This window comes from Salvelinus namaycush, chromosome 37 (assembly GCF_016432855.1).
Source record: "Salvelinus namaycush isolate Seneca chromosome 37, SaNama_1.0, whole genome shotgun sequence".
Lineage (NCBI taxonomy): Eukaryota > Metazoa > Chordata > Actinopteri > Salmoniformes > Salmonidae > Salvelinus > Salvelinus namaycush.
Genome location: NC_052343.1, coordinates 15607175 through 15748951, shown reverse-complemented (window position 1 = coordinate 15748951; position 141777 = coordinate 15607175). Strand labels below are relative to the sequence as shown.

Here is a 141777-nt window from a genome sequence, read left to right as displayed (position 1 = left end):
ATGGCATATATTATATATTTGTCCTTAAATCTGATAACAATCCCTCCCATTGTGCTGGCACTGAAATAACTGGTATTCCACTGTCTCCATCTTCTCCTGACAGTGATCACACCCAGTCAGATGTTTTGTACTGTTGAGCTTTGTGTGTCCCAGAGCCTTGTGATTCCACGTTCCTCCCATCTCTCTCGACCTGAGGACCTCCCTGCCCTCACATTGTCCTGGATCTTACACAGGAGTCTTCCCTTTCCCTCCCTATTCCACAACTCTTGCCATTTGTTTTTGACCACTTCTTATTAACCCATTGGCTTGTGCTTTAATGATAGACAATTCCATTCCATTTAAATGTTATGATGTCTGAGAGCTTGCTTGGCAAGAACATCCACTTCCTCATCAGGCACTGCAAAATCTCATACAATACATCTGGTCTGCTCCGTGACACAAATTAATTAAAGCTCATCAGTGCAGCACATGAGTCAGAGCAGATGATGACCCTATCTGGCCTCACCTCCTCCACCCACTCTGCAGCTAAGAGTATGGCTGCATACTCGAGCCTGGATTACATCTAGCTTTTTTAAAAGATGTCTGAGCTGCTGATGCATATGCTACACTACCATAGTCCAGTGATGATCTTAATATCGCTATATATAACGTTTTCAATGCCATTCTATCCACCCCCCCACGTCATTCCTGACAGGCAACGCATCACATTCAATATTTTCTTTCCTTTGATAACTACTCTGTTAATGTGTTCTGCCCATGTCATTCGAGTGTCAGACCAGATCCCCAGAAACCTAAACACTCTCACCCTCTCCAGATTCCTCCCGTACAGCTTCAGGCATATTTCCTCCCCAACCAGTCTGTGTTTTCTCAACTGAGAACTTGAAGCCCCACCTGTAGGACCACTGTTCAACTTCTCTGATCCTTCTTGAACTCTCCTGACTTTATGGGGAATATTTCTCCCTCTCTTCCACAGTGCCCTGTCGTCCGCAAACAAAGACCTCCCAATATCTGTTCTCCCCTGAGAGAATACAAAATCAATTATAATGGAGAACAACAAATGACTAATCACACTTCCCTGGGGGGGTAGCATGATCTACCTCGTAACTTTCTGACATTGAGCTCCCCATATACAGATTTGTATGTAATGAGATGCTAATGTCTCCACCCTAACAATGGGAGTCGTTGTCCCAAAGGCGGGAAGACAGGTGACAAGTTTATGTTTAAATAAACCAATAGAAACGTGTTTGCCTTATTTTGGACAGATTTTAGCAAGAGTGAAACCTTTAGCTTTGCCTCTTCCTCTATGACTATGGTTGCACCCATGTGCCGCCCCTTTCAATGTATTATTGATCCAGTAGGTGGCGCTAAAGACCAATATTATTTTGAAGATGCTCCAGTAAAGTAAATTTGCCTAAAAAAAACAATTAGGAAAAACACAACTAAAGTGTTCAAATCTACTGATACCAACAATGTAAGATATATATCTATGTAAGATCTAGTGTATGGGAGAATGAGATATTTTATTTTATTTATGTTCAGCTCCTGAGTGGTGCAGCGGTCTAAGGCACTGCATCTCAGTGCAAGAGGCATCACTACAGTCCCTGGTTCGAATCCAGGCTGTATCACATCAGGCTGTAATTGGCCCAGCACCATCCGAGTTTGGCTGGGGTAGGCCATCATTGTAAATAAGAATTTGTTCTTGACTGACTTGCCTAGTTAAATAAAAATAATACATTCGTGCAAGTAAACAACACAATTTTAGCATAATGTTTCTCAATCCACCATATGTCGCTCTTCCACATCTGCAATGAAAAGTGACAGAGCTAGAGCAGTGTTTGTCAGACCATGAGACATCCCGAATATCAGTCTTCTCACAAGATCATCTGTAGTGTCCGATTTAAAAAATATATAATATGACCCCTCTATGGAAAGATGAGACTCTCACGATGACATTTTGCTCTATGACCCCCATAATCTTACTGCCGATCTGCCAACGTCTGTCTGTAGTATCTAAACTGTTTTGGCTACACACTAATATGACCCCTCTGTGGAAAGGTGAGACTCACAAATATGTACGTGTTATTTTGCTTTAGGACGCCCACAGGCCTCACAAGACTCATCTGAAGGTCCCCAGTACCAGTTTAAAAAATTTATGGAAGTATATATGGACACTGTTCAGTGACAAAAATACTGAGTTAAATACATGTACAAATAAATGCAAATAAATGTTCCTGATCTTTGTTATAGCTCTCAGATATAGGACAGACAGTTCAGATCAAACCTCCTTTTGATTTTTTGGGGGGGGACTATTTGTTGTTCCATGTAGTGAATTTGTTATTCAATGCATTTGTATGAGCCAAATACAAATTTTCATCAAATATTTTTTTTAATATTTTTGGGGATTCTTCAAGGGGTCTTAAAATTCAAAATCAAATAGCTAAATGATCCTTGGTATGACCTTAAAATAATTGTATATAGCTTAGTAGAAATCCAGAGCAATTTAACTTAATGCGCTAGCTAGGTAAGACAACCGCATATCACAATCAAATCAAATCAAATTGTTCACATACATATGGTTAGCAGATGTTAATGCGAGTGTAGCGAAATGCTTGTGCTTGTAGTTCTGACAATGCAGTAATATCTAACAAGTAATCTAACAAATTCACAACGACTACCTTATACACACAAATGTAAGGGATGAATAAGATGCATTCATTGTAAGTAAAACTTTCCTCAACAAAGCAACTTTCAGCAGAATCAGTGCTAGTAAGAAAACACAAGTGCAAGTGGCTTAGTGCAAGAAAGGCAAGCATAACAGTAAGGTATTCGTTTTTTCCCCTTTTTTTTCTTGCCACTAGGCCAGAGATTTAGCCTTTATCATCATGTCTGATTGTTTCATGGCAGTGCCAACACTGTGGTGACTTCACCCTGAGTGCCAGGGAAGCACAGGGGGTCTGCAGTGCTGCTGGGAACACACAGAGGGGTGTCAGTCTCTTCCTGAGGGACCTGAGCAGAGAGGAGAGAGGGACATATCTAATCTTAGTGAATCTAGTCACCTAATCAGAAAGTGACATCAAGGCTGCGTTTAGACAGGTAGCCCAATTCAGATCTTTTTTCCACTCACATCAGATCTTTTCACATCAGATACTTTTCAGAGCTGATTGGTCAAAAGACCAATTAGTGAAAAAAACATCAAAATTGGGCTGCCTGTGTAAACACAGCCCAAAAGTAGGTTGTGAGGAGATGGTTCTTACCTCTGGGCCGTCGGTACCCAAGGTGCACAGACCATACAGAATAACGACCACACTGATCAGCATCTCCAGCACCAAGAAACCAATCAGAATGCCCAGCATAACGTTGATCAGGAGCGTCACAGGAAGGAAGCCATGCAGAGACACACCACACCAGCGTCATGGTCATGTTATCAGATTCCTACAACACAGACCAATCTACATCTGGCCTTTGCTTGAATTCAGGGGTATTGAAGAAAATACACTGCTCAAAAAAATAAAGGGAACACTTAAACAACACAATGTAACTCCAAGTCAATCACACTTCTGTGAAATCAAACTGTCCAATTAGGAAGCAACACTGATTGACAATAAATTTCACATGCTGTTGTGCAAATGGAATAGACAAAAGGTGGAAATTATAGGCAATTAGCAAGACACCCCCAAAAAAGGAGTGATTCTGCAGGTGGTGACCACAGACCACTTCTCAGTTCCTATGCTTCCTGGCTGATGTTTTGGTCACTTTTGAATGCTGGCGGTGCTCTCACTCTAGTGGTAGCATGAGACGGAGTCTACAACCCACACAAGTGGCTCAGGTAGTGCAGTTCATCCAGGATGGCACATCAATGCGAGCTGTGGCAAAAAGGTTTGCTGTGTCTGTCAGCGTAGTGTCCAGAGCATGGAGGCGCTACCAGGAGACAGGCCAGTACATCAGGAGACGTGGAGGAGGCCGTAGGAGGGCAACAACCCAGCAGCAGGACCGCTACCTCCGCCTTTGTGCCAGGAGGTGCACTGCCAGAGCCCTGCAAAATGACCTCCAGCAGGCCACAAATGTGCATGTGTCTGCTCAAACGGTCAGAAACAGACTCCATGAGGGTGGTATGAGGGCCCGACGTCCACAGGTGGGGGTTGTGCTTACAGCCCAGCACCGTGCAGGACGTTTGGCATTTGCCAGAGAACACCAAGAGTGGCAAATTCGCCACTGGCGCCCTGTGCTCTTCACAGATGAAAGCAGGTTCACACTGAGCACATGTGACAGACGTGACAGAGTCTGGAGACGCTGTGGAGAACGTTCTGCTGCCTGCAACATCCTCCAGCATGACCGGTTTGGCGGTGGGTCAGTCATGGTGTGGGGTGGCATTTCTTTGTGGGGCCGCACAGCCCTCCATGTGCTCGCCAGAGGTAGCCTGACTGCCATTAGGTACCGAGATGAGATCCTCAGACCCCTTGTGAGACCATATGCTGACACATGCACATTTGTGGCCTGCTGGAGGTCATTTTGCAGGGCTCTGGCAGTGCACCTCCTGGCACAAAGGCGGAGGTAGCGGTCCTGCTGCTGGGTTGTTGCCCTCCTACGGCCTCCTCCACGTCTCCTGATGTACTGGCCTGTCTCCTGGTAGCGCCTCCACGCTCTGGACACTACGCTGACAGACACAGCAAACCTTTTTGCCACAGCTCGCATTGATGTGCCATCCTGGATGAACTGCACTACCTGAGCCACTTGTGTGGGTTGTAGACTCCGTCTCATGCTACCACTAGAGTGAGAGCACCGCCAGCATTCAAAAGTGACCAAAACATCAGCCAGGAAGCATAGGAACTGAGAAGTGGTCTGTGGTCACCAGCTGCAGAATCACTCCTTTTTTGGGGGTGTCTTGCTAATTGCCTATAATTTCCACCTTTTGTCTATTCCATTTGCACAACAGCATGTGAAATTTATTGTCAATCAGTGTTGCTTCCTAATTGGACAGTTTGATTTCACAGAAGTGTGATTGACTTGGAGTTACATTGTGTTGTTTAAGTGTTCCCTTTATTTTTTTGAGCAGTGTACCTACCACAGTGTCTCCATAGAAATTGGAGTAGTGGTGATCCTCTTTGCAGGGGTATTTGTCCTGTTTGTAGGGTGTATGCTTGGACATACAGTGCATTCGGAAAGTTCCTTGGGTCCAGTGTTCCTCCAAAGGAGTCTGTTGTGACAACTGCAAGGTGGGCAAGCCTCTCCTTCACTGGACCCTTACTGACACACACTTAGTCACTCATTCAACCCCATCACTGAACACCTACATTTAAATCAGCTCAGGTCATTAGTCTCATATTTATTATAACTATAATTATATATGTTATAACTCTGATTATGTTCTTGTCTATTACGGTTCTATATTTTGTCATGTATGTGTATGTTTTATGTGGACACCAGGAAGAGTAGTTTCTGCATGTGTAATAGCTAATAGTGATCCTAATGAACTAAACTATTACATGATCTATCACAAGAAGCTGAACAAAGGTCCAAATCATAAACCCCTTTACTGATCTGTCTATTTTCTCTGTCTGACCAGCTGCGTACAGGTGGATGGATGTGTCGGCAGCCCCTGGGGGAGTGTGACCTCCCAGAGCACTGCACCGGTACCTCTCCCTACTGTCCCCCCAACGTGTTCCTGCAGAATGGCGAGCCCTGCGAGGAAGGCTCCTCCTACTGCTACAGCGGTGTCTGCACCAGCCTCAACACACAGTGCCAGATGTTGTGGGGACCTAGTGAGTTACACTATTGGTCAAATGTTCTGGACCCGATAACATTGGGATTGATACCACTGTGGGGAGCTGGTGGCTAGTTATTTTGAACTGAAACTTTGAAAAATGTTACTTCACCTGTGGAAACAGAGGCAACATACTCTTAAAGAAAGCACAAATATATTTCCCTTGGTTGACTGATCTTGGACCCAGAACCAAATCAACTAATTGATTTCACGAGTTATAAGGGGTTGACAGCGGTTGGTTGAGTTAAGTGGTTGAACTGGACACCACCCTAGGTGCAAGTCTCTGAACGCCATCTAAACAGCTTTCTCCTACTTACCTAGAAGTACTGTATGTGGGGTTAATGCCAGCATATACAAGAGTAATTCCACTAAAGAGGACCTATGGGATAAATAAACATCCTGAACTTTAGAGACAGATCACATACACAATGTGTGGAAGTATCGTTCAACAATGCAAGTGGCATGAATACATGTAGCACAGTTCCAACTTCTTAATTTAACCTAAAAGACAACTGATCAATATATAGCTGACCCATCCAACAATCAACATGACAAAGACATCTCTTTTAAAGAAACTGTTCAGCTGAAAAAGATTCCCAGCCATGGAGACCGTTAGCAGCCCAATGATCATCTCAAATCACCACAGAAGTGTGTAGAGACAAAAAAAACAAATATTAAATGAACCGATTACACATTTATAAGCTACAGGCAGTGCCTCAGAGGATATTGGAGGGGCACAACATTCATGTTGTAGCAAAGTATATAGGCTACTTAGATATAAATTAAACAGGCAATGCATGACATTTGTTGTTGGCATGTTGTTCCTTCATAGTCTTTACAGGATACTTCAAAGCGTGTGATTGTGAATGTTACCAATTCAGTAAACACCGTCATTTGATTTGTCTTAGTTACTCTTAAGGAAAACAAAAGTCACCTTTAATTGAGTAATGTGCTGCTATATTGAATCTCTCAAGCAACATTTTACAATAATGATACAATTTCAGATCACTTACCGTTGCCTTCTGTTAAAGTGAATGGGATAAGCAGTTTCTTTTTCCAGTAACACACCCAGCAAAGAGTAGTGGTTTGTAGAATGCACATCACTGGAAAAACAATGGGCAAATTTGTTTTGTATGGTCCGGTCCCCTAGCAGTGTGCTCATTTTCAACCATTCCATTGGTCCTAAAGACAAATCTCCACCCACCCGGGGCACCAGGCAATGCATAACAAACTCACCCAATGCGAGAAGACTAGTCGACGACTCCTACTGAGGCTATTAAATCATGGATGGATGAAATTGCCCTAATGTCATTAATTATATTTAGCCGACAGAGCCCCAGCTTTCAGGAGAGCGCCAGTCAACATGCATTCTCAGTTGCACTTCAATCAATAATGCAAAAGATGAATGGGTGATTTGAGTGCATGTGATGTCAGGTTGGCATTTCACCTCCAGAAAAGCATTAAACAGAACCAGATGGAAATAGCTATAAGGTTACAGTGATCTGTGTAAACGACCAATGTAGACACTAACACGAGGAAATATAACATTTATTGAATGAAAGAAAGATACTGTCAGAAATCAAGAGCAACTCTCCAGTAATATGAAATAGCAAAGAGAATAGTCCTACTTCATGAATTAGTAAGCACTACATTCATCAGGACACATGACTGTACACATTGATAACAAAACATCAGAAACATTCGCAATGGCGTAAAGGGTGAGGTGTATGCATGGTTCTGCCTCACGGAGAGTATGGTGGAGCCGGGGTGTCAGAGTCTTCAACACTGCCCAGTAAGGCCACGTCACTGTCGCTCAGGGAGGCCTGGCTGGCTCCGGTGGGGTCAGTACCAGTCTCTACCGCCACCTAGACCCAATCACAAGGTGCAGGAGAAGCAAGGAGGATGAAGTCAGGAACTAGCACAGACTGGCATCATCTCAAACTGACCAGTCAACATGACCCATATACACTTCACGATTCTGGGGATTTGAAAGGACTGGATTGGTACGTCTAAGCAATATGGTGTAAACTACCAGAGGACTAGGTGGAGCTATTCAGTTATTGTTGGTAACTAGGAGTTTACAAGAGGGGGAGTCAAGAAGCAACAAGTGTTGGTGAAAGTTAGGAATTGTAGCAATGTTCTGTTAAACAGGCAAAATGGTTCATGCCCTGTAGCGTTTGTTTGAGCTACTGTAAGACTGTAGTTTTAAAAAATGATGCATGTACAGCTGCTGCACTTTGCCTGCTCAACAGACTATTAACCTGTTGATGTAAGCGATGACTGCAGCGTTCTCAAGCTTACCATCCCCCGGCCACAGCTCAGGCTGTAGTACCCACGGAGGTGAATGGCTTTCCCAGAGAAGACACAGACAGTGAGAGCCACACAGAGCTCCATCACCGTCAGGACCAGCAGTAGGCCCTTTACCCCATTCAAGACTGTCTGATGCACACAGAGGTAAAACAGGAGGAATAGGTGTCAACAGTTGGGCTAATGTTTTGCATTGTAACTTTAGAAGGATTTACAAGTTTTGTTCAGGTTTCTCATCCTGGTAAAACAATAGCAACGGTATCTCGTAAATACATAAAACATTTAATAAGCCTGCAAAGATGCATTTCTCTAGCTCCTTGCAGCATTTAATAAACAAACTGTTTGGAAGCACAGAAGACTGCTGAGGGGAGAACAGATCATAGTAATTTCCAGAACGGTGCAAATGGAATGGCATAAAACACACAGAAACAATGTGTGTGATGTATTTGATACTATTCCACTTATTCTGCTCCAGCCATTACTACAAGCCCATCCTCCCCAATTAGGTGCCACCAACCTCATGTGTTTGGAAGGTTACTGAGTTCCCTGAAGTGAGTATAACAAATGCATACAGCAAAATTACATGAACCAGGTCACTTCCATAAATACTTACATATAGTGTCCTAACCATAATTGTGCATTCCTGTATCCTGTTCTGGTCGGAATCGGAAGTATAGTTGTCATCAGTTTCAGTGCAGAAACCATCTTCATGTTTTACAGTCAGCAGCATGCAAATATAGGCAACCCCAGCCAGGGCCACAAGAACACTGACAACATTCACAGCCAGAGTCCCTTTAATCTGACAGGGTGAGAAATGGAGAGGAGGGGAAACTGAACCACTATTGCATGACAATGTTAGTTTGTTTAAAAATATATGGACATGGACATCTATTAACTGTTCCAATTGGTTAGATGTTTGGTTTGTGAGTTTGTCTAGGAAAATATATCCTGTTTTACTTCCTAATATCAAAGATTTAATTTCTGATATACATCTCAACTTATAAATCTAATAAAGTAAACTTGAAGTGCACACTGCTATTAACCCCAGTCACAGTGAATGACTTACCAGACTCAAACGTGTTCCTTTCCGGGCAGCCACAGTGAGAGATCCAGAGAGGACAAACTGGAGAGAGTGAGCAACACAGGAGAGAAAGACAGTACAAGGGAGGAGCGAAAACCCGCAGACACTCGGCCCTCCGTGGAATGAGTTTGACACCTGTGCTTTAGACCATTGACATATGAAGCTAAGGTGATGCTGACCAATCAACTGCCACATCCAATGTCAACTACTGTAGAGGCCTACACTTTATAGATAAACACAAGTTCTGCTGCGGTCTCCTGTGGGTGTGGGATGCGCTTTGGTCATGAGTGCTGATCTGAAGTCAGTTATCCTGCTTGTTCACCTACCTTTCTAGGTTACAATAGGACTACTGTAAGATAGATGACAGCAGATTCACTCTGAGGAAACATCTAAAAGTGCATGTGTCCGTGTAGCATTTAGTGTGTTGGATATTACTTGCCACCTTGGGACCAAGAACTTACAGCAACTCCCATGAAGAGCGGGAACTGGTCATACAGGATAGGGGTGAGAAGAGCAGACAGGCTCACCACCATGCACACCAATCCAAGGACAATCTGCACAATCTGAGACAGTCATTCGGGGAACATTGAGTAACAATAGTGGAAATGGTAACTAATAGTGGTTCAGTTTAGCCTAGATGTTGTTTTCTTCTAAATCAAATTGCCCTCAAAGGATGTTAAATACAGATCTCTACAATAGCACAGACAATGATTGAATCCAATGGCAAATGGATTGAATGAGCACTAAAGACAGTAATATTAAAGACAGTAAAGACAGTAATATTCTGTTCTCACCCCAAGAGATTGTGGCTGAACCTGCAGGAACACCCTAGTCATCTCTGACACTTTACTGGTCAGCATTGGCACAGCGGGGGGCTCACTCTGGATTTGGGGAGTGACATTCAGAAGTGGCAATGAAGACTTGCCACTCTCCGCCAAGGTGAAAACTTGTGTCACTACCACAACTCCATTTGCAGTGGTGATAGAGGTGGACATGGTTGATGATCCTTATGTGGGTGGTTGATTTCAACAAACACCTGCAAATAAAACTACACACTGAAAGCTTGATACTTTAATACAGCTGCAGACATTTTGTCAGTGTTAATTATGGCATTAAAGATGCCTAAGTCTTCTCTAGGTTGTCCTTGGTTTAGAAATAACATTTCAACACTAGCCTTTTGAAGAACAAAATTGAGGTTTGAAGAGTAAAATGTAGGTGTACTTCAAATGACCAAAAACAGCGGTAACTAGCACAGAATGGGCCTTTCTTAGGTCTCACAAATGAGATTTGATCTCAATGAGACTAACGTCATTGAAAGGTTAAATAAATCAATACAATATTGACAACACTCAATGATTACAATATATGATATTGTTTTTTCAAGACACATGAGTTGCACTTGTAAATCTGTGTTTTGTATTTCAATGGAAATTGAATGTAAAACTATGGAAGCTGGCACATGATTACAGTTATTAGGGCTACAACTGTTAACACAAATCGCCTAATCAGCATTAATTTAGCCAACATTTGTAACAATTCAAATTGGACAATTTACCACTTGTCCACTTTTTCCAGGTTCGGGAACAGCTAATGTACAAACGCGGAAGTACTAGGATACTTTTTCAACGTTTACAGAGCCCTGTTGCGTCTGCTCTTTCAATTTATAACATATGCTGCATTCAAAACAATTGGAAACTCGGAAATATCCGACTTCAATGCGTTCATGACAACTGGGACTTCTGGGAAAAAACGTTTAAACTGTCAATCAACTCGGAATTCAAAGTCGGAAGCTGGAGCATCTTTCTTGAGCTGCAACTTTCTGACTTGAAGATCACTGACGTCATGATTTGACCTAGTTTTTCCGAGTTCCCAGTTGGCTTGAAAGCACCAATATCACAGTTTATAAACTCAAGAGACGCAACATCGCGAGATTTCTGGGAACGCTTGCTTTAACAGACACACCCTCTCCCCTCAAATTTAGTCGACACTTCTGATGACGTTTCATAACGTCTGACGAGATTACACTTGCAGGGTATGGAGGATATAGTTTATCAATCGAGGTTGCGACACCAGGAATAAAGAGTGTATCGAATTCGGGGTGCATTTTCTACCAAGAATGAACATACTCGCCGATGTATCGAATCCCAACGCGGCTGCTGTATTTAGCCTTGACTCGTTTTTAATGCTTTATTTTTCTTACGGTGACTGAGGGACTGAGTGTTGAAAAGTATCGGGCTTCATCCGACAATTCTCGTTCCTCTCAGCCTGTAAATCTGTCATCATCATCCATAATTTTGTATTATGAAAACCTGTCTCTTTTTGTCAAACCGCTCACCCTCTTCAGGATTCGAATTTATAGAAGGGTAGCCGAAATGTGTTAAGCCTAAACACCACAGGAGTTAAATCTTGTTTATCTCAAATAAGAGAAATGGCTTAATTTATAAATGCAATATCAAGTTCACATCGAAAACGTAATGTTGGCGAAATTGTTTTGATTGTAAATCAAGGAAGTAATTGAAGACACAGAATTGGAGGAAGACGTGAGAATGACAAATATACTCTTAATTGTTTGAAATCAGTGCACAAGGCACACAAGCAGGAAAATTAAATAGTTTATACAATGGAGCATTCAAAGACTGACATTAATTGATCAAAATGTAATTAGAGAATTCAGCTTTTGTGCCCTTAGTGAATTAAGGGGAGAATACTTTTGACACCACAGAGGGACAAACAATTGAACACAAATAATTACAATTATATATAATTAACTGAAAATGGAGAGCAACTGATCGCTGGCTCCATCAGAATGCCCAGCCGGTCACAGGTGTGGAGATCATGATCAGAGGCCCAGCCGGGCACGGGTGTGGAGATCATGATCAGAGGCCCAGCCGGGCACGGGTGTGGAGATCATGATCAGAGGCCCAGCCGGGCACGGGTGTGGAGATCATGATCAGAGGCCCAGCCGGGCACGGGTGTGGAGATCATGAACAGAGGCCCAGCTGGGCATGGGTGTGGAGATCATGAACAGAGGCCCAGATGGGCATGGGTGTGGAGATCATGAACAGAGGCCCAGCAGGGCACAGGTGTGGAGATCATGATCAGAGGCCCAGCCGGGCACGGGTGTGGAGATCATGAACAGAGGCCCAGCCGGGCATGGGTGTGGAGATCATGAACAGAGGCCCAGCTGGGCATGGGTGTGGAGATCATGAACAGAGGCCCAGCAGGGCACAGGTGTCGAGGGCACGGGCAGAGGCCCAGCCGGGCACAGGCATGGAGTTCATAAACAGAGGCCCAGCAGGGCACAGGTGTCAAGGCCACAGACAGAGAACCAGCTGGTGGTGGAGTAGTCCGTACAGGAGCGGAGGACTGATGCGGTTAGAGGTGTGGAATGAAAAGTCATCTGATTGGCAGCATGTTTTTTTTGCATCACTCTTCATCAATGCCACCAAATACCCAGCATACGACAGAGCATTTTCAACAACCTACTTGAAGGTCTGCTTCCTCTAAAGGCTGGACTGCATCTCATGTTGACCCAACAAATGTGCCTTGTTGCTGGGTTGCCAACTCTGAGCAGTACAGCCCTCCTGGCCAAATTTATCCGGAGATATAGCCCTGGTGTACTCTCTTTTAGAACTATGTCTGCTGAAATGGCAAGCATTCTTACTGTCAAATGACATTTTATTCATCATATATACAGAATACAGCGGGGTGTAAACAGTACAATGAAATGCTTACTTGCAAGCTACCTCTCAACATAGCCCTTATCATACAGTATGTCTTGGGGGTATGATATTTGTGCGTCTTTCTCATTCATCATTATTCACAATTCATCAGGACTATCTGTAATCATGGTAGCATCCACATTAATGTAGAAGTGTTTAGAAACATTCTATTCTTATTTACAATAAGTGACTCCAAAATGACACAATACATTATTTGTCAGTAATTTCTATTAGGCACAAAATAATCTGAAACACAACCAAAACAAAGAGCAAATATTTGTAGAGTCACAAGCTTGATGTAATCATTGCATGCTAGGAATATGGGACCAAATACTAAACTTTTGACTACTTAAATACACATAAGTGAATTTATCCCAATACTTTTGGTTCCTCTTAAATGGGGGGACTATGTAGGTTGGCCCTCGCTTCATACTCGTCGCCAAACCCACTGGCTACAGGTTATCTACAAGTCTCTGCTAGGTAAAGCCCCGCCTTATCTCAGCTCACTGGTCACCATAGCAGCACCCACTCGTAGCACGCGCTCCAGCAGGTATATCTCACTGGTCACCCCCAAAGCCAATTCCTCCTTTGGTCGTCTTTCCTTCCAGTTCTCTGCTGCCAATGACTGGAACAAACTGCAAAATTCTCTGAAGCTGGAGACTCATATCTCCCTCACTAGCTTTAAGCACCAGCTGTCAGAGCAGCTCACAGATCACTGCACCTGTACATAGCCCATCTGTAAACAGCCCATCTATCTACCTACCTCATCCCCATACTGTATTTATTTATTTATCTTGCTCCTTTGCACCCCAGTATCTCTACTTGCACATTCATCTTCTGCACATCTACCATTCCAGTGTTTAATTGCTATATTGTAATTACTTCGCCACCATGGCCTATTTATTGCCTTAACTCCCTTATCTTACCTCATTTGCACTCACTGTATATAGACTTTTTGTTTTCTTTGTTCTACTGTATTATTGACTGTATGTTTTATTTATTCCATGTGTAACTCTGTGTTGTTGTATGTGTCGAATTGCTATGCTTTATCTTGGCCAGGTCGCAGTTGCAAATGAGAACTTGTTCTCAACTAGCCTACCTGGTTAAATAAAGGTGAAATAAAAATAATAAACAAATGTAAAAAAGGTGTTGTAATAAAAAGTGCTGTAATATGGATGAAAATACCTTCAAATTAAAGCTGACAGCCAAAGCCAATTCACACTTTAAAAATAAAATGTATGGTCCATGGACTAAGGAGTAACATTAGCCCGAACAGGAATGTAGGACAGGGAACTGACGAGCACAAGTGTGGAGGATAGAGGCCCAGGGGGTGGAGTAGCCCATACAGGAGTGGAGGACAGGGGACTGACTGATGCAGCTGTGGACTGGATGCTGGTAGGGGGGGTGGGAGTAGGATGAAAGGTGCCAACAAGAGGCAGGGCTGTCTCCAGCACTGGAACTGTCAGGTCCTGAAATTCCACAAGCTCGACAAAGCCCTCATCATCCTCCCCTTGGACATCAGGATCACCTGTCTCCAGTTCCGCAATGGCAGCCTTATAATCCTGCAGCACCAAACCAGTTAGATCGAAGAGGTACTCCAAATTAGTTCTCCTAAAGAAAAAAACAACATAAATATATGAGAATACACCCCGGACTGAGAATGGAATAATTCTATAATAACATTTCACAATGAGAAATGTGTTGCTGTTTGTATTAAATATAAAAGCTGCATTAGATTATTAATTACATTAAAAGTATATTGCCATTACCAGTGTATTTGCGTGGAAAAGTGTAAGGAACCATATGTTCCAACTGATGACCTTCCTACTGCACAGAATGTGGGCAATACAGCTTTACCTGCCAGAGCTTCCTGGATATCCAGAGCAGCAGATGATGGGCAAAGTACCTCTCCATCTCTACTGAGCTGCAGGTGGTGGTGGAGGGCGGTCCAGCCACATTTTGTCAACCCTGGCAAAGTCCATCTCTGGAATCCCATTCCCCAACCACCTGAACAATGCCTTGGACACCCACTTATGGTTCACATCAGGCAAAATGCGTTGCCATCCCTTGGGAAGGCATACATCTCTCCCTGAAATCAAAAGACAGCATCCCCACACGAGAAATAATGTATTGATGATACATTCCCCAAAGAATAGGTCATCATATCACATGAGACATACTGTGAAGGCCTAGTATATAATTTAAAATGCAAGTCATCACTATAAATACTTCAAATACTGTCTGGAAGGGCTGAAAAGTAGAACTATTAATTTAATTTAGATCAATAGATTAAACACCATCAAAAGACGATTATTTGTTTTACTTATCTATTATCTCCATAAACTAAACAATATCATTAATAAAAATAATAACTCCAGATTAGTATGAAAATAGTGGGGTTAACAGACTATTTTGATGGTCAGAGTAATCGGACGTTAAACTAGCTAACGTTTGAAAATAAAGGAGAGCCGCACACTCTAAGAACTCAGATGCAAAAATGTAATGTCCAACGTTTCGACAGGCAAGCTGGCTTGTGAAGAAAAATCTTATTGCAAGAACTGTGAGCTCTTTCAATTTGAGGTGTCCAAATACCTTAGAAAATATGGTAGTAATCTTGCTAAGACCAGAAGAGCTGAGGAGGAAAAGGTGATCATTAAAATAACTTCCCTTTCTCAGAGGTCCCCAGCCGGCCTCTCGGGGGAAGAAGGCCTCTCGGGGGCCTCTCGGGGGAGAAGATGGAACTAATTGAGTTACAAAATAAACTGGATAATATATATAGATTAAAATCAGAAGGAGCCTTTATTAGATCTAGGAAAAAATGGATTGAGGAGGGAGAACAGAATTCATCCTATTTCTTTAGACTTGAGAAATTTTACTCTAAAAATAACACTATCCATAAATTAAACATTGATGGTGTTATTACAGATGACCAAAAATGAATCGCTAAATATTGTAGCAATTTTTACAGAAACTTGTATAGCTCTACATACTGTCAGGAATCCACAGATATGTTTTTTAACTCACTGAATAATGTTCACTCTATCAGTGATATAGAATCTAAACAGTGTGATGAACCCATCAAAGTTGAAGATATTATAGAGTCTATCAAACATCTAAAGAACAATAAATCACCAGGTGTTGATGGAATTACATCAGAATTTTACAAATTATTTTCTGAACAAATAGCTCCCTTCCTATTTGAAGTCTTTTTAGAGAGTATTAAAAACAATGTTCTCCCTCCTACAATGAGTCAGGGGTTAATAACACTGATACCTAAGCCTAAAAAAGAAGTGCTGCTCATCGATAACTGGCGTCCAATTTGTCTTCTTAATAATGACTATAAGATATTAGCCTTACTACTTGCAAAAATAATTAAAGAAGTCCTGGATGCAATCATTGATGAAACACAGTCTGGCTTCATGAGGATCAGACATATTTCTAACAATGTCAGACTAGTATTAGACATACTTGACTACTCAGACCTAATAACTGAGGATAGCTTCATATTATTTTTAGATTTTTATAAAGCATTTGACACAGTAGAGCATCAGTTTCTCTTCCACTCCCTTGAGAGACTTGGCTTTGGGGATTTTTTCTGTAAGGCTATTAAGACTCTCTATGTAAATGGTAACAGCTCTATCAAATTGAAATATATCACCTAGATTTGAGTTAAATAGAGGAATTAGTCAAGGTTGTCCTATCTCCCCGTACCTGTTTTTATTAATCACCCAACTTCTTGCAAATTCTTTAAATAATAGTCCTGTACAAGGTATTTACATAGCTGGTAAAGAAATTATTATAAGCCAGCTGGCTGATGATACTACACTTTTTCTGAAAGACGCTAACCAAATTCCCATATCGATCAATGTGATACAATCCTTTTCCAAAGCATCTGGTCTATACCTTAACATTAATAAATGTGAACTCATAGCTGTCAAAGATTGTGTGACACCTTCATATTATGGTATTCCAGTAAAAGAAGAACTTACATATTTAGGCATAACCATTACAAAGGATCAGAAGTCTAGAGGCTTACTAAATTTGAACCCTCTTATTAAAAATACCCAGAAGAAGCTAAATCAATGGCTACAGAGGGACTTATCTTTAAAAGGTAAAGTCCTAATAACCAAGGCCGAAGGTATCTCTAGACTAACATATGGCGCTCTATCTTTATATCTTGACAGTAAAATAAGCAAGGAGATAGACCAGATGCTTTTCAACTTTCTTTGGAGAAACCGTACCCATTACATTAGGAAAACGGTTGTAATGAACACTTTTGAGAATGGTGGACTGAATTTTCTGGACTTTACTACTTTAAATAATACTTTTAAGATCAATTGGATAAAACAATTCCTAAGACCCACTTCTATCTGGAATTTTATTCCTCATCATGTCTTCTCTACTTTTGGTGGCCTTAACTTCATGTCGTTTTGCAATTATAATATTGACAAAATTCCAGTGAAACTTTCTGCTTTTCATCGGCAGGTTTTCTTGTCATGGTCCTTAACGTGTCAAGACCTGACCCTCAGAGCCTACCTTCTATTGATCCTGTTGACTCATGTCGTAGCTGAATCAGAATTAGTTAGGTAACATAGATAAATAAGATGTTTTATTTACTTGAATAATATGCTTATGTGAGATACTTGTCATTAGAATGTCTCTTTTTGACTATACTGTCGGCAGTTGCATTTTTCCTTTCTTCTCTAGGGAAAAGTCACTTGGGGCCCAGAGAGGGGAGAGGTCAGGCTTGTCTTTTATATGTCTGGTAATATGCAGAATATCAGAAAGGAACATTGTCTTCATATGTGAACAGAATGGAACACTTTCTTCATATGTGAATGTATCTGTTAAACCATGTGAAGGGATGATTAACTTCTAGTTCCTCCCAAACCCGGATCCGGGAGCACCCCCATCAGTAAAAAAGCTGACTAGCATAGCCTAGCATAGCGTCACAAGTAAATACTAGCATCTAAATATCATTAAATCACAAGTCCAAGACACCAGATGAAAGATACACATCTTGTGAATCCAGCCATCATTTCTGATTTTTTAAATGTTTTACAGGGAAGACACAATATGTAAATCTATTAGCTAACCACGTTAGCAAAAGACACCACTTTCTTACTCCACCATTTTTTTACTCCATCAGTAGCTATCACAAATTCGACCAAATAAAGATATAAATAGCCACTAACCAAGAAACAACTTCATCAGATGACAGTCTGATAACATATTTATTGTATAGCATATGTTTTGTTAGAAAAATGTGCATATTTCAGGTATAAATCATAGTTTACCATTGCAGCCACCATCACAACTCTCACCAAAGCGACTAGAATAACTACAGAGAGCAACGTGTATTACCTAATTACTCATCATAAAACATTTCTTAAAAATACACAGCGTACAGCAATTGAAAGACACAGATCTTGTGAATCCAGACAATATTTCAGATTTTCTAAGTGTTTTACAGCGAAAACACAATATAGCCTTATATTAGCTTACCACAATAGCAAACATCACAACAGCATTGATTCAAGGCAAAAATAGCGATAACGTATAAACCACCAAAATATAAATTTTTTCACTAACCTTCTCAGAATTCTTCAGATGACAGTCCTATAACATCATATTACACAATGCATATAGAGTTTGTTCGAAAATGTGCATATTTAGCGGCACAAATCGTGGTTATACAATGTGATTAGTGGCCAAAAATTCAAGCAATCTGTCCGGCGCCATCTTGGAGAGGCACCTATTCTAATCGAAAACTATTCATAAACTTGACTAAAAAATACAAGTTGGACAGCAAATGAAAGATAAATTAGTTCTTAATGCAATCGCTGTGTTAGATTTTTAAAATTAACGTTACTGCGCAATACAGCGTGCGCCAAAGCGAGACCGCACCATAATTCATGGCGGAATTATTATTTGACATTTGTCAACATAAGTACGAATTAACAGCATAAAGACTGCTTACTATTAGCTGAGCTTCCATCAGAATCTTGGGCAAGGTGTCCTTTCTCCAGAACAATCGTCTTTGGGTTGAAAGATGTCCTCTTCTCCTGTCGAAATAGCAGCTAACGATAGCCACCCACTGGAGACGTGTCCAACTCGTGAAAGCGCATGACAAAGAAATCCCAGAAAATCGCAATAAACTGCTATAAGTCGGTTTAAATTAACTACCTTATGATGTCTTTAACACCTATAACGAATAAAAACATGACTGGAGATATAGAACTACTAAAACGAAAGCGTTTGCAGGACGCCATTGTGATGCCTTCTTGCGCCAGGCGCACCGTTGAAAAGGACGGTACTTCCGTTCCATGGTCTTATATAGGGTCCCAGATTGCGCAATCCACTCCATTCAAATTCTCCCCGCTTACTGACATCTAGAGGAAGACGTATGCAGTGCATGTAGCCCGATGGCTTACATGGGGACTTATAAACTGACCTCAGAACAGGGACCTCGATTTCTGAAATCTCACTTCCTGACAGGAAATGTGCTGCAGAATGAGTTCTGTTTCACTCAGAGAAATAATTCAAACGGTTTTAGAAACTAGAGAGTGTTTTCTATCCAATAGTAATAATAATATGCATATTGTACGAGCAAGAATTGAGTACGAGGCAGTTTAATTTGGGAACTCATTTTTACAAAGTCGAAATGGCGAATAGGCTCCGAATAGGCTCAAGAGGTTAAGGGGGAACCAATTATCTCTTGGCTCCACAATGTCTGTGCACGAGTCACTCCCCTCTGTGAGCTTGTCCAGGGGTGGGGTGTATTTGAGATGGGGGTATCTAAAGTTGACAATTGATATATGCCATTGCATGAGGTAAAATTTTGGTACTATGAAGTACCAAGAACGAGATCAGAACCTCGTCTTAGAGACCAAACGGAACGATAATTTATAGCTAATGCCATCTTGGCTTTGTGAAGTTTCTGAGATCTGTGGTTCGTCATGTGAGTTGAGAGGGTTGTATCTTGGCTATAAAAGATACTAGAATTCTTTTGTAAGCACTCTCAGAATTCATTTATAGACACTGAATTGATCTGAGAGTCAAAGGGCTATGGTGAAGCTCATATAATTAAAGATAAAGTTTAAAATATAGCTGACTTGTGTGTGTGTAACGCTCGTCGTTGGAATGATGTGAGGACCAAAGCGCAGCGTGGTAAGTGTCCATATTGTTTTAATATGAAATACTGAACACTGAACAAAAACAATATAACGACAAACGAACACTCCTGTACGGTGAAACAAAAACACAGAACAGAAAATATAATCACCCACAAAACACAATGCAAAACAGGCTACCTAAATATGGCTCCCAATCAGAGACAACGACTGACATCTGCCTCTGATTGAGAACCATACTAGGCCAAACACATAGAAAAAACAACATAGAATGCCCACCCCAACTCACGCCCTGACCAAACTAAAATAAAGACATAACAAAGGAACTAAGGTCAGAACGTGACATTACCCCCCCCCCCCCCTGAACCTGAACCTGAACCTATAGGGGAGGGTCTGGGTGGGCATTTACCGCGGTGGCGGCTCTGGAGCGGGACGAGGACCCCACTCCACCATAGCCCCGGCCCACTTCTGTGACACCTTAGGAGCGGCGACCCTCGTCACCGACCCTGGATTGAACACCCTAGTAAAGGGCACCACTGGACTGAGGGGCGCCTCTGGACTGAAGGACGCCTCTGGACTGACGGGAGGCTCAGGCGGCTCCTGACTGAAGGGCGGCTCAGGCGGCTCCTGACAGACGGGCGGCTCAGGACAGACGGGCGGCTCCTGACAGACGGGCGGCTCGGGCGGCTCAGGACAGACGGGCGGCTCGGGCGGCTCAGGACAGACGGGCGGCTCGGGCGGCTCAGGACAGACGGGCGGCTCGGGCGGCTCAGGACAGACGGGCGGCTCGGGCGGCTCAGGACAGACGGGCGGCTCAGGACAGACGGGCGGCTCGGGCGGCTCAGGACAGACGGGCGGCTCAGGACAGACGGGCGGCTCGGGCGGCTAAGGACAGACGGGCGGCTCGGGCGGCTAAGGACAGACGGGCGGCTCGGGCGGCTCAGGACAGACGGGCGGCTCAGGACAGACGGGCGGCTCAGGACAGACGGGCGGCTCAGGACAGACGGGCGGCTCAGGCGGCTCAGGACAGACGGGCGGCTCAGGCGGCTCAGGACAGACGGGCAGCTCAGGCGGCCCAGGACAGACGGGCGGCTCAGGCGGCCCAGGACAGACGGGAGCACCTGTAGGGAGGAGACGGAGAGACAGCCTGGTGCGTGGGGCTGCCACAATTTTTTGGGGGGGGCTGCCTCTCGTACCTGTCGCGCTGCTGTGCTGCCTCCTCATATCGCCGCCGCTCAGCTTTCGCTTCCTCCAGCTCTGGCTTGGGGCGGCGATATTCCCCAGCCTGTGCCCAGGGTCCTTTACCGTCCAAAATCTCCTCCCATGTCCAGGAGTCCAGAACTCGCTGCTGCCCGAAACCACACTGCTTGGTCCTTGGTTGGTGGGTGATTCTGTAACGCTCGTCGTTGGAATGAGGTGAGGACCAAAGCGCAGCGTGGTAAGTGTCCATATTGTTTTAATACGAAATACTGAACACTGAACAAAAACAATATAACGACAAACGAACACTCCTGTACGGTGAAACAAAAACACAGAACAGAAAATATAATCACCCACAAAACACAATGCAAAACAGGCTACCTAAATATGGCTCCCAATCAGAGACAACGACTGACACCTGCCTCTGATTGAGAACCATACTAGGCCAAACACATAGAAAAGGACGATAGAACAAAACATAGAAAAAACGCCCAATTCACGCCCTGACCAAACTAAAATAAAGACATAATAAAGGAACTAAAGTCAGAACGTGACAGTGTGGTTTGTAAACTCTCCTCATTTAGTAATACAGGAAATTACCACGACACTCATCAGTAGGAAAGCTTTGTTTCCCTTTTGGTCCATTCAACAACAGAACGATACGAACCTTGTTTCAGCAGGATGTTGTATCTATACCTTAAGTCATGCCTTATTGGAATGGATTTATTGATAATATCTGTTGGAAAAAAGTTTGGATGTTGCCTACTTACCTACTTGTTAACAAAATTAAGGAAGTTTCCTTTAAAATTATTCATAAATATTAGCCTGCCAACCACTATATGAATAAGTTTACGGAAAATATAAACTCAAATTGCTCCTTTTGTATGACCACCCAGAAACAGTGTTGCATCTTTTTCGGGATTGTATTCATGTAAGAAAACTGTGGCAAGACATCAGTAGGTTTATAATTGAACACATTTATGAAGATTTTACACTATTGTGGAGAGATGTACTGCTTGGATTCTTTACATACGATAGAAATAAGCTGAAACATTTTTATGTAATTAATTTCATTATTCTTTTGGCCAAATTTCATATACACAAATGTAAATTTACAAACAAAAAAACAAATTTTCTTACCCTACAAAAAGAAATAGAACTGTATTTTAAGACCATTAAATACTCTACTAACCAAAAAGCTGTTAGAATTATAAGTGTATGTATGTCCCTTAAGGTCTTTGTGTAATGTAATACTGTACCCCCTAGCTCAATTGTCCATTGTATATAACCTATATATACTTGTGTTCCCTCATGTACTCTCTATATTGATTTGTTGTTAATAATATAACTTTTTTTTTTTTACTTAAAAAATATATATTTCAGCTACCGGTAGCTTGTGGGTGCTTTATATGCGGTTGCATGTCTACTTATATCAACTATATAATTATTATTATAAACTGGGTGGTTCGAGCCCTGAATGCTGATTGACTGACACCTATGGTATATCAGACTGTATACCACGGGTATGTTAAACATTTATTTTTACTGCTCTAATTACGTTGGTAACCAGTTTATAATAGCAATAACGCTTCGAACACACCGACTGTGTTATTGCGTTTTGTTACACCAGAAGTACATTAATTTCCAATGGAACGCTGCATGTGCCTTGCAGCATTGCGTTGCAGAGGCAGTTGCAGTGCGTTCTGTGTGGTGCATACGTTGGATTTATCGAATGAATGCATCAAATTGTATGCGTTAACTTTTCATGGCTGCAGGGGCAGTATTGAGTAGCTTGGATGAAAAGGTGCCCATTGTAAACGGCCAGCTCCTCAGTCTCAGTTGCTAATATATGCATATTATTAGTAGTATTGGTTAGAAAACACTCTACAGTTTCCAAAACTGTCAAAATATTGTCTGTGAGTATAACAGAATTGATATTGCAGGCGAAACCCTGAGGAAAATCCAAACAGGAAGTGGCTTCTATTTTGAAAACTCCATGTTCCATAGCCTCCCTTTGCTGGATTTAAAGGGATATGAACCAGATTCCTTTTCCTATCGCTTCCTCAAGGTGTCAGTCTTCAGACATAGTTTCAGGCTTTTATTTTGAAAAAATGAGCCAGAACGATAACATCTCGTCAAGTGGTCACATGAGTTTTGCTCGCGCAACAGAGTTTGGACAGCCATTGTTTTTCCCTCTCCTACTGTGAAAGACATTTGCGGTTGATATATATCGATTATATATTTTAAAAACAATCTGAGGATTGATTATAAAAAATGTTTGACATGTTTCTGTGGACATTATGGAAACTATTTTGAATTTTTGTCTGCGTTGTCGTGACTGCTCTTTCCTGTGGATTTCTGAACATAACGAGCCAAACAAACGGAGGTATTTTGGATATAAAAATAATCTTTATGGAACAAAAGGAACATTTGTTGTCTAACTGGGAGTCTCGTGAGTGAAAACATCCGAAGAGCATCAAAGGTAAACGATTAATTTGATTGCTTTTCTGATTTTCGTGACCGAGCTACTTGATGCTAAGTGTACTTAATGTTTTGTCGAGCGATCGATAAACTTACACAAGCGCTTGGATTGCTTTCGCTGTAAAGCATAATTTCAAAATCTGACACGACAGGTGGATTAACAAAAGGCTAAGCTGTGTTTTCCTATATTGCACTTGTGATTTCATGAATATAAATATTTTTAGTAATATTTATTGAATGTAGCGCTATGCTATTCAGCGGTTGTTGATGACACTTATCCCGTTAACGGGATTGCAGCCATAACAGTTTAACCTAATTCCGACTAAAACTACACACATCATCAGATTATAATTTTATGATTCTAATCAATTTCATACAGTTATAAGGTTTCAGAGTGGAATTATTTCATCATTATCTTTCACATATACATTATTTTATCAATCCACCCTTAATGACTAAATAATACACACTGATATATCAACCACTATATGGAAACATAAATGTTATACAAGAATAAACCAAACCAATACATGTGATGACATTCGATTACTCATCAATGACTGTTCTAGGCCTATATCCAATCATAACTCTTCCGGTTTAGGATTTTCATTATAATCTTCACGAAAGAACAGTTTTGTCTAAACATTGAACATAGTCTGATCTAACATTGGCTCCTCGTAGTTAAAAGAAACGGAGCCATCTCCTAGGCCTGGAGCTCTGTATTCATTATCCCACTGGTCGGAGCTCGGAATCGGTCCGTATCTCACCATCTGTTGCGTCATTGACCTCTCCAGAGTCCTGGTGATCAAACCTCTCATACACGGAATCAAACAACATCAACACAACACTAACACACTCATACAGGTGAAGGTTGCCCATAACACAGTGATTATGACATTTTTCAATTTCCCAAACATACTGTCAAACCAATTTGTCAGAGAATTATCCACCCCAGAGTTCTCTGCTAATTCGTGAGCTAATGTAGTTAAACCAGCCAGGGCCTTGGTCACTGATCCGTCTGGAGCTGTGTTATCGGGGATGAAGGTACAACATTCCGCTCCAAATATCACACATACTTCCCCCTTCTCAGCCAGAAGCATATCCAATGCTATTCTATTCTGCCATACCATCAAACTAGTTGCAGCTGTTTGTTCTGCTAACCCTTTGATCGCATCTCTAGTATAGTTGATGAAACGCTGTTGGTTATAGTAGATATAATTTATCCAATCGACATTTTTATTGAGAGTTGACCACCAGAAGATGCTTGATTCCAATCCAGCCCATTTCTGATTCCTAGCTTTGAACTCATCAGGCACCCCCCTTGGAACCCCAATGCTATCGATGTAAACTCTATTGTCAAAGGACCCTGACGGAGCACTCCTTCTTTCTCTTCTACCTGGCACTAGGTCTTTGTGTTGGATAAGGGTGAAGGGCATGCCTAACTGTACTAGTGCACAAATACCGGTCCAATTTGCAGGTTAGGCCACAGCAACATACCTCCACACAACCACCAGACATCCGCTCTAGGCCTTTTTATCTTACTAAAGTCCTCGGAACTCAACCACCCAGTCAGGTCCCTCATTGTCTCGTCGGTTGTAACGTTCTCTGTCCTATTGCATGTTCTTACTTCCCCTACGTCCCGTCCGTGTGTATTGTATCGAGCCATACAATAATAGTTTCCTCCTGTAACTGTGAAAGGGGGAAGTCTGGATGTAATGGGCACATGGGGATTCAGATAATGCAGATCAGTGCAACTGTCATTGTCTGGCTTCCCTGCCTTCAAGAAACGCTTTCCATACAGGCCATTCCCCTGGGTGAATCAATTCCATCGAGTGGAAAGGGGATGGTTGTCAACTGAGGTTTGGCTGTGGTGTAGACATAACATTCTTCTTTAGCTAATGATCTAGCTGTATACTGAATCCATTCCAACCATAGGTTGGAATCCCCAAACCCAGTTTCCACCTCAATCACTTCCTTAAGATCTTTCGTCTGAACTATCCGCACCGGTCCTTGGTTCTGAACGACTCCACGGGTAATGTCCGTTTTGTCAGGGGTACTGCTTGTATTCTGGCTGGCAGTAGAACTATCACCGGCTCTAACCTCTACTACCCGGAATGGTACCGTAGTGTCGACCGAAACCTGGTTTGAGTTTGAGTTTGAGTTTATTTTTACAGGGACAGTGCACATTAATCAACGTTTCAGTAAAAGTGCCGGTTTTAGCCAGCCGGCTAATTTTCAACCGCAGTCCCTGCGGTTGAACCAACAAACCAACACACCATGAACCAACAAACCAACACACCATAACCCTAGATTCTCTTTCTTTACGTTTTTAATGGTAATTCGTACCTTTATGCAATACTTCCCTTGCTCCGGATTACAGTCAAAAACCCTCACCTTTACTATACTCCATCTGTTTCCATATTGGGTGTGTGGATTTATATAGCCCTCTCTCTCTCTGTGTGAGCTATGACCTGATTCCATGAACTACACGGGGACCTGCACAGATATCTTCCATAAAGGCCCATAGTTCTAGACTGCCAAGGGGTCAAAGACCCCATTTGGTCTACATAGAACTCAACTGAGACATCCTTCCCTAGCTCTACTCTCACTTCCTGTTTACCCAGATTAAGTGACCTTTTGTACTTTGTTAATACAAAATCCTCATCTTCTACACTATGGGTCAAGTTACCACCTTCTGCCTTCTCGGGTGGGTCATGGTGTATTAGGAATATGGCTCCCACAATCAGACAGCTCAGACCGATCAGCACTCCTGTAAAGCCCCACCCTTTCCCGGAGAACATATCATCAGCTAGAGGCCAGCCCATACTTTCACTTCTATGAACGCACACAGGGAGGATAGGGCGGGTTAGGGAATCTTCGTTAGAGAGGTAATCCCCGAACCTTATTGGTATTTGGTTCTTCTCCTAACTCTGTGATTGTTTGACAGTGTCAGTGTGTCTTACCCTCTTGCAATGTGTGATATGAACCCAGGTAGCTCTTTCAGCTATTCTCACCGCAAAGGCTGTCACTAGAAGCACTTGGTATGGCCCCTCCCACCGTGGCTGCTTACAGTCCTTTTTCTTTAGTGATTGGACCCAGACCCAGTCTCCTGGCTAAATCTTGTGTGTAACCTCCTTCTGTAGTTCTCCTGTTGGGCATAAAATCTTTGACATACAGGTTTGGTTAATGAACAACCTCCTCATGTTTTCAACCATACTATTCTCTACTTCCATATCTGCTTGTTCCAATCGTCCTAATTCGGGCATCGTGTAGGGTCTACCAAAGACCTTCTCAAACGGAGACAGTCCCTCCTTATCAGGGGTTATTCTAATAGTCATTAACTTCTTTGATATAGGGGGCAGCATTTTCACTTTTGGATGAATTGCGTGCCCATAGTGAACTGCCTCCTACTCTGTCCCAGATGCTAATATATGCATATTATTATTACTATTGTATATAAAACACTCTGAAGTTTCTAAAACTGTTTGAATGATGTCTGTGAGTATAACAGAACTCATATGGCAGGCAAAAACCTGAGAAAAAATCCAAACCAAAATTGCGTGCCCATAGTGAACTGCCTCCTACTCTGTCCCAGATGCTAATATATGCATATTATTATTACTATTGGATATAAAACACTCTGAAGTTTCTAAAACTGTTTGAATGATGTCTGTGAGTATAACAGAACTCATATGGCAGGCAAAAACCTGAGAAAAAATCCAAACAGGAAGTGAGAATTCTGAGACTGGTCAACGTTCAACTCATCGCCTATTCAATTCCCTGTAAGATATGGATCTGTTTGCACTTCCTACACCTTCCACTAGACGTCAACAGTCTGTAGAACGTGGAATGAAGCTTATGCTGTGTTGTGGGGCCGGATGAGATGGGAATGAGTCAGTGGTCTGGCAGATTGCCAGTTCCTGGTCATGCGCTTTCCTTATGATATCGCCTTGCGTTCCATAACTTATACAGACACGAAGGAATGCGCCGGTTGGAACGTTATTGGATATATATGATAACAACATCCTGAAGATTGATTCTCTACTTAGTTTGACCAGTTTATTCGACCTGTTATATAACTTTTTGAAGTTTTCGTCCGAGTTCGCCTGCATCTGCGCGAGCGTTTGGACATGTGCACTAAACATGCTAGCAAAAGTAGCTACTTAGACATAAGTAATGGACATTATTGAACAAAACAACAATTTATTGTGGAACTAGGATTCCTGGGAGTGCATTCTGATGAAGATGATCAAAGGTAAGGGAATATTTATGATGTAATTTCGTATTTCTGTTGACTCCAACATGGCGGAGAAATGTTGTTATTTTTGAGCGTCGTCTCAGATTATTGCATGGTGTGCTTTTTACGTAGTTTTTTTTAAATCTGACACAGCGGTTGCATTAAGAACAAGTGTATCTTTAATTCTATGTAAAACATGTATCTTTCATCAAAGTTTATGATGAGTATTTCTGTTATTTGACGTGGCTCTCTGCAATTTCTCCGGATATTTTGGAGGCATTTCTGAACATGGCGCCAATGTAAACCGAGATTTGTGGATATAAATATGCACATTATCGAACAAAACATAAATGTATTGTGTAACATGATGTCCTATGAGTGTCATCTGATGAAGATCATCAAAGGTTAGTGATTCATTTTATCTCTATTTCTGCTTTTTGTGTCTACTATCTTTTGCTGGGAAAATGGCTGTGTTTTTCTGTGGCTATGTACTGACCTAACATAATCGTTTGGTGTGCTTTCGCTGTAAATCCTTTTTGAAATCAGACATGTTGGCTGGATTCACAACATGTGTAGCTTTAATTTGGTGTCTTTCATGTGTGATTTCATGAAAGATTGATTTTTATAGTAATATATTTGAATTTGGCGCGCTACATTTTTCTGGCTTTTGGCCAAGTGGGACGCTACCGTCCCACATATCCCAGAGAAGTTAACACTATGAGCAAGCATTTTACCCAATTCATTCCGGTACTTAGATGTGTTTTCCTTAATCCATTTTTTATCGTGGCATTCATGCGTTCAATCAAACCCGCACTCTGCGGATGATAGGAGCAGTGTTTCTTCATTTTTATGTTTAATCTCTGACCTATATTATCTATTACCTGATTGGAAAAATGGGAACCATTGTCGCTATAAATAGTCTCAGGCAGTCCAAATCGTGGAACGATCTCCTGACATAATGCCCTCGCCACTGTTTCTGCATCTGCGGAGGATGTAGGGAACACCTCTATCCATTTCGTATATTTATCAATGATTGTCAAAAACCACTTCTTGCCTTCGCTTTTAGTTAATTCAATAAAGTCAATTTCCAACTGTTGGAATGGGTACCTAGCCGAGGGGTATTCACCCTGTGGTGCCCTCACTTTGCCTTGGTGATTACTTTGTGCGCATATAACACAACGTGAACAATTTAAAATAAATAGTTAGTTATTCCGTATGCTACAAAGTGTTGTCTAATTATCTCTACCGTAGCCGACGTGAGTAAGACCTTTAAACAGGTCAACATACACAAGGCTGTGGGGCCAGACGGATTACAAGGACATGTGCTCCGGGCATGTGCTGATCAACTGGCAGGTGACTTCACTGACATTTTCAACATGTCCCTAATTGAGTCTGTAATACCAACATGTTTCAAGCAGACCACCATAGTCCCTGTGCCTAAGAACAAATGCAACCTACCTAAATGACTACAGACCTGTAGCACTCACGTCCGTAGCTATGAAGTGCTTTGAAAGGTTGGTAATGGCTCACATCAACACCATTATCCCATTATCCCAGAAACCCTAGACCCACTCCAATTTGCATACCGCCCAAACAGATCCACAGATGATGCAATCTCTATTGCACGCCACACTGACCTTTCCCACCTGGACAAAAGGAACACTTGTGTGAGAATGCTATTCATTGACTACAGCTCAGTGTTCAACACCATAGTACCCTCAAAGCTCATCACTAAGCTAAGGATCCTGGGACTTAACACCTCCCTCTGCAACTGGATCCTGGACTTCCTGACGGGCCACCCCCAGGTGGTGAGGGTAGGTAGCAGCACATCTGCCACGCTGATCCTCAACACTGGAGCTCCCCAGGGGTGCATGCTCATTCCCCTCCTGTACACCCTGTTCACCCATGACTGCATGGCCAAGCACGACTCCAACACCATCATTAAGTTTGCAGACGACACAACAGTGGTAGGCCTGATCACCGACAATGAAGAGACCGCCTATAGGGAGGAGGTCAAAGACCTGGCCGGGTGGTGCCAGAATAACAACCTATCCCTCAACGTAACCAAGACTAAGGAGATGATTGTGGACTACAGGAAAAGGAGGACCGAGTACACCCCCATTCTCATCGACTGGGCTGTAGTGGAGCAGGTTGAGAGCTTCAAGTTCATTGGTGTCCACATCAACAACAAACTAGAATGGTCCAAACACACCAAGACAGTCGTGAAGAGGGCACGACAAAGCCTATTCCCCCTCAGGAAACTAAAAAGATTTGGCATGGGTCCTGAGATCCTCAAAAGGTTCTACAGCTGCAACATCGAGAGCATCCTGACAGGTTGCATCACTGCCTGGTACGGCAATTGCTCGGCGTCTGACCGCAAGGCACTACAGAGGGTGGTGCGTACAGCCCAGTACATCACTGGGACTAAGCTGCATGCCATCCAGGACCTCTACACCAGGCGGTGTCAGAGAAAGGCCCTAAAAATTGTCAAAGACCCCAGCCACCCCAGTCATAGACTGTTCTCTCTACTACCGCATGGCAAGCGGTACCGGAGTGCCAAGTCTTGGACAAAAAGGCTTCTCAACAGTTTTTACCCCTAAATAAGACTCCTGAACAGGTAATCAAATGGCTACTCGGACTATTTGCATTGTGTGCCCCCCCCAACCCCTCTTTTTACGCTGCTGCTGCTCTGTTTATCATATATGCATAGTCACTTTAACTATACATTCATGTACATACTACCTCAATTTGGCCGACCAACCAGTGCTCCCGCACATTGGCTAACCGGGCTATCTGCATTGTGTCCCGCCACCCACTACCCGCTCTTTTACGCTACTGCTACTCTCTGTTCATCATATATGTATAGTCACTTTAACCATATCTACATGTACATACTACATCAATCAGCCTGACTAACCGGTGTCTGTATGTAGCCTCGCTACTTTTATAGCCTCGCTACTGTATATACCCTGTCTTTTTACTGTTGTTTTATTTCTTTACTTACCTATTGTTCACCTAATACCTTTTTTGCACTATTGGTTAGAGCCTGTAAGTAAGCATTTCACTGTAAGGTCTACACCTGTTGTATTCGGCGCACGTCACAAATAAACTTTGATTTGATTTGTTTGTACAGATGAACGTGGTACCTTCAGGCGTTTGGAAATTGCTCCCAAGGATGAACCAGATTTGTGGAGGTCTACAATTTTTTTCTGAGGTCTTGGCTGATTTTCTTTTGATTTTCCCATGATGTCAAACAAAGAGGCACTGAGTTTGAAGGTAGGCCTTGAATTACATCCACAGGTACACCTCCAATTGACTCAAATGATGTCAATTAAGCCTATCAGAAGCTTCTAAAGCCATGACATAATTTTCTGGAATTTTCCAGGCTGTTTTAAGATACAGTCAACTTAGTGTATTGTAAACTTCTGACCCACTGGAATTGAGATAAAGTGAATAATAAGTGAAATAATCTGTCTGTAAACAATTGTTGGAAAAATGACTTGTGTCATGCACAGAGTAGATGTCCAAACCGACTTGCCAAAACTAAAGTTTGTGGAGTGGTTGAAAAACTAGTTTTAATGACTCCGACCTAAGTGTATGTAAACTTTCAACTTCAACTGTATGTATCCAAACAAAAACTCAGACTCTATGTGTTCTCACTTTTGAACATGTAGCGCTGTGCACAGTTTAATTTTAGATTGAGTTGTTTGCCCTTTGAATCTAGAGACATCTCTGATTGTGGTCATTGACTTTCTTGTAAAACTGTATGCAGGAAAATGAGTACACCACAAAGAGCAAAAAAAAGTGTCCAAATATTGTACTGTAGCTAAAGGAGAAAGAGAGGATATAATGGACCATTGTATTGATTGGGTTAAAGCTTGAGGGGAAAAGTAAATGTAAGAATCTTGGATGCCCCAAGTAGCATAAACCAACCACAACTGTCACCTGACCTAAACATGTATTATCAGGCAGTCTGTGCTTGTACTGTATGTGAGTGTGTCTGTCCATACAGTCTGTCTGTGGCCTAGGTCAGTGGTTCCCAATCTGTAGGGCGCAGGGGGGGGGGGGGGGGGGTCCAGCTTTCAACTTACTCTTGAAAGTTGTAATAGTAGAATGCACAAGGTAACATCTCGAAATTGGGTAGTGCAAAATCAATTTTCCACGTCATGTCTGTCATTGCTATTTATAACTTGTCAGAAATGTCCAGATCAACTAGCTCATGTCAGCTAAAGTGTTTTAGCTATGTTTCTTAGCCCAGAGATTCTGTTGGAATGTTTGCGTCACTCAAATGTCACATGAATACACATTAGACATGGCAAAATCTATAGAATTGCAAGAATATTTGCTTTAAAAATGCAACATTTTCTCTTCACCCCATGACAAACGGGTTAACATTGCAGGAAATAAGCTTTAAACCTGCTAAATGTTCTCTCCACCAACAAAAGAGGTGTGTGTCATGAACAGTGTTTGTGCCCATAGAAATAGACGTGGTGGGAGCGCGTGCAGAGTGGGATGTTCCCCAATGCTGGAAGGAGGGCCTGTGTGAAAAGGTTTGGGAACCCCTGGCCTAGGTTATGTGCCTTGATGTCTATCGTGCCATCGTGTTTCCTTAAGATTTAGAGGAAGAGGCACAAACTGAAACTCAAGTGACGTGCATACAGCCACAAGCTATGCCTAGTTGGAAAATGTCTCAGCAGTTCAACATGAGAAAGTGTTTTGGTCATATTATATCCTGACAAATTATATATTTACATGAAATAAACTTGAAATAATATCTGACTTGCCTGAATGCTGCATCTTTGCAAGATTAACACACACATGCAAATACATAAAAATGGAAATGACAAAACAATAAAGAATCAGATGTTCTACTAACCGAGGGGGAAGGAGATCCGTGGAGGTTCCAACCCTAGTGAAAGGGTCAGGAGAAGCCCCAGTAGAGCAGAGAGATACCAGGCCAGGCTCCAATGTGCCATGACGGGGGTGCTCCTCTCAACAGATGGAGATTGAGGCGGAGGATGTGGAAGGATCTGTTGTTGAAGAGGACTTCCTCATAAGAGCACAGTGTGCGTATTAAATGTGTGTGAGTCTGACTGTGCTGAGAGCTTTGTTACACACTTGTGAAAAAGGTGTTGCAATGCTGTGGCCTGCATTGTATTTCTTCCTCTCGTCATCACCCTTACTTGGGTCGATCCACAAAAAGAGTGCCTTTTGCGCCCCTTTGATATTTTAAGTAGAAATTGTGCACCAATATTGCATTTTAAAAGACTGTTATAATAAATAAAGTGCCCCGTTAATATAGACAATATGGAGAATTCAATAAATCTGATATTTTTATATGAATAAAGACTTGCAACCTCGGACTTCTAGGAAGATTTTAACCCACTTAACCCCAACATTTCTCCAAGTTTTCACCGTCATTGTAAAGCCATAGTTATTTTGTTGCTTTGACAAAGTTGTTTCTGAATATTATTATTCATTTAATGCGATTAGTGATTAATTTACCTCTGTCCCTCATTTTAAGGTCAACCCTGTTACATGAAACTAACTCTCGATGTAATATGGTAACACTACTCTGTTTTAAATATTTTTTTCAAAAGAAACTTTGAACATTTAACCTAGTCAATTTCCGCAGCCCCGTGGAAATCAAATTAGCATAATATCCCTTATGGTCCAACTGCGACTTCATCTCTCAGAGCAGTCATCTCTCAGGGTCTATGCTGCCACCTACTGATATGTCATCTCTCAGTGCAGTGCACCTCTCAAGAAAAGTAGGGGTGTCGAAAGGAGTGGGCGTTTCGAAATGAACCATATAAGGAGAAGTGGGGCTTTCGAAAAGAGTCTTACATGCTGACCCCACCGCCCGCATTATTTCATCCAAACTACTTGCGCGCTTGGTTCTACTTTTGACGCGCTGCAAGTCCTGCCTCTCCCATCTCCTCATTGGTTTTTAGGAGCACATACCCACGTGGGTGAATGAAAGATGAACTGAGGTCCACACTCCAGTTCAGTTGGTGGTGGTAATGCACCTTAAAGTTGGTTGCCAGATGACATATAACACAGAAGAAGAAGAAGCCTGAAGGAGGAGAGATTACTAGAAACTAACTAGGTTTCCCCTTTTATCTGTGGATTAATTGTCGGAGTAGAGAACACACAATTTGTGTGACTCAAAGGGGTCAAAATTTTACAAAGATCCAGAAAAAAGGACCTTGTGTATTTCAAGTAAAATAACAACCCAATGTTTATATCCCAGGACACATCAGCTGGCAATGTTTCATGTGTTTCGACCTGTCCACAAATGAATAGTTGGTTCAGAGTTCTTTTGATATTTCAACCTGCGTGTCCTGATCGCGTCTAGTGTGGGTGGATAAAATCAACATTCGTGCGATTGCCCGGTCTAGTCAGCATGTTAACACTAGAAGTGATGGAATTCCATCACTACTAGAACCGCCATGACTTGATATTTCAATTATTATTTCAAATATTCAGTAATAAATAACAAACAAATAACACACTAAATAATACACTGTAAAATGAATGCAGTTATGTTAAGGTAGCTAACGTTAGCTAGCATTTACATTTATGAAAAAGTTAACGTTACGTACATGGCTATTGATAGGTAATGTTCAAAGACACAGCTCTCAGTGAGTGAAGACTTTTTTTTTTTTGCATAACTGAAATTCCTTACTGTCATCTCTGCAGACCTTGACTAACGTCTGATAACCCAAACGACATCTTCAGTGGCACCTTTCGAAACCCCACTTCTCCTTATATGGTTCCTGTCGAAACGTCCACTTCTTTCGAAAACTCAAATTTTCCTGAGAGATGCACTGCACTGAGAGATGACATATCACAGTAGGTGGAAGCATACTGTAAAGACCCTGACGGATGACTGCTCTGAGAGATGATGTTGCAGCTGGACCCCTCTCCTAAAATCTGTCAATTTAAGCTAGATAGCTGTTTTTTCTGTTGCATTGGATGCGTCTCAATCTATCGCAACTGCCGTTCGCACTTCCGCATCTGCGGCGAAAGGTGACAGAGCTAGAGCGGTGTTTGTCAGGCCATGAAACATCCCAAAAATCGGTCTTCACACAAAATCGTCTGTAGTGTCTGAACGGTTTGGCCTACTATGACCGCTCTATGGAAAGATGAGATTCTCACGATGGTGTTCTCCGCTTTGCTCTACAACCCCCACAAACATCTTGGGACTCGTCGGAAGTTGGTACAGCCAATCTGCCAACATCTTTCTGTAGCATCTGAACAGTTTGGGCTACACACTAATATAACCCCTCTGTGGAACGGTGAGAGTCTCAAACACTTTTGCTCCAGGATGCCCACATGCCTCACAAGACTCATCTGAAAGTTCCCCAGTACAAGTTGAAAAAGGAATGGAAGTACAGTATATACAGTGCATTTGGAAAGTATTCAGACCCCTTGACTTTTTCCACATTTTGTTATGTTACAGCCTTTTTCTAAAATGGATTAAATAAAGGTTTTTCCTCATCAATCTACACACAATACCCCATAATGACAAAGTAAAACCAGGTTTTTAGAAATTGTAGCTAATTTATTAAAAACAAAAAACAGATACCTTATTTAAATAAGACTCTAAATTTAACTCAGGTGCATCCTGTTTCCATTGATCATCCTTGAGATGTTTCTACAATTTGATTAGAGTCCACCTGTGGTAAAAAGCTATTGATTGGACATGATTTGGAAAAGGCACACACCTGTCTATATAAGGTCCCACAGTTGACCGTGCATGTCAGAGCAAAAACCAAGCCATGAGGTCGAAGGAATTGTCCGTAGAGCTCAGAGACAGGATTGTGTCGAGGCACAGATCTGTGGAGGAGTACCAAAAATTTCTGCAGCATTGAAGGTCCCCAAGAACACAGTAGCCTCCATCATTCTTAAGTTTGGAACCACCAAGACTCTTCATAGAGCTGGCCTCCCGGCCAAACTGAGCAATCGGGGGAGAAGGGCCTTGGTCAAGGAGGTGACCAAAAACCAGATGGTCACTCTTACAGCGCTCCAGAGTTCCTCTGTCGAAATGGGAGAACCTTCTAGAAGGACAACCATCTCTACAGCCCTCCATCAATCAGGCCTTTATGGTAGAGTGGCCAGACGGAAGCCACTCCTCAGTAAAAAGGCACATGAAAGCCCGCTTGGAGTTTGCCAAAAGGCACCTAAAAGATTCTCAGACCATGAGAAACAAATTGGTCTGATGAAACCAAGATTGAACTCTTTGGCCTGAATGCCAAGTGTCACGTCTGGAGGAAACCTGCCACCATCCCTACGGTGAAGCATGGTGGTGGCAGCATCATGCTGTGTGGATGTTTTTCAGCAGCAGGGACTGGGAGACTAGTCAAAATTGAGGTAAAGGTGACTAGTCTCAGAGAGTCTCGAGAGATCCTTAATAAAAACATGCTCTAGAGTGCTCAGGACCTCAGTACTGAGTAAAGGGTCTGAATACATCAAATAAGTTGTGTTTTGTGGTGGGTGGAAAAACAAAAGTCAACCGCCAGGCTACTTGCTAAGAGCCTTGGGCCAGTAACCAAAAGGCTGCTGGTTTGAATCCCCGAGCCAACTAGGTGAACAATCGTTAATGGTGTCCTTGAGCAAGGCACATAACCCTAATTGCTCCTGTAAGTCGCTCTGGTAAATGACGTAAACGAAAACGGAGCGCGTCAATTGGTTAGGAGCATGTCATCCTCTTCGGCACCATCTTAACATGTGCTCTTTATGACACAATGTAAAATTAGGTGAAATCATTTTTTGACAAAGTTACACTTGTGGTTACTGTCAATGTCATTGGGAAGTAGGACGGGGTACAGGGGACGGATGGAGTAGGCTGAAATGTGGACCAAGACAACCAATCACCTCACCTCTGTGGGAGGAAGTGCATTGGGCAGAGGTTGGCAGACCTATATTTTCTAAATAAGATTGTCAAAATATTCCTGCATTAACACTAGAAGCACAGAGGCAGTCATTTTAACTGTTTATTCATTTAAAATGTAAATATCTCTGCCATTTTTAAGGTAAGTCGGGGGGACCCCCCTCTGTCTTTGACTATTCCTAAATAAGTAGTTCACACGTTGTTAGCATTTCGATATCATGAACAGAATGTGTTATAAGCAGTTTAAAGAGGAAAAACTAATTTCCGTATTCTAACGTTACCCAAGGCCTTCATAAACACAAATTCGAATTTTTCCGATAGCATATATTTATTACACTGCAGTCAAAATGACCCCTCATTGGCTCAAAGTGGGGTCCCTCGAGGCCTGGTTTTTCTAGTTGTCACGAATCCCGCCGAAGATGGTGCCTCTTCCTGTTCGGGCGGCGCTCGGCGGTCGTTTATATTCTATTTTGGAATATTAAATTATATCCACTTGCTCGAAACTACCCTGCTCTCTGCGCCTGACTCCTTCATTCACCATTGGAAACGTAACACTAGTGTTAAGGACACAAGCATAGGTTTTGAACAACACACTTTCTACAACTGTGTGCAAGGAAGGGTGAATGGTGCGTAGTGCAGTCTTGACATTTCATCAAAACCTACACTTATGGATCCAAAAGGGTTGACACGAGCAACAACAGAGATGAAGAATACTGTAGGCAAGCATTTCAATGTATTAGATCAAATTGGCATGCAAGCTATTATCCTCATCATCATCCAGTGAACCCCTTCCTCCTTCCCAAGCACCCTGTCTTGTTTCAACTTAGTTGCACACCCAGTGCTGTGATATCCCTGTGTGGAAGGGTAAGTCAGCACAAAAGGTTAATACAAAGAGGAACATTAAGCAGCCAACAAACCCAGTCACTTTTCCACAGTCTGTTTTATTTCCCTCAGCAGCAGTGAACGTCTCAATTGAGATAGTAGGAAAACTGCAGACAGAGGTCAAAGTAGAACAGTCTCCTGAAAAGACAATCCCATAATTGCATTGAGCAAAATTCGTAACAATTCATGTTACATCTGAGTGTTCTCATACTGATAATCAGACGTATTAGACATGTAAGACATATGAATAGAACCAAAGGGAGAGTGTGTTCAGAACATTGGAACAGATCATTGTCAGTAGAAGGTCAAAAAAGGACATTTACAAATTCTAAATCAAATGGACCGACGGAAGGCATAATCACATGTGCATCCCTGTGCAATTTAGAGGTTTTCATAATCAACCTTGACAACTTTAGTAATTCATCAAAAATAATTAACAGTCAAATGATCTGAAATACCTGTAATGCACACTGCTCAAAAAAATAAAGGGAACACTTAAACAACACAATGTAACTCCAAGTCAATCACACTTCTGTGAAATCAAACTGTCCACTTAGGAAGCAACACTGATTGACAATAAATTTCACATGCTGTTGTGCAAATGGAATAGACAACAGGTGGAAATTATAGGCAATTAGCAAGACACCCCCAATAAAGGAGTGGTTCTGCAGGTGGTGACCACAGACCACTTCTCAGTTCCTATGCTTCCTGGCTGATGTTTTGGTCACTTTTGAATGCTGGCGGTGCTTTCACTCTAGTGGTAGCATGAGACGGAGTCTACAACCGACACAAGTGGCTCAGGTAGTGCAGCTCATCCAGGATGGCACATCAATGCGAGCTGTGGCAAGAAGGTTTGCTGTGTCTGTCAGCGTAGTGTCCAGAGCATGGAGGCGCTACCAGGAGACAGGCCAGTACATCAGGAGACGTGGAGGAGGCCGTAGGAGGGCAACAACCCAGCAGCAGGACCGCTACCTCCGCCTTTGTGCAAGGAGGAGCAGGAGGAGCACTGCCAGAGCCCTGCAAAATGACCTCCAGCAGGCCACAAATGTGCATGTGTCTGCTCAAACGGTCAGAAACAGACTCCATGAGGGTGGTATGAGGGCCCGACGTCCACAGGTGGGGGTTGTGCTTACAGCCCAACACCGTGCAGGACGTTTGGCATTTGCCAGAGAACACCAAGGTTGGCAAATTCGCCACTGGCGCCCTGTGCTCTTCACAGATGAAAGCAGGTTCACACTGATCACGTGACAGACGTGACAGTCTGGAGACGCCGTGGAGAACGTTCTGCTGCCTGCAACATCCTCCAGCATGACCGGTTTGGCGGTGGGTCAGTCATGGTGTGGGGTGGCATTTCTTTGGGGGGCTGCACAGCCCTCCATGGGCTCGCCAGAGGTAGCCTGACTGCCATTAGGTACCGAGATGAGATCCTCAGACCACTTGTGAGACCATATGCTGGTGCGGTTGGCCCTGGGTTCCTCCTAATGCAAGACAATGCTAGACCTCATGTGGCTGGAGTGTGTCAGCAGTTCCTGCAAGAGTAAGGCATTGATGCTATGGACCGCCCGTTCCCCAGACCTGAATCCAATTGAGCACATCTGGGACATCATGTCTTGCTCCATCCACCAACACCACGTTGCACCACAGACTGTCCAGGAGTTGGCGGATGCTTTAGTCCAGGTCTGGGAGGAGATCCCTCAGGAGACCATCCGCCACCTCATCAGGAGCATGCCCAGGCGTTGTAGGGAGGTCATACAGGCACGTGGAGGCCACACACACTACTGAGCCTCATTTTGACTTGTTTTAAGGACATTACATCAAAGTTGGATCAGCCTGTAGTGTGGTTTTCCACTTTAATTTTGAGTGTGACTCCAAATCCAGACCTCCATGGGTTGATAAATTTGATTTCCATTGATAATTTTTGTGTGATTTTGTTGTCAGCACATTCAACTATGTAAAGAAAAGAGTATGTAATAAGAATATTTCATTCATTCAGATCTAGGATGTGTTATTTTAGTGTTCCCTTTATTTTTTTGAGCAGTGTATATTGCATACCAGTACTCATTTATCCAAATGACCAAGAAGTATTGGAAGATTTCAAATCAGGATGAAGAGTATCAGTTACCAATTCTAATTATCATACCTGCTAGCCGTTCTCTTTGACTAAATAAGCCATCATTGATACACAAAAACATCTATTTGCTGTATAAACACAGTTAGCCATGTTGCCGTTGGGGTGCTTTCAAATTCAACCACTTGGTCTTCATAAGAGTATGTTATTAACTTAAAACTCATAAGGCTTGGAATTCATCACTTTAACCAATATTAAATAGAAGACAAACATATACGTTTTGACATAGAAAACAACAATCATTCACTAGAAATGAAATACACTTTCATGACATGCAGGCAAAAGCAATACTGTTGCCTGTTGACATACAGCCCCTGTACAGGTGGCCCACCACTTCAGGAGTAGTAATACTTATATTGTGGTTTATTTCAGACCATCATAACACTTTATATTAAGTTGCCCTTATACCATGTAGTTACTCAAACTGCAGAGAAGGAACATAACAATGCTTGAATTGCACTAAAAGGATAAGTGACAAAAAATGTTTGACATTAATTACCAATCTAGTTACATGAAATAAGACAGAGAAAATGATATTTGGTGTAACTACATGGCATTGCTGTGACTTAATGTAAAGTGTGAGCCTATAGTTTTTTTCGTACATTCAGTCTGTGCGTTTCCCCAGTTTAAGAAGTGAATCCCATGGCTTGGTTTTAATTCACCTGAATATGTAAAGACATTCTAGGAGTGCACTTAACTCATTTCGGCCAAAACTGGTGCGGCACAACTGATCACCAAAGGTACAAAAAAGGCAACCGATCTGTCAGAACGTAGGTCAGTCTTCGAGAAGTGGCCTCGCGTTTCACAAAGTTCAATCTACTTCCCCCCTCACTTCTCCAGAGATCCATCTCTTCGGCTTTTAAATAGTCGTTATTGTAGAATTAAAACTAGTAGGCAAGTTCCAATTCTATGGTATTTACAGTTGTACAGCTCTGCTATCAAGAACTAAAGTTTCTGTGACACTATTCTCATTTAATCTCAAGGGTTAGTCAGAGGGTTGCATGCAAGGTCCTCCCCTTCAATGACACCATTGTGATGGAGATCAAAGAAATCATTGCGGTGAATGAAAGTGTTGATATGTTTCTTTATTCCGGAAAGAGACCAAGAGGTGGTCAGGACTTGTTTCCTGAGGCCTGCATTAGCCAAGTCACTTAAAATAAAATACTGAAAAATGGTGGCCACAGTCAGATTGGGAGGATGACTTGGGCTTCAACCTATAATTTGAAGAGTAATAAGCTATTCTGAAGCATCACAGAGCATATTCAAATGTGCTAGTGCCATAAAACCAGTACTGGGCCTACCTTTAATCTTCATTGAGCTTATCCTCTGTGTAGACATCCGTTTTTGTAATTGTCAGTTAATGTCAAAAGCCACACAGTTTTCAGGAAGTGTTACATCTTTGACGGATACTTAACTACATCCATTCAGTTTCTCAATGGCCAACGGGTCAACCCGACTGAACATTCCAGACTTTCTCTGCTTTGTCCCAGTCTGTCCCAACATGGCAGGTAACCAACCAAGGAACCTGTCAGTCTCTCAGTAGGAAGACAACAGGAAATAGTTAAGTGGGGCAGGGAGAGTGAAACGCAGTCTTCGTTTGGAGACTTCTGGGTTCTGAGCCGTCCTATAAGGGTCTCCATAATAAAACTCCTGGCTGAATCAGTGCAATTCGTGTTGTCCGGTTTAAGATAATCCTAGTGGTTTTGTGGGTCTTTGGTGGTTAAATCGGAGGTGTCGAGTTAGGTTTTCTGGGTTGTGACGTCCGTACTGGAGGTAAAGGGGCACGTCTATGTGAGAGAGAGAGGGATATAGAAAGATAGAAAAGAAGGTCACCTCCAGCTTTTGTTACAATACTGTACAACACCAACTGTATGTCTCTATCTGCCCATTCATCTGACATCTATACATTCATCAACTTAGCCGAACAATACAGCCACTGAAGTACCTGGAAGGGATGGCTGCAACAGGAGGAACTGAAGTTATACTCGCTCCATGTTGCACGGGGGCACCAGATGCAGTGTACCCAGGATGGGTGGGATGTGACGGGGGGTCCGAAGGCAAGGACTTCCTGGAGGCTGGTGGTTTTTTGGGTGGTACAAGGGCCTGAAGAAAATACAATAGAAACATATAATACAATCCAGGTGTGACACAGGATGATTTTTGTTGATTATAGCCATCTCGTCACATAGAGTTTAGGTAACAGAGACAAGACAATTGAAGATTGAGGGCTCTAGACCAACTTCAGTCCTTGGGGGCCTGATTACTGTCACTTTTGCCCCAGCCACAGCTAACACACGACTCCAATGATCAACTAATGATCTTCAGTTTAAAAACGCAATTAGTTTAAATCAGCGGTGTTTGCTAGGGATGAGGAACTAGTGTGACCACTATGGCCCCCGAGGACTGGAGTTGCCCATCCCTGCTCTAGACCAAAAGTAGATTTAATTGATTCACTTTTGGTTTAGTTAACTGTTCTGCCAATAGTACTAGAAATAATTTATGAGACTTGCTGATATTGATGTGTTGAAGGTTGCCTGATTGTACATGGACGATGCAAACTACACTCACCGGCCAGTTTATTAGGTACACACATCTAGTAGAGGGTCGGACCCCCCTTTGCCTCCAGAAGAACCTGAAGTATTCTGGGCATTCCACAAGGTGTCAGAAACGTTCCACAAGGAGGAGGTTGGTCCATGCTGACGCGATGGCATCATGCAGTTGCTGCTTATTGGACGGTGGTATATTCATGCTGCGAACAGCCTGTTCCATCTCATCCCGAAAATGCACTATTGGGTTAAGGTCTGGGACTGCGCAGGTCACGCCAGGCAATGTTTTTTCACTCTTTGATTGTCCAGTGTTGGTGATAGCGTGCCCACTGGAGCCGCTTTTTGCTATTTTTAGCTGATAGGAGTGGAACCCGGTGTGGTCGTCGGCTGCAAAAGCCCATCCGTGACAAGGACCGACGAGTTTTGCATTCCGAGATGCTATTCTACACACCACTGTTGTACTGTGCCATTTGTCTGTTTGTGGCCCACCTGTTAGCTTGCACGATTCTTGCCACTCTCCTTCGACCTCTCTCATCAACAAGCTTTTTTTGCCCACATGACTGCCGCAGACTGGATGTTTTGTTTGTCACAACATTTTCAGTAAACCCTAGACACTCGTGTGAAAAGCCCAGGAAGGCGTCCGTTTCTAAGATACTGGATCCGGTGCGCCTGGCACCGACGATCATACCATGCTCAAAGTTGCTTAGGCCACTTATTTTGTCCATTCTAACCTTCAATCAAACAGTAACTGAATGTCTCGATGCCTGTTTTATATGGAAAGCCACGGCCACGTGACTCACTGTCTGTAGAAGCGATCCCTTTTCGTGAACGGGGTGCTGTACCAGTGAGTGTATTTACACTACACCAATATATTAAGCATGGTTTAATATGCAAATTAAGTATCAACATCAATAAAATGCAGTTAAAAATGCAAATTTCACCTAAATATTTGTTTTATTTTCAAACAGTTACTAACATTGCCATTAGCTATAGCCATAGATTAGCTGTGCATTCTTTTGTAACCAACTTCTGTCTTAGGGAGTGAATATGAAGTACTTTTTTATCTGCATTTGCACATAACTGTAAATTTAGCAATACAATACAATTCTGAACTAAAGCTTGATTAGTGTGATTAGATTCATTGTCTCAAATAATTAAATCCATTGAATCAACCAATCAACTACAGACTCATCAATTAACCACACAATCAACCATTACATCCCTCCACAATCAATTAACCAACCCACCCCACTTATCACATAAATAAACCAATCAGACCCAATGCAATGCCCACATGCAGCCATGTCTACATGCTACTCTGGTACCTGGCTGCCTGTTAGCACAGGGTCAGGGGGTAGAGGCTTGGTGGGAGGAGCCGGCCGACTCAACGATGGCTAGAATAACGGACGGAAAACAGAAGGAATAGATGGAGAGAATGAGAGAGAGGGGTGAAGAGACCAACCAAAGGAAAGGGACTATTCAGCTATTCTAACTGAATGAGACTCCAGAGTAGTCACAATACTCAAACATTCGCTTTTTGTATGATAAAAACAACAAACGTCAAATGAATTCTCATGCAATGAGATGTCAAAGACACAAATCATTTCTATTAGCAAACCACAGAGATGAGACAGCTACCTCTATTCATTCGCCATCATGCTCAGTTCCATGCAGGTAACAAATGCACTCTAAAGTAATGGAATAGTATCCATTACGTTACTATTGACAAGACAGATTCCAATCATGGAAGTAGATGATAAGAGGGAAAGATGATCGACACCAGTGCTACTCAATGCCATACAGATGAGATGAATTTACCCACACTGACCAAACGTTAGAAATCAGCAACTTGACCAATGACTATAAGATACTTTTTTGAGGAAGAGTGGTAGGGAATATACACTGAGTGTACAAAACATTAGGAACACCTGCTCTTTCCATGACAGATTGACCAGGTGCATCTAGGTGAAAACTATGATCCCTTATTGATGTCACCTGTTAAATCCACATACAGTAGATGAAGGGGAGGCGACAGGTTAAAGAAGGATTTTTAAGCCTTGGGACATGAACTGTGTATGTGTGTCATTCAGCGGGTGAATGGGCAAGACAAAATATTTAAGTGCCTTTGAACAGGGTAGTAGGTGCCAGGCACACCGGTTTGAGTGGGTCGATAACTGCAACACGCTCAACAGTTTCCTGAGAGTATGAAGAATGGTCCACCACCCACTCAAGCCAACTTGACACAACTGCGGGAAGCATTGGAGTCAACATTGGTCAACATCCCTGTGGAACACTTTCAACACCTTGGAGAGTCTATGCCCCGACGATTCAAGGCTGTTCTGAGGGCAAAAAGGGTTGCAACTCAAAATTAGGAAGTTGTTCCTAATGTTTTGTACACTCAGTGTACATTGATTCTAGAGCATCAGCTAATTAACTATGTAGCTCAAGATTTGAATGTTATGTAATAATGCCTACCGTGTTTTGTAGGCATCATCACAGAAGATTCGACACACAATTTACAAAAGTGATTGTAAATAAAGAGATGAACAACTCTGGTGTGTGGAGCCACGGTCTTTGTCAACTAGTTCAATCATTGTGTCTCAGCACATAGGCTACTCTTCCAGATCTAAGCTGGGGATAGAGTTCGCTCATGTGGAGTTTTTTTTTGCTAAGTGACAGATTTACACATCTAAACAGGAGAGTTAATCTTGTTCAACTTAAACCCCTGTTAAGCATTAGACACTGTGGCTACTGTTGGCGCTTACTAGGAGGAACATGCTCCCCCCCATATGCCAGTAAGTAATGCTAAATAATCAAAGTAATGCTGTGGTTGGTTTTCAACATCAATTTTTAAGTCACCCTGTACATGCAGGTTTCCATTCAGACTGACATGTCATATCCTCATAGAATATATATTTTTTTATGTTTGTTTTTTTTTACCCCAATTTCGTGATATCCAATTGGAGGGAGTCTTGTCCCATTGCTGCAACTCCCGTACGGACTCGGGAGAGGCGAAGGTCGAGAGCCATGCGTCCTCCGAAACACTACCCTGCCAAGCCACACTGCTTCTTGACACACTGCTCCCTTAACTCGGAAGCCAGCCACACCAAATTTGTTGGAAAAAACACAGTACTGGCGACTGAAGTCAGCGTGCCACAAGAGCATGATGGGACAAATAGATCCTGGCTGGCTAAACCCTCCCCTAACGATGCTGGGCCAATTGTTTTCCGCCTCATGGGTATCCCGGTCGCGGCCGGCTGCGACACAGCCTGGGATCAAACCCGGGTCTGTAGTAACGCCTCAAGCACTTTGATGCAGTGCCTTAGACCACTGCGCCACTCAGGAGGCCCCCTCATAGAATCATTTTAAAGAAACAGTGTGATGGCATGGCCCTCTAAACAGATACAAAAAGCTCTGAACAAAAACACAGCTCTGAACAAAAACAACTACAACTATTACTACATATGGACGAAGACCTCGTCATTAATGGCAACCTCTGACTGTACCTGGTTGTTAGGGGGGCTGGGGTCGGGGGGCAGGGGCTTGGTGGGGGCTGGCCGTTTCCTTCTTATCTAATGATGAATATTTGGAAAAAGTAGAGGAACAAACACGACTTCGCTATAATACTGCAACTACACATACATAAAGACAGAATGTTAGTTCTAGAAAACATGAGAATTCTTATAGATAAATAATGATAAGTTAGAGATTTCATCTCATTGCATTGCACACACAAGCATTTTTCAAGCTACCCATCACCTCACAGGCCTAGGCCAGGTTACCTGGGCTTGTTTTAAGACAGGGTCAGGAGGAAGTGGCTTAGTAGGCGGAGCAGGTCTGTCCTGAACCTGATAGGAGAAAACAGGAGGCAAAGGGTTTTGACAGCCAATGGGGGGTAAATTAGTTATTAGACTTAAGCAGAACATATACAACTCAGATTGAGAAAATATGAATTGGTTTCTTGAACATATGCTGAACAAAAATATAAACACAACACGTAAAGTGTTGGTCCCATGTTTCATGAGCCGAAATAAAAGATCCCAGAAATATTCCACACACACAAAAAGCTTATTTCTCTAAAATGTTGTGCACAAATTTGTTTACAACAACTGCATTTTATCGATGGCTATTTGAATGCACAGAGATACCGTGACAAGATCCTGAGGCCCATTGTCATGCCATTCATCCGCTGACATCACCTCATGTTTCAGCATGATAATGCACGCCTCCACGTCGCAAGGATCGGTAAACAATTCCTGGAAGCTGAAAATGTCCCAGCTCTTCCATGGCCTGCATACTCAGACACATCACCCACTGAGCATGTTTGGGATGCTCTGGATAGACTTGTACGACACTGTGTTCCAGTTCCTGACAATATCCAGCAACATCGCACAGCCATTGAAGAGCGGAACAGGCTACAATCAACAGCCTGATCAACTCTATGCGAAGGAGATGTGATGCGCTGCATGAGGCAAATGGTAGTCATACCAGAAACTGACTGGTTTTCTGATCAATGCTCCTACCTTAAAAAAAATATATATATATATATTCTGTGACCAGCATATGTATATCTGTATTCCCAGTCATATGAAATCCATAGACTAAATAAATGTATTAAATGTACTGATTTCCTTATATAAACTGTAACTCAGTAAAATCTTTGAAACTGTTGCATGTTGTGTTTATATTTTTGTTCAGTGTAGACCTTGTTAATGTGTTAGATGCTTTTTAAAATTTTCTTTATGCTCCCCTTATTCAGGCAAATCTTACATAGCTCCCCACATGAAACAAATACAATAGTATACAGTGCCTTCGGAAAGTATTCAGACCCATTGACTTTTTCCACATTTTGTTACATTACAGCCTTATTCTACAGTGGATTAAATTAAAATAAATCCTCAGCAATCTACACACAATAGCCCACAATGACAAAGCATCAAGAATGGTCCATCATCCAAAGGATATCAAGCCAACTTGACAACTATGGGAAGCATTGGAGCCAACAAAAATACAAAACAGAAATACCTAATTTACATAAGTATTCAGACCCATTGCCATGAGACTCGAAATTGAGCTCGAGTGCATCCTGTTTCCATTGATCATCCTTGAGATGTTTCTACAACTTGATTGGAGTCCACCTGTGGTAAATTCAATTGATTGGACATGATTTGGAAAGCACACACCTGTCTATATAAGGTCCCACAGTTGACCGTGCATGTCAGTGCAAAAACCAAGCCACGAGGTCGAAGGAATTGTCCGTAGAGCTCCGAGACAGGATTGTGTCGAGGCACAGATCTGTGGAAGGGTACCAAAACATTCTGCAGCATTGAAGGTCCCTAAGAACACAGTGGCCTCCATCATCCTTAAATGGAAGAAGTTTGGAACCACCAAGACTCTGAGCTGGCCGCCCGGCCAAACTGAGCAATCGGGGGAGAAGGGCCTTGGTCAGGGAGGTGACCAAAAACCCGATGGTCACTCTGACAGCGCTCCAGAGTTCCTCTGTCGATATGGAAGAACCTTCTAGAAGGACAACCATTTATACAGCCCTCCACCAATCAGGCCTTTATGGTAGAGTGGCCAGACGGAAGTCACTCCTCAGTAAAAAGGCACATGACAGCCCGCTTGGAGTTCGCCAAAAGGCACCTAAAGGATTCTGAGATCATGAGAAACAAATTGGTCTGATGAAACCAAGATTGAACTCTTTGGCCTGAATGCCAAGTGTCACGTCTGGAGGAAACCTGGCATCATCCCTACGGTGAAGCATGGTGGTGGCAGCATCATGCTGTGGGGATGTTTTTCAGTGGCAGAGACTGGGAGACTAGTCAGGATCGAGGCTAAGATGAAGGGAGCAAAGTACAGAGGGCCACCCGAGTGGTGCAATGGTCTAAGGCACTGCATCGCAGTTGCTAGCTGTGCCACTAGAGATCCTGGTTCAAGTCCGGGTTAGGGGAGGGTTTGGCCGGCAGGGATATCCTTGTCCCTCTAGTGACTCCTGTGGCGGGCCGGGCGTATGGACTCTGACACGGTCTCAAGGTGTACAGTGTTTTCTCCAACACATTGGTGTGGCTGTCTTCCAGGTTAAGCTGGCATTGTGTCAAGAAGCAGTGCGGCTTGGTTGGGTCGTGTTCCCGAGGATGCATGGCTCTCGACCTTCGCCTCTCCAGAGTCTGTATGGGAGTTGTAGACAATGAGACAAGACTAACTACCAATTGGATACCACAAAATTGGTGAGAAAAAAGTACAGAGATCCCTTGATGAAGTCCTGAGCGCTCTGAAGCAGGTTCTCAGACTGGGGGTGAAGGTTCACAACGACCCTAAGCACACAGCCAAGACAATACAGGAGTGGCTTTGGGACAAGTCTCTGAAACACGACCCAACCAAAGAGCGGCCAAGCCAGAGCCTGGACTTGAACCCGATCGAACATCTCTGGAGAGACCTGAAAAAAGCTGTGCAGCAACGCTCCTCATCCAACCTGACAGAGCTTGTGAGGATCTGTAGAGAAGAATGGGAAAAACTCCCCAAATGCAGGTGTGCCAAGCTTGTAGCTTAAACGATTCCCAAAAAGTCTTGAGGCTGTAATCGCTGCCAAAGGTACTTCAACAAAGTACTGAGTAAAGGGTCTGAATACTTAAGTAAATATGATATTTCAGTTTATTTTATAAATGAGCAAAAATGTAATTATGGGGTGTGTGTGTATGTGTGTAGATTGATGAGGGAAAGAAACAATTTCATACATTTTAGAATAAGGCTGTAACCTAACAAAATGTGGAAAAAGTCAAGGAGTCTGAATACTTTCTGAAGGCACTGTAAATACTGTAGTATTACTATATTTATATACTATTGTATTCACTGTAGTGTAGTGTTTTTTGACTTTACTGTACACTGTAGTGTTTTTGTGGACATGACTGTAGTATTTACAATTTACTATAGTATAAATGTAGTAGTATTTCTATAGTTAGAACTTCCACTTTGGCGGTATCCAGATTGTCATACCGACCTTGTGCCATCCCGGGATATTCTGTAATACCGGCACTGAACAGAAGGGGTGCTATTTTCAAACTCCATTGAGCCTCTGTAATCCAAAGGTTAGCAATACTGATTTTGCAAGAAGCTAGATAACCAGCCAGCCAGAAAATTCTACCCGCTGACTTACAGCTGCACTAGGTTCAGACAGCATTCCTGTGTATATTAAGACACCACGGAGTCAGTGCAAGATATGGCTCAGAAAACGTACCTCAATCCAGGGATGAGAAATGCGTTGTACTCCGAATTGTCCCATTATCCCAACTGTTACACCGTGAAGACAATGGGACAATTAGGAGTACAATACATTTCTCATCCCTGGATTGAGGTACATTTTAATCTACACAGGAATACTGTTTGACCCTAGTGCAGCTATAAGCAAGCGGCTTGGATCTGCTGGCTAATAGATAACTAGCTACTAAATTAGCAAACCAAATGCCCAACTACAGAGTATTGAGTATATTTTAGACAGTTAACTTAATAGTTATAAGTTATCTAGCTGTCAAACATTTAGTTATGAATTCCATACTGTAACTAGATCACCTGGCGTGTGCCGCGCAACAGTGTGTGACTCACAAGGTTCCGGTCTCTAGTCATTGTGTGCTTGTAAACAAACACAATGTGATTAGGGACTACCAGTAAACTTCATAATGAAAAATAATGTGACAGGTGAAATGAAGAACGCAATCTTCTTTATCTCCTAACGTATTACACAAGTTGACTGCAGGTACCTTACTTACAAAATTAGCTACAAATATTCAAATGTATAAAAAAATTCAAATGAATAGTTTCAAAGATATTGACAGTATTGAAAAACCATCCTGTGGCTATTTCTAAATACCCCAGTATACGGTATACTGCCCAAGCCTAAAATACTATTGTATTTACTATAGTGTTTTAGTTTTATTATCTTTGACATTTGGTGGCTTTGTCCTTAAGGAATCTTACTGGACAAATACTAAAACATTTCCATAACCTGTAGGTAGAAATTCTATAGTAACTACTACACATGATTAAGGTATACTACAGTGTGTAGTATAGTATTCTACAGTACACTACAGAATTATATAGTAAGCACTACACAATAGAGGGGAGTACCAGTGTGTAGTACAGTATTCTACAGCATACTACAAAATTATATAGTAAACACTACACGATCGAGGGATACTACAGTGTGTAGCATAGTATTCAACAGTAGGGATTCATATTTTCCATACAAGTTTCAATACTGGGAATAATTCATATTTATACTGAACGTTCTGGTAAATAGCACAAAAATCAGATGTGCCCATTTAAAGAGTTTAAAACCAAGATATGGTCACTATGCCAGGGTTCTCCACAAATAAGAGAGTAAAGATTTCAGAGAAAATTAAACTGATATTTAGTAATGATAGAGTAACTGTCTTTGATCGCCAATGACATTGTTGTGAATTGCGAAACAGGCCGTTCATAAATTCTGAGCCTTACGTTCCTCAATTAATTCAGCAAATTTCAGCAGTAAGCCATCTAGACACAGAGCGCGCCCAGAGTATAGAGTTGATGAATCATTCAAACTTTGTAACGACAGTCAAACAAAAGTCAAATGACCAAAGTTGCTAAGCTTGCTAGATAACCTTCAACGAATGACAGAATATCTCCTCTTTTTGGCAAAAATCGAGTTAATGATCATACGGATAGCAGATCAGCTCAAGAATAACAGGGAGATGAAGAGTGGAAATAGTTTAAATATCAAAGAGACAGCGCAGAGAAGATGTAATAGCGGTATTTTGACATGCATAGGCGAGAGACGTGCTTTGATAATACAACCTATGGATTACAGAATAAAGTTAGGAATGTTCATGCAAGACAGGAGTCAGGGTTTTGGATTAGAAAATAGCCTAGGCTTTAGGACAGGAGAATATATCATTTCCCCTCATCCCTACCCATAGACTTCATGCCTGTGACAGAGATGACTATGTAATAAATTGTGCCTATCAAATTTGTGACTGTCTGAAGAGTCACTGAAGAGTCAATGACAGCTCAAAGAGGCACATGTTTTATAGGCTATACTGTAGGGTTTTTCTGTAGGGTTCATTAACTGCATTCGGGTCACGTGTGCATTCCAGCAGTGGCAATTACGAGTGTACTTTGAATTTATGGCAACTTTGTGTGAAGAAAATACGCTAGACTAAAGGCTACCATGCGACAACCTGTTTGGATAATGCGCTATTAAATATTTTGCTAATCTGATGCTGCGCATGTTGTGTATTTTGTGGAATTGCATTAGTGCCGACATTGGGGAGCATTTTTGTAATTTTCCAGGTGTTGTCATTTCGGGAAATGTGTATTCATGGGTCAGTCAAGGGATCTCGATTACCCATGTTAATCCCTATTCTACAGTTTACTACAGAATTCTATAGTATGTACTATAGTATTCTATAGTAAACTGTAGTATTTTTTCATGTGGGTCAACTCAGAGAGATTGACGTCTGCTAAATGGCTAATATTATTACAACAAAGTCAGTGTTATCGATTCCATGTACCTGTAATAAGGGCACATAGGAACAGTGTAGGTGGAAAAACTATTTGAGTGACAGTCAGGGAAGGCCAGGCTGGGTCATCGTGGTACCTTGTTAGAAGGCAGCGACGGGGTCATTTGGATGTCACTCTGGCGGCTCCAGTGGTACCTCAGAGGTTGGACCTGTTCCCCGTTACGAGCATCCACTCGCTCGGTGGCCGGGGTCCTGGGAGACAGCACACACTCACACATTAACACACTAACACATTACCATAAAGGTCATACCACAATTTCAATAATGGGGGTGCTGAAGCGTTACAAATAGTAAGCTGAGCACTGTCATAAGAGTTAAGAATTATGTTTCTCTATAACACTGGTCCAGCCCTCAAAGAATGGGTGTTTGATTACAATACACTGGTTAATATACATGATATTACAACCTTGGGGAATAATCAGTTCTGAAGAGTCAGAGGTCATTGCAGTGGTACAGTATAAGTAGAAATGAGGTTGACAGAAGTAACACTCAAAATAAGCTTATAGAACTGAGACTCTACAGAATGGTCACCATCACTATCCACGAAACCGGCTCTAAAGGAGTCTTATCTAAAACATTGAAGAAATGGGGAACTAAACTGGGGTGAGTTTCCCAAAGCCTTCGTAGCATTTAGTTGGTCGTTACATCCTACTTAAAGTGCATCGCTAGTATCTGAGCTGTTTACTCAAAAAACATATGTTGAACTAAAACTGATCAATCAAATTCTCTCTCTCTTTAGATTATAGTGAGTTATTTTAATATGGACCAACATTCACAGATATTTTTGCAAACTAGAGACACTCTTGGGTGTTATATGGAACACTAAGCATTAACGTTGCACTTCAGTAACGATTTGTCGTAAAGACACAGCCCAGAACTGAGCAGCTAGAAACTAATTCCATGGCTTTACTCTACCCTTAACATTTAGTACCTTTTAGCCTGTTCCACGGCAAACACCAAGCCCCAACTCTCACTATGGGCCACACTGACCCCACTGAATTATGAGTAGTGAAAAACACAGTTAACTCTGACCTCCATTGATTGATGAAGTGCAAGATAATTGGACATGCACAAGGTTTCAAACTTGCACATACTCTAGTTGGCTATAGCCCCTTTCATTCCATTATAGCTATTAAAAAAACACTATGGCCGAAATTCTGTCCATACTAATAGCGGTTTTCTGCACTGCGCAAACATATACATACTATATAAACATTGTAACTAATATGTGAACACAGCTGGTGTCCCCTGGGTCAGGGCTCTCACCGGCTCTGTTGGCGTCCGGTGCCCTTGTGGAAGGGGCTGGTAGTGCCCAGGCAGGGCAGGTTGCGGTGACAGCGGGGGAAACGCAGGGCGAGGAAGAGGAGAACCACTGGCAGGATGAAGAGGAAGATGACCAGCAAGGCCACACGTGCCGGGTCAGATCCTGGAGATACAGAAAAAATGTAGGTCTTGGTTATCACATGGCAGACATAGAATTAAAGCTGGGTGCATGTTACTTATTTCATCCTAGTTTTATTTATACGGTGTCCCAATTTCTCAAGGATTTGATTAAGATAAGGAGTGTATATCTATGAGTGCAGTCAAGTTGTGCATTAACGGAGGAACGGTGAGATACCTCTAGGTGCTCTTGCAGGGCCACTGTCCACACTGCCTCCATGGCCCGTGTACCTACAGTCTGGAGGAGCCCAGCCCACGTCACAGTGGCAGTTCTTATTGCTGTTGCACACCTGGCAATGTCAGAGAGAGGATATTGAGCCATATTATTAAATTAACATCAACAACAGTATGGGCCAGTCCATTGTGAGCTATACAATATAACTTATATAAGGGGAGACAGGCAGCTGGCTTGCTCACCCCGTGTCCGTTGCATTTGCTCTGACACTCGTCGACGCCGAACAAAGACACATCCTGACACCGCTGGTTCCAACAGGCCTGAACCACAACATGGTTAGTAATACCAATCATCATTTTAGATATGCATGTAAGCTTAGATAACACAGCAAACCTCCCTATTCCAAAGGGTCAAATGACCCGTTCCACAAAAACAGAAGTATTTTGCATTGTATTTCTATAGTTGAGGAGATGCCCACCTTGCCAAGACCACACGCGGTGCCCTGTGCCACCATGGCAGGGTCGGAGACGTCGTCGCCAAGGTGGAAGTAGGTTCCCCGGCAGACAAAATCGCTGTAGTTAAATTTTACTTTGGTGGTCAGGATCTCAGCGCTGGTGCCTAGCAACGGACGGTCGTTGCCTCCCTGGCACTGGAGCCTCCCACAATGCACATCTCTGAAAAGTCAGACACAGTCAGAGCAACAGTCAGACATATGGAAGAAAAAGGACTGAATCAGGGCGGGACTACAAGAACTTACCAATAAAATATGCTAATTTGTAATCTGTTGCAAAACATTTTGCTACGATGTTCCTTAATGAACGTGGTACCTACTTGCTAGGGCAGGGGATGTAGGTTCCGTTCGCCATCTGGCCACAGTTGCCGTATTTGTTGCCCTGTTTGTTGACGGAGGAAAAGCAGACAGGCGGAGCCCTGGTGGAATCTGAAAAGATTTAAACAATCCTAATTGTCTCAAAGATTCTACAGTAAAAGTGTCTGAACAACACTGCCTCCTGAGTTTATGAGCCATTCTTAATTCTCCATCTCTGCAACATATGGCATATGAAGATTTGATATGATGTAATAACTCGCCAAAACAGTTTCTTCAATCAAACACTAGTGGTGACATTATATATAGGAATCCTTTGTCCAGGGAAGTATTCTCTGTTGCTTTTAAAAGTTCCAGTTCCGCTGACCAGTCAGTCCAGAACTCTTGAGTTCAGATCTCTTGAGGTTCTACAGTACTTGGTAAAAGTACTGAAACAAGTCAAAATAACTAGCCACCAGCTCCCCACAGTGGTATCAATCCCAATGTTATCGGGTCCAGAACATTTGACCAATAGTGTAACTCACTAGGTCCCCACAACATCTGGCACTGTGTGTTGAGGCTGGCGCAGACACCGCTGTAGCAGTAGGAGGAGCCTTCCTCGCAGGGCTCGCCGTTCTGCAGGAACACGTTGGGGGGACAGTAGGGAGAGGTACCGGTGCAGTGCTCTGGGAGGTCACACTCCCCCAGGGGCTGCCGACACATCCATCCACCTGTACGCAGCTGGTCAGACAGAGAAAATAGACAGATCAGTAAAGGGGTTTATGATTTGGACCTTTGTTCAGCTTCTTGTGATAGATCATGTAATAGTTTAGTTCATTAGGATCACTATTAGCTATTACACATGCAGAAACTACTCTTTCTGGTGTCCACATAAAAGATACGTGACAAAATATAGAACCGTAATAGACAAGAACATAACAATCAGAGTTATAACATATATAATTATAGTTATAATAAATATGAGACTAATGATCTAAGCTGATTTAAATGTAGGTGTTCAGTAGCGTGTTCAGTGATGGGGTTGAATGAGTGACTGTCAGTAAGAGTCCAGTGAAGGAGACAGAGGGAGAGAGGCTTGCCCACCCTGCAGTTGTCACAACAGATGCCATCGGAGGAACACTGGGCCCCAGGAACCAGTTTACAGGTGGTGGCGTTGCAGCAGGGATCGTTACACTCCTGGACATCCAGAGAGACAGAGACACTTAATAATTCATCCTAAACCCTAAGTTAGGGGTCTTCAACCTTTTCTTTCGCAGAGATCCCCTTCCAGGCAAACTGGCGACCCTGGGACCCCCATCATACGTTAGAATTAAACATTAAACATTGAAATAACAAAATAAAATGTGAAATTTTATATATATATTTTCACGGGCCCCCTGATTGAATACCCCTGACCTAAATCATAAAGTCTATTAATTGAATTATCGTCTATGGTGGGAGGTTGGTGATGAATCTTGTCATTGGGATGAATCTTGTCCAGGAGGCAGCTCTGCACAGTGGTCAGTAGCTGGCACATCCACAAAGTCATAAAATCTGATTTTAAACCTAACCCGAACCTTAACCCTAACCACACTGCTAACCTTATGCCTAACCTTAAATTAAGACCAAAAAGCACATTTTTGTTTTCATTAATTTTGTATGATATAGACAATTTTGACTTAACAGCTGGCCCATCTAGAGAAAACCGCTCAGTGCTGCTTCCAGGGCAAGATTCATCCAAATAAACTTCAACCTGCATCTATGGTGAGCTATGCTGTCCTCCCTAAAAATATCAAATTTACTGTCCAACATACATCCAGCAGGCCGCAGTCACACTCCTCTCCATTCTCCACGTAGAGGTTTCCACAGCGTGGCCCCCCCAGCAGTTTCTCAGGCTGGGGCACGTTGAAGAGGCACATCCCCCCACCATGGAGCAGGCTGAGGGACAGGTCTCTGGCACTGCAGCTGCTGAACAGCTGGCCTGGCATGAACCTGGAACAGAGGGGTAAAGAGAACAAGACATTTAGTGGATGCTCTTATCCAGAGCTTCTTACAAGTGCATTAAAATGAAGTGCCTAAAAATTAACATAATACAAGGCAAGTGAGGATCACAGCTGCACATAACTGACCCTTTGTTTTGTATCATTGACTTTGCATGGCCTGGTGCTTCTGTAATGCACGTCAAACCTCGCCCACCATAGCCCCCTAGCCCCTCACCCAGTAGATGGCTCCATGATGCAGCCTCCCAGGCGTGGTTCATTCTGACAATGGCAGCGCCGGTCGGCCGTGTCGTGATTCATGCCCAGATTGTGCCCGAGCTCGTGGGCAATGGTGGACGCCACCCCCAGTACACTGACCAGGTGATCCTACCCACAGAGAGGGAGAGAGAGAGAGAGAGACACACACAGAGTCAGTCAACTACCAGACTTATACTGTCATTGTGGGGCAGATACCCCTGTACTCCACTGATAAACCTATCTGAAGCTAACTAACTCACCACATTGACTCCTCCTGACCGGTCCTTGGAGCACATGGAAGACTGAGAAGCCATTCCCACTGTAGTTCCATCAAATGAGCCCCCCCTGGAACAGATCAAACACATACAGTTATAGTTAGTCTATTTTCACAAAGAGGCCATCCACTGGTATATACACATGTATTTGGGATGAATCTGCTTCCATAATGTACAGGTGTGAGAAAGGCACCGATTACTTCAACCAAGTCCACTTGACTACTCACATAATGAGCTGAGCATTGTCGTGACGCAGGCGGGGCAGCAGCTCTCTGGTGCGCCACTCCAGGAAGCGGTTGAGAGTGTCTGAGGGACTCTTGTCAACCTGGATCTTATCCTGGTCACTCCAGATCTCCACCCCAGTTAGAGCCACACGCACACTCAGCGGCCGGTAGAACTAGAGGGGTAGATGAGGACCACCATGACAAACCAATACAAATATACAGTGGCCAGTTTAGGATTCCCTTTGGCTCCAGAAAAGCTTGAATTATTTGGGGCATGGAAACGTTGCTCAATTTGTATCAAGGGACCTAATGTGTGCCAGGAAAACATTCCCCACACCATTACACCACTGCCACCAGCCTGTACCGTTGACACCAGGCAGGACGGTGCCATGGATTCATGCTGCCTACGCCAAATACTGACTCTGCCGTCAGCATGACGCAACAGGAACCAGGTTAAGTTGGACCCGGCAATGTTTTTCCACTCCTCAATTGTCCAGTGTTGGTGATAGCGTGCCCACTGGAGCCGCTTCTTCTTGTTTTTAGCTGATAGGAGTTGTTGTAGTCTGCTGCAATAGCCCATCCGTGACAAGGATTGACGAGATGTGTGTGAGATGGCGTCCTGCGCCATTATATGCCTGTTTGTGGCCTGCCTGTTTGCCTGCACGATTCTTGTCATTCTCCTTTAACCGCTCATCGAGCTATTTTCACCCACAGGACTGCTGCTGACTGGATGTTTTTTGTCTGTGGCACCATTCTCTTTAAATCCTACACACTGTCGTGTGTGAAAAACCCAGGAGGCCAGCCATTTATGAGATACTGGATCCAACGCGCCTGGCACTGACAATCACACCACGCTCAAGGTCACTAAGTTCGCTCTTTTTGCCCATTCTAACGTTCAACCGAACAGTAACTGAATGCCTTGATGCCAGTCTGCCTGCTTTATACAGCAAGCCACAGCCACGTGACACACTGTCTGTAGGAGCCAACCATTTTCATGAACGGGATGCTGTACCTAATAAACTGGGTGTAAGACATCCTCAAGCAATTTAATTTAACTTTTGAAAAGCGATATCCCAAGTATAAATACAGTAAAGTACACACACTAAAGGGTGAAAACATTTGTTTTTCGCAAGATAATGTTTTTTAGACACCTGCAAACTTCAAGGAGTAGGGCATTCAAGGACTTGGTCTGTTGGGAATACGCGATATCGTCGGCCTCCTGCTTGCTTGAGGAACAATAGAGAAGCAGTAGACGATAGAAGAGGAAGACTTACCTGGACCACTTACTGAGATGTGGCTTTTGTCAAGTAAATCAGGTGTTAAATGAGGTAAAAAGGAGACCACTTTACTATTAGGTTACATACCCAGTCTACTTGGTTGGCCACATCCAGCATTCGATAGATGATAGTCTTGTTGATTTTCTGGTAGTTACGGTACTGTAAACAATAACAGTTATTGGTTAGGACAATAGAGGCAGAACATGATGGGATTGGTCTAAATGTACTGGGGTCTCTTCAAAGTGCAGCTATGTCAGTGCCTCGCTTACACTAGGCGGCATTGTCGTACATTAGCCTTATGGTACATTACCTCTTTGTGATCAGCTACAAGCACAAGCTCTATGTACTTGGTCTCTGAGAGAATGTCCCTCTTACTCTGCAAAAAAGCAAAGTGTAAACAAAAGATATTCGGGCCAATGTACACTACGATGTCGACAATTTCCAGCAGTGGCAAAAACGTCAGTAGTTCCAATCCCAGGATAAACAAACATTTGATTGTGCTTCCAGCCCCTCTCACCCTGTGTGGGACTTGTGGTGGGATGTGGATTGGGGGTACAGGTTTATGGGACACCCCACAGCCCCCAACACTACCCCTCTCCAGAGGTCTGGTGGAGTAGAGCAGGTGCATCCCCTCCTCCTCCTCCCCTCCACTCTCCTCTGCCCCCTCCTCGTCCTCATGTTCTTCCTCAGGCTGCAACTCAAAGCTCAGGGTGGAGTTGATGGCCACCACACCCCTGAGAGAGAGGGGAATAAACAGGGACTCACTCAACAGGGACAAAAAATGGCATCCAAGTTCAAAGTAAATACAGTTACTTCAGGTGAGGACATTGTGCAAGGCTCTGCTAGCAACCATATTACGTTCGCTACATAAACATGACCCTGAACCGAGTATATGGCCACATGGTCTGCCCACGCAGTAAAGAGCTCTAAATAACTCCAACTCGAAATAGGTCAAGAGGATTTTCCATGGATTTCCGCCAAGTTCATTTGGATATCCCTTAAGTATCCAAGCCAGCGGAAGGGACCCCAGATTAAAAATGGCGCTCTCTCAAATCGGGTGATTCGTATGTTTGAGGAGGTCAGAGTTCTTTCAGATTAATCTGGATTGGATTAAAGCCACCTCACGGTCGATCACTTCGCCCCACTCACATAACCATGACGTTGTCCGTACTGCAGGCAAAGGTGAAGTGCCCTTAGTAAAGACTTCCCCTTTATAATAATAGGTTTACCATATAGTGCACCACAAAGGGTTTAACTGAGATGGGTGATAAAGTGGGATAAGGCTGACCCCTGTTTAGATCACTTTACTGGTTTTAAATGCATTAACCATTACATAACAGAGAATGAAATGCATATGCTTAAGGTCATAAGGTCATGCGGGTAAACTTATTGAGCTGTTAGGCTCTATTTCTTAATGGAAAACCTAAAAGGCATGATTACACAGTATGAATTTGTATGATCTCACTTCCATGGACACCATTCTCAAATCAAGAATGTTGACTGGGTACATCTACAGGGAGCATTGTTCGCATGCTGTTGCCTTGCTTGTGAAGTTCCGTGAAATTGTACATTCCTTTGGGTAGTGACAGAGGGGAAAGTATCCTAATTTTGACAGGCCGCATACCATCCTGTAGTTTGGACAGAGAGTTAAAGTTGATATTATTACCTGAGTCCAGAGCAGGTACTGAGAGCCACCCTGGACTGTGGGAAGCCCCTCACTGAGCCGTGGTAGTAGCAGTGAGTCTAGGAGATAACAACCAGGGAGATAGTAGTCAACATAATATAATGACAACATTATTATCCAAGCTCATATGAACTAACTTACCGTTAACTATCCCTATAACAAATCAGAACATTTACAACACATTACTTACCACTGTGCTCTCCTCTAAAGAAACCCCAGTGCCATTAGGGAGGTAGTAGAAGATATTGGGGGGCTTGGGCAGGAGATCACTGCAGGGAGAGGACAGGGTTACTGTACATTCATTCAGACTACTTCCTCTGAAGATTTGTCTGAAGTCCGAATTTTTTAATTGCTAATGATAAACCCCTTTATGAAACTATGAAGTCTTAACTCAACAATGGCAAAGGTTGGGGCATTTCAGCATCACATCTCCCCATTCAAATAGCTAAGGCCTGATATTGAAATATATGTCATTTTCTGATATTTAAAAAGGGAGTATATTATGTTAGTGAGCTTACTGGTTTTTCTCCAGGTCCAAAAGATAGATGCTGCCTCCAAATTGAAGACCACACTGTAGCTTGTCTGGGTGACCGTTCTGTGAAAGGAAAAGAAACATACACCTGGTAATATGTACTGTGATTTTTATCCTCATAAGTCAGTGGATTTAACTAACAATTTAACTAACTGTAATGCAAAAACCCGGTTGGACACTTCCCCCTAACAACTGTTGTGCAAAAGGTGAACAAGGACTTTGTGTGGCCAAATTAACTCATCGTTCAACAAAAATGACTTTGTTTGCTATTGTTGTTATTGTGATCGCTCAATGTTCCAACATGGTGTATTCATGATTAGCATGTGATGGGTGTCTTAATGAGCGAATGCAGCCAAGAGCAGCTTGAAGTGGCAAACGGGGCAAAGGGACAATCTTCTTAGTGAAAGAACAGTAATAGCCAGTACCACCATGTGGTCTTTCCTATTAACCCTGCGAAGGTTAAAGGATTGAGGCTTAGGAAGTCCTGTATAGTTCATAAAGAACAGGTTATGTACACAATGACCTATATCCTTTAGAGGCTGATGGACAACATTTCAGATGTAGTAGACAGCTATGGAGCGCTCATCCTTTCTCCGCACTAAAGTTCCATTATTACACAATGCTCAGATTGGATAATACTATATACTTTGAATCACTTCAGCCAATCAATACTCATCCCATCAAACCAGTCAGCGGACATGAAATGAGATGGTGCGATTAACGTTATACTTTGTCTATGGCTGCAGCCGCCCCTGAGCACTATCTGTAAACTCTTACACCTACATGCTCTCTAAAATAGACCCAGTCTCTAAACGTGTGCAGCACCCAGTCCTTGATTGGCACTGGCACCTAAGCACAATACTAGAGCCCAAATGGGCTGAATCAGACTGTCAGCCAGGGTTACCCCTCAAAGGCACTAAGGATCAGGCTATAAATGGACTTCCTTTACCTGCTGCATATTTCTCTCACCAAACGCAAAGGCAGCGCAGCGGTGGATAAATTACGTCCTATCCCTCTTTTCATGTCCGTTTCCCCTGCGCTTCCATCTAATTACAGTCATTCCCCCCAGCAGGAACTAACCTGTCTCTCTTCCTGCCAATCAGTCGCTTTCTAGCGCGTTTAGTGGCTCCACCTTTGAAGACAGTGAGTAAGTGAAACCCTTCCTGTTGGTGCTTCCCTCCTTCCCCACCGCAGAGTGCTGCTTCCTCGCTTTCTCCTCTCCAGCTAACTGACAGGAATTGGCAGGCTTGGAAATGGGACTAGAACTAGGAGTACTGGCAGTAAGGTAATGGGTGGTGACAATATGCCAGAGAGGTCTGTTCAGTTCCAAGTAGCGGTTAGTGACTATGAGGAACCAAAAAGTCTACCTTCTCTGTGGACCGGCGAAATCATGCTGGATAATGTCATTGCCGGGTACCCAAATCCAACAACAACTTACACCCAATTCACTCAGAAGTATTCTACTGTCCACAGTCCCAGAAATATTGTAACATCATCATGGTTCATATGACACAACTATGTCCCTTTACCATAGGCTCTAAGAGGCTATTAGTAATAACATAACATTTCACACTGGAACCCAGTCATTGGATATGTACAAAATATAACTGGTTCCACATCCAAGAATATCATAATCCAAGAAGAATCCCAGAAGTAGATGCTAATAATTGAGGTGGATTTCCAATACATTTGAAAGAAAACACAACTCTGGTCTATTTCTAGTTTCTATAGTCTTTATTATAATCAGAGGGCTTTGGTGAGGTCATTCACCACACTATGTAAGGAGAGTGTGACTGACTTATGTTGGGTGGGTCTGTGTTTTTGTTCTGCCAGGGCAAGAGTCCAATGGGTAACCAACAAAGACTCCAGGCACAATGGTGGAGATCTGGCTACAAACTACAAGGCAAAAAACAAACTAGAGTAATGTCAGTTATGCAACCAAAGAGAAGAAAGAATAAGAGAGAAAGAGATGGGAAGACATACAGTACATGTACACACTCAAACATCTGCAGCTTTTGGCAAACTGCCTTGGATTGTGGTTTTGGGGTGAGAGGTCAGAGTAGAAACAGGGCTCCTTCCAGAGCACAGCAGAGCTACATCTGTTCAGGGCTCTAGTGGAGGAGGATCACACCCAAATATCTGGAGCTCAGCCAAGAAACACCCACCCTCTCCACACTTTGTTTGTCATTGCCTCACTTCTACCTTTCTCACCCTCTCCTTTGAGCATTACAATTTATCTTACATTTCTCTCCTTGTCTCTACCTTCTCTTCTCTCCCCCTGCTGAACCCTTACCTCACACTCGCAACAGGTCTCTTGTTTCACTCTCACTGACTTCTTACACCTCTCTGTCACTCTTCATCTTATCGACAACCATGTCCACTCCATCTCTGCTGCCATTACCTCTCCTTCCCCCACTCTCTCTACCTTCACCCTCTCCTCCTCTTATTTCCCCCCTCTCCTTCTCTCCCTCAGTGAGGTAAATGTCCCAGGCCGATCTCCTGCTAGTAACAAGATGAGCTCACCGCCACATGAATGCTGGGTGGGGTCCATTCAGACCCAGAGCTGCTTGTGACCCACAGCAGAAGAAATAAACCAGGGAGGAGGAGAGGGGAACATGGGCGGAGGGGGTGTAACGTAGGAAGGGAGAGAGGGAGGGACAGGGCAAGTAGTGATTCCTCTCCAGCTCTTTCAGCTCAACGGGAGAGTGCAAGGGAGGGAAATACAATCAGTCAGCTCCTGGGATGTCTGTCTTCCTCAGTCCCTGTAGTGCTTCTCTGTTATTTATCTGGGGGAAATCTCTGGGTTAGTTCATGACTTGTGTATCCCTTTGCATAACAATAACAGCCAAGTGAATTCATGTACAATGGGCAACATGAGGTAGCGGAGTGTCACATTCAACTCCAGTCCCAAAGGGAAAGTGGTGGTTGCTGGCTCTGCTCCTCTTCCCTAGCACTTGACTGATACATATTGATGGACCAGAGAGTGAACACTTCCTGTTTATAGATGTTCAACAGATTGTGGTATGAAGGCAAGAGTGAAAACCATTTCACTGGAACTCATGTCTGCCTCTGACTGTTTCTTTACTGCTGTGCATGGATATCCAGAACTAACCTCACCAATAGGAAAAGAGATTCATTCCCATTTAACTAGTAGCCAGCCTGCCTACTGGCATTACCTTCACTTGGGCTCAGAGAAGTACTCAGTGATTTGAATTACTTTTGGGGTATAATGAATGATCTGGTTATATAAACACGACCCCGGTTGGGGATTAACTCAAGACCATTCTTTAACTGGCTCAATACACCACACACCCATGTGAAACACTTTCCCTACAGACACTTTCTTAAGTAGATAAGAGGGCCCCCCCCCCTCACGTAAAGAATCAGTCTTACCATGCTTGGGTGTAAGACAATAATGCCCCCCCTCACACACACGGCCGTCTTAATGGTAGGGTAAAGGGTTGGGGTGGCAGAAATGCTTACTGTCAACACAGAGCGATCAGGCTCTGAATTAGCTGAGATCCCCTTCTTAAGCTGTATTAAGGTGAAGCTCCCTGCTGCACGCCTTACACACCAGAGCTCCCTGTGTGTGTGGTGTCACAAATCCATTCATAACCAAGTTGGTGTGGAGGCTACTAATAGCAGGCACCAGAGAGGTGAGCACTGAGCAGCAGAACAACTCAACTACAAAGCGTTACCTGCAAACTGATAACATGTCATACATGTCTGTATTTTCTTCTTAAAACATTCCTTTCAACATCAATGTGGCAACTGTCTGAAAGTTTGTCTGACAAAGTAGATCTTTTCATGGTTCAACGTTGACAGAAGCTATTCAGGTCAAGTCAAGTCCTCTCCCAAGAGGACACAAGTCACCTGCTCCACCATAAGAAATGAAACTAACACTGTGGTGACTGGCATGTTTTCTTCTTTAATATCTCACTCACGTATAATCAATCTGAGATCCTAATGGGGCTGGGAGCTACACGCATTTCATCAAAACAAACTCGTAGTTCCTTTGAACTAACTAAAATAATAATCTGGATTTGTAGCATGGTAGTGATATGCAAAGAATATACACTCAGATCTTTTTGCCTCGAGAGAACATTTACGATCGTCTTATCTATAGCTAATCATGCTTTGTTAGACAAATAAAGATCTACATTTAACGTGATGAAGTTGCACACTATCATGGTGATTACATTCAAGTAAGTGCACTCAGTTTGAGTGGTGAATTGAAATACTTTAATTAGTGCTATTTAGAGCACAAGTGGTGGCTCTACTTCTAAGGTCACACTTGGCTCAGGTTGGAGTGATCTTTATCACTTGAATACCCTGGACTGGGAAATGGAACGTTACAGGAATTACATTGTTCAGGGGATGGGTGGGTGTTGATGAGGGTGGACGGACAAAGTTTGAATCACAGACACACCCCTCCCATATGGCTTCATCCCCCACCTTTCTTCTCATTTCTGACAAACAATCTAAAAACAGGTCCCGGTTACCATGGTTACACGTTGCATGTATTTTGAGTGAGTATGTGAATCACTGGTGTTATGTTCGTCAGTATGAGCAGTAGGCTGTGGGTGCAGTAACCTCATGACAAGTGAAAAACGGCTACTCATTCATCAATGACTGCAGTGATTCAGAGGATAAACCACACAATAATGTAGGAATTAGGAGTGACTCTCCACTGAGTCTTAGCCAATGAGGCCCACTCAACTGTTATTTGTATGACATTGCAGTGCCCTGGTTGGTTTTGAAACCAGTAAACAAACGTCTGGGTGCCTGATGGAGACTGCTTTGCCAATGGGATTCAACCTTTTGAAAGTTAACATTCCGATCCAGTAGCTAGCTTAAAATGTGATGTGCAAAAATGTAGCCCTGTCATGCTCTTATTCTCTACTTTCCTCTATGTGTGTGTGTGTGTGTGTGGAAAGGAGGAGGGTGGGGGGGTCTGCTGCCTGGCTTCCTTTTTTGTGCTAATATAACAGAGGAAGGAAGTAGGCGCCTTGACATATTTTACAGGGAGCTTCCTGAATAAAAACTATGATCTGAAGAAGGTGGGGGGGACTGGTGCACTTTAAGAGGACGGACACTTCCTGTGCAGCTGACAGGAGGTCTGAAATCATATCCTGAAGAATTCCCCCATATCACACACTCCACCCAGAGAGGAGAACATCATAACACTGACGACCTTCGAATGGAAAAAAACGTGAGCCACACAATTGGAATAACCAGGTGTGGGTTTGATGTTAGTTTGAGATATAAAACTGCAGTTTAAAATTAGGAGTTCCTATGGGACCTGTAAAAATAGAATGGTTATTAACCTCTGACACTATCTAAAAAAATAAAGGCCACTTTATAAAAGTGCTCTGGGATCACTGAATGAAGAATGGTAACATGTACGCATGGAAATAGAAAGCAGGTAGTGGAAGTAGGACCAGAGTAATAGTGTGTATGTGTATGGCTCTGTGTAGAACGATACTCTCACACACACACATTCTCTTGATGTCTGTAGTCTCACCTGCAAGGCCTCACTCAGACTTCTCTTGTGTCCGTCCACTACCACAAAGGGCCTGGTCCTCTCCAGTGGCTTGCCGTGCCTACTACCATGGTGGTGCTCTGGACCTGGGGACAGGGAGAGATGGGATTCATAGGAAAATATTGTCTTATGTCCCTTGAGGCGCTATATTCTGATGAATAAATATCAGTTTGATACTCTAACATCAGGGGATGGAGAAACTGTTTTGTTAGTGCTAGTATTGACCCTAAAATCTAAATTCTCAGCTAATGGCAACCTATTATCCAGCCCTAGTAGTCAGTGAACCCCCTTCCCCATGGGGCAATGCTAATTCTAAGATCAAGTCAGCCACATCTCAGATGGATATCCCTTAGTAGTAAGGACAAACTAATGTGGTATACAGGCTTGGGGTAGGATGCAGGAAATCTACAATTTTCATTAAATGGTTTCAATATGCCAGGAAAAAAACTCAGCATCACAATCTAAACATGTACAATTCAAGATAATTGCACAAACCAATCAGTGATGCCGGATGTGCTTATAATAGCTCATGCTCTCTCTTTCTCAGCCGGCATATCTTCTGACTCCTTTCTTCACACACACATAAAACAGACACAGCTGCATTAACTTCAGTACAAGAGGCTCTGTGTCCCCTGTCCGTTCCTAGTACAGCTGTTGTCCAGAGCCTGTATTAGGCTTGTTATAGATGACTGGCTGGCTGGCAGGTGTCTCGAGGACCAAAAAGTAGCAGACCACCTCCCAGTGCTCATTTTACAATAGCCTACCTATGTACACTTAACAAAAATATAAATGCAACATGTTTTCATGAGATGAAATAAAAGATTGCAGACATTTTCCATACACACAAAAAACATTTCTCTTAAATGTTGTGCACAAGTTTGTTAACATCCTTGTAGTGAGCATTTCTCCTTTGCCATGATATCAAGAAGCCGATTAAAACCGCATGATCATTACACAGGTGCACCTTGTGCTGGGGGCAATAAAAGGTCCCTCTAAAATGTGCAGTTGTGTCACACAACGCCACAGATGTCTCAAGTTGAGGGAGCGTGCAATTGGCATGCTGACTGCAGGAATGTCCACCAGAGCCGTTGCCAGAGAATTGAATGTTTATTTCTCTACCATAAGCCACCAACATCATTTTACAGAATCTTCCCCAACGGGACTTGAACATGTGTCCTGCGACTGTCAAGCCAACAACTTTAAAGTTAAGCGAAAAGGTCTGAACCTCTTCACTAGGCGTTGGGTTTGACAGTCACTGAGCCAGGGTCCAAGTCCTGGTCGGGCCTACACCCGAATTCACTAGAAACATGTTATTATAAGTGTTTAGAAAGTAAAGGTATCAGATAAATATTAATTGTAATTGGCATAGTGTTACATGCTAGGCTCCAGTATAGAGAGAGGTTTAACTGACTGTAGGATAGGCCTAAAATGTAAGGTAATTTTGGATGAATTTGAGAGTGCCCAGGCAAGGACTGAAATCACATTTTAATGAGTTCCTTTGAAGTTGCCTGGGCTAAACTAGGGTTACTACAAATACCTACTTGTAAGTGTGGAGTTAGACGATACTGTTGTTGCGTTCAAAGGAGACAGCTTCTCTTGTGGCTTCTCCATCTCTGTTTTATTCGAGTTCAAATGACTTTCCGCCAGCAGATATTCCTGCAAATCGTTATCGTCCAGTAATCCTAAACGGCTACTAAGTAACGTATTTGATTGAGTACCGCGAAATGTAACAGTCTCGAGTAGCACCAATGTTACCAGAGCTCCAGACAGAAACATTGTTGCGCAGTGACATTGGCTCCTGTCCATCAATTAATCCACCTAAAGGGTGTAAAACAACGCATTCAGAAACGGAGAAAGGCAACAGGTTCTGTCGGAAGCAACTATATGGCTACCTCAATTTGCCTACAAGGGCAAATGTCAAGCGAAAGTCCATGATAGGCATCCACAAAGGCACGCGCAGAGCAGAAGTGTTCCATGGGCCAGTCAATCGAACGTGTAACTTTATTTCAAGAGGCTGCATTCACCTGCCTCTAAACAAGACCGGCCCGCTGTCCGTAGCCTCTGGCTGCAGTTATCGCAGGGTCATATTTCCAGTACCGTTACCTTCACACACAGAGCTACTACAATATATGTCCCTTCCGTAGCGGAGATGAACCCACTGTGATCTTGTTTAACTCCCAAAGTGCTATCCAGAATATCTTAATTCCTGAAAGGCAGACAGTTTCGCACATGCAAGACATTCGGGCAAAAGACTGAGTGAGTGTTTACAGCGATGGTGTAATCGCATTTCAACCCCCGTACAGGGCGGGATTTTCTCTTGTGCTTTAACTCTTTACTGCCTGAATCTTTCTGTGCGGTCACATTATAGACCGCCGCGTATTCTAACAAACCTTACACAACATTTCTATATAGCAAATTCCCCCCCCGAAATACAAAAATCGATTTATAAAATCCTGCATTTAATATAATTAAGTGTGACTAAATTATGCAAATGTTTACCTTACACGGACATAGGCTATTTAATCTGATAATATGTCATCCTATTGTCTGAACATCCCAAATAATTCGCTGGATCTCCAGTTTTGTCAATTGTCAGCATTGCTAAATAAATAAAACCTCTGGAGAAACAGATGCTATTGTTATACTTGTCTGGTCGATTTAACTATTAACAGGAAATAGAACTTTGGACAGGGATTCAAGGAATGAAACAATTTTAAAAGCAAGTTTGCTTTTATTGCTATTGAAGAAGATTGAGGACCAAAACCTGTAATGGGCTAATATGCTAAATATCTTTACTGTGTCTGCATGTGATTTAGGTGGTCGCCCTAATGGACATAGTACATGTCTGTGTCTGAACAGCTTTCTACTGGATCCCAGTTACTAGTGGGGACACAGGCGTAACAGATCCTGCCCAGGTCCCTCCAGCACTGGGGACAGTAGGCCGCCTGGCAGCCTGGGACTGTGCACTCCATGGCCCGGTCACCCCTCTGCCTCTCCCCACACACACAGCACCACCGCAGCCTGCAGCCCAGCCTCTCCAGTCTAGACAACACACCAAACAACACCTGAGCGGGAGAGAGTGGAGGTGAAGGGGAGAGAGACAGCAGAAAAGTGGGAGGAACAGAGAAAGGGGGATGTGGAGAGTACAGGAGGTAGAAGGGCCAGTGTTAAATAACAGTACAATTCAATGAAAGTAACATATTTTCCCTAATTAGATTATTGGGGGTCACAGGGCATGGAATGAAAAGCATTAGTGAAGAAGACAGAACAGAGGATAATACAACAGCATGTAAGACAGGATGGAGAGAGAAGGGCCCAGGAAGGAGAGTGGGAGGGAGGCTGCATCCCAAAGAGTTTATCTGTGTTTGTTTAGATTTGTCTTGGACATCATTCCTGGAAAAGAGTGAGCCCATTTGACTTCAAAATTAAAGGCACTGTCATTCTGTCATGAGTTCTCAGAGGTCATCCAAGAACCATCCCATCAACTAAATCAGGAAATAGAAGGGTTCAAAGACCTTTAGGAAAATAAAGATGTTTAAACTCTGTTTAATGAGAGAGTAGTTAAATACACACAGTACGCACTGTTTTCTCTCCTGTTCCTAGCTGCATGAGTCGTGTCCGTTGCCTTTTGGTGTATGAGATGCGCCTCTGGATCTGCAGGTTATAAAGGAACAGAGCGCGCCTCTTCTCCCGCTAACAGACAGGCAGCCACAGCAGAGGGTGGAGAGACAGAGAAATGGGGCAGTCAGATAAATGACAATGAGCTAATATAGTGTGTGGAACAGTAGGGCCACAGACGGGCAAGATATAGAAAAGTCGAGACATGAAAAGATAATATTTTTTTTTCTGTTGAATTAGATACTTGAAATCACCCTGAACATGGGTACTAGACTTCACCACTGCTGTATGAACACTCAATACTGTCCACCATGAGGAGGCTTCTGGAGCGCTGAACACCCGAGGCCAGTTGGATTAGTCTGTGGGCTGCACACTTTCACCATGTTGCACTTCTCTCCCACATGCTGAATGTGCAGCAGCTTAATTTTGCTTGATTTGTGAAACTAATCCCCTTCAGAGAGCATAAGGGGAGGACTAATAACAGTAATGACACTTCAGCTGATTTAGTGCTAAGTGAAACACACAGAGGGCAATCCCTCACTCTATCTACTACGCCAGTCTCTCCCCTCGCTGTAGTTTCTCTATAGGTGCTTTCATACTGGCATTTTCAACCCTTAGTCAACCCAGGCAGCTATTCAATTATGATCCTGGAATGGCGAACCACTTCTGGTTTTTGTTCCTACTTGATCTATCATTGCACTCACCTCATCTGGTGTCCCAGGTCTAAACCAGTCCCTGATTAGAGAAGAATGAAAACCAGAAGTGTATTGGACCTCAAGGGCCAGATTTCACACATGCATTTTCAACCCGGGCCAGAATTTTAAATGCTCAAAATGCCTTTGAAACGCTCTCCCTGTTGTGGAAATGCCAGCATGAAAAATGTCTGTATCCCACTTTCCCTCCGTTAATCTCTTACTCCCACTAATTCTTAGTTTCTCTGCATACAGTATATACTCCTTCTTCGCCCCTTTGCCCCTCTCTGTGCAGTACTGTAGGTAGGGCTTCAGTATGAGCAGAATACGTAGTGTCTAATGCTATTACAATAAGCTGCTCTCAGGTAAGCACTGCTTTACTCGACACACACGAGCCAGTGCATTTCTTACAGGATTGGGGGAAAAGGGCCACATTCACTCTGTGTACACATTGTGCTAAAGCCTATTGAATTATAAACTGGGAGGCTCGAGCCCTGAATGCTGATTGGCTGACAAACCCGTATACCACGGGTATGACAAAACATTTATTTTTACTGCTCCAATTACGTTGGTAACCAGTTTATAATAGCAATAAGGCACCTCTGGGGTTTGTGATATATTGCCAATATACCATGGCTAAGGGTTGTGTCCAGGCACTCCGCGATGCGTCTTGCCTAAGAACAGCCCTTAGCCGTGGTATATTGGCCATATACCGCACCCCCTTGTGCCTTTTTGTTTAAATATACCTCAACCAGCAATGTTGCACAAGTTTGCATGAACGGTTATATCTATTACGTTTGGATTAGGCTAGGTTTCTTCTTTAAGTCACGTTCCTATATGCATATGTGCATGTTTATGGAGAACGTGCATCTTATAAGCCTAGAGGTTCCTGGACTTCCTTTGTGTTCATTTCATTAAACCCATTGCTTCATTTGGAACAATTAAGGGAAATTTGAGGGGGAAAAAACAGTGTGCACAACTGGCCTTAACGAGGTAGCTCAGCTTATATGTTGAATTTCACACAAATAGTGAATTATGTAAATGAAGGCCAAGCTTTCTCCTGAACAATGATTTGTTTTATTTCCATTTATACTCAGCAGTCGACCCAGTAGCTGCTCCAATTTCCGGGGAGATATCTGTAAACCATCTATAAGAACTCCGGGGAAATCCACCCTTTATGATATCCAGATCGACTGTAAATACTAACAGTATAACGAGCGTTTCTACTTTGTGCGACATTGTATTCTTTGTTTATTTGTAGGTCGACCGACAGGACCCTACTGTTTGTTCAAACCTTCCCTGTGCCAATTCCACCAGGGATAAAAAAAGGGGGGGAATAATAAATGTTAGTCTGCCTATTTAAAACGTTACATAGGCTGGACCCAATGCCAACATGTCTATGTGCATGTTGTGTAGAGGCTCCCAGAGTTTAAATGTAGCTACTACTGATGTTTTCATCACAGTGGGTGTCGTCACCTGTCTTGATACATTGCATACATTATATTATGACCTTATAAATCTATTTTTTCCCCCCCTCTTCTTTTTAATTACTATACTGAGCAAAAATATAAATGCAACATGTAAAGTGTTGATCCCATGTTTCATGAGCTGAAATAAAAGATCCCTGAAATTTTCCATATGCACAAGAAGGCAAATTCTCTTAAATTGAGCACAAATTTGTTTACATCCCTGTTAGTGAGCATTTCTCCTTTGCCAAGATAAGCCATCCACCTGAAAGGTGTGGCATATCAAGAAGCTGATTAAACAGCATGATCATTACACAGGTGCACCTTGTGCTGGGGACAATAAAAGGCTGTTTTAAAAATGTGCAGTTTTGTCATAACACAATGCCTCAGATGTCTCAGGTTTTGAGGGAGTGTACCATTGAAATGGTGACTGCAGGAATGTCCCCCAGAGCTGTTGCCAGAAAATGTCATGTTTATTTCTCTATCATAAGCCGTCTCCAATGTCGTTTTAAAGATTTGGCAGTACGTCCAACCGGCCTCACAACCTCAGACCACATGTAACCACGCCAGCCCAGGACATCCACATCCAGCTTCTTCACCTCCAGGATTGTCTGAGGGGGTGCTGACTAAAGCCCTTTTGTGGAGAAAAACTCATTCTGATTGGCTATGCCCGGCTATGCCCTCCCAGGCCCACCCACGTCTGCGCCCTTTTCCAGTCATGTGAAATCCATAGATTAGGGTGTAATTTATTTATTTCAATTGACGGATTTCCTTATATGAACTGTAACTCAGTAAAATCTTTGAAATTGTTACGTATATATACACACACACCTTTCTTTCGACCCATTGAAAGACAGTTGAAACTTCAGAGAAACCATCCAAGTGGGTATATCAATCAGAGCAATCAATCAGCACCTTGATGCACATACACTGTAGTGTAGGCTCTTAACAAGAGAACGTTCAATTATCAGATTTAAGAGCAGAGATTACCTTTAGAGGATTTAAGAGCAGAGATTACCTTCAGATGATTTAAGAGCAGAGATCACCTTTAGGGGATTTAAGATCAACATGTATGACTGGGACAAGGTGTTAATGTGAGAACTATAATTAACACAAATACTACAGATTACATACAGGCAAGCCTAACGTGCCGTGAATACGTTATACATTGTGTCATACATCCGAGTTACAGTATGCAGAGGCTTCGTTCAACCAAGAGGATGGTAGGTGTGGTTGCGAGTGGGTGTGTGTGGCCTCACCTTGGGGAAGTAGAAGGCAGCGATGACCCTGCGCAGGCGGTTGCTGTACACCTGCAGGCAGCACATCAGCGCCATCATCAAGAGGGGCACGAAACTCCACAGGTAGTCCTCTATGGTGAGGGCCCTCGGCTGGGGCAGACAGTCTGAGAGAGAATAAAAAGAGAAAGGGGGATTGTTGTTGATCTTGTGAATGTTGCCACGATTTGACTAATCTGTGGTCTCACTTAATCCTGATTATTAGCAAATACTATGAGAATGGCCATTTTATTGTGCATGGATAACTCCTAGTTGTCATCCTGCATATGGACAGACATGTGATGCTAGAGTATATGTGTGTTCTATGCCTCTTGACAACACTGTCTAAACTATCTAGCCAAGACAAGGTTGTACACCACTAGACCAGAGCAGATTAGTGTTGTAGCCAGTCAGACAGGGACAGGTCAACTGGTCAACATTAGCTAGCCACAACACACACGTCTGGCACATCAGTCTTTGGCACATTGAGCAGTGAGAGAACAGCAGAGAGGCCACCTACGCTGGTTACTAGACTGCATATCCAGGTTAGAGGAGGTGTTGAAGGCCCCGATAGTCTTCCTCAGGAGCTTGGCCATCATGGACTGTCCTCCCACGTTGATGTCTATGTGGTGGCTACCTGTGGAACACAGTGGCATGAGTTAACACAATCACACTGTGACAATGATATGGTACAGGAGAAAGTGTGTGTGTGTGTGAGACTCACTGGTGAGGGAGAACTCTGTGAAAGTGTGTCTGCGGATGATGTCAAAGATGTGGTGGAGGACCATGTCGACAGCCAGTAGTACACAGACAAACACAGCCAGAGAGACTACCTGCAGCAGGCCCGCCATCTGTGGCCCAATGACACAGATCTGGGATTAGACTTGACTCCCTTTTGTGATTGTAAAAAGACTTGGACAAGTATTTTGATCAATCACAAGATTGTTCTTCAGTCTATACAACCCTAAAGTCAGCAAGGAGTGGAAAGATAGTAATGAACAAGTCATTGGAGAAAATGATTGGATTGAAATACACCCAGGAGAGATAAGCAACGCACCACTAATTTAAGCTCACTGGGATGTATGGACAGGCTGCAAGGGTTGATGAAAAGGCCTCGCTCAGCTTTCTTCAAAGGTAACAGATAACGTTTGTCCTGAAATGTCAAATGTACATATCAGCTTCCAAACGTTATACACTCCCCTACGTATTTATTTGGACAGTGAAGCTAAAACAATTAATTTGGCTCTATACTCCAGCATTTTGGATTTGAGATCAAATGTTTTACATGAGGCGACAGTACAGAATGTCACCATTGATTTGAGGGTATTTTCATACACTTGTTTGCTGTTTAGAAATTAAAGCATTTTATGTACAGTATTTAGTCTCCCCATTTGAAGATATAAGTATTTGGAAAAATTCACTTATAGTGTATTCAATTTTGTCAAAAATGTACTATTTGGTCCCATATTCCATGCAAAGAATACATCAAGCTTGTGACTGCAAACTTGTTGGATGCATTTGGTTTGTTTTGGTTGATTCAGATTATGTAGTGCCCAATAGAAATGAATGGTAAATAATGTATTCTGTCATTTTGGAGTCACTTTTATTGTAAATAAGAATGTTCCTGAACACTTCTACATTATGCCACCATGATTATGGATAATCATGAAGGAATCGTGAATAATGATGAGTGAGAAAGTTAGACACACAAATATCACCCACCCCACACAAACGCTCGCCTCCCTGTTATCAGTAATGGTAAGAGGTTAGCATGTTTTGGGGAGCATGATCTTTGTGCAACTTACGCACAATTCATTCATGATTACCCATAATCATGGTAGCATCCACATTAATGTAAAATTGTTCAGAAACTATACGTAAAAGTGACTCCAAAAATGATACATTATTTACCATTACTTTCTATTGGGCATAACAAAACAAACTGCAAATGCATCCAACAAGTTTGTAGAGAGTCAGAAGCTTTATGTAGTCATTGCATGCTAGGAATATGGGACCTGTGACACCTTTAAATGGGGGGACTAGATGCATAAAGTGCATTCATTTCTAAACAGTAAAACAGATATGTATTAAAATATCCTCAAATAAAAGGTGACATTTGATCTCAAATCCAAAATGCTGGAGAATAGAGCCAAATTAAACATTTTAGCTTCACTGACCAAAAATATACGTTATCTTTTGTTTGCTTACTGCTCTCTTTCTCCTGGCATCAATCTGTCTGAAGTAGGTGGTGATGTAGATGTTGTCAAAGCGAATGTCTTGTGTATACTGCCTCGCATATCCAAACGCCCTTCACAGGAAGGCAGAGAGCGAAGAGAGGCACACATGCACTGATTACATTAGAAACTGTATAAACACTTTATAGAAATAAACGACATCATGGTACTGCAGTGAGTCCAATGCAGGGGTGCATGCCTTTAGTCCTCGAGGCCTGCAGTAGGTTGGCTTTCAACCTTGACTGATTCAGACCTGGGAAACTGGATTTATGGACTATGGCCAATCACTGACAAAATAAAAGGACACTGCCACTTTGGAAAACTAAAATAGCCAGCTTCTCAAAAAGCAGAACATCTAACACACCCCTACATTAGATAGCATAAATACACATGTCATTCCATCATATCTAACTGAGTTGCTGTGTGGTTGAGTAGGCTCACGAGGTGAAGATGGTGATGAAGGTGCAGGAGAGGAGGAGCTGGATGAGGCCCAGAAACTGGTCCAGAATGACCTTGGTCTCCTCGAAGGCTTTACTCAGACCCTCTGTGAAATCCTGTAGGGCTGACACACCAAACACAGACTGCTGCTCCTCCTCCTACACACTCTCTCGCACACACACACACAAGAGGGAAAGGTGGAAGCTCAGGAACTGTAAATAACATCCAATTAAAGTATTGTGCAAAGTGCACCTTCAACAGAGTAAGGCATAATACATGTATTTCGAGTAGAGAAAACCTCCAAATGACCTAATTATGTGTAAACTACAGTCTTGTATTTCTTTCATTACTTAACTGTCTTGGTTTCAGTGAGAGCAGACAGAGGAGTTGGGCTGTACCTGCAGCACCACGTTAGTGCTGAATTCTCTGGACAGTGCGTCAATGGAGAAGTTGAGCTTGTCGAATGTTTGCCCAAAGTTCCCTTCCACTGGGATATCCTCCCTGCACCAGGGCTTCATGACTGACAGGAAAAGCAACCAAGCAAACATCATTGTAATCAGAAAGTATATCATCCCACTTGACTAAACACCTGGGCTACCAATGAAGTTGAACCCCTACCTCTCATGATGTCACAGAGGAAGTGGAATCTCATAGACACACACAGGATGTGGTTGATGACTGGGGCTTTGATGGCATCCATGCAGTCCTGCCACTTGACCTCAAACCACTCCCGACAGCGCTCTATCCCCTGCTCCACCACATCTGTCCCACAATGCAGAAAAATAGGTGAGTAATGTTAATACATTCACAACTAATTATCGACCAATAACAACCAACTTCAATCTGCTGAATAGGTTTTTAAATGCAAACCAACACTCACTGTCACATCGCATCATCGTCTTTGCTGCATACAAATCCTGGGTGCTGTTGCCAGCAGCAACAGGGCCCTGTTCCATGGAGTCATAGCCATACTGCCCCATGACCTCATCCCTGATGCTCTGAAACTTCCTGCTCACACTCTTAGCCTCGTCCTGGAACTCCCCATTATCCTCCTGACCCAGTAAACAAAGGAATGAAGGAAACGTTGAGGGCATATCCATGAAATATCAGTTGATAATGTGAAACAAACCTACTGAACTAATACAATAGTGAACTGTGTCGCATTAGTGGATACTCAGACTGCTCTTAGGGCAGGTCTGCCGGTTTTGACTAGCAGAAGTGACTTTTCGTAGCAGGTTAGGATAATTAACGTGGCAGGTTAGGATAATTAGGTTTAGGAAAAGGGTTAGCCAAAATTCTCATCGCAAATATATCTAGCTAGAACCAGGCCTGCCCTGAGAACAGTTTTGGTTTCCACTAATGCTATTCTGCCAATAGTGGTCCACTGACCATGATAATGTGTAACTTACCACAATACCCTGCACCACCTGCATGAAGGGCTCCATCACCACCCTCCACATGACCTTGCTGTGTTTGATCTGGAGCTCGATGTTGCACCCCATAGAGAAGGCCACATTCTGGACATTACGGTGGATGTTAGCGATTGGGCCTGACAGGATGAGAGAACAGGATGATCAGAGGATTGCCGGTTTACACCACAGCGAAGCCATACTGCTAGCAATCTATTTGGCAAGTATCAAGGCAATACATTTTTTCCAGAGCTATTTTCAGTTTACCTCTATACAGGCCGTAGAGGACAAACAGCATGAGGTACGCCCTGCCACGAGAGCCGAGCATGCTGGGAAAGATCAGGAGGACCGAGCAGCGAAAGTAGGAGGAAAACGCCCCACCCAGAATACATACAGCTGAAAAACACACACAGAGCAAGACTAATATGTTTCCAATTTGTTTACTTTACTGATTGACTCCAAACAGTGTTCAATTGCAGTACCATAATCTACTCACCTACAAAAGCATATCCTGCTAAGAGCCTGTTTACACTGGTCATTGAGACATTGTGGAAGAGACCCAGAAATAAACCTGGAGGGGAGAATTCACAATGAGTTGGCCAAATTATAAACCGAAACTTTGTAGCATTGTGGAATCAGTCGACCCTACCTGCACCACTGAGAGCACCAAATAATGCTCCTAGGAAGAAACGAGCAACTGGGAAGTCCTGTGACTGACTAAAGAGGAACCGGTGGGCAAAATCTGGCAAAACCCACCTACTGATCCTCTCCAAGGCTGTGACAAAACACACACAAACACGGTAAGTATGGTACATTGAAGTTGTCTATGTCTATCAAATTGATCATCAGTGGCACAAACACCAACTCATTATCTGGAATCTACTAACTGGAATGTGGTGCTTTTTTGAGTCTTCGGAGTTCACTCAATTTAACCATCATCACTGCCATTAAATAATTAGCTGGTTTTATAATTTTGCATCCACTCGTTTAGAACATGCTGAAAGAGGGAATAATTCCAGAAGAGGGAAGAACTCCATCTTGGTGACCTCATAATGCAACTTAGTTCTGTGGAGGCCTGCAACAATAATGATTCTCTAGTGACAGACTTAGAAATAAGAAAACAAATCTTATGTCTATGGGGACAGCATAGCATACATGGTCTTTTTCAAAGGTTCGTGCAAAGTGGCCAAGCCGCGATGGAGTGTTTGAGGGGGGTCCTCAAGCGGTAAGGAAATAAATTGTCAAATTGATATTATTGAGATGCATAGGCTTACTACATAATGTTGTCATTGGTAAGTTTAGCCTAAATATCTAACCTTTTTGACAGGGCTCCCAGATTCCCAAGGCGAAGCCCACGAAGCAAGACCAAACCTTTCCGTGATCCTCGTCTCGGTGGGCTTGTGCGTAGTTTGGGCGGGTTTTTGTTTGGCCTATTCCTTGCCTCTGTGTACGGAATGACTGCACTGTTCATACAGAACCAAGGACTGTGGTATTGCGTGTATACCACGATCGCCATAGCTTTCCTCTCAGCATTTGGTATGGGCCTCTCCATCCGTGTGCGAGCGAATGTTATGCTAATGATGCCAATGCTGTGTTCAAGTGAGTAGCCTACATATGAAGATTGTTTTAACCATACCACAAAACAAATGGTATATGTGCTGTGCGTTGAAATGTACCCAGTCAAATCAACACTGGCAATATTTAGACAGGTAGCCCAATTATGATATTTTTTCCCCCCACTAATTGGTATTTTTAACAATCAGATTAGCTCTGAAAAAGATCTGCTGTGATTTATGTAAACACCAATTAGTGTGAAAAAATATCAGAATTGTGCATCCTTTCAAACAGAGAGACTGAAACGGGATTGCTGCAAACTGGATATAATGTTTCCCAGGCTGGTGTAGGCACTTACAGTAGAAGGGAAAGACCGCCATTTTCTACGAAACAGGTGGAGGTGCGTCCTCGTCATAGCCTACCTGCAAACAAATGATTCATTCAAACGGACCAATAAGCTCACAGTTTCAAAATCACATGGTTACCGTGGTGTTATGATACTGATGACTCGTCTTCCACAGATTGTTTGTTTACATTTCTTCCATTCTGGCTTGATGGGGGGGTAGTGTCGGGGACAACAATTGTTGACAACTAGCATTGTAGCTAAGCCTAACCCTTACCATTTTCCTAACCTGTTACATTAATTCACCTAACCTGCCACGTTAGTTATCATAACCTACTATGTAAACCATATGTGTATTGGTATTACCACACATGGAATGGTCCACCAGAATACCCCACAGAAGAAGAACATAATAGAGGCACAGGCACCTCCAACCTGTTTACATTTTTCCCACTTTGAAAAGAAACATTTACTAAAAATATAGCATTATGTAGGCTATCTTTCAGAGAGGAGTCGTGAGCAGCTGGCGACATTTCCTAGTAGCTCACCCACTAGCACAATCTCTTTAGGACAGTCAGTTCGGAGATGCCAGAAGGGCTGGTCCATATTCTTTCTAATTGGCCTATCTAACTTTTTTTGTGCAAAATTATCATGATCTGGCTTATAATGAGAGTCTCAACTGAAAAAATGGGCCGTTGTGGGAGCCTTGAGGGAAACAAATGGGCTAGTGTGTTAGAAATGCCAGCACCGATTTCTGCCCCTGAGTTGACAAAAGCAGTGCAGAGGTGGAAGATGTGTAGGTAACTGCTGTTTAACTTGACAGGAAAATAAACTCACGTTTTTAATCCCGGTGCTGAGCTAGTGTGTAGCAGCTAATTGCTGTAGGCTATGTCATGTGTTTGTTCTAGAATGTTATGTATGTCCCTTATCGATGGGTGAATAAAGCTAAATCAGCCAAGGTGATAATGGCTGGAGTCATTTTTGCTTGTTTTTGCTTAGCCAAAGAACCCGACTATACGTTCATTCAGGGGTTAAAGTTTTCCATTAGTGTGACGGATTTCCATCATATGGATTCTAAGGTCATTTTTGAGATCAGTGTAGATCCTCAATAACTTGAATATGGATTCATATGGATCATTTCAAATGAAGGTATTTGAATAAATTAGGGCAGATACAAATTAACAGTTGAAACAGTTATTCAATGCATTGCATAGTAGTTAAGCCAATTTTCTATGCTATTTGTGATCCAGTTTGCTGATTTCCCATGGTCAGCCATCATAATTGGTTCTTGGCCCCCCCTTGGCCACCCCAGAAAAAAATCTGAGAAACGCCCCTGGGTGGAAGGAATGACCTACAACGCATTACTCAGTAGACCAACTTGTTCTGGGTACCATTAACGCACCTTTTAATGAATTTCCTCACAGTGAAGGGCAAGAACTTCCTCCTGTTCCTCATCTTCTCCATGTTGGTCCAGGGCCCCATGACCAACACCCTGGAAAACTTTGACCGTGCAGCGGACAGCGTGGTGTGTGGGGCCGAACTTGCCATGAACCAGACCCAGCAGCTGATGGAGCGAGCGGCTACACCTCTTCTCTGTGAGTCCAGCTGTTCCATAAAATCACACCACACAGCTGTAATTACACCCATTATACATAGTGTCTCAAATAGTTCACACTAGCTTTGTTTTCTCCATGGTCACTGAACTGGAAGGACATTGCAGGTGAAGACAATATGGTGGATGACTTCTTTTACAATACAATTTCTACACAACCTGTCTGAGTGCTCTGCAATGTCACACACCCTTATAAGCTCCTAATGTCCACTTGTTGCAGCTGTGCTGGGCAAGATAAAAGTGATCACCAAAAATGTCCACTCCGTGGCCGGGAGGGTACAGAACTTAATCAAGGCCCTGACTGAGTCTGTCCGCCATGTAGGTATGTCTGTGGGCCATGCTTATACGAGCACTGTCATTACTTGAAGACATTGTTAGGACAGTTACTGTATCTAACAATTTAACTCTCCAAATGAAGCCTTCCATTGATTTCTGTGCCCTCTACCTCCTGTTACAGCTCGTTCCCTGAGAAACGTGTTACACTTCCTGGTTGGCATTGACGAGGTGTGTAATGACAAACTGGGCACCCCCTATAAGAAGTGTAACAAGCTGTTTGATGATGCCCGTGATGACTGCATGGAGCTCCTGTCTGTGTTCAACTTCCTTTGTCACATTGTGGATGGGTTTCGCCCCCTCTGTGGTCTCGCTCGAGGTTGGTTGACATGTTGTTCCATCATACAGTAGAATCACTATCCTCACTCACCCTTACTTCCATCAGCTGTCAGTAGTAGAGGAAGGGTAGCTGTTTGTCATAGTGTCAGAGGGATAAATTATTGTCCACAAAGAAGCAGGATCAAATCGCAAGAGTAGGAACCTGAGAGGCTTTAGCACATATACAGCTGTATCAATAGAGCAAAGGAAATGTGAAAATGACATCAATCACTGTGGAAGGTGTCTGTTGTTTAAAAATAAGAAAATCTATGGTAGTGTTATAATTAGGTTGTCATATATGTCTTGTCATTGTCTCAGTCTTAGCTCAATGTTTCTCTTAAAGAGCCATTTTGATGAACAACTTTGTTAGGGCCTTGCCTCCTAACCATTACATATTTTATCTGAGATGTTTGTTCTCTGTTTTTAAGTCATTCCCAGCTAGCAAATTTGGTTCCTTAGCAGTTTTGAGAAAGTACGTTTTTGGTTTCCCATTGGTTGTGGGAACATAGCCATAAGTTTCCTTAGCGTTAAGGCTTTTCTAAAAGTTTTCTAAAAGTTTTCTAAAAATTTCACCTGTTCTGGGAACATACATTTTCAGGTTGCAGGGAGGTTCTGAGAAAGTTTTCCTATTGTTTCCTGAAAGTTTTCCTGGGAGGTTTTATTAACGAATGGAAATGATAGGTTATTTTAAGGTAATTAAATAACATTCGGAGAATGTTTCAATAAGACTTTTAATAACACTGCTAGCTTAGGTTTACTGTTTTGAACTCCATGCATAGATAGGACACATGGAAATTAATTTGCTTATGCATTAATCATGTAAGCACATTTGATTTTTATTGTGGCATGGTGTCAGTGAGATTCAAACCTATGATCTTCTGCTCTCTATTCATGGAATTAGTCCACTGCGTCACGAGGATGGAACTAGCATGCCAGGTTTTTTAACTAATGCAAAGCTGTTAATTTCTGTCAATTCAAACAGACCCTATTTTAAAGGAAACAAGCACTCATTAAGATCAGGTGTGGCCAACACACCTGAAAACACTGAACAAGATAGAGGATAGAGAGAGTTTTGTTGTTGCTGAGAATGGAATGTTTATGTTCTTTAAACGTTAATGTTTTCTTGTAGTTTTTATGGAAAGTTTTCTTAATGTCCTGAGAATGTTCTTAATGTTTAAATAGAACCATGAGGAAACCTGCAAAAAACATTATGCTGAAGTACTGGAATTGCCAAAGAAGAACTTTGTTTCCTAACATTCTCTGAACATTCTGAGAAAATTATTTTAAATAGAACCATGAGGAAACCTGCAGAAAACATTATGCTGAAGTTCTTGAATTCACATAGAGGAACGTTGTTTCTTAATGTTCTCTGAACATTCGGAGAACATGACTTTAAATAGAACCATGAGGAAACCTGTAGAAAACCGTATGCTAAAATTACCACAGAAGAACATTGTTTCTTAACGTTCTCTGAACAATTTGAGAAAATTACTTTAAGTAGAACCATGAAGAAACCTATAGGAAATGTTATGGGAAGGTTGTATGCAAAATAACCATAGGATAACCACGCTCTCACCAAGCTCTAAGCAATATATTAAGGTTCTCAGAACATTATGTGCTAGCTGGGTTGTCAGTGGTTTAAAATCTTTTGAAACTCAGTTAAAATGTTCCCTTTTTTCGCACCCAAGCCTGTTTTTTTGTTTTTTTTTTCGGTGAAAAAGTGCTGACTATAAATATGTTAGCGCATGGAAAAATAGATCACCCATTGTTGTGAGGTTGACATCAGTGTAGAGGTGCAGCACAGCCCTCCTCTCTAGCAGCTCTGCGGTGCGCTGTGTTATTCTTTAGCCTAGGAGGGCAGGGTAACTTAGGGGCCAAGGCCTTGTTAAAACCCTCCAGCCCCACGCCGCTCTCAGGTTTCCTCTCACATTTCCCAGGAGGAGCGCAGCCGTGAGTCACCCTTCGTCCCTCTGCCTCTCCCTCCATCCATCTGCCTCCCCCCTCCGTCCTTCTGCCTCCCCCCTCCATCCATCTGCCTCCCATGTTTTCTTTTCACATGAATTATTGTTTCATATCCACCGCTGCTCTCGGGCCAGCCAGGAGCCAGCCGGGCACTGGTGACTTTTTAATCCAAACATGACCCGAGGGCCAGAGACAGGAGGAAGAGAAAGAAAAGAAACAACACACTTCCTGGCCCTTGGGAGATCTAGAATGCTGCTCTCAGCATAAAGTGAATGGTGGCATTTCACTTTCTAAACTATGGGTCATAAATCCTATATAGTGCTGTCTTATAAACCTGACATGACACTTGGGTTTACTTTTAATGACCGTTCACAATGGTTTTATGAGACAATGAATAGAGCCTGTGATGCAGAGATGCATTTGTCACGTAAATTAGCTAGAGGTTATGTCATTGTAGGTATGAGGACAGTAATTCTCAATACATTCCTCTCATTTCAGTTGGTCAGCTGTTTTGCATCATCCCTTCTTACATTGTTGGCCACATGAAGACAAAGATTGCTGCCCGTAAGTAAAGTGCAGAGGTACAAAAACCTTGCCCTCATAATAGTTTCAACTACTTCTCTATTCAAAGGTAGAACATTCTTTAATACCATCATTCTACTGTAACTCCTTTTTGATGGCCATTCTAAACAGTCGCAAATGCACAGTGGCACATTGTGGTGCATGTCTCTTTGCTCTCTTCTAGCAACCATAGCAGCTTTCGAGAAGATGAAGAAGGAGTTTGAGTTCAACATATCGGCCTCTATGCACTTTGACATGAATGTGAACAGCAGTCAGTCGCTGCAGCAGGTGTCACAGGATATGATGGAGGAAGTGTCGGTGGAGCTGGGACGTTTCCAGGAAGTGATGGGGCTAGTAGCCTACATAGGCCTCTTCCTTCTGCTGCTAATGTACCTACAGTGAGTCTATATTCATTCACATGGGTCATGCAAACAAAGTTTGACAAGGAGCGGTATACTCTATACCAGGGTTTCCCCCCTCTGGTCCTGGGGCCCCCTCAGCTGTATAGTGCAATAAACAAAACTTGCACCCGGGGGGACCCCAGGACCGATTTTGGGAAACCCTGCTCTATACTGTGTGTGTGTGTGTTTTAAAGGTCTGTCCTGTACAAACACAAGTACCTGCACCAGGATGACTTTGACAACACTTACATCACAGAGCAGTTTGAGGAGCTCGACCAGAGATTGGCTAGTGAGGGAAAAACCCCTGTCCTACCGCTCAGCCAGAGAGAGGCCCGCACCTATATCAGACCATGTGAGTGGAGCAGGAAGAGAGGGAATGCACAGGAAAGAGGAGAAGATAAGATAAATGGATTGTAGGGAGGAAGCAGTGTGGGTGTTGAGAGAAAAGGTATGAAGCGAAAGGATATAGAGAAGTTAGAAAATGAGAGAGAACAACAACAACATAAATGTCTAGAAAGGTGAAAGAGAAAGTCAGTGTAACATTGATGTCATGGCAGTGAAAACACCCACCTAACCTCCCCTTTCCCATTTCTGTCCTCTAGTCTCAGTGTACCTGACGGCCAGGGAGCGGCAGACGGCTGCCCTCAGCGCAGTGTCCATTCTCAGGCACATAGCCATGGGATGCCTGGTGGTGGCGCTGGACCTGGTGGTCTTCTGGATGTTTGACCTGGTGCACCACCAAGCCCAGGGGGACATCGTAGCCAGAGGTGAGACAGTCTGGCTCCAGGGAAATAAATAGATGATGTTCAGTTCAACGTTATTTACTGTAATAAATACATTGGAAATCTTACTAGCCACCCCACCCATCAGTGTACTCACAGGTGCATGGTTAAAAACAGAAATAGACGAGAGGTATAATGTCTGTAACGATCGTCTATTTCCTCCTCCTCGGAGGAGGAGAAGGAGTAAGGGTCGGACCAAAATGCAGCGTTATATGCAGACATGATGAATATTTATTAAGGAAAAGACGAAACACGAAAACTCCTTAACAAACTACAAAACAAATAAACGACGTAGACTGACCTAAAACATGATAACTTACAAATACACGAAGAACGCATGAACAGGTACAGACTACATACACGAACGAAAACGAAACAGTCCCGTGTGGTGCGACATACACAGACACGGAAGACAATCACCCACAAACAAACAGTGAGAACAGCCTACCTTAATATGGTTCTCAATCAGAGGAAACGTCAAACACCTGCCTCTAATTGAGAACCATATCAGGCAACACATTAAATCCAACATAGAAACACAATACATAGAATGCCCACCCCAACTCACGCCCTGACCAACTAAACACATACAAAAACAAGAGAAAACAGGTCAGGAACGTGACAATGTCTGCATTCGTTATTGCTTCCAAAAATGATGTTTACCTGAATGAAACCAGAAACACTGCAAACAAACCAAGTCTTAAGCTATTTTATTTGTACACATTTTGTTTGGACTGATATTTTGGACTTAGTTTTTTTAGACATAATGAACAGTTTATTTTATGAGAGAAAGTGGTTGTTTGGTGTGATGAGTAACCTTGCCTGAAACCTGAGACTTGTCCTGAACATCACTTTACTCCATTCTATTTAGTACAATCAAGGAATTAAACTGGACATCAGTTTCCAATGAAATACTATAGTACAGATTATTCTAATGAAATTGTATATCAAACCATATTTGGAACGAACAACATCATCCAAGACATTGTTCTCTCTTTGTGCTCTCTCTAGCACCCATCGTAGTGGCGGTGGAAGTAAATGGCACAGGCTATGCCTCGGACATCTTCAAGGACATAGTGGCTGCCTTCGCCATTCTACAGAAGGGCAACATCACTGTTCTCAGCAAGAAGTGTCTGATGGAGCCTTCAGAGCCAGACCACTCAGGATATATGCTCATAGGTAACACCTAGACTAGTATTATTTAGTATTTACTAGGATCCCCAGCTGCTACCAAAGCACTTGACCATATGACTGGGCAGTAGTCCAGGTGTGATAAAACTAGGGCCTGTAGGACTTGTTTTGTTGATAATGATGTCCGAAATCAGAGCAGCGCTTTATCCGACATCTCCCCATCTAAGTTACCGTTGCATCAATATGTTTTGACCATTTCAGTTTACAATCTAGGGTTAGACCAAGCAGTTTAGTCTCCTCAACTTGCTCAATTGTTCATTAAAAGATTTAGATTAGGTTTAGGGTTTAGCGCAGGGGTTCCCAAACCTGAAAATGCTGGTGACCCCAACCCATGTGAAAAAATGTATACAATTTACAGCCAATGTTTACTTTTTGTGGGGGGGGGGGGGCTAAGGCAGTGAAATGAAAAACATTCTAACAGTTTTTCTGATTGTCTTCTCAACTCACCATCACATACTTTTAATGTAGAGCAGTCAGTTGCAAATTAGTCTGACATAATGTCCCGTTTCTCACCACCACTAATGAGATGGGTGTGCTTGATTCATGTTGCATCGGAGCTTCTCAAAGTCAGGGGGCGTGGTCGACCTGGATCGATATTTGGTTTTAATGCAGAAGAGAGCACTGAATCCAGCTTCACACAGATATAAACTGGCGAAGGGTAGCCTACCATGAGTTTTATGGTGCTTTCAAGACAACTGGGAACTCTGAAAAATACAAGTTAAAATCATGACGACAGTGATCTTCAGGACAGAAAGTCAGAGGTCTAGAAAGAGGCCTGAGTTCCTTAGTTGGAATTCTGAGTTGGATGACCGTTCAAAACTATTTTTCCCAGTCTGAGCTAATTTCTTTCCGAGTTCCCAGTTGCCTTGAGCGCACGGAAGTCAGAGATTTCTGAGTTCCCAGTTGTTTTGAACGCGGCATTAATGCTCAGAGGGAGACAGCAGGGTATTGCCTTTGAGTCAAGAACCAAAACTCCTCCGTAGTGACCCGTGAATGCATTGTCTGCAGTATTTGGTCACATGACAGCTATGTCAGCTGTTCAATTTCACTTACCGGCATGTCAACTGAGCCAGGATCACATTCAAATGCATTGGGAAGTAGGTCCGTCCCAAAGTGCTCATCCAAGCGTTGGAGGTGAGTAGTTATCACTTGTGTGGGACACTTACTGATGATGCCGTTTTCTGTTATTTTCTTTTCATTACACAGAAAGTCAACCAAGTCTGTTTTTTTTTGTTTTTATATCCATTGTGAATGACAACAGTTCCTCTCTCAATGCACATTTTTTCCCCCAACACCCCTTGATAACCACCAAGCCTCGATGTGAAACATTGCCATGCTCTGATCACATATCTCCACATAGTTTTGCTAACAGGCGTGGGCTCAGTGGATGTGGTTTGATGTAGTTAACCATTTATGTTACCTGCTGCAGTATATCTCGAGTTCTATGCTCAGCTCTTTTGCCACCAGTTGCTCTCGGTGTATCATACAATGCGTCCATATTGCAGAGGGAGACACATTCACAACTAGAGTGCAGAGGCCTGCCCGCTGTCCCGTGATAGATGGAGCTATATCTGTGTAAAAGTCCACCATTCGATCCCATATGGAATCTGTTCGTCATCAATATAGCCACGCAGCACACTCAACATCCCATATGTCGTTTCATACTTGGGAATCGTGAGACAGAACAATATGTCCTTGTAAATAGCATCCCCCTACATGTATAGCAAACAAAAGTCAATGCATAGGCATCTCGGCCCTAACAGCTGACATCCATTTGGAGAGGATAAGCTTGGAAGTTTTTGAGTCATTCAGTCAGTTTCCTCTTGATTGCTAGCAATAGCATACATTCTTTGTTTAACAGTGTTATCTGACAAAGGTATTGAAGTGAGTTTCTGTGCCTCTGCCTCCCAACACATTGTTTTCACCATATCAATTGCAGCCGGTAATATCAAAGTTTCTCCTAGCCATTCACCATGGGAATGAGTCAAGTGCACCGGTCAAGTGCGGCCTTTTCCCATGATCTAAGAGCGCTCTCTGGTTTCATTTTATATTTTATATTTGAATAATTTATATATAAAGGTATATATTTAGATTTTGAGGGGATTTTGGAAATTATCCCGCAACCCCATTTTCATATCAGACGACCCCTAGTTTGGGAACCACTGTTTTGGCAAATTATTTGTTCCAAGTACAATGCTTTTAGGTTTTGATATATTTAGGACTAGCTTATTACTAGCCACCAATTCTAAAACTGACTTCAGATCTTTATAAGTTGCAGTGATTTCACTTGCCCTGGTAGTTGACGTGTATAATGTTGAGTCAACAGTGTACATGGATGCACTGACTTTATTAAGGCTAGTGGTAGGTCATTAGTAAAAATATAAAAAGTAAGGGGCCAACACAGCTACCTTGGGGTATGCCTAAATCTACTTGGTATTCAACCAGGCCTGCTGTTTTCAACTCTCTAGAGACAGCAGGAGAGTTAGAGATACTCTGAATGATCGGCCATGAAAAGCCAACTGACATTTACTACTGAGGTGCTGACCTGTTGCACCCTCGACAACCACTGTGATTATTATTATTTGACCCTGCTGGTCATCTATGAACATTTGAACATCTTGGCCTTGTTCTGTTATAATCTCCACCCGGCACAGCCAGAAGAGGACTGGACACCCCTCATAGCCTGGTTCCTCTCTTGGTTTCTTCCTAGGTTCTGGCCTTTCTAAGGAGGTTTTCCTAGCCACCGTGCTTCTACACCTGCATTGCTTGTTGTTTGGGGTTTTAGGCTGGGTTTCTGTACAGCACTTTGTGACATCAGCTGATGTAAGAAGGGCTTTATAAATGCATTTTATTGATTGATTGGTTTAAGTTAGAGAAGCATCCATTAAAGAACACCCTCTGCATTCTGTTAGGTATGTAACTGTCAATCCACAATATGGCAGAGGATGTAAACCCATAAAACATATGTTTTTGCAGCAGACTATGATCGATAATGTCTAAAGCTGCACTGAAGTCTAACAAAACAGCTCCCACAATCTTCTTATTATCAATTTCTTTCAGCCAATCATCAGCCATTTGTGTCAGTGCCGTACATGTTGAGTGCCCTTCCCTATAAGCGTGCTGAAAGTCAGTTGTTAATTTGTTTACTGTGAAAAAGCATTGTATCTGGTCAAACACTATTTTTTTCCAAAGGTTTACTAAGGGTCAGTAGCAGGATTGGTTGGCTGTTTGAATCAGTAAAGGGTGCTTTGCTATTCTTAGGTAGTGGAATGAATTTTGCTTCCCTCCAGGCCTGAGGGCACACTTTCCTGTAGGCTTAGATTGAAGAGATGGCAAGTAGGAGTGGCAATATAGTCAACTACCATTTTACAGAGTTACAGTTCATATAAGTAAATCAGTCAATTGAAATAAATTTATTAGGCCCTAATCTATGGATTTCACATGACTGGGCAGGGGTGCAGCCATGGGTGGGCCTGGGAGGGCATAGGCCCACCTACTTCGGAGCCAGGCCCACCCAATGGGGATCCAGGCCCAGCCAATCAAAATGAGTTTTTCCCCACAAAAGGGCTATATTATAGGCAGAAATACTCCTCAGTATCATCAGCTCTCCGGGTGACTGATCTCAGAAAATCCCGCAGGTGAAGAAGCCGGATGTGGAGGTCGTGGACTGGCGTTGTTACACGTGGTTTGCGGTTGTGAGGCCGGTTGGATGTACTGCCAAATTCTCTAAAACGACGTTGGAGGCGGCTTATGGTAGAGAAATTAACATTCAATTATCTGGCAACAGCTCTGGGAAACATTCCAGCAGTCAGCATTTCAATTGTATGCTCCCTCAAAACTTGAGACATCTATGGCATTGTGTTGTGTGACAAAACTGCACATCTTAGAGTGGCCTTTTATTGTGCCCAGCACAAGATGCACCTGTGTAATGATCATGCTGTTTAATCAGCTTCTTGATATGCCACACCTGTCAGGTGGATGGATTATCTTGGCAAAGGAGAAATGCTCACTAACAGGGATTTAAACAAATGTGTGCATAAAATGTGAGAGAAATAATTTTTTTGTGCATATGGAAAATATCTGGGATCTTTTATTTCAGCTCATGAAACATGGCACAAACACTTTACATGTTGCGTTTATATTTTTGTTCAGTAAATATATTTTTGGGGGACTTTTAACCTTAAAATATCTGGTAGAACTTGCCCCTAACATTAACTGCCAAAATAATGGAAACGCTTGAGTAAATGGGGGATACAAAGTATATTGAAAGCAGATGCTTAAGCAATTAATGTTAAGCAATTAACATCCCATCATGCTTAGGGTCATGTATAAAATTATTTTGGCCATTATTTTTGCTACCATGGCTATGATCCCATAGGATGACAATGCTCCCATCCACAGGGTGATAGTGGTCACAAGATCTCAACCCAATTGAACCCTCATGGAAGTGATTCTGGAGCGGTGCCTGAGAACGCGTTTTCTATTATCAATAAAACACCAAATGATGGAATTTCTCGTGGAAGAATGGTGTCTCATCCCTCCGATAGAGCTCCAGACACAACAATCTATGCCAAGGTGCATTGAAGCTGTTCTGGCTCGTGGTGGCCCAACTCCCTATTAAGAGGCTTTATGTTGGTGTTTCCTTTATTTTGGCAGTTATCTATATCTAGCTCTTGGCCTAGGGATATGGATTAAATTCTACAGGGTCTCTGTAATCGACAATTGTTGTGAAAGGAAATATATATTTTTGCTAAGACACTGACACCCAGTGGCCAAAATAACCTGTTCGCTTTGCTTCCTCTCTTATCACAGGATTCCTCTATGGACTCTCCTTGTTCATTGTGTTCGCTGGAAGCTACGTCAAGCGGTTAAGGAGGCTTGTGTGTGCCAGGTACCACCCGAAACGAGAACGGGTACGTTATTACTCAGTCACACCTCTCTCCTTATCTGTCCAGTCCCAAACCCCCTCCTCTAGTCCTTACCACTTCTGTGTTTGCTGATCTGAGGGAACCAGGTAGGTGTAGTAATAGATGGATACCTTTCCAGTGGACTTAGCTGTTTCTTCCATCTATCCATTTTCTTTAGATCTGCAAACACTGGCGAGTTAGGGGCTGTCAGTTACATAAAAACTACACTGAAATAAAAAGATCCACAGATAGATTTGTTCACAATAGCCACTTCAGGTTGTGGTTTTTGGGCAGGCACAATAGAACTTGTTCTGCAGTAGTCTGCTGGTCTGGGAGTCTAAGAGGAATGTGAACCATGCATAGAATTGAAACAATGCCAAGACTTCAGGGGAACAGGCAGGTCAGCACTGCACTGCAATACAGATGTGCTTATCTTGATTTCAGGACAAAAGAACAGACAGAAATTGAATGCTGGTCTTATATAGTGGCGGTCTTTGTCATTGTTTGTATACTAGTAGTGGCACGGTTAGCATCACACTCAGCCATGATCTATTACAAACTGGTGTGACAGGGAAGGTGTTGCATCATTCTAATGCCAGTGTTCATACACTTTGCCAGCAGCTTCAGGTTTAGTGTCACTACATGTTATACTAGACTGTTGGATCAGATGGAATTGAAACCATGTACAGAATGTTGAGCATCGACACCAGGTCTGCGTAACGTAACTTAGTCTGTGTGCACACAACTCGATCTACAGGTAACTGCCAAAATAAAGGAAACACCAACATAAAGTGTCTTAATAGGGTGCGAGGCCACCACAAGCCACCAGAACAGCTTCAATGCACCTTGGCATAGATTCTACAAGTGTCTGGAACTCTATCTTTTGGAGGGATGCGACAACATTCTTCCATGAGAAATTCCATAATTTGGGGTTTTGTTAAAACTTCTTAGCGATAGGGTCTAGGTTCCTGAATTTCCGCCTGACGGGCGTGCCCAAAGTAAACTGCCTGTTACTCAGGTCCAGAAGCCAGGATATGCATATAATTGGTAGCATTGGATAGAAAACACTTTGAAGTTTCAAAAACTGTTAAAATAATATCCGAGACTATAACAGAATTGATATGGCAGGCGAAAATCCGAAGAAAAACCAACCAGATTTTTTTTTAGGTCCCAGGCTCTTACAATGGAAGCTATGGGTCCTATGTAATTCCGGCTCCCAGATTGCAATTCTTATGGCTTCCAGTAGATGTCAACAGTCTTTATTCAAGGTTTCAGGCTTGTTTTTTGAAAAACTAGCAAGAATTTGGAGTTTTGGTGAACAGCGCACCAGAACAATATCAGTCTTTCGGCACGTGAGGAAGAGGGCGCGCGCTTACTAATTTTACTTTCCTATTGAACATACTACTTAGGTGGAGGTCGCTAGCTACAATGGTATCGTCAACCTAGCACTAGCTTTTAGCTAGCTGTTCTGCAGTGCAATCTAGCTTGACTTGCTATAAAGTTATAGAGACAAGTTGAGGAAAAAGTAACAAAACATGTTTTATTATCAGCTGTAACAATATATTTATCCTGTCTTGAATGAAAATGTCACATTTTGTAATCTCACTAAATAAATGCAATCTCTGACGAGAGACAGGCTCTCCTCCATCTTGCATTGCAAACACTACACTTGTCCGTTCCATAGCGAGGCAAGACTCCGTGAAGATGACGCACGGTGTAATGAAATATGTCACGTTGTAAACAGGGCGCCGTAAACATGCGCTACTACAGAATCTCCGATAAGTGTTCAATTGGATTGAGAATTGAGATCTGGTGACTGAGACACACACACACACACACACACCCTTTAAACACCCTATACTGCTTTGAGACCTCTCTTTCAAAGTCACTGAGAACTCTTCTTCTAGCCATGGTAGCCAAAATAATGGGCAACTGGGCATTTTTATACATGACCCTAAGCGTGATGGGACGTTAATTGCTTAATTAATTCAGGAACCACACCTGTGTGGAAGCACCTGCTTTCAAAATACTTTGTATCCCTCATTTACTCAAGTGTTTCCTTTATTTTGGCAATTACCTGTATTTGTCTATTGTCAGCCGATGGGTATTTATTGTCTTGCCCTGGTGACAATCTAATTTCCTCTCTGAGATTGACAAGCATGATCAGGAAATTCTATAGATTATCAACTGGGCCAGGCTGCAGATGAATTCTATTTGTCCAGCACCTTTTCCAGATCCAGACACTTTTAACATAACATAGAGCAGGTAATGGTGTTTCTCGTTCCTCTGTGGGGCAGGAGCGGGTGCAGCTCCTCCACAGGAGGATCCAGAGCCAGCGTACGTCTCTAGGTAAAGCCCTGCTGAGGTCTGTAGCCAGGAGCAGGGCAGACAGAGAGGGGACCAGATTCCTCCAGACACTCACAACCTGGTAAAATGAATGTCAATTTCACCTAAATCTCCCATTCTTGAAGCCATTTTGCATTTTTCACCATATTAGTATTTTAACTAGTGCATTTTCTTTGCCCATGCAAATCAAGAGTAGTCCAGGACTGTAACACATGACACATATTTATAGTGGATGTGTGTACAGATAACTTTGACACATCACTAATGTTATTACAGCTAATGATGTGTTCTTTAATCTAGCCTCCCAGGTGGGTCCTACCTGGCTGAAATTCTGGGGGTGTCCTCTGTCTCTTGCATGGCCTGTGGAAGGGGAGGAGAGGGACAGAGCGACCCCAGCATGGTCACATGCATCACCCCTCAGTGTAAAGGTACAGCAGCCGAACTCAGAACTTTTAAGGTTGTCTTTGTTTGGGGATTTTTGTTTTTGTTTATAGGACCCCCTGAAAAGTAGATCTGTTTCCTTTAAGAACTCTACAAGCTCATAAATGTTACCTGCCTTTCATGTACCGCTTTTCTTTGAGTGTCATAAAATCTTTCATTTTTCCTTGTAAAATGAAATGGAGTTTGACCTTACTGTGTGTACAGTGAGGGAGTTGACCCTGTTAAACTGTTGACTCACCCTAGAAGGATAAGAAATCAGCTAACACCTTTGGTGAAGCACCACGAGGAGTGTTTCTCAAAACCCCTTTCAAAACTCTTTGAAACCGCTTAGGGATTACTTGTTGTTTCAGAATGTTAACCCAGATTTGCGAGCCATATCTTTGATATTATTTTGTGACATTGCCCCTGGTCTTGATGAGTTTTATGTTCCCCTTGGCAATCTGACTTTTCTGTTCCATTCAACTGCTCCACTGTGGTTTGTTGCACTCTAACCCATCTGCTGTTTTAACATTACACAGGGGTATACTGTAAGCAGTGCTTCCAGAGAATGGGCCAGGTGTGTGCAGTTTGCATGGGACCCCTGACCTTTCAGGAGGACTGTGAGGAAGAGCTGTGAGTCTTCCACAGGGGCACATTACTCATGATGACCACCTGTTAGACTGTTAAACCTGTTAGACTCTAGCTGACCACCTAACTATCATGTTACACTTTGTTTGGTTACACTTAAAATACAGTAAATTACTCACTTGCCCCAATTACATTTTGTCACTAGAAACCATTTGTCACATAGTAACTAAACATATAACTAATGTGGAATAAAAATGAATTAATGAACTAGAATGTGCCCCCTAGTCATACAGAATAGCAGTTGTGTGGTATAACCTGTATGTTCCAGAGACTCCAGTGATGATGAGCAGCTGGGCCTGTGGACCGCCACCCTAACTTCCCCCCACATCACCCACAGGGGCACCAGGAGACTGATGAAGAGGAGGATCTCCATGGCAACCCGGCGGCGGCCCTCAGAGAGCAGGGTGCAGCGTGGAGCCTACAGCAGTATAGGGCTGGTGGAAGGAGACAGTGGGGACAGTAGTGGTCATATCAGTCCCCCCAGTGACTCTGAACACAGGTAATGGAGATGTGACTCTTCATATTTATGATTATGATCACTACTGTCATTACCATCAGAATTAACATGATCTGACATTTAATTGAGCATTCATTATCTCTGCCTGTCATCCCCAGTGAGCCAGATATGACTTACCAAGACTACTCAGAACAGGACCACCCTGAGCCTGGTGACGATGACTATAACCACAACCCCAACCCAACATTGTCCCTCTCGGCCATCTGTGTGAGCGGGGGGCTGGAGACCCAAGGGTGCGAGAGTGACACTTCAGACAGTGACGCCTCGTTTCACTCTGTCACCTCTGGCCGGATTGACCACTCTCAGTATGGATCCCTGAGAACGGTCACAGTCCACAGCCTTGACCACAACTGCAACTTTCTCAGGGATGACCACCTTAACCAACCAGCTCCACTGACATTCAGAAGGAACTAATTGGGCTCAGCTCAGAACACTGCAGTCTGTGACAAAGAGGCTACAGATGCTAATAGGGATGAGCAAATTACTTTCTAAATGATTTCAATTTCATTTAGTATTAAAATAAAAAATGTCCATGTTATCAAAGCATTAGTCCATTTATTTTCCATATGTAAGTGCGATTAAAAATAGGGGAACTTCATAGTGAACTAGTAGATGCATTTGAAGTGTTCTCCAAATCTAGAATGTAAATGAGCTTTGGTTTTGGTTAAATTCCCACCATTTATGCTTTAGTGCCAGTGGAATGCACTGCATGAATCACCTGCACTCCAGCGCTTCATTTATAATCAAACTGATGATAACCTTAGATGCTATAGGGTCAATGACCTTAATTAAATAGTTTTTTTGAAGGATGAATAGTACAAGCTGATGTCATGGATTGTGGATTGACCATGTTAGGACCATTTTAAGAGAATAAATACATTATTTAAGATTTACATTTTATAATGTTAGTCAAAGACTGTTTTGTGATATTCATATTTGTATGTCTCTGTGGAAAGTTGGAAACAGATAAGGACACTATGACTTTGTAAATGGAGTTGTAAACGCCCACAAAGTTGGAATTAAAAAGTACAATAAATAAGTAAACTGAATAACAACACACACGTCTCATGTTTCCACCCTCAGTTCGTTATACAGGCCCAGTGTTAAATGTCGGTGTTTCTCCTCCCCATTCCTTGTCTGATGCGGGGGTGGAATCCAGTTTTTTTGTGGGAGGATACGAGATTCCAGCCAGGATGGCAATGGAACGCTGACAAGAAAAGTTTAGTCCGTTTCCTCTTGACTGGACAGACCAAAACGGACTCAATGGCGACGAAGGTATGATATATCACCTTGTAAGAGTTATTTTCTTGCCATTAATAATATTTAAGTAATTAATTATCTGTTTATTATTTTGATATCCATAATTTGTGATTCAAACGCACAGGAGACTGTCATCAAGTTATAAACTAGGGCGCCGGCTCTCACCTATAGGACTTTTTGTGTTATATTCTCCTGACATCAGCGCATGATGTACGATAAAGTACTAACATGTTAGAGCGCAACAAATCGAAACCAATTTTGGGATTTAACCAGAGTATATCATTAGCCTACATTATGCTCACTGGCCTTGTGGATTTCATTTGTACACGGAATGCGCAATCTGGGTGCCCGTTATTTTGGAGCAGTTGAATGCCCTGTGCCTCGACTGTCGGCGCAGAGTAATAGAAAGCACGGGGAATCAATCAGGTTCACGCATCCCTTCCCACGGAAACGTTGGAATGGAATCCATTGCATGCACAGTTTCGATACGCTTTTTTGTTAAGGAGGAACGTCTATCATTTTGTTTGGCTATTTGAATAATATCTGAATTTCTTGCATTGAAAATTGGTTTCCAGCCACCATTGATAGTAAAAGTAGAAGCCTCACACATAGAATAGGTGCAGTACAGTGGGATTTAATGAGCCCAAAGTTCAGCGCATGGATATGCAATGTATGGCAAAAGGCTACCCGAGATGAAAAGGAGTAACGTTCTGCAGCTTTGGCCAACACCCAGAAAGTAAATCTGTGAGAGCTGCCATTGCAGACTGACGGGGTTCCACAAACCTTGAGTGAGATTGTTAAATTAGAGAATGAATGAATCAGTCAGTCAATCATTAGTTTAATAAAATGCTGCTGAAATACACACTAAGTGTACAAAACATTAGGAGCAACCCTTTTGCCCTCAGAACTGCCTCAATTCATCGGGGCATGGGCTATACACTGTCGAAAGCGTTCCACAGGGATGCTGGCCCATACTGACTCCAATTCTTCCCACAGTTGTGTCACAGTTATGTCAAGTTTGCTGGATGTCCTTTTGTTTGGTGGATCATTCTTGATGCACACGGGAAACTGTTGAGTGTGAAAAACCTAGCAGCATTGTAGTTATTGGCACACTCAAACCTGTACGCCTGGCACCTACTACATACCCTGTTCAAAGGCACTTAAATATTTTGAATTGCCTGTTCACCCTCTAAATGGCACACATACACAATCAATGTCTCAAGGCTTTAAAATCCTTGTTTAACCTGTCTCCTCCCCTTCATATACACTAATTAAAGTAGATTTAAAACCTCTACAGGATAGGTGTGTGTCGTCGTCGTCGTCGTCGTCGTCCCCCCGACGGTTGAGCTAACGTGTGCTAATGTGATTAGCATGAGGTTGTAAGTAACAAGAACATTTCCCAGGACATAGACATATCAGATATGGGCAGAAAGGTTAAATTCTTGTTAATCTAACTGTGCTGTCCAATTTACATTAGCTATTACAGTGAAATAATACCATGCTATTGTTTGAGGAGGGTGCACACCTATGTATTAATAAACCAATTAGGCACATTTGGGCATACTTGATACTACATTTTTTACATAAATTAAATTGTTCATTGGATCAGTCTAAAACTTTGCAAATACACTGCTGCCATCTAGTGGCCAAAATCTAAATTGCGCCTAAACTGGAATAATACATTGTGGCTTTTCTCTTGCATTTCAAAGACAATAAAATGTAATTTAAAAATAACATATTTTTTTGTATTATCTTTGACCAGATCTAATGTGTTATATTCTCCTACATTAATTTCACATTTCCACAAACGTCAAAATGTTTTCTTTCAAATGGTATCAAGAATATGCATATCCTTGCTTCAGGTCCTGCGCTACAGGGAGTTAGATTTGGGTATGTCATTTTAGGCGAAAATTGAAAAATGGGTCCGATCCTTAAGATGTTTTAACAGGTGACATCAATAACGGACCATAGCTGTCACCTGGCCAGTCTCATGGAAAGTGCACGTGTTCCTAATGTTTTGTACACTCAGTGTATATGTTAACAAGTTAAACACTTCAGAATCCTATACAATCCACCCTCAATTTAATTTTGGAATTGTAGCAATTCGTTCTGAATCTGAGATTCTGCAATTATTTTTTTCCCATGATGATGCAGATATTGTGGCAGGTAAATCAACATTTGCTGAAATGTCAAATAAATTAGGAAATGTCACAATCTGTCTGCTGTGTAATAGCGGTTTCATTAATTACAACTGGGGAATTCCATTAAAATGCTTCAAAAGTACATGTCAGTTTATCATAAGGGTGTGTCAAGCGACAAGCCTTAAACAATGTTCATGACTAGCCCTGAGGCTTAACACATTGTGGTATTGTTCTTGGGTAAACATTAGCCTAACAGTAGTGTGTGTGACGCATATATTTTTTACTACCAGGTGTGCACTATGCAGGATACGGATCATAATGTGATTGCAAATGAGTAACTTACACTCATGATTATGTTGTGTTATGCATAGTACAATTTATTTGTCATACACTATTAAAAAAGTGGATACTCCCTTCAAATCTGCTCTTAATCTCTATGTGTTATTCTCTCTCACACACCACAAGTACTCAGATCTGGAGTTGGCGTTGAACGCCCTGGTAAGTCAGTTCCATGGTGCTGCAGCCAACAATGCCCCCACACTAACCACAGAGGAGTTCCAGACCCTGGTCTCCACACAGCTACCCACCCTAGACAAGGTAATATGAACCCACACAGTAAAGTATGACTCTGTTCCAATATTTCCAATTTGTTCCTTCCTTCCTTGCGGTAATCACTGATCTGACATCAGTAAATTCAGGAAATCTGTGTAGTTTAACCCTGGCTTAAACCTGTCCAGCCATGTTATATACATTTTTATCCCAAGGAAAGGATGAAGGAAGAATGCATTTGAAGTATTGGGCCAGGGAGAGGTCCCTCATTTTGCATGATAGATTCTTCCCTTCCATGGCAACCTCTGTGAACAAATAGAAGTGCAATCCCAAAATGATCCCTAAACAGTCTAATCTCTCCCATCTGGCTGTGTGTTGCCTCCCCCTTGTGGATCTGAGAGGATTGGAATTAGGTTGTGGCTCTACCTACTGTAGTTCAACTGTAGTTCAACACGCTAACATCTATCTAGCCATTACTGATTCATGGAGGGTGAATTGATGTGGTGGGGTAGGGTTCAATAAGAGCTGTTTGGATGGCTCTCTTTAATATATGGACAATAAATTATGTTGATGTTATATTTTTCAACACTTTTTTTCCCCAATATATAATTTTTTAAAACATAACATACACATACAAATGACAACATCACACAAACATCAACTACATCACACCTGCTCAGACCCACATGCTCACACCCCGATCTCCAGCGCCCGCATCACTCTCTGCCACATGGCCTCAAACTGTACCATTTTGTTTCTCTGTCACCCACAAACTTTCAACATTGTGTTAACGACAAAGGATTGGTTGATTTACAGTTTAAGTGTACATTTTTTCAAGATGATTGACGAGAAAAGTATCGTGTCTTGAAATATGCAGCCAGACGGATTAAAAGTACATTTATATTGTAATACTTCTGACAGCCAACTTTCTAACTCCACCCATAACTTTTGGAGTTTATAACTCTTATCTTTCTAATAGACAGCAGGAGATGAACAAGGCTTGAGCCAGCTGCTGCAGCAGATTGGAGTGAAGGATGGAAGGGGGGTCTCCTTTGAGAACTTTTGGAACTTAGTCCAGACACTGGCCACCATTCAATACGGACAGAGGAGCCAGGAGAAGACAATCAAGTGTAACTGCATTCTACAGTGAGGAGCTTGGGAAACCTACCACTTAAGGGAACAGTTTACACCACCCAGAAAATCACACTTTAACCTGGGCCCCTCCCAACCACCCCATCCTAGTATTCTAACTCGCTAACTCCTCCTCCCTGGCTGTTCACACCTGGTTGTTATGTGTCTGCCATAGAGGGGGTTAATAAAGTTGTAGGCCTATTGGATGGTTAAATGAAAGGTTTATTTTATAGTCTTCTATTCCATCTGCAATTACCCAACATTATTATTTCAACTGCATTGTTATGTCAGTTCTTATGGATAATAGCATGCTATTTATGTTGTCATTATTTACATAAAACCAACATGTCAAATGCTAAAATGACTAGAAATGAAACATAGTATGCATGTTATGTTCATGATAATTGTATTACTTGTTGAATAACACTTTTAATTTTGTTACATGTTTTGTGTTATTCATGCTTTTTTCCCTATCATAAGTATAGGCTGTAGGCTAGGCTTATATCATGGAAGCTACCAACACTAGAATACAAAACACTATACTCCTTTATGTAGGTCTGACTCCACCTACTGACTCTGGATCTGATAATATGTCATTCCTAGAGATAATGTGAGAATTAGAGGTAGAGTAATCTGATCCTAGATCTGTGGTTATGCGGCAATGTCTCGCTCAAAACGACATTGAACCAGAGAGTTTCTAAACACAGAGGTGCAACATTGCGAGACTTCAAGGAACGCTTGCTAAACAGACCAAGCAGACTAGGCCTGGACTTTGGGTTCGAGAAGTCAATGGCCTTGCTCAATAGGATCAAAACTGTAACGTATCGTGGGTAAATTGACTGATCTACAAATAATAAAGAGTAGTTATTTATGATGGAAGGTGATTTGTAAATCAGTCAGTCGGCAGTCGCTTGCACTGTCTGATGCAACTTCGAAGTCCAATGAGAGAAGTAAAACATTCTTCCTTAGCTGTTAATTTTCTCGAAATCTAAAGGCACACCTAAATTCGAGCTAATGTCTTAAGTAGTTGAACATGTTATAACTCCAACCTCGTGAAAGTGTCAAACTGTCACATTTTCGTCAAAAACAAATGTATGTGGAACCAGTGCCTGCACATGCGCAGTTCGGCGAAAGACCACGGTTAGACCAGATTACGTGTTTCTGCGCATGAGTTTAGCTAGCCAACGTCGCCATGGACCTCGCCTACTGCAACCGTCGTGATCGGGAGAAGCAGTTTCTGGCTAGCTGGACTATCTTTGACTATGCTCAAACGTCTTCCGTTCCATATTTTTTTTCAGTCTGAAAGAATATCCGGAGTAGCCTTTCGCTGGTTTAGAACCTGCGCAAGGTAAATGCAAAAACAGTTAAACGGTTTTTATTCTCATTTGCGTGCGAACGATCATCAATAGAGGTACGTTTCGCCTTAAATATGCATACATGATGATTATTAAGATTATTAATAGTAATGCAAGGCTCGTTTTTCTCATAAAAAAATATTTATCCCGGAATGACTCTTCCACACAGATGTACCATGGCGGGCAAAGCGGCGGTGGCTTTCCGTTTGGGCCGAACGTAGTAAATGAATCGGGAACCTATGGAAATTGTGTCCTCTGTGGGTTAACTTTAAACCATGAGCGATATCCCCAACTTCTTCCCTGTTTGCACTCTATTTGTCAAGCATGCCTGCCCCCAGTCAATCCAGGGTTGCAGAAAGGTATGAAGCACTTTTGTTGAACACAACTGGGTTTGGTGAATTTACTGTATCGAGCTTTTGGAATAAGGACTGTTCTATCTGACATTTTGGTCAAAAATGAGTTATTCACATAGCCAGTTAGAGTTGCTCTGGGACTCTCCCAATCTCAAAACTATACATTTTGATTAAACCAATAGTTCCATGTCCTTGATTATTCATATCATGGGTTCTGACACTTTTTTGCATTTATTTCGATTTTTTTCAGCACTTTTGTTGAATAATGCCTGGCCACCACTTCTGCTCTTTATGGCAAAAATAATTAAATACAGGTACCTTGGAGCATGTTAAAGGCCCATTAGAGAGGCATCCCTGTTTTTATCTTGTTCTATATAGATATTGAAGGAGAATTTCACTGATAATACAAACTTACCAGATTCCATGGATAACTAGTAAGTAGTTTGCTTGCTCTGGGCATCGAAGACCAGACAAATATATCAGTTTACTCATCCAGAGCTAAGCTTTAGCTAGTTCTCCATGGTGTATTTGTCATTTTGTGGTTTGGAGGATGGAGGGGATACTCTTTATTTAACGATTAAATGGCTTTACTTTTCTTTTGAAATTAAATGAATCTTATGATTCAGTATCAGAAACTTTTTACGCAACCCAGATCCACATATGAGAATGCTCAATATCTCATAACTAGACTTTTGGCAGATAGAACCTTATAATTCCAAAGTCACAGTATCATTATCTAGGGGAGAGGCCAAAGACTTCAGAGACTCCCACAAGACAATCAGTGTTTTAGACACGAAACATTGAGAAGGGAAACGTTACAACATTACAACAATAGTCTATTTCTCTCTCTCTCCAGATCTCTCTATCTCTCCAGCATGTCCGTCCTGTGACATGCCATTTACTATTCTGGAAGTCAAAGATAATCTCTTTATTAAGAACTCTTCCAACGATCTCTGGACTGGTAATGTCCAGGTGAGACACTTTGGAGGTTAATATGAATAACTCCATCAATAATATTAACTCAGTCAATGATAGTGCTGTTCCCATAGCCTGTGAATGCCTTTATAAATTCTGTGTATTCCATCATCACGTCTGTGACTGCAGTGTACCTGTTGTGAGGGGTTCGTGGCGAGTGGCTGGTGTGTGGAGTGTGGAGAGGCGCTGTGTTCGGAGTGTGTATCTGCACACAGAAGAGTGAAGGTCACGAAGGACCACACTATCCGGCTCCAACCCCCAACAGGTCTGCCCTATATACCCTCAATACCATGTTATTGAGCACTATGGCTATTCTTTTCAGAGACTTCTACTCATGTAGAATTTGATTAAATTATCCACAGACATCTTTTCTGCTCAAATATTTTTTCAAACATCATACCATCTTATGCAAACACCTTGTAATATTCAAGTTATATTTTATTATCTGGTCACTACACACGCACATACGCACACACACACACACACACAAAAAACATGGGCCTCCCAAACATTGACTTAGAGATCGACTGAGCCAGACACAGCCATCAAACACTTGTTGATAATACCAGGACACTGAAATAGCATGTTCATATACTAGAATGTATCATATTTTTCTATTCCCCTGCAGGAGTCTCCGCTCCCACAGTGTTTTGTCCCACACACAAACATGAGCCAATCAAGCTCTTCTGTTTGACCTGCGATCAGCTGACCTGTCGAGACTGCCAACTAATGGATCACAGGAACCACAGGTAAGTTTCCTTGCATATTGTAAATACAGTCACAATATCATGGAAAGTTCAAATACTGTAGAAGAAGCATCCTTACCTACCTTGGAGTAATCGCTAAAACACAATTCGATAGGTAAAAAATAAGGTAAAGTCACGTGATTACTTCAAGGAAGAGAGGAGGACAAGATGGATTCTTTAAGCATTTGAACAGGGCCGAAGTCTCTTCTCCTGTTCTCCTGAGTCTCCTCTTCCATTCCCATGCAGTTTCCAGTTCCTCCATGAGGCGATGGCCAGCCAGAAAGATCAGCTTCAGTCCCTGGTGCAGAGAGTGAGGCAGCAGAGAGTTGCAGTGAAGCAGAGCCTCCTGGACATGGACGGCAGGTAATAACTAGTCAATTACACTGGAATGAAAGTACACTATTGGAACAGGAGTTTCTTGTCACAGGGCATGAACTTCATGTCACAGGAGTAAATCTTATATCTGCTGTATTCTTTACAACTGCGTCCTCTGCATCATAGTTGGAACAGAAACTTTTAGCTGAATATAGTAGGATGTTTTTGGTTAGTTTCTAAAGACTGCAGCTGCATATTGAAGCTGTCAGTGTAAGCAAATACAGCTAAGATCGAGCATCTGTGCAGGTCTATTCAATTATATGCTTGTTTAGGGTTAGGGTTTACCTTCAATACCTAGATAAAAGTGCTATATCCTACCCACAAATTTTGTATTGAGGCAATGTTTTTAGCGGAATCTAGACAATAGATGTAATGAAATGTAGCTTGAATTAGACAAACTTTGATGTGGATGATCCACTAGACATTTTATTACATGGGACATTCCACCAATTCGGTGCCTTTTGAGAAGTGTAACTTGATCAAAAAAAGTTTGATTTCACCTAATTTTACTGTTCAGTCATAAACAGTTTATGTTCAACTTCATAAAAAACAAGTTTTCCCAACTCAAGAGATTAAATAAAGGAATATGACTATCGTAAGTGCCTATTAAGTTTCAAATAAATAACGGTTGACTGTAACAGGGTTGACGGTTTCATCATAAATCCAATTGTGACGGGGGAATGGAAGCCTGTTGTGTGCAACAGGGAGGGGCAATTGAATGCAAGCTTAATTTTTTGTTGTTGAAATTAAAACATTTCTGGCCTGTCTATCCATGGGTAACAGGTTGACGTGTTATGCTCGTCCCACTCAGTTTTCTATCACAAAACACCAGAAAATGGCCAAAAATAGTAGAACCAGCTCACCTGCGTTTACACTATAATTTGACAATTAAATGTTCAATGTTTCTTTTAAAAAAAGATTTCAAAAGGAATTGTTTCTCCATATTAAAATGAGAGTACAGTAACATGGATGACCTTAAAATGAGGGACAGACGTAAATTCATCTCTAATGACATGAAATAAATAATAATCTTCAGAAATGACTTTGTCAAGGCAACAAAATAACTAGGTCTTTACAATGATGGTGAGAACGTTGAGAAATGTTGGAGTTAAATAGGTTAAACTCTTCCTAGAATTCACAGAGGGTGCACGGAGGGGCATGTCAAAATGCAGAATTTTGGTACTTTAGCAAGTCTTTATTCATAATGAAAATATGATTTATTTAATTCAACTTGTGGTCTATATTAAAGGGCACTTCATTTAATATAACAGGTTTTTGGTGCACAAGTTCTACTTACAGTACCAGTCAAACGTTTGGACACACCTACTCATTCAAGGTTTTTCTTTATTTTTACACTTTTATACATTGTAGAATAATAGTGAAGAAATCAAAACTATGAAATAACACATATGGAATCATGTAGTAACCAAAAAAGTGTTAAACAAATCAAAATATATTTTATATTTAGATTCTTCAAAGTAGCCACCCTTTGCCCTGATGACAGCTTTGCAAACTCTTGGCATTCTCTCAACCAGTTTCACCTGAAATGCTTTTCCAACAGTCTTGAAGGAGTTATGCTATGACATATGCTGAGCACTTGTTGGCTGCTTTTCCTTCACTCTGCGGGCCAACTCATCCCAAACCATCTCAATTGGGTTGAGGTCGGGTGATTGTGGAGGCCAGGTCATCTGAGGCAGCACTCCATTATTCTCCTTGGTCAAATCGCCTTTACACAGCCTGGAGGTGTGTTGGGTCATTGTCCTGTTGAAAAACAAATGATAGTCCCACTAAGCACAAACCAGATGGGATGGCGTATATGCTGTGGTAACCATGCTGGTTAAATGTACCTTGTATTCTAAATAAATCACTGACAGTGTCACCACCACACTATCACTCCTCCTCCATGCTCCCCGTTGGGAACCACACATGCAGAGATCATCCGTTTACCTACTCTGCGTTTCACAAAGACACGGCGGTTGGAACCAAAAATCTCAAATTTGGACTCATCAGACCAAAGGACAAATTTCCACCGGTCTAATGCCCATTGGTTGTGTTTCTTGGCCCAAGCAAGTGTCTTCTTATTATTGGTGTCCTTTAGTAGTGGTTTCTTTGCAGCAATTCGACCTTGAAGGCCTGATTCACGCAGTCTCCTCTGAACAGTTGTATGTTGAGATGTGTCTCTTACTTGAACTCTGTGAAGCATTTATTTGGGCTAACATTTCTGAGGCTGGTAACTCTAAGGAACTTATCTTCTGCAGCAGAGGTAACTCTGGGTCTTCCTTTCCTGTGGTGGTCCTCATGAGAGCCAGTTTCATCATAGTGCTTGATGGTTTTTGCAACTGCTCTTGAAGATACTTTAAAAGTTCTTGACATTTTCTGGGTTGACTGACCTTCATGTCTTAATATAATGGTTGACTGTTGTTTCTCTTGACTTATTTGAGCTCTTCTTGACATAATTTTGACTTGGTCTTTCATCAAATAGGGCAATCTTCTGTATACCACCCCTACCTTGTGACAACACAACTGATTGGCTCAAACGCATTAATAAGGAAAGAAATTCCACAAATTAACTTTTAAAAAGGCACACCTTTTAATTGAAATGCATTCCAGGTGACTACCTCATGAAGCTGGTTGAGAGAATGCCAAGAGTGTGCAAAGCTGTCATCAAGGCAAAGGGTGGCTACTTTGAAGAATTTGATTTGTTTAACACATTTTTGGTTACTATGTAATTCCATATGTGTTATTTCCTAGTTTTGATGTCTTCACTATTATTCTACAATGTAGAAAATAGTACAAATAAAGAAAAACCCTTGAATGAGTATGTGTGTCCAAACTTTTGACTGGTACTGTATATAAAAGGAACACAAAAGGCATTCATTTTGTGGAAATACCCATATGTTCTCTCCCACTCGCAGATTGCTAGACATAACACAACTAAAGTCAAAGCTGAGGGAGAGTCTGAAGAGAATGCTTTTTGCTACTGTTCAACTCTTGAAATCGAGAGCCACGTCGCTCTACAACAACATAGAGGTATTTCAGCTATCCAAGACTAACACAATCCATGAAAGCTAAAGAAAGTGTGTGTGTTCATGTAATTTTGCTCTCAGTTTGAGTCGATAAAATGCTTGCTCATGTCCACCCAGACTATGTGTAATGCCGAGGTGGCAGGGATCGAGACGAGACGGAGTGCACTAAACAAACTGGGGCAGAGACAGGACTATGTTGCTGACTTTGCTGAGAAAGCCCTGAATGTGGAGGACTTCTTTGCCCTGCTCTCCTGCAAAGGGCAGGTACGAACCCACTTGTTCTGCCTGTACAAAGCTACTCACACATTTCTTTGTTTTTCTTTTGGCTTATATGAGAGTGCCTTATCCCCCATCTTCCCCAAAGACACGTCATTGTGAATTGAGTTGCGAATTTCTCTTTAATTTAAATTATTGAATTGGAATTTAACTTGAATTGGCCACACCCCACATGAAGCAGAATTTGAATTGAATTTGAATGAAAGGAAGTAAAATTGAATTCAATGAAATTCAAATGGCTTTTTTTTTTTCAACCAATCAACATAGAAATGTTTATGGTTACTAATACCATGTAGCATAAGGTTGAACATTTTCATTTTTAAAAGTCATTCTCCTAAAACCATTTAAAATAATTACAGTGGTCTGGAAATATTTTAAGATCCTGTTGTGGGTTTTCTATAATAATTCATCATTCCCTTAATGTTTTTAGATATCAGAATACATTTCCCAGAATGCATTAGGTCAAAAACTGCAGTATGGAAGGGAATAATCTAACATCTCATGACAAAGAAAATTACATCTTTGAGTTATAATCAAACTAATATTTGAAATGGTATGTGTGTATTCTTTGCATTAATAAGTGGCATATCATTTTTGATAAAATATTTGTCAAATGAATGATACTTTCATGTCTTAGTTCAATTGGTTTGAATTAGAGGTCGACCGATTAACCGGCATGGCCGATTTTAATTAGGACCGATTTCAAGTTTTCATAACAATCGGTAATCAGCATTTTTGGATGCCGATTATGGCCGATTACATTGCAAACCATAAGGAGACTGCGTGGCAGTCTGACCACCTGATATGGGAGTACAGCAAGGAGCCAAGGTAAGTTGCTAGCTAGCATTAAACTTAACTTATAAAAAACAATCAATCTTAACATAATCACTAGTTAACAACACATGGTTGATGATATTACTAGTTTAACTAGCTTGTCCTGCGTTGCATATAGTCAATGCGCTGCCTATTAATTTATCATTTGAATCACAGCCTACTTCACCAAATGGGTGATTTAACAAAAGCGCAACTGTGTGAAGACCATTTCTTCCTAACAAAGACCATAATTAATTTGCCAGAATTTTACATAATTATGATATAACATTGAAGGCTGTGCAATGTAACAGCAATATTTAGACTTAGGGTTGCCACCCGTTTGATAAAATACGGAATATTTCACTGAAAGAATAAACGTTTTGTTTTCGAAATTATAGTTTCCGGATTTGACCATATTAATGACCTAAGTCTCGTATTTCTGTGTGTTTATTATATTATAATTAAGTCTATGATTTGATATTTGATAGAGCAGTCTGACTGGGCAGCAGCAGGCTAATAAGCATTCATTCAAACAGCACTTTACTGCGTTTGCCAGCAGTTTTTCACAATGCTTGAAACACAGCGCTGTTTATGACTTCAAGCCTATCAACTCCCGAGATTATGCTGGCAATACTATAGTGCCTATAAGAACATCCAATAGTCAAAGGTATATGAAATACAAATGGTATAGAGAGAAACAGTCCTGGAATTCCTATAATAACTACAACCTAAAATTTTAAAAGGAACCAGCAGCTTTTGTATGTTCTCATGTTCTGAGCAAGGAACTTAAATGTTAGCTTTTTTACATGGCACATATTGCACTTTTACTTTCTTCTCCAACACTGTGTTTTTGCATTATTTAAACCAAATTGAACATGTTTCATTATTTATTTGAGACTAAATAGATTTTATTTATGTATTATATTAAGTTAAAATAAAAGTGTTCATTCAGTATTGTTGTAATTGTCATTATTACAAATAATTATTTTAAAATCGGCCGATTTAACCAGTATCTGCATTTTTTGGTCCTCCAATTATCTGTATTGGCGTTGAAAAATCATAATCGCCGACCTCTAGTTTGAATTAAATGTTACTTCCTTCAATTCAAATTCAATTCAAATGTTGCTTTCTGTGGGGTGTGGCCAATTCAAATTCAATTCAAATTTATTGTTCAAATTGAATTAAATTCAGAAATTACAAATCGTCCCCAATCCTGCGTCACAAACATTACCACATCAACACACATGCGCAACCCTATCCACACATGCTCCTCTCACTCCACAGATTGGATCCCAGTTACAGCATCTCTTGACTCAGAGTACTGAGCCCCCGGGGACCATGCTTAAGTTACAGCTGGTGATTACTGATGACTTCAAGAAACAAATAGCTTGCTTTGGTAAGTCAAGATACTCAATCTCCTATTCATGTAGGCTGTTGTCAGGGTAGGTTCCTTGTTCCTTGTCAATCATTGGCTTATTGGTGAAATCAGCAGTCAGACAATATCTTCTTTAAGTAAATCAATCAAACCTTTATTAATGCAATAGCAGACAGAAGTTAACAATGGAAACACAGCATGTATGTCTGAGAGTAAGTTCTGCGACGGGCACAACTGATTATATACCTGTGATCACTCCCTGGTGGTGTGATCACCTTCGTCAGTGTATATGTCCAATGAGTTGAGGTTACCTTAATGCAAATACCTAGAACAGTAGCTTCTCTAAATTATAAGTATCATCAGCATTTTCCACTGTCGCACGAGATCAAAGTGGCCAACCTAGACAGTGTTTACTTCTCAACTCTTTACCTAGTTCCGGTCTCTCGCCTAGCCTGCAGGCACGTTCTTGCAACAGCTAGGTCTTAACCACAATGACTAATATAGATAGCTTATGCAAAGTATAGTGGCAGAGTTCAGACACATAGCAACAGTATAATAGTGAGACCTGCTATTATAAGGCCTGTAGCAAGCATATGAGTCTTAAGGTCCCCTTAATCAATAATGGGGAGGGTCTTTGGTACCCTTCCCCTACACTGTGCTGGCTTGGATCTTAACAAAATTCTTAGATTAAATCAAGAAAAAAAGGTTTTAGCATTGATTGCCACATAACGATGTGGTGGTCCAGTATTGCCCATTTAGTGTTGTTAAAATAACATGCCAAAATCAACCCAAGTAATTTTGTCATTGGGAATGTGGACCCCAGGACACAAGCTTGAGACCGCCTGGTCTTGACCATCTCATTTATATCATTGCTCCTACAATAGTATTATTTTTCTTCCTTTTTTCCAGGTAAACTTTTGGGCGATATTGTTCCCTTTGCCCAATCACATGTTAGTCAAGACAAACCCCTGGAAAACCAAGAAAGACCCAATGCTCCCTCTGGCCAGACCTCTTCCTGTGCTCCTAACATGTCCATCCATTCTGTTCCCCCTCCACATAACCCTGTCTTCCAGCCCCCACGCCCCTCTTACACTGCCCCATCCAACCCCCACAGTCAGCCCTCCACCTCCCGTGAGCCTCCTCCTTATCGCTCCCTGCCTGTCCACACCCCTTCAAGCCTTCCATTGAGCCATCCTGTGACACCCCAGCCCTGCCCATCTACACTAGCCCCATCTCACCCCTCCCTGAATATACATAATCCACCATTCTGTCTTCCATCAAACCCTGCCCAGCCATCACTTGTTCCTGCACTTCATGTCCAGTCACCGTTGGTCCCCACAAACCCTGCCCAGCCATCACTTTTCCCTTCACTTCATGTCCAGTCACCGTTGGTCCCCACAAACCATGCCCAGCTATCCCCTGTTCAGCCTCCAACCTCCCCATCTCTCCAACCACTGATTGAGGCCACACCTAGACTTTATGGTATGTTCAAGGCAACTCCTCCACCTGGACCTGGACGATCTCGGAGAGGTAAGGATGGAAAGTCCTGGACGTTCCACTCATACTCACCCGGAGAGATCGGCCACCCACCTTCTGGCTCCTCCTCTCCTGCAGCCGTAGCTCAGCATCAGAAAAGGAACTTTCCAAAATCGCAGCTACTGTGGATCCTCCATCAGCCTCCCTCTGTAAACCCCATCCCTGTCCTCCCGGTGAAAGCCTTAGCAGACTCCCCCTGTGATAGAAGCCTGCCTCCTACTGGTCTGGCAGACCCTGACCCAAACTCTCAGGCCAGGGAGAACGAGCCCACCTCTACTGTCACTGAGTTGGAGACTGACCCAGAGGCAGACAGTGCTATGGAGTTGGAGGTCCCGTCAGCCTGGGGTGATAGAAAGGCAGCTGCCTGCTCGGACAGTACTTCTTCAGATCTGCAGTTCACAGGGACTTTGTCTACTGAGAGGACCTCTAATCATCTCTCTTACAGTGTCTTAACCCACACCCACCACCGCAAAGAAGAAACTGACACGGACCCTAACAGTAAACCCTATTCTGTGGGTAGGACCCATACTGCCCCCCACAACAATAAAAAGATAGCTTATGACCAACAACATGAGGATGCTAAGGCTATCAGGTCACTTCATCGGCGTGTGAATAACTGGAGAACTGAGCTGCCAACACGCATTAGAGTGCTACTGGAGGGTCCCTCTCCACTCCCCACCAGGACAGGTTCGGTGGAGGGTCCCTCTCCACTCCCCACCAGGACAGGTTCGGTGGAGGGTCCCTCTCTACTCCCCACCAGGACAGGTTCGGTGGAGGGTCCCTCTCCACTCCCCACCAGGACAGGTTCGGTGGAGGGTCCCTCTCCACTCCCCACCAGGACAGGTTCGGTGGTGGCCACTGAAATGCCAACCAGGCAACCCAACACCACCCAGCCACCGAGCTTGACCAATGGCAACAATGTTAACAACTCAAGGTCCTGGCAACCCAGGGTCTTGATTTTTCGGCTACCCATCTCCACCCCCACTCCTGGATGCGCTCTTCCTCAGTTCCTGCTTGTCCAAGGGGCCAGCAAAGATGAGATTATTCTGCAAGAGATTGCAGAAGAACACCAGGTAAGCACGTTGCTGCGCTACATGTTTTTTTTCCTGATTTAAAGTCTGGTTTAAGGTTAGTGATAAAGCACTTTACATTGTCCTTTTTAGCTTAGTAAGATAGTGATGATGATCTATCCCCTCTGCTGTTGTTGCAGTCCCATGGCGATGACATCACACCACCAGAGTCAGACAGCCTCCTCTGGACTAAGGCCCTGTCCTCCCCAGAGAGTCCCCCACTGCTCCAGTATGTGACCTGTGCGGCCTGTCACACTGTTGGCGGTTCGCTATTCTGTGTGGAGTGTGGGAGGGGCTACCACCAAGATTGTCATATCCCACCCATTAGTCCTTCCTTCTGGTAATCTCCCTAAAGATTTAAAGTAGTAGTTTCTGTGTAAAGTTCCAGTTTGGTGGAGTTGATATTGATGGAATACTCTAGTCTGAGTTCCTTGTGTTAAAGCTGTGTGCTGTCTGTTTCCCCCTCTGGTAGGGAGGAGTGGAAGTGTTCACTTTGTCAGGACCTGGCTGACACCACAGACCCCTACAGTGATGACAGGCACAGGACTATGTGCCTCAGCCTAGCAGACCAGCGGGTAAGATTCACCCATTGTGTATTTGAATTCGGATCCTCCTGCTGAGTCGGATTGTCACGCCCTGACCATAGAGAGCTCTCGGGGTTCTCTATGGTGTTTTAGGTCAGGGCGTGACTAGGGGGTGTTCTAGTATTGTTATTTCTATGTTGGTGTATTTTGTATGGTTCCCAATTAGAGGCAGCTGATTATCGTTGTCTCTGATTGGGGATCATACTTAAGTTGTCCTTTGTTCCCACCTGCGTTGTGGGATATTGTTTGTGTTAGTGTTTTGAGCACTACGGCTTTCACGTTGGTGTTATGTTTATTGTTTTTTGTAGTTTTACGGTGTAATAAAGTATGTGGAACTCAACTCACGCTGCGCCTTGGTCCGTTCCTATCGACGATCGTGACACGGATAGCATTTAAATTGACCTTTTGGACCTGTAACGTCTTAGATTCAATGCTGGCATTAACCAGATCTTGTTATTTTCTTTGCTAACAGAAATGTGAGCATCTCCTACTTTTTCTAAGGTGTGAGAATGACAGAAACATCCTTTGCAGCACGGCTGAGGTGTGTATGAAAATATATATTAAAAACATGTTATTTATTTATGATTACTCTGTCCGGACCAAAATGGCTTATTGTAACTCAATGGCATTAGTGATATTTGTAAATAATCTTATCTGTTGCTATTATTTAGCACATTTATAATGAGAGCTCTCATACTTTTGTCTCTTCAGCCCCCCTCAGATTCAATATGTCTTGACTCCATACATGGAAGGCTGCTACAACATCGATCACCCCCTTACCGTACCCCCTCCGAATTTGTCTCTGACGTCTGGGTCCTTTTCGAAGCCATGTTGATGAACTCAAAGGTTGTCACATCTTCTAAAAGTTATCATTATATAGTAAAAAAAATCACTACTGAAGGCATTTGCTAAACTACCAAATTACCTGAGAATTTACAGACAAAAATACCAGGCAAATTACATTGAATGTGTATTTTTTATTATCTCAAAGGACCAGGAGTTGGTTGTCAAGCTACGGGGCAGCTTTCAGAGGAAGTTAGGGGAAGTGTTTGGGACAGCTCTCCACCCCTCCCTCCTCAGCCACCCTAACAGCAGCTGGACTGAGACGGGGGAACCTGAGGAACCAACGGCTGCAGAGTCTCTGAAGAGGATGAGGAAGTTGCTGAATAGGACCAAAATGCCAAAAGCTAAGAAACATCACTCCCAGGTCAGAGTTGAAACAGATGAAAATGAAACTAATATGAAAAAAATGAAAAAGGATGCAGACTGAATAATGGCCATTGAAGTGGAGACTCAGAAATGCTATGTTAGTCAATTATATACAACTGCTATTGTACTTTGTTTCATTAAATTAAATACAAAAGGGATTGTGTTTGACTTTGTTTTTGCACATTTGTAAAAACTATGCAATATACTATGCATTACTGTAGCCTTTGTACTGTACGCTAGTAAACTCAGCAGAAAAAGAAACGTCCTCTCACTATCAACTGCGTTTATTTTCAGCAAACTTAACATGTGTAAATATTTGCATGAACATAACAAGATTCAACAACTGAGACACAAACTGAACAAGTTCCACAGACATGTGACTAACAAATTGAATAATGAGTCCCTGAACAAAGAGGGTGGTCAAAATCAAAAGTAACAGTCAGTATCTGGTGTGGGGAGGAGGATGTCTTCCCTGTAATGCACAGCGTTGAGATTGCCTGCAATGACAACAAGCTCAGTCCGATGATGCTGTGACACACCGCCCCAGACCATGACGGACCCTCCACCTCCAAATTGGTCCCGCTCCAGAGTACAGGCCTCGGTGTAACGCTCATTCCTTCGACGATAAACGTAAATCTGACCATCACCCCTGGTGGGACAAAACCGCGACTCGTCAGTGAAGAGCACTTTTTGCCAGTCCTGTCTGATCCAGCGACGGTGGGTTTGTGCCCATAGGCGACGTTGTTGCCGGTGATGTCTGGTGAGGACCTACCTTACAACAGGCCTACAAGCCCTCTGTCCAGCCTCTCTCAGCCTATTGCGGACAGTCTGAGCACTGATGGAGGGATGGTGCGTTCCTGGTGTAACTCGGGCAGATTTTGTTGGCAACCTGTACCTGTTCCGCCAGTGTGATGTTCGGATGTACCAATCCTGTGCAGGTGTTACACGTGGTCTGCCACTGCGAGGACGATCAGCTGTCCGCGCTGTCTTAGGCGTCTCGCAGTACGGACATTGCGATTTATTGCCCAGGCCACATCTGCAGTCCTCATGCCTCCTTGTAGCATGCCTAAGGCACGTTCACGCAGATGAGCAGGGACCCTGGGAATCTTTATTTTTGTGTTTTTCAGTCAGTAGAAAGGCCTCTTTAGTGTCCTAAGTTTTCATAACTGTGACCTTAATTGCCTACCGTCTGTAAGCTGTTAGTGTCTTAACGACCGTTCCACAGGTGCATGTTCATTAATTGTTTATGGTTCATTGAACAAGCATGGGAAACTGTTTAAACCCTTTACAATGAAGATCTGTGAAGTTATTTGAATTTTTACAAATTATCTTTGAAAGGCAGGGTCCTGAAAAAGGGAAGTTTCTTTTTTTGCTGAGTTTATATAAAATATTCTATGTATGCCTGTGTTTCGAACGTACTTAAATTGGCCTAGATGAAAGGTGCACTGCATGAGCATAAGGCAGCCAAAGATTAAACCAGTGGTCTTGGCGATGCTGATACAACGCCACCAGATGGCGCTAGAGTAAAAGCACACTGATCAGGGGTGAACAACTTCTGGCTGTCCTCGAGGGCTGCATTCTTGATGGTTTTTGATTTTCCCTTAACTGATAAATTAAAATCACTGATTCCCCAGGGTGTGTACTAACTGTCAACGGTGTGTGCAGTGCACACATTTGCCCTCCCAGAGTTAAAGCAGTCTAAAATTATCAAAATGTTTATAAAATGATTTGGTTAGTGATTTACATTTCTCTGACATGTTCATATTTTCAGTAGGTTTGTGTAGAGGGGATTTACCAATAGATCAAAGTAATGAAAAATGTTGAATGTAAGATTTAAACCAACCTAAAACATTTATTTCAATTATCACAAGAAAACTAGCCATCATGATCACATAACAGCCCTATCAAATTAAGTGGGCTGAGTTGTGACCCAGCCCACTTAAACAGGCTATCTTCTCATTGGTTCATAAATGGCTCCACCTATTCTCCAGCTCTTGCAAACTGTATATATATACTTGTCACTGTACAGTACCCTACATCAAAACAGGGTAATTAAAAGAGCTTTTTGAAGCATAATCCTTTCCAAATGGTTGTCCAGGTCAAACCTAGCTCGCATCACTGCAGCAAGACAATTGAGGGAACTCAGCAAAAAGTGGAAGCTAATATCTTATTACTTGGGGCTGAAAATGTAGGGAAATCAGGTAAGAATGTGTTTTTGTCTTTGTGTTTAATATGCACCTTGCAATGTTCACACAGGTATTTTCAACAGTTAACGAGTTATCATGTGCTTTGCCATCCTTCACTCAACGGGCATTCAATGTGAAGCATGAGAAGGAATGTGGAGTATCTGATCTGACGGAAGGCCTACCTACCAATTGCGTATTAGGGAATTTATTTTCAGTGACAATCTACACTCAAAATTTGTACAAGCCATTAAAATATATTTTGATTAAACTGTACACAACTTTTTGTATTTTCCAGCGCTCACCGTCCGATTTATTACCAGAAGATTTATTGGCGAGTACGGTGATATAGGTAAGCCTGCCAAATGAGTACATACATATTGTGCGTAATGCTGACTATTTAATACATTATGATGTTTTTGATTTAATTCATATATTTCTCCGTCAGAATCAATTTACAGTCACATTGACACAGTTGACGGGAGGGAAATATCCTTCAACATATGGGACTCGCTCTACCCACAGGTAAACACTCTTGGACTACCCAAATGTCGCCATTCATCATTACGCTTGTCATCTAGCCATAGTGACCACTCATATGTCATGTTTTTATGTGTTTTTAGGACAGTGCAATAACTGAGTCGATAAGTGAGAAACAGCTTCAATGGGCAGACGGCGTGATACTGGTATACAGCATATGCGACCGCTCCAGCTTCGAGGTAGTGCGTCAACAAGTGCAGCGCATCCGCCATGCCAGTAGGAAGATGTCTGCAACAGCGCCCATCATCATTGTTGGAAACAAACGCGATTTGCAGCACCGACGGACAGTCTCAAGTGAGGAGGGCCGACTCCTTGCTCTCTCGGAAGACTGCGTATTTTTCGAGATATCCGCAGCTGAAACATACCACGGTGTTTTGCTGGTGTTCCATGGGCTGATAGATCTTATCAAAGAGTCGAGAGCTCTGCGGAAAGGTGCCGCGGGTATTAAAAGTATAGTGAGAAGCATGTCAGCTGTATTCGGGAAGAAACGTGCAGAGTAATCTACCACAGGATAGTCTACATTATGCGCAATGGGATTTGGATAGTCAGAACATGTCGTAGGTATGCTACGCAGTTGGCCAATGCAGATTTGGAGGCGCAATTGAGAAAAATGGTCTATGGCAGGTTGTAGTGCAACAGCAGGTGTGTTCTAACAACTTCAACTGGTTTTGAGAGGGAACTTCATTGGGACGGTTTTCAGAAAGGAGAAATTGGTTATCTTGTAGAGTTACACAAAAGTTTGAATTGCAGATGGAAGCAATCAATCAATAATTTATTCTACTTTTTGAAGTTGAAAAGTAGGTATACAGTACTGTAGATAAACTGTATGAGAAATCATGTGCGCTTCCATCCTTCACTCAATAGGTATTCAATGTGAAGCATGAGCAGGAATCTGGAGTAGCTGACATCTGACAATACTGTTGATCTGATGGAAGTCCTACCCATTGTCAATTGTTAGGGAATTTATTTTCAGTGACAATGTACACTCGAAGTTTGTAAAATGTTGAAGGCTTGATGTGTGTATAATCAGCAATGCAAAACAGCAAACAATTACATTTCAGTATTATACTTTATCTGAAAACGAACGTTAAACTTAGTAATTCTATGTTACAAGTTCTAGCAGACTTGATGCTTATATGTGCTGTGCACACGTTTGTTTGAGAATTGTAAATAAATAAATGAATATATTGAAATGTGGATAAAAGTATTTCATTTCTGTGTAATAAATCTTGGGGAAAAGTTATATGTTGTAATTTTAATGTTTATACAATGCATGAAACCGGAATGGGTTAATCTGGGAAAGTACATGAATGAGCTGAATACTGTACTGTAGATGGGGAAATTACACTTTATTTCACTCTTCATAACCTCAATACATTTCACATCAGCAATACAAATGTTATTTATTTCTTGAATACAACCAATATTATGTAGATGTATACTGTCGGACAATCTAAACGTGTCATGTATTATATGTTCTGAAATATTAAATGTTATGACATTGTAATAAAGACACATTTTCTACTGTCTATTCGATGCTCATTCCTCAACACATTCAACTTCCTTTCATCATCCATATTTAGGCCAATCATCCAGACTTTACCTTTTAATCATGACAAGCTTTGTTTCTCACGGCTACTTTGGGAAACAGAAAACAGAATATGACATCAGGTTAGCACGTCATATAAGAATAGTTAAGTCTAATATATAATGGGGTACAAGGTGTATAATGTCACATGATGCTCAGTTAGGAAACCAAAACAAATTTGGGTTGGCGTCTGTAAATGAAGTAGAGCGCCTGAATCTTTCAGTCACATACATTGACACATTTTGTATTACAATGGATTTATCACAGATTATGTCTGCTGAACTATGGTCCTCTTATGTGTACCCACAAACTAAAATCAACTAATAAGTCTTACACCTGGGCCTTCAAAGGGGGCCCATTTCTAGGACACTGGTGACTTCTTAGTGCTCTGTGGCCTCCACCGCGGGTATTTCGCTCTAGGGGGTCCAGCTCCAGAGAGAGAGGCTGGTCATCTGGCTTCTGGTTGCCCCGGCGAGAGAGAGGTTGGTTATCCGAGTTGCCAGCACTTGATGAGCTTTTGCGGGAGTGGGCAGATAGGCTCTTGTGTCTGGGTGGGCTCTCGTCTCTGGTTTCTGTGTGGTTCTCGGTGGTCTCCACCTCGGGTATAATGGACTCGTCTGAGGGTGGCTCAGAGCTCAGGTACTGGAGGATGGAACCTAGGAGGACCTCGGCAGCCGAGGAGGTGCGACGCACGGTGCTTATAGGAGGGAGCTCCAGGGGGTCCAGCTCCAGAGAGAGAGGTTGGTCGTCCTGCTTCTGGCTGCCCCGGCGAGAGAGAGACTGGTATCCCGGGTTACCAGCACTTGATGAGCTTCTGTTGGAGCCAGCAGACAGGCTCTTGTGTCTGGAAGGGCTCACGTCTCTTGCATCTGAGTAGTACTCAGTGCTCTCCACCTCAAGTGCAATGACCTCATCGGAGACTTCCTCAGGTCTCAGGCCCTCAGATGTCTCCACCTCGGGTGCAACAGCCCTGTACGAGCTCCGACGGGACCGGGCAGACAGGCTCTTGCGTCTGGGTGGGCTCATGTCTCTTGTGTCTGAGTAGTACTCAATGCCCACCTCAAGTGTAATGGCCTCATCTGAGCCTTGCTCAGGGCTCAGGTCCTCAGTGGTCTCCACCACAGGTGCAACGGCACTGGACAAGCTCCAGTGGGAGCTGGAAGACAGGCTCTTGCGTCTGGGTAGGCTCTCGTCTTTGGCTTTAATGTGGTTCTCGGTGGTCTCCACCTCGGGTACAACGGGCTCGTCTGAGGATGGCTCAGAGTTAATGTATTGGAGGATAGAACCTACGAGGACCTCGGCAGCCGAGGAGGGGCGACACACGATGCTGGTAGAAGGAAGCTCTAGGGGGTCCAGCTCCAGAGAGAGAGGTTGGTCGTCAGGTTTCTGGCTGCTCCGGCGAGAGAGAGGCTGGTCATCCGAGTTGTCAGTACTTGATGAGCTTTTGCGGGAGTGGGCAGATAGGCTCTTGTGTCTGGGTGGGCTCTCGTCTCTGGTTTCTGTGTGGTTCTCGGTGGTCTCCACCTCGGGTATAATGGACTCGTCTGAGGGTGGCTCAGAGCTCAGGTACTGGAGGATGGAACCTAGGAGGACCTCGGCAGCCGAGGAGGGGCGACGCATGGTGCTTGTAGAAGGGAGCTCCAGGGGGTCCAGTTCCAGAGAGAGAGGCTGGTCGTCTGGCTTCTGGCTGCCCCGGCGAGAGAGAGACTGGTATCCCGGGTTACCAGCACTTGATGAGCTTCTGTTGGAGCCAGCAGACAGGCTCTTGTGTCTGGGTAGGCTCTCGTCTCTTGTGTCTGGATGGAACTTGGTGGTCTCCACCTCAGGTATAACAGTCTCATCTGACAGTTGCCCAGGGCTCAGGTACTGAATGATGGGGGCTAAGAGGAACTCGATGGCTGAGGAGCGGCGACACACAGTGCTGTCCAGCTCCACAAAGAGAGGCTGGTCTTCCTGCTTTTGGCTGCCCCGGCGAGAGAGAGGCTGGTCGTCAGGCTTCTGGCTGCCCTGGCGAGAAAGAGGCTGGTCATCAGGCTTCTGGCTGCCCTGGCGAGAGAGAGACTGGTCATCGTCGTTGGCTGGGTTGGCCGGGGCTGGGCTGGGGACTGGGCTGGGGTCTGGGGGATTGATGCCGCTGGATGAGCCCCTGCGTACTGAAGAGCGACAACACACAGCGATGGTGGAAGGGAGATCCAGGTTCTTGAGCTCCAGAGAGAGACTCTGGTCATCCTGCTTCTGGCTGCCACAGCTGCCGTTGAGAGATTTGGCTGAGGCTGGACTGGGGGCACTGGTTGAGCCCGTTTGGGAGAGGGTATACGAGCTCTTGCGTTTGTGTGGGCGGCCGTCCATGGCCTTGAGAAAGAGGCTACTGGCAGAACTGCGGTGAGTGGTGTCAGAGGACATGGATTCCTGCTGGTTGAGGAAGTCCTCCACATCCTGATCACTTGGCTGCTGGAGCTGAGACAGAGACAGAGATAGAGAGAGAAAGAGAGACAGAGAAAGAAAGAGAGACAGAGAAAGAAAGAGAGACAGAGAGACAGAGAGAGAGAGAGAGAGAGAGAGAAAGCGACCGAGATAAAAGGTGGGGGTACACAGGGGATTAAGACTGTGGGGAATATACATACAGAGAGACATATAAGGGCAAATAAAAGAGAGATTAGACGAGGGTAGTTGATACAATGAGGAAGGTTAAATAACCTAGTAAGGAAGGGTGCAACTAAAATCTAGAATGCTCACCATGTTGTAGAGAGGGGTGCTGTTGACCAGCAGCTGCAGTAGGATCTTGCCCAGCTCCTGCAGGTCGGCCACCACAAGCTGCACCTGAGCAGGCAGTCCCAGCAGCTGATTGATGGGTCCCAGTTCAGCCAGGACCCGGACCTGGGCCTTCAGCTGGTCCAGGACCAGCCTCCTCATGGCCTCCAGACGCAACACCTGGGACACGTAGAACAGCTGCAGCATCTGGAGCACAGACCCCACCACCTCCAGCAGCCTGCTCAGGCCCATCTGATGATACAATGATAAGGCACTTAGCTGAAGACTTACATGAATTGAATCAGTCTTTGGGGAAATTGTTGAAGGACCCTTTAAAGCAATTTCTCGCCACTATTTGTGAAGTTGAAAAAACAAACATGACAAACTGACAGCTACTGAAGAACTATTCATTAACCCATAAAAAACAACCAATGTCCATCCACTGCAAAGAGGATGTCATCTGACCTGGAGGACACTTGAATATGACCACAAATGCCTCATTCTTTATACGTCTGTTCTCTTCTGTATTATAAGATCCGACATATCCCATCACTTTGCTCGATGTGGGCGCGAAAAAATGCCTGGCAGCGTATCTTGTTTACCCGCAGCAGTAATATGGAACTAAACTCAGCAAAACGTCCCTTTTTCTGGACCCTGTCTTTCAAAGATAATTCGTAAAAATCCAAATATCTTCACAGATCTTCATTGTAAAGGGTTTAAACACTGTTTCCCATGCTTGTTCAATGAACCATAACCATTAATGAACATGCACCTGTGGAACGGTCGTTAAGACACTAACAGCTTACAGACGGTAGGCATTTAAGGTCACAGTTATGAAAACTTAGGACACTAAAGAGGCCTTTCTACTGATTCTGAAAAACACCAAAAGAAAGATGCCCAGAGTCCCTGCTCATCTGCATGAACGTGCCTTAGGCATGCTGCAAGGAGGCATGAGGACTGCAGATGTGGCCAGGGCAATAAATTGCAATGTCCGTACTGTGAGACACCCAAGACAGCACTACAGGAAGACAGGACGGGCAGCTGATCATCCTCGCAGTGGCAGACCACGTGTGACAACACCTGCACAGGATTGGTACATCCGAACATCACACCTGCGGGACAGGTACAGGATGGCAACAACAACTTTCCGAGTTACACCAGGAATGTACAATCCCTCCATCAGTGCTCAGACTGTCCGCATTAGGCTGAGAGAGGCTGGACCGAGGGCTTGTAGGCCTGTTGTAAGGTAGGTCCTCACCAGACATCACCGGCAACAACCGCGCCTATGGGCACAAACACATGGTCGGATTCGCGTTTATCGCCGAAGGAATGAGTGTTACACCGAGGCCTGTACTCTGATTTGGAGGTTGAGGGTCCGTCATGGTCTGGGGCGGGGTTTCACAGCATCATCGGACTGAGCTTGTTGTCATTGCAAGCAATCTCAACGCTGTGCATTACAGGGAAGACATCCTCCTCCCTCATGTGGTACCCTTCCTGCAGGCCCATCCTGACATGGCCCTCCAGCATGACAATGCCACCAGCCATACTGCTCGTTCTGTGTGATTTCCTGCAAGACAGGAATGTCAGTGTTCTGCCACGGCCAGCGAAGAGCCCGGATCTCAAGATCCGGGAACTTGCCTGAGGACTTGCAGGTGCCTTGGTGGAAGAGTGGGGTAACATCTCACAGCAAGAACTGGCAAATCTGGTGCAGTCCATGAGGAGGAGATGCACTGCAGTACTTAATGCAGCTGCAGTACACACCAGATACTGACTGTTAATTTTGATTTTGACCCCCCTTTGTTCAGAGACACATTATTCCATTTCTGTTAGTCACATGTCTGTGGAACTTGTTCAGTTTATGTCTCAGTTGTTGAATCTTGTTATGTTCATACACATGTTAAGTTTGCTGAAAATAAGTTGACAGTGAGAGGACGTTTCTTTTTTAGCTGAGTTTAGAAGCAGATCAAATCACACCATCCTCCAGGCTTTTACATGTGAGCTTGTGGTGTGGATCAACAGCTTCAGGATAGGCAAACACGTTTTACCAAGTCTCTAGAACTAGGCCAAAAGTCCCACAGTTTTGGTGGGGGAGACAAAAAGAGGTGGAAAAGGTATTTGGGTCAGCTAAGTGACACGCTATCCTCTTCTGTTCCTGCTGTGTGAAACCAAACCAAGGATTCTGGTGATGGGGCAGGAAACTGGCCCAAAGTAGCCTGGGGACAGACTCAGGGCAAATGTAACAATGCAGCATGGTACCCGCTGCCAAGTTTCATCGATGTAGGACATCTGAGGACACCACACACACATGTTTCTGTCCCAGTGCCTCAGTCTCTATGGGAGAGTGTGCAGGAGCATTAATGAGGGTGTTTGTCTGATGAGGCCGACCCTCATTGGTGGGCTTTCAGCACCAGCCTATTCTCCTCTCTCTCCAGCCAGCAGCCTGCAGCAGCAGTTAGGGTCATTTAGCACCAATTACCCCTGAACCAAATTCTGGGGAAAATGGGGACTCAGGTTGTTCCTTCACAGCACATTACAAGAGGTTCAAGCAAAGAGACTGCTGGAAACCCTGTAGTTGTAAGGTTGTTTTTGTTATTTCAAATTGCTTTGACACTTTACTAAACTGTAAAATTCTAATCCTTACAAATGTGATGTGGTTTATTACAATGTGCTGTAAAAAAGAGAAAGAAAGGAAAAACATATAATCTCTCTATGAAAGTTCATTCAACAGTTCCTAGTGTTACTGTTATTATATTTTTCTATTCAGTAACTACTTTGGCAGCTTCACTATAAACCCAATTTGAGTTCAGAGAACCGTAAACCTAAAAATGAATGTATTATAAAACAATCCATTGAAATTCTAGTAGTTATTCTTCTCAATGTTCATCCTCTTTCCTAAAAGCCTTGAGGTGACCCATATAGTGACCCTGTTATTGAAAATATCCCCCAATTTCAACTGACCTAAACCCAGTTTGAGCTTCATAAAACAACAAGCCTCACAATGAATTCATTTCTAAACATGCCACCATACTGTTTTTTGTTAGTTTCCACAACTCTTGCTTTCAGAGAGCTGTGTATGTTTACAGTCTGTGTCTTATCGGTCCATCAAAGTCTTGCCCCCCAGCCCTCGGATCCCCTCATCGCTCTGTGTGTTTGTCTGTCTGAGCGTGTGCTGCAGGGGCAGTGGTAGGCTCAAAACCTCACGTAGGCCAAATCCCACAGGGACCATTCTTGGGACAGGAGGTAGCTTAGTGGTTAGAGCATTGGGCCAGTAACCGAAAGGTTTCTGGATCGAATCCCTGAGCTGACAAGGTAAAAATCTGTCTTTCTCCCAATGAACAAGGCAGATAACCCACTGTTCCCTTGTAGGCTGTCATTGTACATAGGAATTTTTTCTTAACTGACTTGCCTTATCACTTGTCTCATAATCTCTCTGTCCCTTCCTTCTGTCCTAAGCCATAGAGTCTGCTATAGCCCCAGGAGATTTGAGTCTGGTACATCTTAATGATGGTTCTATGTGCTCAGAACTCTGTGCCTGGGTAAGGGTAATACTGAGCCCCAGCCCTCTGCCCATGTAGACAGGAAATGCAGGGAGTGCCCTAGAGCCTTCACAGAGAGCACTGACCATGTCTCTGGGCACGTAGCCTGCTTCTATTTCCCCCGAACCCAATAAAGGCAGACAGAGACAGCAGAGGATGTTGTGATGGCTAGACAGCCTCCCGAGGGACCTAGCATCAAGTGATTACAGAGGTCAACAAAGAGCAGCTGAGCTGCTGCCTGAAAATGTTCTGTTTAATTCATCCATTTAAAGTTATTCTGTTGTTTTGTTATTTTATTATTACCTTGTTATTATCATTATGTTACACTTTTAGTATAAATGATTATATTGTCTGAATGTTAGACTATTTTAACGGTACATCTAAATGTCTTTAATACCTTGTTTATTTTGTGCTGTACCCTGATTGAGTAAGGAGGAGGCGGTGTAGTTTATCATGATGGCTGAGAGGTCTGACAGATATGAGGAACAGATGGGTGTGTGGAGGAAAACGAGAAGGAAAAGAAAGATGTAAAAAACACAGGAGAGTGAGACACGGAGGGTGGCTAAGGATGGGTGGTTCAGATGAATGAGAGTGGAGAGTGTGAGGAAGGACGAAGAGGAGAAAGCAGATTGACCTGGACTAGGACATGATAAGTGTAAAGCAAGAGGCCTGTAGTTGAGACTACAGGGGACGAAAGCAGACAAAGGTTTGTTTTAGGGACACAGCCATAGAGAGGGTTCTAGGTGATTCTCACCCTGTCGGTAGCGTCCTGTAGCATCCCCATGGCCTGCTCCAGCCTGTTTCTGAGCTTCAGCAGGCGGTGGTACAGCTGCAGGCTCAGACAGAGCAGGAGGCCTCGGAACCGCGTCCACAACCCAGGCTCATCCTCCCCATCTTCATCCTCATACTGCTGTGTCCTCCTCTCCCACTCTAGGCCTGGGGAACACACAGAGGCAAGTCAAAGTATAAATATGGCGTGGTCAACTCAACAGCAAGATGTAGATGTGTCTTTGTTGCCAAAACTTGCCCTCGTAACTGTAGTGTCCAATATTCGAAGCTGACTGGACATAGCCATATAGACAGAGCGAGGTGTTAGTACTTCCCACCGGGCACACACTGGTTGAATCAACGTTGTTTACACGTCATTTCAATGAAATGACGAATGTGGAGTAGATGTTGAATTGACGTCTGTGCCCAGTGGGTTACTAGTAGTTGGTTGTATTTGCACGGTAGGCTATGTGTCATTTCTTTCACACAGACAACACAACTCCTATCACCCCTTCCAAACACCTCTTCCCACACACACAGAGCGTCATCAGCGTGACACACTGTCTGATCAACACAGTCTACGCACTCTACAATTACACACCATCATCTAAAAACATGCTTGATGGTTTACAAGTTAATGAATGATGAAAGAAAATTGAATTTCCAAGCACACTTTATATTTCAAGTGAGGATATGAGTCAGTATGATTTGATAATGTACTGCAATGTTACCAAGACAACAGTGCATCACATCAATCTGGTTTTCATGTTGATTTGATCTCCTTTACAGACAGCAGGATATCAATTCTACTCTATTTTAATGAGTTATTTATTATATTTTTCCTATGATTAAAATATTTACAAAACAAAATAATATAAATATTTGAAAATACATTTTATTCTCAAATCTGTTATTATGGATATCATTGTGTATTAGAACAGCCTCAAAGCAAATTAGTAGGGACATTATCAAACACTTGAAGAGTATTACCGCCCCCCTGTGGTAAAGTTCAGAAAGCAGCAATAGGATGACCATGCAGATTGTGGTGTACACTGTATACTGTAACCTGACTTTAGACCAAAGACCTCATAAAGCATTCATGAATACACTTCAGCGGAAAGACAGCCTCCCAATCCACCATTCGGCAAAGACTGTGTAAAGTGCACTAGCCCCTCCACTACCCTCCACCCAAACTCACGCAGTGTAGCCGTCAGGGGCATGTACTTGGCCATGGCCTCCTCTGAGCGTGTGAGGATGTCGTCCAGGCCCGAGGTGGCCATCTGACCCAGCTGTGACTCCTGCAGAGCCAGGAGATAGTACCAGGTGGCATTGGTCAGCTTGTCCCAGCGCCCCTGCATCCCGTCCAGCTCATCATTCACACGCAGCTGCACATCATCCAGGGTCAGGAAAAAGGCATCCTTCAGGCTACCCAATACCTGTGGGGAGGATGGGGGGGTGGAGTAGAGGAGGGTTGTAGGGAATAGGGTGATAAGAAGTAGCATGGTGTTAAGATAAGGAAAGAAATGAAAGATAGCGAGTGAAGAAAAAGGGGGAGGTGGGAGTGGTAGAATAGTTGTAGATGATAAGGCAGAAAGAAAGGGACAGAGGCAGTTTGTAATTTAGAAAAAGGGAGAAATAATCAGTCAGAGCAATAGTAGGATATTATAAATGGAATCCATCCAACATGATTAATGGTCAGTAGCAGTATCCTTCCACATAGTCTAACACCATGCAAACTTAATGTCAATGTCAACTATTGAAACTCTGGTAATGCATCTAATAGACTATAAAGTGGTGTGAAAGGTCCATTAATGCTGGAACAATCAGAATGTGTCTACTATAACAGACCAGTCAGTCAGGCTCACACACTGCATCATCACCCATGGGGCCAGGCAGAACAGACACAGAGAGAGGAGACACCCACCTCCTCTGTAGACTGGTGCAGGACGGGAAAGTTCTTTTCCAGCTGGTCCAAGCCCATACAAGCATAGTTATTGACGACCTCAACTGCAATATGGAGGAGGGAAGCAATGGTGAGGGATGAGAACCAAAAGCTATTTGGTGGCAGCGATGGCATCCATGTTAAAGTTATTTACATTTGACATTTTATATTTGATGGCAGATGAGAGTTATAAGGCAATAGGGTAGAATAAATCAGTAGAGTTTTCAGTATTCAGTGGACTCACTCTGGGGCTCCAGACTAAGTAGGAGAGGGGTGGCACGGAGAATGGCAACCTGGGACACATTACGCACCCCAATCTCAGCCACGCCCCCCACCACACCCAGGAGCGGGTAACGGCCCTTTACATCCGTGTAAACTGAAACAACAGATTTTAGGGCGGAGTCGAAGAGAGGCAGACTAGCCACCCGTTGCACAACGTTGGCCTGGAGAAAGGAGGAGAGCCAAGAGAACAATTTACTCCCTTGGAATCAAACGTTTAACCCCTGGTTATTGTTTTTATATATTTTCCAGCTCACCTCAATGTGATGATTATTTGTGTACGACATGTCTTTTTCACCAATCCTGTAAAACAGAATATGCAGAAAGAGTGAATTACCTTAGTGACTGTCAGGCAAACACCTCATAGGGAAACAGGGGGCAAAGCAGAATACCCCAAGTGCTCTTTCCCACATCTGTTTCATAATGACTTCCTTATCTTGAATCTAACATCCTGCTTACATGGTAATGTCAGCTGCTAGGGTGCCACAATGATAACAGCTGTTCTATGCTCCTAGCATGGAAATCTAGTTATCCCTTCAGTGGGCGCTGACCATACCCAAGGAGGATGACAGTGAACAATGGGAGTCATGAAAGGGAATGAACTGTTCAGAAGTGCTGTAATGAAGAAACAATTTCAAACCATTCTGTAATTAATTTAAGCAACAATAAGGAACTCAATAAATATTTACATAAACCAGAGGTCATCCATCCTTACATCAAGGTTTTAGTATGATCCAATATTAAGCCACAGCCTAGTGGCATTGACCAGAAACATAAACACAGAAAGCAGTTCTGCTCAGACTATCAAATTTAAAGGAAAATATTGAAAGACAAGACAATTATATGCTTGGAATAAGATCAAGTAAGCAGAGCTTTGGATAGAATTACTGTCAATGATATATATAAAAACTATATGCCAACATAGGCTACCACTAACACCTTGTTGTAGCCCAGGCTAATGACTCCATCTGCCTCAAGATTGACCAACTAGGTAGCCTCGCCTAGGCAAATAAGGAAACATTTCTTGAAGGCTGATAAAAATGATGGAATAACATTCTTACCTCAGAAAAGTGTAGTTTTAAAGATTTGAAGTATAAAATTAAATTTAACAAACTCTTCTCCAAGTTTTATTGCAGGTCTGGCTTGCACAACTTTCAATTCGGCCTATCAACTCCCGAGCTTTCAGAGCCGTTTAGCACCAAATAAGTATCACTGCTGAAGTGCGCAGGTTATGACATCTTTGCAATTTGGAAAGGATGCGCATGTGATCGAACTGCGAATCACAGTTTTGCTCTCAGCAATTAGAGGAGCATAGCAAATTGACAGATACGTTGCTTCTGCATTGATATTTCATGCATTAGGCTTTACTCCACCACAAAAGCAGCCTCTGGATGTATTTTTTTGTTGTTGCTTGTTTATAGCCTTGTACAGTTTGTTAAGTGCCATCTTGTTATTCTTCTTGTTCTGTGGTGGAATGTCTACAACAGTCACGATAACAGCTGAAAACTCCCTCTGGATGTAGAATTGTCAGCATTTGAACATCAGGTATTCCAAGATGGCTGAACAGGATTCTAAAGCCTGAGCGCTAAGTCTAAATTAAAGCCTAGGTCTACTACTTAGCCCTTCAAAAACTGTACTAGAAACGTAATGTTGAAGTAGGGGATTTTAATGTCCTATCCCTTGCAACAGTCACTGAATAAATACATTTAACATGCATAAGTGATTTGATTTCCAAAGCATCATTGGAAACACCATACACCGGTTCAACCAGAAAATATAAATAGGCCTACAGGCACAAGATTGAGTCAACATTCTGTGACTACTGAAATTATTTAGAGATGAAGTTGCTCAAGTGCTTAAGAGAGCTTGACCTTGACATAGTAGATGATGTTACCACTTTTTGAAAGATTTTAAAAGTATCTGAAAGCTTACTACAAACGTATTAGTTGTCTAGGTAGACTAATACATTGATTAGTGTCTAGCTAAACATGGCCAACTATAGCTATGCCGCTTAACTCCAAGACTTAGTGGTGCTGGTAGGTAGGCTAACATAACATGGGCTCCTGAGTGGCGCAGTGGTCTAAGGTGCTCCATCTCAGTGCTTGAGGTGTCACTACAGACACCTCGGTTCGATTCCAGGCTGTATCACAACCAGCCGTGATTGGGAGTCCCATTGGGCAGTGCACAGTTGGCCCAGTTTGTCTGGGTTTGGCTGGTGTAGTCCGTCATTGTAAATAAGAATTTGTTCTTAACTGACTTGCCTAGTTTAATAAAGGTTAAGTAACAAAATAGAAAACAGCACCATCAATGTACACAGAGCCCCACTTGAGGAGGCTATTAAAGTTGGTCAGCTCTAATGACTCAATTATGTGAACCAGTTTAGAAATGACGTGTGATGATATGGGAAAAACAACCCAAGAACCTTTCTGGTTAACTAAACTCTGGACATTTCCAAATTTTAACAGAGGATACATTGTGTGAAACCTACATTCTTTACATGTTCTTAGTTGCCCAAAGCTAATTTAATTGAAATGCCACAGATATCGTTAAACAGAGTTTCCCTGACATTAACAGCTTCTACCCACAAGCCATAAGACTACTGAACAGTTCATCAAATGGCTACCCTGACTATTTGCATTGACCCCCTTGTTTTATCCTTATCTATTATTATTTGTTGCAATGATACAGGATTTTGTCCTCTTGCACAGGATTGATGTACACTCACTGGACTCTAACCACACACCCACACATAACCACACACCCACACATTCTACACTGACACTCCAACAAACACACACACACACACACACACACACACACACACACACACACACACACACACACACACACACACACACACACACACACACACACACACACATGCATAATGACGCAACACACACACTCACACACACACACACACACACACACACACACACACACACACACACACACACACACACACACACACACACACACACACACACACACACACACACATTCCTTCACACTCTTCACTCTCGCTGCTGCTACTCTCTGTTTATTATCTATGCATAGTAACTTTACCCCTACCTACATGTACATATTACCTTAATTACCTCAATTACACCGTAACCCTGCACATTGACTCGGTACCACTTGTACATAGCCTTGTTATTGTTATTTTTATTGTGTTACTATTTTTCCTTTAGTTTATTTAACAAGTTTTTCTTACTTACTTTTTAAATACTCTGCATTGTTGGTTAAGGGCTCGTAAGTAAGCATTTTATGGGTAAGGTACCTGTTGTATTCGGCGCATGTGACGAAAAAAATTGGATTTGATTTGATTAGGCCTAACTACTTGACCTGAACAAAGAAGGCCTAATGTGGTAAAACTTGTTTTATTTTCAACACTGTTACTGCAATTTTCCCCAGTCTCATCTATTATAGAGCAAAGGAGGCATCTTTATTGAACTTCATTCCCACATTCAAGAACATTTTCATGTTTTCTTTCTAATAAAAGAATCCTGTCACAGTTGAAGGCTGATTCTTAGTATAGAGGGCAAGATGCTAGCTTAAGGCAAAAGTTATTCACATAATATACTTTCTCTTATTTCAAGCCAAATCTGAAATTTGGATCATTTCAATTTCCAAGGAGTTGAATACACTTGACATGAATGGACATCTGTATAGTGGAAGTTCCCAGAAACCCTGCTGAATTTCTCAGATGACTCCATGGCAAATCTGACCATAATTCTATCCTCATGATTCCTGATTACAAGCAAAAATGAAAGCAGGAAGCAGCAGCGCTCTGTCAATAACAAAGTGGTTAGATGAAGCAGATGCTAAGCTACAGGACTGTTTTGCTAGCACAGACTGGAATTTGTTCCGGGATTATTCTGATGGCATTGAGGAGTACACCACATCAGTCACTGGTTTCATCAATAAGTGCATAGATGACATCGTCCCCACAGTGACTGTACGTACATACCAGAACCATGAATTACAGGCAACATCCACACTGAGCTAAAGGGTAGAGCTGCCGCTTTCAAGGAGCGGTACTCTAACCCGGAAGCTTATAATAAATCCCGTTATGCCCTCCAACAAACCATCAAACAGTCAAAGTTTCAATACAAGACTAAGATTGAATTGTACTACACTGGCTCCGACACTCGTCAGATGTGGCAGGGCTTGCAAACTATTACAGACTACAAAGGGAAGCACAGCCGAGAGCTGCTCATTGACACGAGCCTACCAGACAAGCTAAATTACTTATATGCTCGCTTCGAGGCAAGTAACACTGAAACATGCATGAGAACATCAGCTGTTCCCGACAACTGTGTGATATCGTTCTCCGCAGCCGATGTGAGTAAGACCTTTAAACAGGTCAACATTCACAAGGCTGCAGGGCCAGACGGATTACCAGGACGTGTACTCCGAGCATGCGCTGACCAACTGGCAAGTGTCTTCACTGACATTTTCAACCTCTCCCTATCTGAGTCTGTAATACCAACATGTTTCAAGCAGACCACCATAGTCCCTATGCCTAAGAACACTAAGGTAACCTGCCTAAATTACTACCGACCCGTAACACTCATGTCTGCAGCCATGAAGTGCTTTGAAAGGACCCTAGGACTAAACATAGGTGGTAAGGGTAGGTAACAACACATCCGCCACGTTGATCCCTCAGGGATGCCTGCACAGTCCACTTTTGTACTCCCTGTTCACTCATGACTGCACGGCCAGGCACGACTCCAACACCATCATTAAGTTTATTCTTCACACGCTTTGAGGGTAAGACTGTGCCCGCCCAACGCGGCCCACTACCAAGGACTGTGGGCTCTCCTTCTCCATAGCCAACGTGAGTAAAACATTTAAACGTGTTAACCCTCGCAAAGCTGCCGGCCCAGACTATCTTCCCATAGCACTCACCACTGTCATCGTGACGTTCTTTGAGAGACTAGTCAAGGATCATATCACCTCTACCTTACCTGCCACCCTAGACCCACTTCAATTTGCTTACCGCCCCAATAGATCCACAGACGATGCAATCGCTCAGCATTCAACACCATAGTACCCTCCAAGCTCATCATTAAGCTTGAGGCCCTGGGTCTGAACCCCACCCTGTGAAACTGGGTCCTGGACTTCCTGACGGGCCGCCCCCATGTGGTGAAGGTAGGAAATATCACCTCCACTCCTCTGAACCTCAACACTGGGGCCCCACAAGGGTGCGTGCTCAGCCCCCTCCTGTACTCCCTGTTCACCAATGACTGCGTGGCCAAGCACACCTCCAACTCAATCATCAAGTTTGCAGACGACACAACAGTAGTAGGCTTGATTACCAACGATGACGGGACAGCCTACAGGGAGGAGGTGAGGGCTCTGGGAGTGTGGTGCCTGGAAAACAACCTCTCACTCAAAGTCAACAAAACAAAGGAGATGATCGTGGACTTCAGCAAAAAGCAGAGGGTGCAACCCCCTATCTACATCGACGGGACCGCAGTGGAGAAGGTGGAAAGCTTCAAGTTCCTTGGCGTACACATCACGGACAAACTGAAATGGACCACACAGACAGTGTGGTGAAGAAGGCACAACAGAGCCTCTTCAACCTCAGGAGGCTAAATAAATTTGGCTTGTCACCTAAAACCCTCACAAACCTTTACAGATGAAAACAATTGAAAGCACAATTGAAAGCATCCTGTCGGGCTGTATCACCGCCTGGTACGGCAACTGCACCGCCCGCAACCGCAAGGCTCTCCAGAGGGTGGTGCAGTCTGCACAACGCATTACTGGGGGCAAACTACCCGCCCTCCAGGACACCTATAACACCCGACGTCACAGGAAGACCAAAAAGATCATCAAGGACATCCATCACCCGAGCCACTGCCTGTTCACCCCGCCAACATCCAGAAGGCAAGCTCAGTACAGGTGCATCAAAGCTGGGACCGAGAGACTGAAAAACAGCTTCTATCTCAAGGCCATCAGACAGTTAAACAGCCATCACTGGCACATTGGAGGCTGCTGCCTATGGGCATAGACTAGAAATCACTGGCCACTTTAAGGAATGGAACACTAGTCACTTTAATAATGGTTACATATCTGGCATTACTCATCTCATATGTTTATACTAGGGTCAGTCTGTTATATCTGGAGTATTTCTCCTGTCTTATCCGGTGTCCTGAGTGAATTTAAGTATGCTCTCTCTAATTCTCTCTTTCTTTCTTTCTTTCTTTCTCTCTCTCGGAGGACCTAAGGCCTAGGACCATGCCTCAGGACTACCTGGCATGATGACTCCTTGCTGTCCCCAGTCCACCTGGCCGTGCTGCTACTCCAGTTTCAACTGTTCTGCCTGCGGCTATGGAACCCTGACCTGTTTACCGGACGTGCTACCTGTCCCAGACCTGCTGTTTTCAACTCTCTAGAGACACCAAGAGCGGTAGAGATACTCTTAATGATCGGCTATGAAAAGCCAACTGACATTTACTCCTGAGGTGCTGACTTGTTGCACCCTCGACAACTACTGTGATTATTATCATTTGACCATGCTGGTCATTTATGAACATTTGAACATCTTGGCCATGTTCTGTTATAATCTCCACCCAGCACAGCCAGAAGAGGACTGGCCACCCCTCATAGCCTGGTTCCTCTCTAGGTTTCTTCCTAGGTTTTGGCCTTTCTAGGGAGTTTTTCCTAGCCACCGTGCTTCTACACCTGCATTGCTTGCTGTTTGGGGTTTTAGGCTGGGTTTCTGTACAGCACTTTGAGATATCAGCTGATGTAAGAAGGGCTATATAAATACATTTGATTTGATATACTGTATTTTATACTATTCTATGGTTTATTAGTCACTTAATAATGTTTATATATCTTGCATTACTCCTCTCATATGTATATACTGTACTCTATACTATTCTACTGTATCGTAGTCACTTAATGTTTACATATTTTGCATTACTCATCTCATCATCTCATCTAATGTACAATAATAAAGTAAGTTGATGTGCTAGTATTATTTATTTCATGGATTAATTAAATTGTAAATGAAAATATACACATGGTGCTATATATACAGTTGAAGTCAGAAGTTTACATACACCTTAGCCAAATACATTCAAACTCAGTTTCACAATTCCTGACATTTAATCCTAGTAAAAATTCCTTGTCTTAGGTCAGTTAGGATCACCACTTTATTTTAAGAATGTGAAATGTCAGAATAATAGTAGAGAGAATGACTTATTTCAGCTTTTATTTCTTTCATCACATTCCCAGTGGGTCAGAAGTTTACATACAGTCAATTACTATTTGGTAGCATTGCCTTCAAATTGTTTAACTTGGGTCAAACATTTTGGGTAGCCTTCCACAAGCTTCCCACAATAAGTTGGGTGAATTTTGGCCCATTCCTTCTGACAGAGCTGGTGTAACTGAGTCAGTTTGTAGGCCTCCTTGCTCGCACATGCTTTTTCAGTTCTGCCAACAAATGTTCTATAGGATTGAGGTCAGGGCTTTGTGATGGCCACTCCAATACCTTGACTTTGTTGTCCTTAAGCCATTTTGCCACAACTTTGGAAGTATGCTTGGGGTCGTTGTCCATTTTGAAGACCCATTTGCGACCAAGCTTTAACTTCCTGACTGATGTCTTGAGATGTTGCTTCAATAAATCCACATAATTTTCATTCCTCATGATGGCATCTATTTTGTGAAGTGCACCAGTCCCTCCTGTAGCAAAGCACCGCCACAACATGATGCTGCCATCCCCGTGCTTCACGGTTGGGATGGTGTTATTTGGCTTGCAAGCCTTCCCCTTTTTCCTCCAAACAATAATGATGGTCATTATGGCCAAACAGTTCTATTTTTGTTTCATCAGACCAGAGGACATTTCTCCAAAATGTACGATCTTTGTCCCCATGTGCAGTTGCAAACCGTAGTCTGGCTTTTTATGGTGGTTTTGGAGCAGTGGCTTCTTCCTTGCTGAGCAGCCTTTCAGGTTATGTCGATATAGAACTCGTTTGACTGTGGAATAGATACTTTTGTACCTGTTTCCTCCAGCATCTTCACAAGGTCCTTTGCTGTTGTTCTGGGATTGATTTGCACTTTTCATACCAAAGTACGTTCATCTCTAGGAGACAGAACACGTCTCCTTCCTGAGCGGTATGACGGCTGTGCTGTCCCATGGTGTTTATACTTGCGTACTATTGTTTGTCCAGATGAACGTGATACCTTCAGGCATTTGGAAATTGCTCCCAAGGATGAACCAGACTTGTGGAGGTCTACAATTCTTTTTCTGCGGTCTTGGCTGATTTCTTTTGATTTTCCCATGATGTCAAGCAAAGAGGCACTGAGTTTGAAGGTAGGCCTTGAAATACATCCACAGGTACACCTCCAATTGACTCAAATTATGTCAATTAGCCTATCAGAAGCTCCTAAAACCATGACATAATTTTCTGGAATTTCCCAAGCTGTTTAAAGGCACAGTCAACATAGTGTATGTAAACTTCTGACCCACTGGATTTGTGATACAGTAAATTATAAGTGAAATAATCTGTCTGTAAGCAATTGTTGGAAAAATTACTTGTGTCATGCACAAAGTAGATGTCCTAACCGACTTGCCAAAACTATAGTTTGTTAACAAGACATTTGTGGAGTGGTTGAAAAACTAGTTTTAATGACTCCAACTTAAGTGTATGTAAACTTCCGACTTCAACTGTATGTCATTGTAAATACATTGGAGAAAGACTGCCACTTAAGTCCTTAGTTCAGTTTGTAATACCTTGTGAATTCAATTAAAGTATAGTGGCTGGTGGGCTCTACTTGGGGAGAGTGGGTCCACCAAGAGACCGAAGTGAGATGAGTGGAGGGCGGCACCACACATACTTCAAAGAAGTATCTGATGCCCTCCTAGCCTCCCCGTCCCAATCTCCACCAAATAACCAATAACCACCAGTGAAACTAAGCTATAAAGGCAAACAAGGAATACAAATAATTGGCCTAGCGTCGTCCAGGTTTGGCCGGGGTAGGCCGTCATTGTAAATAAGAATTTGTCTTGAACTGACTTGCCTAGTTAAATATATATTAAATTAAAACATAAAAAATAAAAAAAATGACTTGACATCCTCTTCAATCTGTCCAAAACTCGTATTCATTTTACAGCAGGTTTTCAAGTCACAAAAATAAATACAAATATATTGCAGTATAGATAAATCCTTCCTTCCTTCCCTCTCTCCCAATGCAAATGTATCCCTCTCCCCTCTCCCTCCCAGTTTCCACCTTTACCCCACCCAAGCCAAGCTTGTCCCAACCTTCCATCTTTGCCCACTCTTGCCCACCCAAGCTAAGCTTGTCCCTACCTCCCATCCTTACTCAACCAAGCCAAGCTTGTCCCAACCTCCCATCTTTCACACACTCCCTTCCTCTCAGAGACACTCACACCCATCTATCCATCTACAAACTAATCCATTCTCACACAACATATACTCACTCTATGCAACCACACACCCATTCTCTCCCGCCCACCCTCCTACACATATTCATATTCACCATCCCTCACACTCCCATTCACGCACGCACGCACGCACGCACGCACGCACGCACGCACGCACGCACGCACGCACGCACGCACGCACGCACACACACACACACACACACACACACACACACACACACACACACACACACACAGACAGACAGACAGACAAAAGAGTTATTGACATACGTGCTATATTTCCAGCCAGGTCACCCGTGATACAAGTCAGTGTTCGACGTCCATCCATGTCTGAGGGCATCAGGAGATGACGTGGAAAACTGCCACTATGGGCAACAGTGAGCGCTGTTAACTTCAAGTAGGTTTCCGTTTTGCTAGCGCGTTGTCGACGGGGATGGTGGATGGGTGTAAGTATCTGCCTTTGATTTCAAAGGTTTCAAGTTTGAATCCAGCAATATAAAATTATTTTTGTTTTAAGCCTATCCCAAACCTTGACCCTTACCCATTCAGAGTTTATGCCTAACCTTAAGATTTCAGAGTTAATGCCTAAACTTAACCCTAACCGGAAAAATGCCTGAACTTAATCTTGAACACTTCAAAATTTGACGTTTGAGAAACATGGAGGAATGTATAATTCTGACATGAGACTGTGAGACATATTGGCATCGGCTACTTCTATTGTTACTTCATAGAAAAAGACAGTTACTTGGGGAAAGTAGAGTATACAGTAGATTGTATTGGAGAGAGGGGGAAATAATATTGTCTCAATTTACGATAAACTGGTATCAGGCATCACTGTATTTAGCCTAGTGTGTTTATCACTTTTTTTATCACTCTTCAGTATGGGGGGCTCTCCTCTTCAACTAGAAAGGTTTCTTGCAGTTTGAATAGGGCTTCATCGGCGCTTGTGAATTCCATCCTCTGCGCTTCCTTCCATACCCACAGCACTGCCGGGAATCGGAGCTGAGACTTGATCCCCTTATCCTCCAATGATTGTCTGATCGGAATGTATTCCTTGTGTTTTATTCTCAGCCTAGCAGACAGGTCCTGGGTGAATTGAATGGATTGGCTGTGGATTTTGATCTCCTTTCCCCCTTGTGCCTTCAGAACGTTGACTTTTGTCTGATCGTTCTACAGTTTGAAGATTACCATGAGAGGGCATTTAGCATTCTTCTGTTTCACGCTGATCCTATGGCATCATTCCAGATTGTCTGGTGATATACCCATGCCAAGTTTCTCTGATATCAGTTTGACCACTTAGCTGGAAAGGTCTCCATTATCCTCATCTTCCGGTAAGGACAATATTCTCATGTTGTTTTGGTTATGCTGGTCCAATTAATCTTCTAAAGTTTGCAACTTTGTTTCCAAAAGGCGCATTTTGTTGTGTTGTTCACGCACATGCCTTGTTTGTGTGTCTGACACGATAGCCTCTACTTTTATTGTAGCAGTCAGTTTGTTTTGGTGAGCACTGAGATCCTTTTATCTATGTTTTCCTGGATATCCTTTAATTGTTCATTACTCTCATTTGCATCTGCTTGTTGCTCCTTGTCTTTTCCTCTGGGGCAAACCTTGGCTTGTTGGATTTGTGTCGCGGCGGCGCTTTACCAACTGATTGGTTCGCTTTTGTACATAACTGACCGCTCATTCTCTCCTAGTTGCTTGGGGATACTGTATGTTTATTTATTATTTTAGAGGCTTAATTGAAAAACTTTGTTGTCTGGTTTCTACATATAACCACTGTTTTTTTATCCTTTTTTCTCCCCAATTGGTAGTTACAGTCCTGTCCCATCGCTGCAACTCCCGTATGGACTCGGGAGAGGCGAAGGTCAAGAGCCGTGCATGCTCTGAAACACGACCCAGCCAAGACGCACTGCTTCTTGACACAATGCACGTTTAACCCGGAAGCCAGCCGCACCAATGTGTCGGAGGAAACACTGTACACCTGGCGACAGTGTCAGCATGCACTGTGCCTGGCACACCACAGGAGTCGCTAGTGCGCGATGGGACAAGGACATCCTGGTCAGTCAAACTCTCCCCTAACCCGGACGACGCTGGGCCATTTGTGCGCAGCCCCATGGGTCTCCCGGTCGCGGCCGGCTGCGGCAGAGCCTGGACTCGAACCAGGATCTCTAGTGGCCCTATAACCACAGTTTTGTCTGTACAAAATGGAGCTACTCACATCCAATGTTCCCTCAAAAGAATTTAAGCACTGAGCAAATTTCAGGTCTGCTGAGCGCAAACTTGAATGTTGTGAAACTTCTGTGCAACTTCCAGTACACATTTACTGTGAACACTGAGGCTGTACCTGCTTTAAGTTACAGTTTTAACAGTGGTCAAGTAGGCTACTTTGGCTATTTGATCATAATGAAGAAAAACGCTTCCCATAACATTTTAACATGAAAATAGCTGTTCTATCATTCAGCCTACAGTAGCAGCCAATGAGTAGTGTTCAATGCCTACATTCCATGAGACTTTTGAAAAACATGCAGTGCTTGACATTAACCTGTTTTTCCACTTGTTCTTCAGACATTGAAGTGACTGAAAATGTTGTGTTTGATGCAAGAAACTACTTTCAAAAATAAAATACATTATTATTCCCGTACCATTATTACAGAGAATCAGACAAATTATGCTACGCTGTGCTAATTGGCTACTTAGCTTATTCGAGACCATCTAAAAATACCACACATCCTTTTAAGACATAAGAAAGCTCTTTACCTGACTAGCTTTTCAAAGATGGCTACTGCAGCTCTGATTGGTTAAGGCGCACCGGTAGGTGTAGAGTACAGGCCTGAGTCGTGCCTGTCAATGCAATAGAATCCTACTCCAATGCACTCTGCCAACAAGAAAATCACACCCCATACCTCCTCCTCCTTCTCCTTCTTCTGTGGGTTTTATGGTAGACTACAACCCAAAAAGGTGTATTGCCACCACTAACTGGACGGATTGAGAAAATACAAAATTAAAAGAAAATCCATGCGTGATATGGAAAACTAACTTAATCACCCCCCCAAAAAATTTGTACATTGAAAAAAACTAAATGAAAAAAACACTTCTTCCTTCCTTCAAATCTCCATATCTCCCTTCTCAGGCTCTAGGGCCTGAGAGGGTGGTACGGCTTGTGACAATACTCCATGCAACTCCTCCACAGAGAAATCTTTCAGTCCCAAGAACCGCTCCTTCGCATCCACAATTAAATCAATTTTCCTGGACCTCCTCTCCATCTTGGCAGTGCCATTAATCACCATAGCTACACTACATGACCAAAAGTATGTGGGCACCTGCTCGTCGAACATCTCATTCCAAAATCATGGGCATTAATATGGAGTTGGTTGCCCCTTTACTGCTATAACAGCCTCCACTCTTCTGGGAAGGCTTTCCACTAGATGTAGATGGAACATTGCTGTGGGGACCTGCTTCCATTCAGTCACAAGAGCATTAGGCACTGATGTTGGGCGATTAGGCCTGACTCGCAGTCGGCGTTCCATTTAATCTCAAAGGTGTTCGATGGGCTTGAGGTCAGGGGTCAAGTTCTTCCTCACCAATCTCAACAAACCATTTCTGTATGGACTTCACTTTGTGCACGGGGTCATTGTCATGCTGAAACAGGAAATGGCCTTCCCCAAACTATTGCCACAAAGCACAGAATCGTCTATAATGTCATTGTATGCTGTAGCATTAAGATTTCCCTTCACTGGAACTAAGGGGTCTGGCCAGAACCATGAAAAACAGCCCCAGACCATTATTCCTCCTCCACCAAACTTTTACAGATGGCACTATGCTTGGGGCAGGTAGTATTCTCTTGGCATCCATCAAACCCAGATTCTTCCGTCGGACTGCCAGATGGTGAAGCATGATTCATCACTCCAGAAAACTAATTTCCACTGCTCCAGAGTCCAATGGCGACCAGCTTTACACCACTCCAGCCGACGCTTGGCATTACGAATGGTGATCTTAGGCTTGTGTATGGCTGCTCAGCCATGGAAACCCATTTCATGAAGCTCTCGACGAACAGTTATTGTGCTGTTGCTTCGAGAGGCAGTTTGGAACTTGGTAGTGAGTAAAACACACTTCAACACTTGGTGGTCCCATTCTGAGAGCTTGTGTGGCCTACCACTTCGCGGCTGAGACATTGTTGCTCCTAGACTTCACAATAACAGCATTTACCTTTGACCGGGGAAGCTATAGCAGGACAAAAATTTGACATACTGACTTGTTGGAAAGGTGGCCTCCTATGACGGTGCCACGTTGAAAGTCACTGAGCTCTTCAGTAAGGCCATTCTACTGCCAATGTTTGTCTATGGAAATTGAATGGCTGTGTGTTCGATTTTATACACCTGTCAGCAACGGGTGTGGCTGAAATAGCCGAATCCACTAATTTGAAGGGGTGTCCACATACTTTTGTATATATAGTGTATATAGGCCAAAGTCCACCTTCTTAACCTTTAAAATATCTGGGTTCTACTGGTGAAAGGCAACCCCTGCAGTCTGCAGTGAAGGCCTATCCACCACCATGGACTCTTCAGGAGCACCATTCGAACCCTCAACCCTTTTAACAGCCGCTGCATATGCAATGCTTTGGACAGCCCTGACTTTGGCCACCTCATTCTTTTTCACCCTTGTCGGGCATTCCAAAGACGTGGCTTCATGATTCCAACCACAATTGCAACTTGTCACATTTTTATCCCCTTTAAACACAACATGATCTTTTCCACAACTTGGACATATTGGCTTCTCCCTTCTACAAACACTTGAAACATGTCCAAAAGCTTTACAGTGATCATTGGTTTTGGGATAAATGCTCTGACTCTGTA

General features: G+C 42.9%; 6 protein-coding genes across 8 annotated transcripts; 3 read left to right on the top strand and 3 right to left on the bottom strand.

The window, feature by feature from the left end:
- Nucleotides 1–7291: 7291 nt before the first annotated feature.
- LOC120031089 (membrane-spanning 4-domains subfamily A member 4A-like) lies at nucleotides 7292–10833 on the bottom strand. Of its 2 annotated transcripts, none has more exons than XM_038976664.1 (7): nucleotides 10705–10833; nucleotides 9944–10185; nucleotides 9611–9712; nucleotides 9135–9191; nucleotides 8682–8867; nucleotides 8063–8200; nucleotides 7292–7626 (listed from the first exon to the last, which is right to left on the bottom strand). In XM_038976664.1, exons 2-7 carry the CDS (start codon nucleotides 10142–10144, stop codon nucleotides 7504–7506), a joined length of 807 nt encoding a protein of 268 aa, XP_038832592.1. In that variant the 5' UTR covers nucleotides 10145–10185; nucleotides 10705–10833; the 3' UTR covers nucleotides 7292–7503. The 2 variants fall into 2 exon arrangements, with proteins under 2 accessions (XP_038832592.1, XP_038832593.1); XM_038976665.1 differs by having other exon boundaries at nucleotides 9944–10030; nucleotides 10705–10804.
- A 28829-nt stretch (nucleotides 10834–39662) lies between these two features.
- adam15 (ADAM metallopeptidase domain 15) lies at nucleotides 39663–68359 on the bottom strand. Its single transcript, XM_038976864.1, has 25 exons — nucleotides 67661–68359; nucleotides 66102–66205; nucleotides 60564–60640; nucleotides 60236–60314; nucleotides 60028–60104; nucleotides 58879–59095; nucleotides 58672–58737; nucleotides 58449–58520; nucleotides 57088–57257; nucleotides 56846–56930; nucleotides 56566–56714; nucleotides 56163–56340; nucleotides 55453–55545; nucleotides 54894–55089; nucleotides 54375–54483; nucleotides 54022–54217; nucleotides 53786–53863; nucleotides 53547–53658; nucleotides 53195–53354; nucleotides 52006–52120; nucleotides 46157–46222; nucleotides 45881–45946; nucleotides 43700–43768; nucleotides 41774–41931; nucleotides 39663–41615 (listed from the first exon to the last, which is right to left on the bottom strand). Exons 1-25 carry the CDS (start codon nucleotides 67923–67925, stop codon nucleotides 41549–41551), a joined length of 3024 nt encoding a protein of 1007 aa, XP_038832792.1. The 5' UTR covers nucleotides 67926–68359; the 3' UTR covers nucleotides 39663–41548.
- A 585-nt stretch (nucleotides 68360–68944) lies between these two features.
- Nucleotides 68945–77789, bottom strand: dcst1 (DC-STAMP domain containing 1). Its single transcript, XM_038977447.1, has 13 exons — nucleotides 77747–77789; nucleotides 77518–77646; nucleotides 77251–77390; nucleotides 76722–76893; nucleotides 76460–76603; nucleotides 76240–76361; nucleotides 75845–75999; nucleotides 75378–75477; nucleotides 73894–74020; nucleotides 73690–73806; nucleotides 73155–73297; nucleotides 69702–69812; nucleotides 68945–69184 (listed from the first exon to the last, which is right to left on the bottom strand). Exons 1-13 carry the CDS (start codon nucleotides 77787–77789, stop codon nucleotides 68945–68947), a joined length of 1743 nt encoding a protein of 580 aa, XP_038833375.1.
- Nucleotides 77790–78446: 657 nt separating this feature from the next.
- dcst2 (DC-STAMP domain containing 2) lies at nucleotides 78447–95559 on the top strand. The gene is made up of 16 exons (XM_038977446.1): nucleotides 78447–78475; nucleotides 78578–78849; nucleotides 80572–80742; nucleotides 80980–81081; nucleotides 81217–81411; nucleotides 83871–83936; nucleotides 84118–84331; nucleotides 84529–84686; nucleotides 84937–85101; nucleotides 86128–86295; nucleotides 91120–91220; nucleotides 93512–93642; nucleotides 93861–93988; nucleotides 94520–94613; nucleotides 94897–95127; nucleotides 95244–95559. The coding sequence occupies exons 1-16, from the start codon at nucleotides 78447–78449 to the stop codon at nucleotides 95557–95559; spliced, it is 2541 nt and encodes an 846-aa protein (XP_038833374.1).
- A 5698-nt stretch (nucleotides 95560–101257) lies between these two features.
- LOC120031303 (E3 ubiquitin-protein ligase TRIM33-like) lies at nucleotides 101258–114070 on the top strand. 2 transcript variants are annotated; one of them, XM_038976999.1, is made up of 16 exons: nucleotides 101258–101637; nucleotides 101751–101940; nucleotides 102791–102906; nucleotides 103039–103174; nucleotides 103538–103658; nucleotides 103902–104018; nucleotides 106946–107060; nucleotides 107174–107320; nucleotides 109430–109541; nucleotides 110430–111860; nucleotides 111900–112129; nucleotides 112267–112466; nucleotides 112599–112701; nucleotides 113183–113251; nucleotides 113422–113556; nucleotides 113702–114070. In XM_038976999.1, the coding sequence occupies exons 2-16, from the start codon at nucleotides 101751–101753 to the stop codon at nucleotides 113978–113980; spliced, it is 3501 nt and encodes a 1166-aa protein (XP_038832927.1). In that variant the 5' UTR covers nucleotides 101258–101637; the 3' UTR covers nucleotides 113981–114070. The 2 variants fall into 2 exon arrangements, with proteins under 2 accessions (XP_038832927.1, XP_038832926.1); XM_038976998.1 differs by having other exon boundaries at nucleotides 101259–101637; nucleotides 110430–112129.
- Nucleotides 114071–116005: 1935 nt separating this feature from the next.
- Nucleotides 116006–118143, top strand: zgc:171704 (uncharacterized protein LOC100124619 homolog). Its single transcript, XM_038977000.1, has 4 exons — nucleotides 116006–116120; nucleotides 116401–116454; nucleotides 116551–116627; nucleotides 116726–118143. The coding sequence occupies exons 1-4, from the start codon at nucleotides 116006–116008 to the stop codon at nucleotides 117140–117142; spliced, it is 663 nt and encodes a 220-aa protein (XP_038832928.1). The 3' UTR covers nucleotides 117143–118143.
- Nucleotides 118144–141777: the final 23634 nt, after the last annotated feature.

Bases quoted from the DNA above. Each gene is read 5' to 3' on its own strand.
- LOC120031303 (XM_038976998.1), top strand. From the start codon at position 101,751: ATGTACCATGGCGGGCAAAGCGGCGGTGGCTTTCCGTTTGGGCCGAAC. The intron at 104,019-106,945 runs GTAATAACTAGT...TCCCACTCGCAG, and splicing joins CTCCTGGACATGGACGGCAG to ATTGCTAGACATAACACAAC. The intron at 112,702-113,182 runs GTAAGATTCACC...CTTTGCTAACAG, and splicing joins TCAGCCTAGCAGACCAGCGG to AAATGTGAGCATCTCCTACT.
- dcst2 (XM_038977446.1), top strand. From the start codon at position 78,447: ATGGAGTGTTTGAGGGGGGTCCTCAAGCG. The intron at 84,332-84,528 runs GTGAGTCTATAT...TGTGTTTTAAAG, and splicing joins CTGCTGCTAATGTACCTACA to GTCTGTCCTGTACAAACACA. The intron at 93,989-94,519 runs GTACAGCAGCCG...AACATTACACAG, and splicing joins CATCACCCCTCAGTGTAAAG to GGGTATACTGTAAGCAGTGC.
- zgc:171704 (XM_038977000.1), top strand. From the start codon at position 116,006: ATGGTTGTCCAGGTCAAACCTAGCTCGCATCACTGCAGCAAGACAATT. The intron at 116,121-116,400 runs GTAAGAATGTGT...TGTATTTTCCAG, and splicing joins TGAAAATGTAGGGAAATCAG to CGCTCACCGTCCGATTTATT. The intron at 116,455-116,550 runs GTAAGCCTGCCA...TTTCTCCGTCAG, and splicing joins TGGCGAGTACGGTGATATAG to AATCAATTTACAGTCACATT.
- adam15 (XM_038976864.1), bottom strand. From the start codon at position 67,925: ATGGACAGGAGCCAATGTCACTGCGCAACAATGTTTCTGTCTGGAGCT. The intron at 60,105-60,235 runs GTAAGTAATGTG...GTTATCTCCTAG, and splicing joins CTTTAGAGGAGAGCACAGTG to ACTCACTGCTACTACCACGG. The intron at 58,738-58,878 runs GTGAGAGGGGCT...GCTTTTTTGCAG, and splicing joins CACCACAAGTCCCACACAGG to AGTAAGAGGGACATTCTCTC.
- LOC120031089 (XM_038976664.1), bottom strand. From the start codon at position 10,144: ATGTCCACCTCTATCACCACTGCAAATGGAGTTGTGGTAGTGACACAA. The intron at 9,192-9,610 runs GTAAGTTCTTGG...CACTCTCTCCAG, and splicing joins CGCTCTTCATGGGAGTTGCT to TTTGTCCTCTCTGGATCTCT. The intron at 7,627-8,062 runs GTAAGCTTGAGA...GATTGGGTCTAG, and splicing joins TGAGCTGTGGCCGGGGGATG to GTGGCGGTAGAGACTGGTAC.
- dcst1 (XM_038977447.1), bottom strand. From the start codon at position 77,789: ATGACCAGTGTAAACAGGCTCTTAGCAGGATATGCTTTTGTAG. The intron at 77,647-77,746 runs GTGAGTAGATTA...TGTGTTTTTCAG, and splicing joins AGCAGGATATGCTTTTGTAG to CTGTATGTATTCTGGGTGGG. The intron at 76,362-76,459 runs GTAGGGGTTCAA...TTTTCCTGTCAG, and splicing joins CCTCTGTGACATCATGAGAG to TCATGAAGCCCTGGTGCAGG.